General features: G+C 32.5%; 1 pseudogene; it reads right to left on the bottom strand.

The window, feature by feature from the left end:
• Positions 1-52,720: 52,720 nt before the first annotated feature.
• LOC143387339 (cadherin-12-like) lies at positions 52,721-132,897 on the bottom strand (annotated as a pseudogene).
• Positions 132,898-144,179: the final 11,282 nt, after the last annotated feature.

Raw genomic sequence — 144,179 nt, 5'->3', positions numbered from 1 at the left:
ATCACACTCAAACTTTTCTATAATAATCAATTTAAAATATAATTACTTGATTTTCCAGTAAACATAAATTTTTTTAGCAAATATTGAAGCTTCTCTCTCCTCTTCTTTTGAATCAATGAAAGTTACTAATTATTTTATGTATTGCCTTTTTACCTTTAAAATGTACACTGAATTTGAGGAAGAATTTAATTTGTGCTTTCTGTTTAAACAGTTTCTTGCTTTCTCCGCCCGGCAAACCTCCATAGCCCATTGCTGTTTTATTTGGGGCTACTTCTTTTTATTGCTTTCTCTCAATCTAAAATTACAAATACTTAAAACTCATAGAGATAGGTCCTCCAAAACAAACCTTTTAATTGGGAATACCAAAAGAATTATAACTTGAGAACTTCATACTGTGAAAATCACAGATATATCCTGAAGAGTGGGACGATGAAAACTCTAAATGACAAAAAAAGGAATCCAGCTAAGCTGCCTCAAAATTTGTTGTTCACAGAAACTTATACTGGGAATTTGCCTTTGTTCATTGATGCAGGCAGCCCTTGCTAGGCATCTGTCTTGGTACAGGTGACTTTTTGGATGTACTGCAGGCCCCAGGAACTGTCTATTATTATCTATGTAGTACCGTGAGTGGGACCCTTAGGAAGTATAGGAATTTCTTACAATATGGTGTGTTACAGGAATGCTAAGTGAAAGCTTTTTTTTTTTTTTCTTTTTTTGTATGGTCTTCTGGTTCCACTTTGACAAAGTTTGACAATAATGACTCCATTCTGATACTGATAACATTTCTTTTATAGGAATACTGGCATACTGGCTCCCATATTTATCCCATTTTCAAGAAATTTGTGGAAATATATTTTTCTCACTGAGGACACCCTGTTGTTATTTTTGTGATTGTTGTTTATTTTTGCATTTGTAGGATCATTCCTTTGAAATCATTTTACTGATGCTTTGGAGAACTTGAATTAAATTTCTTAAAATTAAAGCCCCAAACATTTCACTGTTCTGTCTTAATGCAACTTTTTGCATATAATTCCCTAATTTGTCATAGACTGTAACTATTAAATGTCAGACTCCCAAGAAAGTAAACTCAGAGATGGGGATTTGCATGCATTAACTATAAAATAACAGAAAAATCACAATTAAAGCAGCACTGGGGGTGGGTGTTTAATGGAGTTGGAAAGCCACTATAGAAGCAGCACTGACACATATTTCAAGTTGTAGTTTGGAAACATGAAGTCTGGTCATCTCCACCCTTAGACTACAGGCACTTAGAACTACTAGAATGACCACGTAATTAAATTGAGTTCTGAGACTCAAAATTAATGTCAGGATGTTATCAGACTCTTTTCTTATGAATCTTCTAAGTACATGTGTTTTTCTTAATCTTCTCTCAGTCTCACAGTTCCTATTCTTTCTCAACTTTCATTAGAAGTTTCCTACAAAAGAATATTTACGTCTTTGCCACATACCAGCACAGTTTGCCATATAAATGCTCAATTTCTGTAGTTTCTTCAGAACACTGATTCAGAGGATTTTGAAATTGCATCTCTTGAATTTATGTGAAAACTGCAAATACAGTTATTTTACTTTTACAGTTTCTGAGTTTTAATTGAGATCAATTTACAAAAGTATATATTTGATCTCTGTATCTTCCCAGCTAAGTAAATAGAGGGTTGAAAATTTTATTCCAAACATCTGGGCTTCTGGAGAAGAAATAGGGTCTGGGAGTTAAATTAGTACTAATGGCTTATGATATCAGTAAAGTTCATAGATGGAGACTCTATAAACTTGAAAGGATGAGGCTTACACTAGTCCCATCCTGATAAGCACAGTAAGATGCCTGATGGGTGGGACAAGTGGAGAGATCATGGAATCTCTGAGACCTAACCACATATTTGGCCCTAAGATTCTCTCTCTTATTTGTTTCTGAGTTTTAGACTTTAAAATAAATAGATAAAAATAAGTAAAGTTATTTTCTAAGTTCTGTGAGCCATTCTCACAAATTATGGATGCCAAGGGGGGGAGAGGGTCATGAAACCTCTGATTTATAGCCAAGAGTTAGAAGCACAACTAATAAGCTAGACATGCAATTTGCTTCTGAAGTGGAGAGAGTAGATGGGATTTCATCCTTAAACCTGTGAGATCTGATGCTTTCTCCAGGTACATGGTGATATACTTTAGTGTCTGCAGAGAATTACAGAATTTTATGGTTTGGGAAACCCCCAAATAACTAACACTAGAAGTGAAGTGTTGAATAGTTGAGAGTATTGAGAAAATACAGTGTTTTTTGTCATTGCTGTTGTTTGCTTGTTTTGTTTTGGTAAAGCTAGTGTACATCATACAGCCAGCCGAGGTGGTGCATTCCTGTACTCCCAGTGGCTCTGGAGGCTAAGGCAGGAGGATCAGGAGTTCAAAGCCAGCCTCAGCAAAAGTCAGGTGCTAAGCAACTTAGTCAAACCATGCCTCTAAATAAACTGTAATATAGACTTGGTATGGCTCAATGGTCCAGTGTCCCTGAGTTCAATTCCCAGTACCATCTCATACCCCCAAAAAAAGTATATTTTACAAATTAGCAAGAGGCCCCGTATGCTCATTCTACCCAGAATCATACTTATGACAGAAACCTGAGATGTTAAACTTTTCAGTGTTCATACTCTGTCACCAGAATTTCAGGGTTCTCTGTTAATTCTCACATTGGCAGTGAGACTTTCACCAGGAGTCTTGGGGAACATGCAATTGGGAACAACAGGATTCAGTGAAGCAGAGACTTAGGAAGACTTTATAGATGACTCCAACGGCTGCTTTGTTGTTCTTGTGCTGCTGTTGCCTTACTTTTTTCATGCAGGTGTTGGTTGCTTTTGTACTCCTGGTCATGACTAGACTAAGAAGATTGATCCAGTGGATACAGCTGCAAAAACAACAAAGGCAACTTTGTTGTTCTCACTTAAACTTATCTGTAGACTCTAAAAGTATTTCTATCTTAAATTTTAAAAAGAAGGAGAAAACCACACAAGTAAAGTGGAACTACTCACTTCTGATGCTGAAAGTTCCAAATAAACTTTTCTTCCTTTCAGTTATTCCTAGTCATTTAAGTAACAGCAACACAAATGCTGACTAAAACAATGGATTATATAGTGTAAGTGTTTGGCATTTATGATATTAGCATGTTATAGCTATGTGGCCACTCATTTGTCACAATTTTGACTTGGAAAGGTAGCATTTTTACCAATGCATGCACTAGATAATCATAGTTCATAAAAATTAGGTTACTTAAGTTCCTTACTGAACTCACCTGTTTCACTCTGTCACCTGCATAATTATGAGATTTTTTTAAAAAAGGGAAGAAAAGCATCAAATGAAGAGTGATAAATGTTGTAGAATAATTTGAAGAATATGTATAAATACATAAAATTAATTTATGTTACAGATTTTATAAGACCTTATTTTGTTTCATTCTTTATCCTTCTGTATTACTGTTATGCATGCTCTTGAAGTTCAACTTGTAACTCCTTGCAAGTTGAACTATAAAGAGAGCTCACTATCTGCCTTTACTTAGGACTTCTTTACAATATAATCTATACCCATTATCATTATTTACCCTTTGTAGCAATCAGTTTACATTAGTAGCTGTAACAGCTCACAATAAAAAAAATTTTTTTGAGTGTCTTAAAAAAAAGCATAAATTAATTATTTTATAGTTCTGCAAACCCAACCCAAGGCTCACTGAGCCACAACCAATGTGCTGGCAGGAGTATCTTATCTTCTTTTCTCCAATGTTTATGTCATGTCAGTCACATGGTAGAATGTTTTCAAATGTGAAATACAATAAATAGCTATTTCCACTGTACTCCAAATTTTGGTTTAGTATATTTAGTAAAATTAAGATAAAATGAATGACAAGTATTACAATAAAGGAAAATAATACCATTCTTCTCACAAGGATGAACTATTTAACACTAAAGACATGATAATGCTTCTCCTGATGAACATAATAAACATATCTTTAAATTACAATTTAAATTAATTTAAGTGAAAATTGTATTTTTTTCAAACAAATCAGAAATTTGATCTTTGAATATCCTGTGTTAATATATGTGGATGGATTGTTTTGGAAAACCACTATTCTCTTTGATTACTTAATGAATTCCAAAGGCAACATTGAAGAACTCTTCTAAATATGAATTTAGAATGGAATGCCAGATTGTAAAACAATTATTTCAAAATATCATCAGTTATGCATCTACTTTACAATCCATCATCATGGATATATAGGGAAAAAAGACTATTTATTAAACATATTTTGCTTAGATAATACTACACCATATGTTTTCAAACTCACCTGAATCTTTTCAACTTTATGTGGATTTAATAAACCTGGGACACAAGCAATAGTGAAAAATATCTCACCTCCTGTCTTCCCTGAAGGCTTCTTTTTGCTTCTCCACATTGGGTCTCTATTTGCAGAACCAATGAACAGTGGTTAACACATAGACAGATCCATGCACCACACAGGGATCCCAGTGATTTATTACGTGTAGGAGTTACCTTTTCGCCAAGAGAAAATTAGAACCAATAGGTAAATTCTCTTTCTGTGTATGGAAACATGGTACTGAGATGCAGGCTATATGTCTTCACAAGTGCACAGCCCCATGAAACCCAGCAAACGCACATGGTGCCAGGCAAACTCTGTGTCCCACTAATGAGTTCCCAGCTGTCTCTCTGCTCTGGTCCTGGCATTGAGTTAAGGGGAATGTCACTAACCCTTGGACAGACAGGTGAGAATCCCATCCTGGGATGGATACTAAGTATAATAGCTGATTAATGGAAATATGAATTAACTTCGAAATACCAAGTAACTTGCTTTATTTTTATTTTACTCTGTCCAAATAACATTTTGACTATAATTTGGCTTCCTTTTTATACCTCTCTACCATATCAACAAGTTGAATTTTCTAAGCAATTTTCACTGCCTTCAGTGAAAGAAGGCAAATAAACATATACACTAGTATTGACACTATATATTTGTTACCTATAAAATATTTATCACTAAGTAAGTCAAGTACTCTAATTATAATGTTGTATTTATCATTTTAATTGTGTTTTTTCATATATCAGTTCCTGTGAATATAGGTAACAGGAGTATAATTTATAAAGAAGGATGAAGTACATCAACTTTTTGAAGATGTAAGTTAGACTTTGGCCCATGACATACTCATGAAGAAAAGACCAACACACACATACTTTGAGTTTTATCTTAATAAATTCTGTCCCATGTTCTCCAAATCTTCTTTATTCATGATTCATGAAAATTTCAAGCCCATACACATGGACATTAGCAAAATTTTACATCAATTACAATTTTAAAATCATGAGTATTACTTTATGATTTGCCTCAGATACTTTTTCTAAGCACGCTTGAATACTAGTCAGATTTTAATCAGTATTGGGAAAAACCTTCCTTCTATGGAAGGTTGAAAAAATAAATATTGTGAGAAAAAGATCAAAGAGAGTAGTACTAAATATTCCAAAAGTCTTAAAAAAGAAGCGTATTATTTTTGAAGTGATAAAGTGAATAAGGATCTGGTGTTTAATGTCATTTTATTGCTTATTATTTACACTTTTAAAAATGTCTTTGATGTTTGTTGCTTTTCCATCACATTATTAATTTGTGGCAGAATTTACATATTCAACTATAGATCTCACACATATATTAGACATAAAGATTTGTATATTCTTAAAGGTTGTTGAATATTGGCACTCTATATCTTTAATTTAGGTAAAAAGTAACTCTGATACCCCCTTCTTTTATCATTTCAGCTGAGAACTTTGAAGTTATAACTCAGATCTAATTTGAACCACATTATAAAGAGCTAAATATGATGGTGACATGCAGTGAGAACAGGGAAGTTAAAATAATAATTCACAATATGACATTATTCTATCAATGTAGTTAAAAATGTTTACAGAAATCAGGCTCTTAGAGAATAATGAGCTTCAAATAATTATATTAATGTTTAGGATATTTGATCAAAGTCTTTTTAAAAGAATAATTTTCAAAACAAATATGATATGTTGCTACTAATTCAGTAACCAAGTGTGGTAGTCAGCTTTTCATTTCTGTGACCAAAAAAGAAAATCTATGAAAGTCAAATTAGAAAATGAAGGACTTATTTTGTTTTAATCTGCTTTTGAAAATTTTTATTGGTACATATTGATTATATCAAATAGGGGGTTTCAATGTGACATATTTATATATTCATATAAGATAATTTGATAGATTTTATTTTCCAGTATCATCCTTTAGCCACCACTTTTTTTCCCTACTGAACTCTTTATCCTTGTTGTGTTTATTATATTGACTTGAGATCCCTTTTTTATTTCCTATTGTGTGTTTAGCCTCCATATATAAGAGAAAATAGATGGGACTTGGAGGAAGAATTTATTTGGGCTCATGGTTTTAGAAGTTTCAGTCTATGGTCATTTCACCCTCTCACTTTGAGCTTCTTGTAAGTCATATTATCATGGCAGAATGGTATGGCAGAGACAAACTGTTCACTTCATGGTGGCCAAGATCCAGAGAGATCAAGAACGGCCAGAGACATGACCTAGCCTTCAAGGACACACTTAGCTCCCAGCACCTGCTCATAGCTAATAAAATTATGAAGACACCATTAGATTAATTCATTGATGAGATTAGAGTCCATGTGATCTGATGATCTTCCAGAGGCTGAACTTTTCAACAAAGTTATATACTTGTCACAGGAACTAAAATTTTAATATTTGAGTTTTTGGAGACTATTTCAGATTCAAACTATAACATAAAACATACATGTAACAGTAGATAAAAAGAAAGTTTGTGCAAGCATATTAAGTTGAATGATCTTAGTTAATCAGGATAAGGGTGTAACCAGTGGTAGAACACTTGCCTAGCATGTGTAAAGACCTGGGTTCAATCTCAAGGATGACCAAAAAAATTGAATCAAACAAGTGGTAATTAGCTGACTAATCAAATGTGAAAAGCTCATACTTGGGAAATAAATGAAGTTTTATTTTATTTTTGTAATACTAAGAATTGAACTCGAAGGCATTTACAGCTACATCTGTAACTCTTTTTGGACTGAGGATGTAGCTAGGTAAGCATCCCCAGGTTCAATTCCTGGCACTAAAAAAAAAAGAAAGAAAAAGAAAGAAGCAGAAGCAGCTAGATTATATTCACTGCTATTGGATTTGAAGTGGAACTCAAGGTCAAAATATCATTGAAAACTCATGGTTTTCAGTTCATGACAAATTACATGGTTACACAGACAAAGAGTTAGATAAATAACTATAAATGTAAAGGTGTGTATGGGTATTTGTGTGCCCTGTGTGTGTGTATAGGTAATTGTGTGCCCTGTGTGTGTGCATGTTTGTGTATCTGTGTCTCAGTTCTCTTCTTTTACCTGGTGAGAACATAAGAACAACATCACAGACACTTTTTCCATTCTCCAGAAAAAGGAATCAGGGCTCCTTGGAATTATAGCTAAACAATGTTTGTATTTATACAATATGCAAATGGATATACTACAAATTGGTTAAAAAAAAGACTATCCGATACTATAAACGCAAAAAAAAAGTATAGTGTAAATATTAAAACTAGAAAATCACCATATACCAACTATCCGAAATGTGATTGTGGCACAAAATATGAATACATAAATTGTGAATCAAAGTCTCATGGAAATTAAATGCTTCGTACACTCAAAATAACTGCTCATAAATAATGCTTTACTTAAAACCTATAAGTTAATTTACAATGGAGAAACTTGACTGATTTCACTCATGGTCAAAAGTACCTCACCACTAATGTACAATATGAAAACTGTGTATCACTTGAAAAAATGAAGTAACATTCTTGACAAAAAAAATGCATGATCAAAGTTCAATTATGAATATCAGATAAACCAAAATTTGCTAGGATATTGAAAATCATCAAATTGTGAAAGTGAAAGAGAGTCTTAGGAATTTTTTCAGATTGAATAAGACAAAAGAGACATAACAAATAATTGCAACACATTATTCTATAGTGGATTTTTCGAGTTTTTGGCTTACAATTTTTTCAATATTTATTACCATCCAATGAATACTTTATAACAAATGTTTTTTTTTGTTTATGTTAAAGTTCAATGCACATATATTTAATCAAGAATGCTGATGATATTATTCAAGTATTTTATATACTTATATTAGTATATGCATTACTATTACATATTTATAGTTGTTACATTGAAATGTTTAACTACAAAGTCTAATATTTGAGCTTCTACACAAGAAATCTCCCCCCCCCTCTCTCCCTCTCTCTCTCTCTTTATTTTCCTTGTATCTTTTGTTTGAGATACATTCTTTTGTTTCCTGACATGGCCTACCGTTTTTTCTTTTCTTGTTGAAAACTGGAATATCTATATTTTTTGAAACCTGGAATGTCTATATTTATATCTACACATTCACTAGTCAAATGTTTTGCTTTTGTTAAAAATTATATTATTTTATTTTATTTTCTATTATTCTTCAGATTAACCAGCTAACTACTGTATTAACTATTGAATTTATTACTTATCCATTTCTTGGTTAATACTAAACAATATAGTATTTTATTATCATATAGATGTGGTATAATCAACTAAAAATCAGTTGCTTAACTCCAATTAGGAAAATGAGGACATATGGAGTAATAAAAGAGATGCCCTACCAAGCTGATGAATAACAGATGTAGAAAGTCAGGGGAATATACTTTCCCATGTATATTGAATTTTTTAACATCAATTGAGTCTTGTAAGGTAACCCACAAAATGCTCTGTTTCGGTAAATCTCATGTATATTTGAAACAAATGTTGATATTTTTGGTAGCTATAATAAAGTTCTCTAAATAATTCCTAGCCTTAAGGTGTGAGTGGACCATGTGCTCGCACTTGATGAAATAACCAGAGAAAGAAAGGTATTTGAAGGATCCTGCCTAAAAGAATTTTAGATTGTTGATAGAAAATAACAGGCAAAGGTAGTATTGCTTGAAGAGATATTTAGGAATTAATAATCCACCATTTTTTTCCTCCTTTATTCTAATATACATGTGTAGTGTAAAGTACAGGAAGAAAAGTCGTATAGTTCTAACTTCAAGTTCAGGACAAGAGGATAATTGAATAGATTGCATCAGGACCTGACTATTTGCTCCTACAAGAATTTCACATTAAATATAACAATAGATATGATGTAAAGTAAAAGGATATACAATACTTCAAAAGAGTCAAAAGAGGACAGGAAAATGAGGAAAAAATTGATTTCAAGACATACAACATGACCATGGATAAAGAGGACTAGTCATAATAAAGTGCTCAATTCAACAAAAACATAGAAATCATAATTCCCAAACATTTTAAACCTTCAAAATATTTTTTACAATGGTGAAAATTCTAAGAGAACTAGACAGATCAGCTATTATGCTATAATATTTCAACAACCCACCTCAAAACATAATATAATTATAAAATAGAAATTAAGAATATAAATGAATGGAAACTATCATCACTCTTTTACTTCATTAAGTTTTATAAATACTCCAAAAATATCAATATTTTTTTCAAATATGCATGCTATTTATCAAAATAGAGCATTTTATGGGTTACCTCACTATTCTTGATAGATGTTAAAAAATTCAAAACATATAATTATTTTTTCTGATCACCAAATAATATTATTAGAAATCAATATCACAAAATTGTCTGGAAAAATCCATGAATGACGGGGGGAAAAATGTTACAATTTCAAATGACCCATGCATGAAAAAAAGAAAATAAAAGATAAATTAGAAAGCATTCTGAGTTTAATTAAACTGAAAATGAGCATATTAAAATTTCTTGGATGTAACTTTCTTACTACTGAACTCTTGTGACAAAAAAGAAAATCTCCCAACTTCCACTAACAAATCTATAAGTAAAAGAGCAAATGAAACAAATAGTACAGAGAATAGAGGAAATAATAAATATTGGTGGAAGCATCAAACAAATAGAACAAAGAATAAGCAATAAAGAAATTATACTATGCTTCTCTGTTGAAGGCAAAAGAAGATAAATCCTGAGGCAGATCAATTTGGGAAATAGAAGACAGAAGTTATCAAAATAGCAGGAAAAAGAGAAGTTTCATCACTAAATATTATACCTATATTAAAATGACAGTAAGGAAATGAGATAAACAACTTCATGACAATAAATTTGATAATTAAATGAAATACAAAACAAAATTTTAAAAACTCAAATAAATAAATGATATAAATATTAAAATATCTACTGAAGAAACTGAATGTGGTTTTTAAGGAAGCCATTCCACAAGGAAATATTTTGTATTCTTTTTCAGAAAAAAAAGGACTTTCTGAAAATAAGAGGAAATGAGACAATAGTTAAAAATTAATTTGTTTAACAGTTAGATGGCTACAACATAAACTAAAAAATACATATCATATTGTATCATCAGAGGAGAAAATGAGTGATGTACCTAGCATGCCTCAACATGGTGGAACCTCACAACATTAATGTTGAGCAAAAGTAGTCAGAATCTATTTAATTTCATGTTGAGACACAAATCACAAAGGCAAGCACAACTTCCCTTGCAGGTTAGTCAGGATGAGCATCACTCATGGTAGTCTAGAGTGATTGGAAGGGGATATTTATATACTAGCCATGCACATTTTTGTCTCCGAATGTCCATCATATAGGTGTGTGAAATTCACTAAAATTAATTGAACAAAATTCTTTAATACTTTCCTGCATACATATTATGTATAACCAAAAAGTTTTAAAAGTAGGAATATACAACCTGTTTTATTAAAAAGACATTTTTCTAATTCATTTTCAAATAGAATTATGTATCTATCAGTAAAACCTGATTTGTTGGGTAGAACAACAAATATTTTCTAAAAAATAAGATTATGTTTTTCCAAAATATTAATGTGTTTTTAAGTATATATTTGCAACTTGTCTAAGATATAATTAAATTTTATTTTTCTCAGTAAATAAGTTATTTTTGCATATGTAAGTTACAGTTGAATAAATGATCTTTCAACTTTACAAATGTGTTTGCTTCTTTATAAATTTTCCATTAGCTAACATACCACATTGCAACTTTTAGTCTTGGGGAAAAATTAGTTATCATAAACTGAAAAATACATAATACAAATTACAATAATAACATAAATACAAATAAATGTCTGATAGTCTTAAGCAATTCATTTTTTTTTGCTTTAGTTGAAAAACTATGATCTTAGAAACTCTTTTTTTTATTAGTTTCTCAAGACAATACAATGATCTTGACATATCATACATTTGATTCAAATGGTGTATGAATTATCATTTTTCCACGTGTACAGATTGCAGGTTCACATTGATTTACAATCATGTATATACATACAGCAGTACTAGTGTCTGCTGTATTCTGCTGCCCTCCCTATCCCACCTCCGCTCCCCTCCCGTCCTATCACCTCTCTCTACCCAATCTACTGTGACACTCTTCTTAATATTAAAATATAACATTAAATGTTGACCTGTTATTAATTCAAAACTTAGTTTTCCCTTTTTAAGAAAAATAAGCCAAAATAATGAAAAAATATATTTTTTTCTTCTATTTTATGGCAGAGGTAGGTTTTGTATTTTATTCATGTACTTTTATTGAATATTTCATTTATTCTTACTTGGGACTTTACAGTTTGTAATTCTGGGTTAATAATTCACCTGTCAAGTATGTTTGGAAATAGATAACATAAATAATAAATGAATGAATGTTAGTTGATAAAATACTAATATATTGGACAAAATAGTTAATGATTAACTGTGCAGCCACAATTTTAACACTATTGTCAAGTGAGAAATTTTTAGGATGCCAAAACCATGATATATTGTAACATCCCATGAAATATTTTCCTTCAATCACAACCTGGAACAAAGAAGGCTAAATTAATTATCCCTTCCTTGGTGAAAATAAATAATGAAAAAACAGTACTGAAAGACAGTAGATATCTTTAAATAATGAATGAATGTGGGATAGTTTGCAAATAAAACACTTCAATTGAGGGGAACCAAGAACTCTGAAATGCCAAATCTGTTCTATCCAGACATCAAATGTATTACTTTAGGAATTTCTTCCTATGTGGATATTTTGGTCCAGGATAGAAAACTTAAATTATTGATTAGATCACCACTAGCCTGTCATTTACAATAGTATCAACTACAGATAAAGTACAGAGTTGCAGCAGGAGAGCTTCAAATCTCATCTTTAATGCTATCAGAACAGTGTGCACTTAGGAATCTCACTACACTCAACCTCAAAGATTTATGAGTTTCCAACCCAAATACGGCATTGTAGTTCTAGTATCCTGGGAAATGAATCAGACAGTCAACATCATTTATTTGGTCTGGCACTGGCATTGATCCACAGGAGAGTAATAGCCCCCCCCCTAAGGTGAAGACATAGGAAGGAACACATATTTTATGTTTTTAAACTGTGAATACTAGTCTAACACCTGGGAGAAAAAGCAAAGGTGTTAAAAAATTCAGCAACTTTTCAACATATATAACTGTAACTATGTTTGTGGCCTGCTAATGTTTGTGAGAATTCTACAAATTCACATGATCTAAAGTAGCCAATTTTCTTTCAAATGATGCATATTGGCTATAATGAATTTCTGATCAGTCACATGCAAATGAGTTAAAATGCAGATGAATAAACAGAATCAAGAGTAAGTTTCACTCTGTGTTGCTATTACATCAAGATGAAAGCATACCAAATAAAAGTAAGTCATAAATCCAAATAATTTATTTACCATCTCTGTTTAACAACATTTAAGTTGTGGAATTCACCTAACAACTAGATTTTCTTTGTCTCTTTTTCTCTGTAGTTGTATTTCCTCTCTTCTGTTTGATAAAAATTAGTATCAGGATTGAAAATGGAAAAAAAGTGTATCCTGTATTAAAAATATCCATTGTAAATATACATGAAAATAGAAATTCAAATTTAAAAAAATTATTAATATTATTATTGAAATTAAACAATTGAAATACATTGATAAAAGTACAAACAATAATTTTAAAAAGGTTTAATAACAGAATGCAGGGTTTTAAATTATCAGCACTTACTAGAGTACTTTTGTTTTGTATTTTCTTTTTTTTAATAAACGAAACATGATAAACAAAACACATAAATAAAACATACATGCAATTTGTAATTGTATAATACACGAGTCCAAGAACTATTACAGTGACAAATCTGTAAATCTGTCACTTTCTTGCATCAAATTAAATTTCATGATGAAAAGTGTTTTTACAAATTTCATGTTCATAAGAATACAAGTGGATTTTTAGTTAAATAACCCTAAAATATGTTGCTCTTTTTTTGTTTTTAAGCTAGATTCAGAGGACTTTATTGATGGAACATGACCAAGTAATTCCCTTCTTTAGGGTATCTGAAACAGAAACTGTGAGGGGGAAAGAGTTTATGTGTCATGAGAGCTGACTTAGGTTAGGGACACCTGGCAGCTGAGCTCTTCTCTCTTCCTCTCAATGCTCTTGATAGGCCTGTAATTCTTGGGGTTCATACTTCCTGGAAGCCATGTGGAATGTAGGGTATACCACCCTATTGCTGTTGTAAAATTCATTGTCACATCATTAAATGAAGCTGATAGAGTGGTCATTGAGGGCAATGAGAGACCCAGCATTGAAGGTGTAACAAAGAGTTACTGTCAAAGTTGCGGTAGACAACCTGGTTCCTTGTGTAACCTAGAATGAATTTTAGGGATCTTGCTGATGTGCTTAATCGACTTCTTATTTGCATCATATTTGGCACCTTTATATAGATTACTGATCATGCCCATAAATGACACATTGGGGTGGGTCCAAAGAAAGCAGCATCAGTGAGCTTTCCATTTGGCTCAAGGATGAATTGTCTATGGTCTTACGCAGCACCAATGGATTCAGAAATGATATTGTTGGTAGCCCCAGGGTGTTGCACCACAGTTTCGCAGAGGGGCCATTCACTGTCTTATGCATCTCTGCAATGGGAGGAACTATGGTCATGAGTCCCTCTGTGGTGCCGAAGTTGTCATGGGTGACTATTACCATGGAGCTTAAGCAGTTGATAGTACAGTAACCATTGTTAATGTTCTTGAAGTAGTTGCCTTACTTCTTAGAATTCACACCCATCACAAATAAGTGGTTCTCAGCAAAAGATGCAGAGATGATGATGATTTGTCTTCATCTTGGAAGTGAATGGCAGTCTTCTCCATGGTAGTGAAGATACCAGTGGACTCCACAATTTTTTCAGCACAAGTACCATACCATGTGATGTATGCAGGATCTTGCCCCTGGAAAGTGAAAGTGAGTTTCTCATTGATGACAAGATTCCTGTTCTTGTATTGACTGGGCCATTGAACTTGGCATTGGTGGAATCATAGTGGAACTATATAGATCATATAGTCGCGGGTAATTAAGAGGTCACTGACAGAAACAATACCCACTTTACCAGAGCTAAAAAGGGTTCTGGCTACCAGAAACACAATATAGTTAAATTTGTATACAACTTTTATCGTAGTGTATTAGGAGTATAGATGGTTCTACATGTCTCTTAATGAGTAGAAGTAGAGCCAAAGTGTCATGATTTTCAAGAAGTAAAACTCTAAGCTTTACCTAACATAAATATTAATAAACTTCATCATTGAATTTGAATATTTGAATATAATGGCATTATATAATAAATATAATTTTAAAATAACCCAGAACATCTACTAACATTTTTTTTAATTTGAAATTTTTTTATTAGTGCATATAATTATACATCATAGTAGGGATTGTTATGTCTTATTCATATAAGCACACAACATAATTTGGTCAATCTCATCCCCCCAGGCTACTTGTATCTTTTCTTTAGTCAGGGGCCCATGAGGAACCCACACTGGTCTTTCTGATTTCCAAGTAATTTTGATTGTCTCAGTGGCCCTTTTTGAAAACCCAATCATGTCTATTTATTTATTGATTTATCTGAATTGGTGCTGTCATACCTTGTTCTTGTTTTCTTAATTTTTTTTCTTTCCTAAAGCCTTGTCTAGCCCCAGTAGTGGGCGCGTTAGGACTGATGTTATTTGTTAATGTCAAACCTAATTGATCTAGGACATCTCGTCCCCATAAATTTATAGGAAGATGATCCAATACATAGGGCTGTATAGTTCCTTCACATCCTTCAGGATCCTTCCAATCTAATACCATTGCACTTCTATGGGGATTAGTCACCACTTCTAGGCCTCGAAGCGTTTGAGCGGCTTGTTGTAATGACCAATGTTTTGGCCATTCATGACAGGATACGATGCTAAGGTCAGCACCTGTGTTCAGTAGCCCATTAAAATTATGCCCTTGAATATTTAGTTTTAGCATGGGGCGAGAATCTAAATTTAAAGACAGCATAGCCCAATCTACACCTGTGGAGCCTAATCCCCTGGTACCTCTTTCTACAGCACAACTGGAAAATTTATCATGTAGGCTGGGTACTATTAATGCTGGGAGCCATCAGCCAAGTAGGTGTTACAATTTCCTTGCCAGCTTACTCCCATGCTGTCTAGTGGAAAGACTCTTGAAAGGTGACCTTGCTCAAGGACCAGGGCGGATCCTTGTTTAGGGTGTCCCCAGTTTAGCATAATAGATTAGGGTGTTCCCCCTTTAGAATAGGGCGGTTTAGCATAATAGGAGATTAGGATGTTCCCCCTTTACAATAGGGCATATCCTGCTGCTGAGTTCCTCTTGAGTTCTTAGGGCCAGATAGTATATTTTGGGAGACAGAAGCCCAGGAGTAGTGGATTTGGGCAGAGTGTGATTTTGGGCAGAGAACGTGGATTTCCCCAGAACGTGTTTGTAGACTGCTGGTGTGAGATCGGGAATGAAGAATTGCTGTTTGAAACTACAAGCTGTGTGGTGGCTCGTGATTTGTGCCCAACCAGAGACTGCAGCATATTAATAACTGTGCTATTCTATCTCCTGGTGAAATAACTGATATAACTATTGGAGAACTAGCTATAATTTTTATTTCACCTTTATAATCGGGATCAATTACCCTGGAACTTATCATAAGTCCTTTTAGTGTAGAAGAACTGCTTCCCAATAATAAGCCTACTGTTCCTTGGGGAAGAGGTCCTTTTACTCCTGTGGGAATGATTTGAACTCCCATCTCTGGATTTAGTACTGTTCTGACAGAGGCACAGATGTCCAACCCTGCGCTCCCTCTAGTTTGTCTGATGAGGGATTTAATGGATAATGTGTCCTGGGCACTACCTTGATGGTGCTGCTGGGTTCCTCCATTGCCAGGTATATTTGTTGTTTGGGGCCCCCAAGCATTGGGCCCTCCAATCCATTTTTTGGCAATGGAGCCTGATGTCTTTTTCCACGATATCGTGGGTAAACACTTGGTCCTTGTCCGTTTTTTGATAAAGGAATACCCTCTTTGGTGGTTTGAGAATGGCATTCATTAGCCCAATGTCTCCCTCTATGGCATCGTGGGCAAATACCTGGTATTCTATTCCTTTGATACCTAGCTTTGTTAAACCCTCCTCCTATGGGGCAACTCCTTTTAAAATGTCCTGTTTGATCACAATTATAGCATGGTTTTGGCCTGGCATCTAAAGCCTCTTGTACTGCTGCTAAGACTTGTCCTTGTTCATTAATGTCTCTACATAATTTAATAAATGTGTTTAAATCTTTATGTCTCCATGGTCTAATGACCTCTTTGTGGCAACGATTTGCTTGGTCATAAGCCAGTTGTTTTATAAATGGCATTGCCTGTTCTGTATCTCCAAGTATTTTAGAAGCTGTTTGAATAAGCCTATCTACAAATTCAGTGTAAGGTTCATTAGTTCTTTGTATTACCTTAGATAATTGTCCTTGTAAATCTCCATGCCCCTGTAAAGTTTTTCATGCCCTAACCGCATCTACAGCAATTTGTGTGTATACACCAGGATCATATTTAATTTGTTATTGTTGACCCTCATAAGGTCCCTTTCCTAACAACATTTTTAGATTTTTTTTTGAGAGTAACCGGCTGCTGCATTTTGCCTAGCTGTCTCTGTGCAAAATTTTTCATTGGCAACCTTCTATAACAAATATTGTCCTCCATTTAGCACAGATCAAAACATGTTAGCCCAATCTGCTGGTGTCATGTCCAGGTTGGTAATAGATTCAACCATACTTATGGTGAAGGGTGCTTGCGGCCCATAGGTTGTTACAGCTTCCTTTAATTGCTTCACTGTTTTGAAATCTAAAGCATGGTGAATTTGTTGCCCTCCTGCCTGTTCAAGTACAGGGCATGCTAATCTTTGGGGTCCTGCCTCAGGATTCCGTCCATCAACTACGGGAGTTGAGCACCGCTCAGCTGTAGATGGAGCTGTTGGTTGAATTATGCCCCCTGGTGATAGAACGGAGTTAGTAGCAGCCTCCTGTTGTAATTCCCCGCCTTATGGTTGTTTTTCCTCTAAGCTTTCTTTTTTCAAGTTTTCCTCTGTCTGACTAGCTCAAGAGACCTTCTCTTTTGCTTGACCTAACATGTTTTCTACCATAGTCTGGACCTCTAACAATTTACTTAACAGTCTTTTGTTTTGTTTTTTACTAGTTTCTAATCTACTATAAAGGTAACGCAACCCAATAAGATAGCATAAAACAAAACCGAAACACAATGAAACAAAAACAGAACAAAGACTAGTTGTATCAATTTTCTCTTTCTCAGGGCCGAACAACTTCATAGCTTGAGCCAACCATTTTTCCCAGTTTGCCTGAGAAAATTTTAGGGATAGGCAGCTTGAAACAAAAATAAAATGAATCAAAACAAGAACACACTGTTTTTTGAAATGGTCACCCATTCTGTCGCGTTCCCTCAGGGGCAAGCAATTTTATTCACCTCCAAGCTTCAGGCAGTCCCCATACGGGCCACCAATTGCCGCAGTCTAGCTGGGCACAAAATCACGAGCCACTCAAGCAGGAACAAACTTTATTTTTTGAAACTGCCACCAATGCTCCCTACGCGTCCCGGGAAGATTCCCGATGGACCCACGCCATGTTCTTCCGGAACTCCAGAGGAAGGTCCTCCTCCGGAATTCCCTCCTACTGCACTTCCCCAACCAATGGGAACTCTCTAGGAGTCCTGTAACAGGCTGAGGTGGACAGCAGGAGTCCAATATCCATATAAATGCAAATCTTAACATAATCATATCATCTCAATGGCTTGCTGGTGTCACCTAAACCAAAAATGCCATGCATTATATTACTTGGCTGTGGCTCTTAGCAACCATTCACTTTCATCTTTGACTTATTTTATCATTCAGCTCTTGATTTAGGACACCATCTTCATATTTTTTTTTTTTTACTTTAACATATAACATGAATGTGGTAATAAAATTTCAACGGGAGTAAATTGATTTCCATTTTAATCTTCATTGCTTACTCACTCAGGTAAAATAGTTTAAAAATGCCAATTATACCTTGAATTCAGTAGTTACTTCCCATTGGTTCTAGTAAGATATCTTCATAAAAATCAAGAAAGTTTGCATTCTTTGAATTAATATGATTCCTTCATCCTGTGTGCTCAAGAACTCCTAAGGCAATCATCTTCAAAGTCTTTTCTCTTTTGGGTGGCTATATACACAGCATTTTATAGAGTCTGTGTTCAGTCTTTCTACATGAACCTAACAAAGTACTTTTTGCAATTACAGCCTAAGGTCAGGCTCTGGCTTTCTATTTAAACTTCCTGGAAGTTAGATTTTTATGAAACAACAAATCACACAATTGCAACTCAATCTGAAATCAACTATTTTGTAAGTATAGAAAAAAAAATCAATTGCCCTGTAAGGGAGATGACAGAAAAAAGCTTGTATTTCTAATATAATGAAAACAATCATCATGATACGTCATAGAGTGAAATAATTACAATAAAATGTATCCCTCTAGATTTTCTGGGCATCTGTTAGAAGAATTTCTAGTCATGTGTAGTATTTCACTATAATAAAATGGTTTTCTATTAAATAGTTATTTTCATCTCCTAAAGGCAGAATAATAAATATAATATACTATATATGTAACATAAGGTACATAAATCACATTTAAAATGGTACATAAGAATTTTGATATTAAAATGTATGTTAATATTTAAATATTTAATTTAAAATGCATGAGTTCGATTTATTTGTTTATTAAATAGTCATTTTTTAGTTGTAGCTGGATACAATACCTTTATTTTATTTATTTTTATGTGGTACTGAGGATCAAATCCAGGGCCTCACACATTCTAGGCAAATACTTTACTGCTTAGTCACAACTCCTGCCCAAGTTCAATTCATTTTTTTAGCTTGAAATAAATTTAGCATTTGTTTCTAAGAATACCCTACATAAAAAGTCATAGGTAAATAATTACTGGACAAAAAGCAAAGTAATAAATAGCACATACAAACGCGAATTTTTAGGAAGACACTCTCTGGAGTGCTATTTATGGATTTTAGTCTGAATATATTTTGTGTGCCCTTTTAAATTAATGAATAATCATTAATTTTCACTTACTTTCTATAATTTGCAGGTATGGGATGGATTCTTTTGTCACAAACACCTTCGTTAGAATAAATGTTTCTCGAGGGTTTCCATGTAACCTCAATTTTAGAAAATATATTAAAAAATAAATGTGAAAAAATATTATCCTGCAATGGTTTGCTTTCTCTAACATAAACAATATTGAGTATTTACTATATGATACTTGAGACATGCCAACATAGACTAGATAAAGTTTTGTTTTCCACATAGATTATTTTTCCTCTGGAAAATATGGAGGAAATAAGAGCCGCCTTCAGGGACTCACAGTGCAGGAAGTTCTGACTCTTCTAGAGTACAGCTAGGACATAGGGCAGTTCCAGGAGAGGCAGAACAGGTGAGGTCACTAGAAGGAAAAGCACAAAGGGAAACCTAGAGGGAGGGTTATGGGAGAAGAAATCAAAAAAGAGCAAAGAGAGCAGCAGCCAGAGAGCTCTCTGAAGTAAATTCTGCATAGCCTAAAGGAAAAAGACAAATCTAGATATCTATATTTGCTAGAATCAACTTGCATTTGATGTTATCTAATAGTAATATTTCTGATAATGACAGTACCTAAATATTTTCTTAAATATTATGAAATTATTAAGGAATTGTGGAAAAGTGCCATAATATAGGGGGATACTGAATCATGGCATCATTTCCACCTGCACTGAACTTAGAGGCTTGGGGTTCTCCAGTGAGCAATCTAGAAAAGACAGTGCTAAAAACTCTTAGTGGAACAAAGTTTCAATGGTGCTTTCATTCTTATTCTCAGATGGAAGGTGAGTTGGAGGTGGTTACAATCAGTGTACTACAGACAAGAAGGCATCAGAATATAGGAAATGATAATCCATCTAAAAATTTGGTGATGGGCTTTTCTGTATAATTTTATCTTAAGTATTGTAGGAAGGAACACATGGAGCTTGGTTAACATATCTCAATTGTCCAATATTGGATCACTAAATTTATCACATAATTGTGCCTGGAAGAGCAATCTCTGGCTCTGCTTAGGCTCCCCCAGGCACCAGGGATAATCCAAGAGAGAGTCTAAAACCAGTAAATTTAAAAGGAACCTTGAGATAAACACTGTCAGACCATCTAGATTCTTCTGGGGATATAGAGTAGTTTTCAGAATTCAAAGTTAATAAAGTGTAAACTGAAAGGAGTACAAATACCCAACTAGGAAAGAACCATAATATGAGAAGAGTTGTGTTATTCATTAGAAAATTCCAAAGTGAAGGATAATGTAGCGAAGGGAAACAAGTATAAGTCTAATTATAGGTATTATAGTAAAATTGGGAGATAAAAAAATAATTATTTGTGAAATGAACATAATTATTTGTGAAGAAGCTGGACCATGCAGATCAGAGTAATAAAGATAATGGCCATCAGAGCTCCCCATCTTGTTCAAGAGATCTTAAAGTGCCAAGTTAGCAAAACCTACAATACTTCGTATTAATCCTGAAAGTGTCAGAAACAATCATGCTGTAAAAGTGGTAAACTTTTTTATTATTATAGTTGCATTATAATTATATGTAATATAGTGGGATTCATTGTGACATATTCATTTACACATGTGACAATTTGGTCAAATTATCTCCTGTACCTTCAGTTTTCCTCCCCTCTTTCCTCCCTTCCAAATTCACTCTCTCTAGTTTACCTTAGTACTTTTAGTATTATTATTTTAATTAGTTCATTAGTGTTATATACAAAATATGTATTCCTTGTGATATATTTGCATGTGGACATAGAATAATTTCTTGGATTTTGTTCCCTAGTATTCCCCCATGCCCTAACTTCCTCATTTTCTCTGAATTCCTTCCTCTTCCTTCTATTTTTGTGAGCTCACTAACTGAAGTAACAACATTTCCAGATCATGCAATGTTTTATCAGTAATATTGCTTCATATTTGGTGACAAGATACATTTGAAAGAGTCTAATTGAATCAGATCCCTAAAGATAAGATTATATAAACAAATCCATTGTAAACTATTTGACCTATATGATTGAAGACTAGAATTTAGAGTACATAGTGAAGAGAGTTGCAAATCACTTCAGCAAGTTTTCAATTTTTATTATAATTCATAAACCATAAGTAATGAGTCAACACTGATAATTAGATTGTCAGGAGAAATTTTTGCATTACAGTTTTTTTTTCTGTCCATTGTCAATGTATAGCCTATTCTAAAGTGAACTAGTGAGACACAATCTTCACAACTTTAGTGGGATATATTTGACATGCCATAAATTTTGTCCTTGTTTTAAATGCACTATTCAATAAGTTAAAGGCAATGCTATATTCCATTATGTGTCATTGAACTTTTTAAGAAAGTCTGGACATACACAGTTATTAATGAAAGAGGAGAATTATACCTTAATTGAAGATGTAAAATCTTCTCGTTATTGTTTGAAGTGCAGACTGGAGTCATTCTAATGCATTTTTTAATGTGGTACAATACTCTTCTTATTAAAAAGAATTAAGGAGAATCCTAAATCCTTTTTGCCCCAAGTTGGATCCACAATGATTTGTGATTTTACTCTCTGGTTTAGTGCCTGGTTATTGTGAAATTGAGTTGAATGCAGAACTATGAGTTTTAAAAGCCAAAGAAAAATCAATGGTAAGGTTAAATTTTTGTTATAAAATAGGACAAGTTGAATAATATTGTTCCTTCAATGGAAATTATTCTACTAGAGAATGATAACTGGGCAGAGTTAAGAGCAGACTTTGATCATTTCACTTAGAGAAATTGCAATTTCAAAATGAAGTTTAAGGATTTAAGATATACATTGTGAAGCAGGTGCATGGTATTCTGGTTTGAGTCCAGTGAGACAGAATACACTTGTAGGTAGCAAGATACACTAAGTAGATTCATTACTAATAAAGAGGCTGCAAGGGACAACAGAAGTTTAGGATTCATTGCATTAATTTAAGGTAAAAAATGTATGTACATGTTTAAAGTATTACATATTTTCTTTGTGATTCCATGACTATCTACCAGTTTCATGATTTAATCAAAGTAGTCAAATGATTTACCCTAAGTCCATATTTACAGATAAGATTTATGACAATAAAGTTAATAGGAAAAAAATTCAGGAAAAAAAAAATATATATATATATATATATATATATATATATATATATATATATATATGCAAAGTCATATATAAGTCAGAGAGGTCATATGCAGTTTCTTTGTCCCTACTCTTATAGAAGTTAAAAGAAAACATCCTTCTCACTTCTTCCAAATGGCAGGAGCATATAAGAGAAATTCCTGACCCTGAAAGTCCTTTTGAAAAAAAGTTGATAAAATGAACTAAGAATCATTTACTTTTACTAAAATGATACAAATATTTATATTTCTCTTAAAAATCAAGCGAAGAAATTGCAGGTTATTGTGGATAAAAGTAATTTATGTTCATTAGTAAATGAAGTATAATATTCTTTATAAAAATACAAGGCATCTCAAATAAAAGTTGGAACACATTCAAAACCAATAGTCTTAGTCTATTATTTTAATTCTCAAATTAGTTAGAAATACTTGCACATGTTTTTGTATAATGATGACCCTCTTCTTCCACCATCCTCGCTATTCCCCTTGTATCTCCCTTTCCATCCCACCCCTATTCCCTATCTACAGATAATCTTATTCCCATGCTCTCCCTCCTTACCCCACTTTGAGTCATACCCCCTTATATCAGAGAAAACATTCAGCATTTGTTTTTTTTTTTTGAGATTGGATAATTTAGCATAATCTTCATGTGAATTTGGTGTCAACATACCTTATATGCAAACAGAGATCTGATAAATTATGGTATAAAGGTGTATTAAAAATTGCAATGCAAAAAAAATAAGAGAGCTCAGTATAATGGCATAATTTGGCATGAACATACTTTATATACAGAGTTATGAGAAATTGTGCTGTGAATGGATAATGATGAATGTAATACATTCCACTATTGTCATGTATGAAATAAATAAATAAAAAGAAAAAAAAATACTTACACATGTTCTATTCCCTATGTTTCATTTTCAAGAGTAAAGTTGACAAGTGAAAATATTTATCCAATGTCACAATAAGATTTAAACCATTTTTCCAAATGTAATATGTTATGTTTAAGGCACTATTGTCGAACAAAATGTCTTTCAATAATTTTGTTCTCTAATACTCCTAGGTCTGCATAGCTATTGGCAAAGAGATGTATCACTGCTATGATGGACAAAACCCAATTTTTAATTTTATATTTTATTCATTTAAATTCAATTAGGCCCATGCAAATAATGCCCCCCATATGGGCAGCACAACTTGCACTTATAGATATGGATATTCTTCTGGACAACCACTTTATCTGGAAACCTGTGGCACATGCTATCAGTGTCCACTCATAGAATATTGTTCATATTGTTCCTGCACTTTCTGTATACTCTCACCCACAAATAGGAAAAACTGTAGGGAAGTTTATTTTCATGAAATATAGCCTTTAGGAAAGAAGCAAGTGGATCGATAGGAAAAGACTATCATTCTCACACTGCAGTGGGTGTGGAGATATTCTGAGGACAATGCTATTACTGGTCTGAGGATCTGCAATAGGATTGAATCCAGTTGCTCACTCCAATTATTTATTTATTAATAGTCCTTATTCTTTTTTTTTCCCCTGGTATTCTTCCTTTTCTTAAATGAATTCACTCTTTCTTCTTACCAGTAATTCCTGGAATCATCTCTCATATAAATCCTTGCTTTAGGAATAACTTCCTTATTTACTCGAAACAGGATTAATAGACTGTCACTTCTATCTCTCTATATTCATGATATTCCTTCCTTTTCCCCTCACTAATACATTTGTGAGCCATGTCAATATTTTCATCACCATTGCTACTTAAATATTGATATACTGCCTGACAACATCAATGAATATAAATATTTAATGAATGATTGGTTGGGTAAGTGAATAAATAAATGTAAGCATAATCAATAAAAAATTAAACAGAGTAAATTTCAAAACTCAGTGGTAGTTATCCACTTTTCTACTGCCTCTAAGCTGATGTCAGTTTTCCTTTTTCTTATGATTGCTAATTAATGTATTTGTTATCTACTTTTTATATTATTGGGTTTTGTGTTTTTATTTTCTTTTTTTCATATTTTCACTGTTCTCTCAAGAGAGTTTATGCACATATTTTCTTTGCTAGATTAACATACTTAATCTAGGTCTTATATAGTGCTTTCTTCCAGTTTTATCCTCAGAATCTACCCTGTATGCACAACCTTCTGATTGTTTTGTTATCCAACACTTTTATCAGTGCACAGTTTTTAACAAGCACATAAGCTGGGAATTGTATTTCCTTAGTTTTGCAAATGAGGTAAAACAATAACAATTTTTAAATTAAATGTTGAGGAAAAATTCAGATATCCTAATGTATCTGAGTCCCAATAGGAAACACACAACACATTCTAATTTGAATAATATTACCGAGTGGTTAACTGCAGAAGCACCTCAAGAAATAATAGTGCATAAACCTGGACCTGATCAAAATTGCTTTCAGTGTCCCTAGAGACATTTTATTGAAGAAATCTAGTTTTCTGAGTTTCTCTTACAGGCAGAACCAAGGAAAAGTTACTCTCCCTCTCATTTCTCTGCTTTCTTGCAAGGGCTCCTCATTGGCCAACCCCAGCAGAAACCAGAGGACCCAGGTCTATTTGTCCAAACTATACAGATTGCTCTGTCAGGATGGTTGAATAGAGCAGGAGAAGTTACAGGGTAGACCTGGAGTAGCAATTAGAAGACCTAATACATACTCATGAATAGAAAGCTCAATTCAAAGCTCACTCCTATTCAGACAATTTCTACACTTCCAGATCCCCGTTAGCGAATAAATAAAAATATTTTGTAGAACATCTTAATATTTTGATAATTAGTATAATAAAAAATGTGGTAAGAATATCTTTCTATTCTGCTTCAATCACATTTAAGATATTATAAGGAAGCTTACAATTGCTAAATAGCATGCTAATGCTTAAAAATAAAAATACAGTTATGTGGCATTTTTAAAGTTCAGAATTAAAGCAGAATTAATAATTCAGGTATGCGATTGCTCAGTAGGGTGACTATATATAATAATAGCATATTGTGTATTTCAAATGGTAGAAGAAGAGGTTTCTTAAGTATTCATTACAAAGAAAAAAATGATAAATATTGGAGAGGGAGGGATATGTTTAATGTGATTCTACAATGTGTACCTATTACAAAACATCACTTGCTGAAACATTAATTGTGTATTTTTGTCTTTTTTAAGTATCAGTTCAAGATAAATTTATTTTAAATAACAAAATATAAGAATAGTAAAATATTTATGCAAAAGATCTAAAATCAGCATATTATAGTGATATAGTATTCATAACAGCACAATACACAATTGCATATTTATGAAAGCACTCTATGTGCCCATGAAAGGCAAATGAATTAAGAAAATGTGGCATATAGACACAATGAAGTTGTACTTAACCATAAAGAAGAATGAAAAGATGACATTTGCAGGTAAATTAATCAAACTGGATAATTTTGCTTAAAAAGTAAAGCAACACATATAATACCATGTGATAAAAACATTTTTCTACCTTCTCATTATCATATGAATATTTTTATTAAAAAATGTAAACTAATTCCCAAGTATGTGATATTTTTATGTTTTTACTGTATTATTATATTTTTGTTATGTAGTGAAAAAGGAATGTATTTTTAAAAATCATTTTTGTGTTCCTGATATTAAAAAATTATAGTTAGTTTTTTGGCTCTTTTAATTGTCTACTCATTCAATATATTAATTTTTACTATGATCATTTCAAAAATTCAATTCTATACTAAATACATTCAAAGATTGAATACCATTTTCAGACATGGTAAAGGCGAGATTCAGTCATGCTAATATAGTTTGTTTAGTAATGGTGATGTTTAACATCACTGTGAATTATCCTAAGGAAATGTTAGGATAATATCTGATGCTTTAACACCTGCAGCTAAAATTTCTAAGAACAAGGCCATTGTCTCTTTAAAGTTGAAAAATATTACCTTTTTCCCCATATAATCTTATAAGTACATTTTCAAAAGCAATTTCAAATATTTGGACATACTTTTAAAATTTGTTGTAGTTGATAAAATACTTGCCAGATTCCCACAACATAGTTTTAAGTAAAATATAGAATTTATTTTCTTTAAAATATTGACTCGTACATAATATTTTTGAAATAAAGTTTTAAGAAATTTGATTTAAAAAATCCATGATTAAACAAATAAAACAAATAACAGTATCCTCAGAAAAATACAAAATAACTTATTTCTTAAAACATTAAATATATACTAACCTCAATATAAAAGTGTTGAGAATACACATTACTTTTAAAAAATTGAGTTTTATTTCTTGGAGAATAAGTAAGACAAAAATATGTTTGAATAAATCACACACTGAGAGTAGACCTTGTGTTAAATCCAAAAGGAAAGTGATTTCTTCTCATGATAAAGGTCCATGTAATATTTATAATTCTCATCCATTCCTCCTTCTTGCAATAATCCTTGGCATCACAGTCTTTCTCCAAATGACTAAATGGTGCTGCATCTACCCTGAAAACATTACTGGCTTCCAGTTCAGCTGCTTGCACTCTGTTGTATTACGTTTTTCACCTATAAAGTCTGAGTCAGTTAGCATCAAACATACAAATTTCCTCATTGAGAAGGAACATTTAAATCAGAAGTGTAAATATCCCTTTGAAGGAAGCTCTGATTAAGGCAAAGCTCTTGATTAGGACTTATTTTATTAGTATTAATTGATATTAACATTAGTATATTACAAAATATTTTTCATGCATTAATTGACTTACAATATAAAGATTATAGTATATGTTATTATGAAATAAAAGATAAAACAATACTATGCTTATTTAAATTTTGTTTACTGTGGTCTTATTTTGTAAATTCCTCCTACATGATGGTAAAACTCAATGTAAACACTTTTGAACTGAACACAGATTATGGCTAACCATATAATCAGACTTCTGCAAAATGTGGGCGTGTGCTGTGATATGTCATATTGCTTTTCTTTCCTTTAATATGAAGATACTACAAAGGCTTTTCTATGAAAATATTTTATTATAGGATTCTGTTTCTCCTAATGTTAAGTAAACTGAACTTTTCTAAGGCTGTGTGGTATCTTGGATGTCTTTGCAAGTTAAGTACATTCATTTAAAATGTTTTATAATTGTGTAAGTTATAGGCAATGAAAGGTTCTAAATTGTGCTATCTGTGTTTTCATTTAACAAGATATAAGTTGTAAGAAACTTTAGGAATATCAATAATTTTTTTGCACATCTGAGTCTCTCTTTGCCAAAATATCTATCATAACAAAAGCAAAATCTCTAAAACTTATGTAAGTAAAATTGTTTCAGTTTTGAAACCTAAAAAGAGCTCAGAGAATTGCATATTCTGAACATGCATCCTTTTAGTATACTCTACCATGCTGGGTCAACAGGTGGAAAATGGCATGGACAACCAGAATTTTCTCTCTCACAAATCACATTAATTTTGCAATATGTCTCTTTTCCTACAAAAATATGGTTTATTAAATGTTCTGCTAATTTGATTGGGGAAAGATCTGTAATATTTATTTTCCTATATGTACCATTGGTAAAACCATGCTTTGTCCATCAAAGGTGCTTAATAAATAATTTGATAATATTTTGTAAAGTGAGATTGAATTATGTGATAAGGCCTCAGGAAGTTCAGACGTTGAAACAATTTAAGATAATCAATGATGAGAGAATCCCCCAATATATTTTATTACACACTTCATAAAGTTAAAAAAAATAGTTTATATATTTTTTTCTGATGGAATCCAGATTCTAACACAAACATTTATTGAAATATATTTTCAAAATTCCAAATACTAAAAATTAGCTCAGATATTGATGTCACAAGTGAAATAAGAAGTCAATATTCTTACATGTGAATTTATTTTTTAAATTATGGTGCTTTTTTCAAAAATTGCACAATCTTAAATGATTTTATTTTTAGAATATTAAATATGAAGTACCCTTTGATATCCTTATTTTGGTAGAAAGATTCTTACTGTTATTTCTGACAAAAACACCCGTGAGGCATTCCTCCTCACTTCTACTCTGGCTGGAATCCACATGAGCATTAAGTGGGCTCAGAACTTCTAGATAGCACCATGATACTTATAAACAGGCTGAACATGTCAAAGAGTTAAATACATCATACTCCAGAAGTTAGTCTATGTTCTCAAAATAATATTTGGTACAAATACTGGGAACTGAGACTATTTCTTTTTTCTTTCTTCTTTTTTCTTTATTTAATTTATTTATTTACTTGTATTTATTTAAACTTCTTGTTGAACCTCCAGGGAAAAGGAGGTCAAAAATGGTCTCTTTGGAGAATCTTTCATTTGATTACTTTTTTAAACTGAACTTTTCTTTTTTTTTTTTTTAAAGAGAGAATGAGAGAGGAGAGAGAGAGAGAATTTTAATATTTATTTTTTAGTTATCGGCGAACACAACATCTTTGTTTGTATGTGGTGCTGAGAATCGAACCCGGGCCGCACGCATGCCAGGCGAGCGCGCTACCACTTGAGCCACATCCCCAGCCCCTTAAACTGAACTTTTCTAAGGCTGTGTATTATCTTGGATGTCTTGGCAAACTTCTTATTTTCTCTAAATTTCAGAACTAAAATTGTGTTGAAGAATAGTTTCCTGAATGTGTTTTGCAATACAACTTACTAAAGCTCCATTTTTCAGCATAATGTTCAGTTATAAACCATAAATAGAAAAGTTCTAACTGGAATTAGACTTAATATTCTCATTGCTTTGCTAAAATTTAAAGGCCCAGGTGCTGTTATTCTTAGATCCTATCACCTGAAAACCTATTTACCACTGCTGAAATCAAATGCAGAATACTTTTACTATCAAAATAGCACAGTTTATTAATAATTTTCTTTCAAATAAACTTCTGTCCCTGGGATATTACTTAAATACCAAATAATCTTTATTCAGAGCTTTAAAAGGCAACAAAAACACATTGAGAAATGGTTTATTTAGCACAGGTTGTACTGGAACACATACAAATAAAGTCAGCCCCTGGTTCTCATGCATTGCAGTAATTCCCACTGTTTCTCCTCATTGCTCCTATTCAGAGATTACGAACATGTATAAACTATTTTCAACTAATAAGATATTCTCTCTGGAAATGCATTGACAATTACAATGAAATATAAATATTAAAAACAATTTTAAAAACAAGACATGATTATATAAAACAGAGACTTCAATCTTTGTGTGTTTCTCTAATCCTCACTGAAGTACTTTAATCATGCTTGTAATCAAATTGGATGCATAAATTTGCTTTATCTATATACTCTATTTTCTATTCCACATCAAGTCACTCTTGTTTCTGGTATTTTCCTGCCGTTTACATCAATAAAAAGCCACACTCATCCCTGCGGAGAGCATTTTATTACCAAATACATCTAATTTTCTAAAGTGTAAACAGCTTTGTATCAGTGTTATCCATGCTGTCAACAATTAGCCTGTGAAGCAGCACTATAAAGCACATAGGGCTGATGTTGATCAAATTTCAGTACTTTGACTCAGGATATAATTTTGGAACTAAGTGCCTGACTTGCACTGATAAAGAAACACTATCCTTATTTATCAATGTCTATCTGAGGGGTCAGAATTCCAAATATTCTCAGATGGGAAGTATAGTAGTTAAGACTGGGAAAAAAGGCTATCTTTACTAATAATGTTAAAAATAATATGAGTTTCTTGGAGGTGTTACTCAAAATGTGAGCCCTAATGAAAAGGAACTTATGCTATTTAGCTCTAGTTAATTTTTCACATATGGTGCTGGTAACCTACAGCAGCATCATTTTTTCATCTCTATGTATTTTTAGGAGTCAGAAAATTTAAATTCTTTTCTGACTTCTCCAATAGTTAAATGTTAGCAAAAATACTGACAGTTCTCACAAAAGACTAAACACTATATAACTACTCTTGTGAGCTCTCAAGTAGAATAATAGTTTATTATTTAATACAACATATGTCCTTAATTTAGCACTGGAGGTACAACCAGTATGGAAAGTGGGATGGAGATTTCCCAAGAGACTTGGAATGGAACCACCACTGGCCCAGTTATCCCACTCCTTAGTATATAGCCAAATAACTTAAAATCAGCATACTACAGTGATGCAGCAACATTGATGTTTAGAACAGCTCAATTCACAATAGCTAAATTATGGAGCCAAACTAGGTGCCCTTCAACAGATGAATGGTTAAGAAATGTGGAATATATATATATATATTCCACATTTTTTATATAATGGAATATTACTCTGTCATAAAGAAGAGTGAAATTATAGCATCTCCCAATAAATGGATGGAAACAGATAATACCATGCTAAGTGAATAAGCCACTCATAAAAAATTCATAGGGCAATGTTCTCTCTGATACATGAATGCTAACCCACAATAAGGCAAGGTGTGGTGAGATGAATGGAAACTCATTGGATTATATAAAGAAGGATAAAGGGAAGAGAAGAGGGATGGGAATAGGAAAGACAATAAATAAATCAGACATAACTTTCCTATGTTCATATATGAATACACACCAGTGAAACTCCACATCATGTACAACCATAAGAATGGGATCCTAATTTTATACTCCATGTATGTATAATGTGTCAAAATACATTCTACTGCCATGCATAAAGGGAAATTGCATGGAAATGGAAGGAGATCCTCAGTGTTATACAAAATTACATATAAGAGGTTGTGAGGGGAATGGGAAAAAACAAGGAGAGAAATGAATTACAGTAGATGGGGTAGAGAGAGAAGATGGGAGGGGAGAGGAGGGGGGATAGTAGAGGATAGGAAAGGTAGCAGAATACCACAGTCACTAGAATGGCAATATGTAAAAATGTGGATGTGTAACCGATGTGATTCTGAAATCTGTATTTGGGGTAAAAATGGGAGTTCATAACCCACTTGAATCTAATGTATGAAATATGATATGTCAAGAGCTTTGTAATGTTTTGAACAACCAATAAAAAATAAAAAAATAAAATAAAATAAAATAAAAGAGAAAAATTTAAAAATATATTTTAAATAACAAAATTAAAAAAAAAAACTTTAAATAACATAGAAGTAACCTTGTGAGTTTCTCTTATTTTACATATAGTATGGATCTAATCTTGTAGGTTATTTGCCTTGAAGTCAAAAGAGTATATCAAATTATGCACACCAGCAAGGGACATGTCTCTCTCTTTCTTTCTCTCTATCTCTCTCTCTGATTTCATTAAAATGTGAACGAATTAAAACAATGAAAAACTTTCTTTGTTTTAATGAAAATGGGTGAATGAAATGCATTAAAAATAAAATTGAGTCTGGGGTTGTGGCTCTGTGGTAGAGTGTTTGCTTGCCTGGACCTACACATGCAGGGCACTGGGTTTGATCCTCAGAAGCACATACAAATAAATAAATAAAATTAAAGTATTAAAACAGTTTATTTTATTTCATTTTAAGTCACATAAATTTTTAAATGAATCAATATTTTAGGAAAAGAGTAAGACAAAATAAAGCAATAATAAATTTTATAAACATCTTTTAATCAAATCAGTATTTGTTACAAAATTGATAGAATTCCTTTCACCATTCATATATAATACATTTATATATTCATGCAACTAACATTGATATTTGTAATTATGAACTTAGAAAGACCTAAAGAGAAACAGAAAATTTGACTAAAATCTCTATCCTTCACTGTTAAAGCACAAATAATTTAATGCGGTTAATCGAATGAATTTCTTATTGAAATGCAAATTTAAACTACATTGAGGACTGGTATTGTAGCTTCGTGATGGAATGCTTGCCTTGCAAGTATGAGGCATTGGTTTGATCCTCAGCATCATTCATAAAATAAATAAGATAATAAAATGTATTATATCCATCTACAACTAAAAGTATTAAAAAACAAACAACAACAACAACAAAAAACTACACTGAGATTTTTATCATAATCCAGTCAGAAATGCAATTATCAAGAATATAAGTAACAATAAATGTTGGCAAGGATGTGGGAAAAAAAGATACATGCATACATTACTAGTGGAACTACAAATTTGTGCAAACACTCTAGAAAGCAGTATGGAGATTCTTCAGAAAACTTGGAATGAAACCACATTTGACTCAGTTATCCCACTCCTCAGCATATACCCAAAGGAATTAAAATCAGCATACTATAGTGACTCAGCCACATCAATGTTCATAGCAGCTCAATTCATAATAGCTATGCTATGGAACCAACCGAGGTGCCATTCAACAGATGAATGGATAATGTGGTACATATATATAATTTAATATTACTCAGCCAGAAAGACAAATGAAATTATGACATATGTCAGTAAATGGATGGAACTGGAGACTATCATGCAAAGTGAAATAAGCCAATCCCTGGAAAACAAATGAGTGTTCTCTCTGGTAGGTGGATACTGACTTACAATAGATTTGGGGGTGGGCAGGGAGAGAGGAGTGAAGTTCATCAGATTACATGGGGGAGGGGGGATAGGAGGAATGGAAGATGGATAGGAATAGGAAAAACAATAGAATAAATCATACATAACTTTTCTATGTTCTTATATGTATATACCACCATTGTAACTCCACATCATGTGCAACCACAAGAATGGGAAGTTATACTCCATGTATGTATGAGATGCCAAAATAACATTCTACTGTCATGTATAACTCAGAAGAACAAATAAATATTATTCAACCACTGTAAATTCCTAAAAACTCAATTTCAACTTTTTTAAGAAAATAAGGGATTAGACTTTAACAAATTAAAAAACTCAAAAGCATGGCACTGAGATTTAGCTTTGCCCGTTTTACTTCTGACTTTCCTCTCCCTTAGTTCTGTGAATAAATTCTTAGACTCTATTGTGATCAAGTAGCTATTTGTTGCTTCCAAGTTCATCAAAATAAAGGGATTTTTTTTTCATCTACCAAGAATCTCAGTTTTTTTTCCATGTATTTAGTCTTGTTTTTATATTTTAAGTGTTCTCTGTGGGGATCTGACTCACCAGACAAACAAAGCAAGGTTGTCACTGGTCTAGTGGGTGTGTTCGGTGACACCAGAATCAGAGGGCCAACAATGTGAACTGTATGTAATTCACAATTTCTTAGGAAGAATGAATGCTGACTGGGTGATAAACCCTTCTTTATTGAAAATATCTTATGAATTGCATATTTGAATAATTTGATAGGGAAATGGAAACTGAATAAATAAAAATCAGTGAATTATTTAAGTTTCTGAATAATTTAAATCCAAATACAAGTAAAATATGTCAGTCCTCCAATGAAAATTCACCATCTTCTTTTCACCTTCAAGCATATTCAAAATGTCATTGAAAGTCTATAGTCATGCTACAGCTGTTATCAGTGTGTGGTGGGCTTACCACTGTAAATATGTCCCTATCTGCTGCTGCTTCTCATAGTGACTTAGATTTTTCTTTATTTTGGAGGTCATTTAAAATGTTAATTTAAAAGATATTTTAAATTTTATTTCTTGGCAAAATGTTGTTTTAATAATTTTCCATACATGCTATGAAAAATTACATTTGTTGGATTTGAACAACAGTAATTTATGTTTGCACAGGTCTGGAGGAAGAAGTTTGATATTAGTTCCAGTAGATAAAAACTGAAGTATTGGCAGGGCCACATGCCCCCCAGAGGAAAAGTTGCTCCATTCCTGTTTGCCTTCTGATGATTGGCAACGTTTTTAGTCTGTTGGCTCCGTGCAGCGTTCAAGGAGAACATCTTCAGATTTTACCTTACTTTGTATTGACATCACCTTCTCTCCTCTGTTTATCAGACACCCTTTTTCCCTCTTTTATAAGGTCACATATAATTGTATTTAGAAACCAAGCACAAGCTGAGATAATTTCTCTCAAAGTTCTTTTCCTTATCACATCATTTTGCAGGGAGACATTTTCTTTTTTTAAATATTTTTTTTATTGGTTGTTCAAAACATTACAAAGCTCATGGCATATCATCTTCCATACATTTGATTCAAATGGGTTATCAGCTCCCATTTTTACCCCAAATACAAGTTGCAGAATCACATCGGTTACACATCCACATTTTTACATAATACCATATTAATGACTGTTGTATTCTGCTACCTTTCTTATCCCCTACTATCCCCCCCTCCCCTTCCCTCTCCTCTTCCCTCTCTACCCCGTCTGCTGTGGTTTAATTCTCTCCCTTTTTTTTCCCTTTCCCCTCACAAACTCTTATATGTAGTTTTATGTAACAAAGAGGGTCTCCTTCCATTTCCATACAGTTTCCCTTCTCTCTCCCTCTCTCCCACCCCACTCGTCTCTGTTAAATGTTAATCTTTTCCTCATGCTCTTCTTCCCTGTTCTGATCTTGGTTACTCTCTTTATATCAAAGGAGACATTTTCTAGCATACCACAATAAAATCTGATTTATCAAATATCTGAATGTAAACCTTTGTAAATATACTATTATTGTCTGTAGATTTAAACATTCATATTTTCTTTTTTTTTACTAAATACACTCAAGCACTATGATTTTGAGTTATTTGAATATATAATTACTTGATCAACTATATGAAATAAAATATATAATTTAATTGCATATAATTGTAATATTTGTTTTTTTTTCAAGATTATCTTTTGTCTTTGATTCTGCTGATGGTCCACTGCTCATTAAACACTTTCTGGACCTTTGCCATATGCTACCCTTAGTTCCATAGGTATGTGGTATAGCAGAAAACAAATGAATAAAAACAATAAGAAAGAAATTTTAAAGCCATAAAAACTTAGAAGTCTGTAGGAACAAGCAAAAGAGTAACTGTGAAGGCATATTGCCTCTAAATTGCTATGCAAATATTATATATTATTTAATAAACCCCGCACTAATCACATAGTCCCTATAGCTAGAACAATATCAACATATATCTTTGTATCATGCTGTTATAGAAGAAAATTCTCTAAAATGTAGGGGTTTAAAAAAGCATTTCTTCTGTCAGTCAACAGTGTGCCTTGGGCCAACTTTTGTGGTTGTTTGCTGGTCTTCTATGATTACTCAAAAGGCTGTGATCAATAAACATCGCTTGAGCTGTATGATCATGAGGGCCACGTTTAGGATACTCATGATTTTCCTTCTGGCCATGTGTTTCCGTAGGATCAACATAGGCATTCTCATAAGGTGAATAAATCCAAAGCAAAAATGGAACAGAGCATGCCCCAGGTGCAGTCACTTTTAACTTTTTACACTGCAAGTTTTGGCTCCCTATTTACCCAAATCATGTCACATGATGAGGTCCTCAGGCAATGTTCAGAGCATGGATATAAAGAAGCATGTATCATTGATTATTGGTGTTATAATATTATCCCACATTTCTTGTTTTTTTTTTTAAGCAATTTATGCAGTGTCTTTAAAAATGCTTGATTATTCCATACCCGGGACCTAAGGGAATCTTTAATTATTTACAGGAAAGATTTTATGCCCTTGAAAATGCTCAATTTATTAGTGTCTACAGCTTCATACATGAAATATTATTACATTGTTTTAAATTAAAAAGGGTCTTCTGTTTACCCTTTGGAAATTCAAAATATCACTGAACAAAATATTTGGAACAATGATATTACCACTGTACAAGAGTTACTAAATTTCTTAGACATGTAAGCCAAAAGAAACCAGAAAATGTGGATAGAAAACATACTTGCATGAGACTGTAGAATGAGATGCTTTCAAATAATGTACTTTCATAATATCTAACCAAATAGTTTCTTATTAAATCCTCCTCAAATTTCTCTCATATCTGAATGTTCTTGTTAAAATTAACTACCTGTTCATTATTTTCTAACATGCTAAATTTTGTGTTAAGCATAAAGAAAACAATTGAATAGTTTATTACTTCATTTATTCTTGTAAGAATTTGTTTCCTGCTTTATGGACAGAATACTACGATAAGTCTATACATGCCATACTCTGGACGGAAAAGTAAAACAAATCCACATGCGATTAGTTAAAGAGAATTAGGCTACATAATAAAGTGAAAGTGTCACCTCATTAATTTTACAAAGATAAAATTCATGAATAATAATTATGTTTCATGACATTTATTGACTACTTTGCATGGATTTCAAGAAGGTACACTAAGCACTGGGAAAATGTGCAATTGATTAATCCACCATAAGATTAAAGAATAGAAACACAATTTCCTTCAGATATATAGTATATATACATACAATCTGATGGAATTCTTTTATTTTAATAGAATGGAAAAAATAAGAATGAGCCACATGTGGTGGCTGGAATGCCAGTGACTTGGAAGGCTGAGACAGGAGGATCCTGAGTTCAAAGCCAGCCAGCAAGAATGTGAGGTACTAAGTAACTCAGTGAAACCTTGTCTCTAAATAAAATGTAAAATAGGACTGGAGATGTAGTTAAGTGGTAGAGTGGTCCTGAGTTCAATCATCAGTATCAAAAAAAAAAAAAAGGAAGAAGAATGACTTTATAATTTTTACATTTCCTTGTATAATATAACATCTCAGCCTACTAAATTATCAATAAATATTTGTTGCAAAAATAAACAAAATGTTGAATTATTGAATATAAAGCTACCTGCCTATTTAATAAAATGCTAAAATTTATAAAAATTATGACTTGAAATAGTTTAATATTGTTGTAGGCTATTTTTAAAATGAACCTGTTATCTGATTGGATAAATGAGTTTTGGTACAGCTACTATGAAAAAAGTTATTTGTTTATCTAAAGCAAAACATTTCATATAAGCCCAAGAAAAAAATCATTCTTAAATACTTCAGTAACTTTTAGTGATAATCTTAGTAACCTGAGCCTGAAAACTTGCAAAAAATGATGGCTCTATTAAAGAAGCTTTATACCATGTATTTTTTTGTGTGTGTTATCTAAAGAAAAAACAATTGAATATTTGTTACTTATGTTATATGGATGTATTAAGACATGTACAGTTTTGTGTCCAAATTATTTATTGTTTATCTGGCCTAATTCATGTAAAGACATATAAAAATGCCATGATTTTTCCAATGTAGCTTCTTTACTGACTGGCACAAAATAGATACACAATGAATGGTATTTCTTGAAAGAATGAATAAATGACAATGACAGCACTCAAGAGAATATTAACATAATTCTGATAGTGATCTGAAAACCCTGACAACTTGATAATCAGCAAAATAAAAGATAGATAAATTCTTAGAAGAAAAAGATAAAAAAAATGTATAGTGACTTGAAAAATATCTTCCTTAGAGCTTTATCCGTTAAAATAATTTTCAAGAGTACAAGCAGTATAGTATGCATTGGCTCAGATACTATCAAATTGATACTACTGAAAATTGTGCAAATGCTATCTATAAGAGACAAGGGAAGAAGGATGAAGTGGGAAACTGTGGAACAAAGAGAATTACTAGTTACTCTATAAAGCTGCAAGTATGATTTTCTGCAGAGATTAGCTAGAAGGGTGGGTGTGTGCCAGTGAATGTAAATGAAACCACCAGATAATTTTTAAACAACTTCTATAACAAATGACAAGAGAAACCGGCCAGGGATAAGTAAGTGATTATCAAGCTTAGGGATGTCAAGAAGAGACAGAGAAATGAAACTGGAAGAGCTTAACTCCTGAAGGAAATTCAACAAAAGCTCCTATAAGAGTTTTCAAAATTATTAACTTTGAGGCCGTGGAAAATTGTATAACTTCTAGTGTCTCAGTTTTCACATGTGAAAAAAAAATTAGATGTTTAAATCTGACCACAAACAAATTGACAAAACAGCATATTTTGCTTTTCCTTCAGAGTGAAAACTGAATCCTAAAGCAAGACTTTTGTTAGGGAAGAGGTTTGCCTGTCTAATTGTACTGATTGTCAATGAGAGTGGCTTCTTTTGATAGAAGGGTCCACTTCAGAAGTGAAGTGCCTGAGAAGGAAAGGAACAGACATCAGAGCAGATGAACTTCTACATCTTTATGCAGAAACAATTCTTTGTGGAGTTTAAAACTGAGCATTTTTTTTCTGATCTCATTTTTATCATTTCTGTTTTTGTAAAACTGGGCTTTTATTCTGACCTTTGTTTTTACTGTTGCTATTTATATTTTACCTTTTTTAAGAGAGAGAGAGAGAGAGAGAGAGAGAATTTTTTAATATTTATTTTTTAGTTTTTTGGCAGACACAATATTTTGTTTGTATGTGGTGCTGAGGATTGAACCTGGGTCGCACCCGCACGCATGCCAGGTGAGCACACTACCACTTGAGCCACATCCCCAGCCCACTGTTATCATTTTTATTGGAAATACTTTTCTCCTCAGAAAACTTGTCACGTAAGAGTTATATAACTGTAGGTGCATTTTAAACTCAAGCTGATAATTTCCATAAGGTTTTTGTGTAGATTAAATGAAAAGATGGCAGTAACTGAAACATGAATGTTATTGCTTAATATTCATTCAAATAATTATTCCAGTCGAAAATTACATGTCTATATTTTAAAATGCATTTCACTAAGTCCTAAATATTTTTAAATTATGAATTGTGCTATTGTTTCTTTATGAAGTTTTCTTAGAACTCTATAAATTAATCATATTATTTGAATATCTACAAGGTAGCATTCCTTGAGAGATAAATTCTCTGAAACAAAATACAGCATACTTATGAGAACAAAGCTTTAAGCATATCTCTAATTTGCTTTGTGAATTTGACTTAATCTTTTCTAGCCACTCAGAGATGCCATAATGAGGCTGGATTTTTAAGGGTAATAATTTCAGATTTTCCTCATTTTCTATCTACAGCTGGAACATTCATATGCTGTGTGCATGATGTATTTTTATCATTTTAGTTTGCATATGACCTTTTCATTTTTCAAGAATTTAAAGGAGTTTATAATAAATGCTCATTATTAACCACTAATGAGCAAAGCCTAAGGTTTTTCTCTGCTCATTCTTTGTGTCCATAGTTTAATAATTTGTTGAGAAATGGCATCTTCCATGTTTTATTCCTAAATAACAACTTGGTATGTGATATTGCCATAATTGAACAAGTGTGTATAAAATAGCCAGCCATAATATACCAAACCCTACTTCCATTTCATAATGTTGAGGGGTTTAAGAACAGTACATCCACCATTTTTAATATTTAGAGGAATGTGTATATGTATATACACACACATAAACAATAGTATTTCAAAAATCATCTGAACAGGCTATTATAATTGAATGTTCAGCAAATTTTACTTGTTTTTTTCTCATGTATCATCAGCAACTCACTTTTATTCTAGTATATATTTAGGCAAGTCTAATTTTCACTTTTTATTTTAACTTTGCATTTTTGTATAGAGAAAATTTAAGCAACAACATATAAGAGTATATGTTGACAATGAATGAAAAAAACATTTCTGAACTACAAATAGAAAGAAAAATAGTTTGGAAACACTAAAGAGAGTAAACACCAGATAATAAAATAAAATTCTTTGTCACAGAAAAGTACTTTGAAAAGTCATAGACTTGAGATATATTTTTAGTGAAACATTGATATTTAATCAGAAGAGTAGAGAAATCTCCTAGTCCCTCACACTCCCCAAATGCAAATGAACTGTAGTATAATATTTCATATATGCCAATTAAAAGTCATAGATGATCAGAGTAAAGAAAAAAGAAGTATTGATATTTTCTATATAAATACTGAGTATACATAAATAAGAAATGGATGCAACAAGATGTGTTTCAGATTTTGGTTTATTTTTTGTATATTTGAATATTTGCATGTGCATAATGAGATATCTTGGGGATAGAACCCAAACCTAATCATAAAATGTTTCATTTGCAATTTATATTAATAATCTCTTGGTATTTTTTTACCATATTTTTAGAGTGCATATAATTTGACTGTGACTTCTTCCATGAAGCCTATTATGACATTTCAACTTGTGGTGTCATGATGGTAATCATAAGATTTTAGATTTTGAAGCATATTGAATTTGGTTTTTCAGATAACCTGCACTTAAAAATAGGTTTAAAATTATTAAGAGGTAAAAATAAAGAGGTAAATGTATGCAATGCTAGCATTAATCAAAAGAAAGCTGTAATAGCTATACAAAATTTAGAAAAAACTAATTTCAAAACACAAATTTTCAGGCATAAAGAAGGACATTTATCAGGTGTTAGGAAGGTATCAACCCTCCAAGAAGAACCACAATGATAGATAAGTGAATGAGGCAAAAGAAACAGACATTATGGGAGAGATAGAAAAATCCAAAATTTTATTAGGAACTTCCACATCTATTTGTTGGATAGATATTTACAAATCAAATTGGTAAAAAAGTCAGTGAAGATATGAATGAGATGTACCTACCTGTCCATTTTATGTAATTGACATTGAATATTCCATCCAAAGACAGTACCATGCACATTCTTTTCAAACAGGTATGGAACATTAACCAAAATAAACCATATTCTTGGCTAAAAACTTGCCCGAGCAAACTTATAAAATTAAAAATAATACAAAATAAAATGCAGAAGTCAAACAAAATATTTTCTAGATTTTCAGTGGAATTAAAAGTATAAATCACTTGAATCAAAGTGTGAAATATGATATATCAAGAAGTATGTAATGTTTTGAACAACCAACAATAAAAATTAATAAAAACAAAAATAAATAAAAGTATAAATCAATAACAGAAACTTGGAAAAAAGCTTAACTGTTTCTACATTAAAGATTCTTCTCTAAATAATACATAAACTAAGGAAGTTTTCAGAGAAGTTAAAAATATGTAGGACCCAATGGAAATTAAAATGTATCCTGTTAAAATTTCAGGGACATGGTGTAAATTTTCTCTTCAGAGAAAAGCATGTATAAAGTTGGACCACTGTGGAGTGTACCTGCAATCCCATCTCCACATAAACAGAGAAGGAGCATCAGGAATGCAAGAAAAGCCTGGAAAACATATAAAAACCCCACCTCAAAAATGCATATATTTAAAAACTAGTTAAACTGATGTTCTACCTAAAACATCATAGAAAAAAGATTAATATAAACCACATAAGGTAAAAGAAATAGTAACAATTAGAACAGAAGGTGGGAGTGGTTGCTCAAAACTGTAATGTAGCTACTAGGCATGATGAGGCAGGAGGTGCAGGAATTCAAAGTCAGCCTGGGCAACACAGTGAGACCCTGTCTTAAAATTTTGAAAAAAGGTGCCCAGGGATATCTCAGTGATAAAGTGCTGCTGAAGTCATTCCCAGCCCTGCAAAACAAAAACAACAACTATAAATAAAATAAAATAAAATAGAGCAGAAATAAATGAAAATAGGAAACAGTATAATAAAAAATCTGTTTCATTGAAATATATAAATGACCAGTTTATTTTTATTTAGCAATCAAACTAACCATGAAAAAAGTAATAAGACAAAGATTAGCAACACCAGAAACAAATTAAAATTGATCACCATTCTTGTGAATTTGAGAGGCATAGAAATTATAACTAGTGAATTCTGTGACCAAGTCTAGGGTCACAAATTTTATATCCTTGATACCAGAGTCCTATTGTAAGACACAAACTAAAAACAAAAACAAACAAACCTCCACCTCACACAAGAAGAAATAGATATCCCTGCACCTATTAAATCAATTAAACACACAATAAGTTTATACTAAAAATGTAACAGGTCCTGATTATATCACTTGGGATTTCTTCCAAACTTCAAGTAAGAATAATACCAATTCTAAATAATATGTTTCCAAAATATACAAGGATATATAATACTAGCTAATGTATTTTATGAAGCTAACATTACCCTAATATCAAAACTAGAAGTGATATTCAAAGAAAGGAAATCCAGGTTATATGTATATAACAAACACAGGTGATTCATTTCAAGTCTGCTTCGATATTCAATATTTGTAAATGTTATCTACAATGCCGATTGATTTACCAAGAAAAATCATTATAATCATACAATGAAGAGAAAAAATATTGACAAAGTCCAACAATCATTCTCTATTTTTTAAAAAGTCTCAACAAATTAAAATAGAAAGCAATATTCCTAACTTGATTTTACCTAAAAAAAATTATCTAACATCAATCACAATACAGGAACATGACAAGAATATCTGCCATAACTATTTCTTCAACATTGCAGTGAAATTCTTACCTAGAACAATGAAATAAATAAAAGGATATATTGATTTTAAAGGAAGAAATAAATATTTGTTTATTTGAGTATGACATAAATGTCTATGTATAAAATTTGCAATGTACAAAAATCTCAAATGATTAGCAAATATAGCAATATTACAGGATGCAAGTTCATTTAGAATGAGTCAATTTCTTTCCTATATACCAGTGAACAATTAAAATTTTAAAAGTTTTATATGCCATTTACAATACACACCAAAAAAGAACCATTTGTGTATAAATCTAATAAATTATATACAAGGTCTTTACACAGACTACAAAAACTATTAAATAAAGTAAGAGACATATAAATAAATTGAGAAGTAGTCAATGTTTAAGGATTAGGATATTCATTTTTGTTGAGAAGTGAATCCCTTCCAAATCAATTTAAAGATTTGAGTCATTACAATGAAATTCTAAGAAAATTACCTCCTGACTATCAACAAATTTGTTCAAAATGAGTATTAAAAATCAAAAACCTTCAATGACCAACACAACATTGAAAAGAAAAACAGGAGTACTCACATTCTCTATCTCAAGACTTAAAGAAAGTGATGGTGATCAAAAGACTGTGGTTTTGTGAAGGAGTAGACACAAAGATCAATAGCACTGAACAGAAAGTCCAGAAATATACTCCTAAAAGCCACTGGACTTCTAAATATTTTCCCAAGTAATTTGAAACTGATGTTCTACCTAAAACATCATAGAAAAAAGATTAATATAAACCACATAAGGTAAAAGAAATAGTAACAATTAGAACAGAAGGTGGGAGTGGTTGCTCACAAAGACCTGTATGTGAATCTGTATAAATCTTTATTTACCATCTCTGAAAGCTAGAAGCAACCAAGGTGTCCTTCAGTAGCCAAATTGATAAACTGGTACATCCATACAGTGGAATGAATTCCATAAAAACAAATGCATTATCACATCACACAAAGTCAAAGATGACTCTTAAATTCATATTGCCAAGAAAAACATCCAGTGTACAAGGGCTACACAATGTATTATTCTATTTATATAACATCATGGAAGTCAAAAACACAAAGATAGTTCATAATTCATGTTTCACAATAGTCTAGAGAAGTCTCTGGAGATTACGAGAAGTGCAGCAGATTTTCTTTTTTAAAGCAGTAAAACTATTTTGTTGAGACTAAAATAGTAAACTAACAACACTATAAATGTGTCAAAATCTATAGACCATTATATTACAAACAGTAACTTTTAATATGCAAACTAGAATTTTTATTTAGGAGATAAAATGATCTAAAAATTGAAAGAGAATGTGACAAAATAATCTCACTGTTTGACAAATGGTCAAAACTGCATCACTGGTAAAGTTATGATGAGTGACATTGAAAAATCTAAGACTGAAGGCTAAAGAATTCTGATAAAGTCGTCTTATGGCTTAATAGTTCTTAAACACTATACTGGGATTGAAGAATTCCTAAATGGAGGACCGATGCTAAGAGGTAGTTTTCTCAGTAATGGAGTGAACGTTTTTCATAAACAAGAAAGACTACAAACAATGATGTAGGTGGTAAAGAATTATAGATGTGATGTTACCCTGACTCATTCTGAGCCTAATGAAGCCACCACAGATGGTTACACACTGCAACACTTACAGACAGATTCTGATGCTCACACATGTATTTTCTTGTTCTATTATCTGAAGACCTGAAACACACACCTGGTAATGAGAAGCACTTTTACCTTCCCACAAATTTGTAAGATAATTTCCAACAAAAAGAAATAAGCCTTTTTGAAGAAATGGCTAATTCCAGAACTCTGTCAAAATAGTTTATAAGACAAGACTGGAGATTGCAGTGGCAGACTGTAAGACAGTGTTCAGAATATACTAAGAACCAAACACACACACACACACACACACACACAAAAAAAAAAACTATTGAGGATATGCAAAGGGCTATACGAATGAATGGAAATAGGTTTATGAATAAAGTAACATTGAATTATAGGCCAAAATATCAAATATCTATGAGTCCATTGTCACATAAATAGATGACTAAATATATAAATTGAGAATAGACACATATCTCATGCAAAATTAAAATGTTTTATGATGAAACTCTGCTCTTAAGTCACAGAACATAGCTCCATGCCTCTTACATGTGGGCAACATGAAGAAACTCTCTTGCAAGAACTGCATAAGTATTTGGGGAAAATTAGCAATGTACAATAAGAAAACGTGAAAAACTAACTCAGCCAGAGGATAAAAGTTAATATCAACAGTGATGTCATTTGAATAGCATATCATTCTGATCTATGTGAAGAGAGTGGCACTTTATCTCTCTGTTCTTCCCCAGAACACATCCTCAGTCAAATCATGAAGTGAAAATATCTTACCAATACCCAGTGAGGGACAGTCCACAAAGCACCTGATCAGTAATCCTTCAGACTTCCAAGAACCTGTGAAGTAGAAATCTGAGAAACTGTCACAGCCATGAGAATCTTAGAGTGACCATATGCAATGACAACCCTGCATGGGATCCTGAACGGTGAAAGCACATTAGGTAAAAATAAGGAAAAATACAGATTTTAATTGACTGAAAATTATCAGTACTGGTTCATGTCTGTAATCCCAGCAGCCCAGGGAGCTGAGACAGGAGGATTTTGAGTTCAAATCCAGCCTCAACATAGTGAGGACTTAAGCAACTCAATGAGACCCTGTCTCTAAATAAAATACAAAATAGGGCTGTAGAAGTGGCTCAGTGGTCAAGTGCCCCTGAGTTCAATCTCTGGTACCCTAACAAAAAATTATGTAAGAGTAGGGGAAACTAAATATAGGGTATTTATATGTATATATACACATATGTTCATATTTATACATATATAAGTTTTCTGCACTTAGTAATTTTAAAAGTTTATTTTTAACAGTTGTTTTATTACTATAACAGCAATACAATGAGAGAGTGGCAATAGTATTGGAAATAAAGATTATTTATATCTCGGTGGAATTATATTGACATAATAGGGCAAGTGATAGGAAGGTTTTGTGTGTGTGTGTGTGTGTGTGTGTGTGTGAGAAAGAGAGAGAGAGAGAGAGAGAGAGAGAGAGAGAGAGAGAACAAAGAGTTTAGAGTACATTAGAGTCCATTTAACAACAGAAATATTACATTCAGAAAGTGGAATATATAGATTTGGATCTAATGAATTCAAAGCCAATGAATTGCCAGGAGTATATATTTAGAAAGTAGCAAATACTACTTACTTATGAATATGTTTTATATATAATATATATATATATATATATATATATATATATATATATATATATATATATGCTATAGGAATTATATGTATGTATATTGTGTATATAGATATACACACATAAATTTAAGAATTCTTTGAATGTTATTTTCTATAGAGATAAAAATTGCTTCATGAAAAAACTCCAAATGTTGATGATACCAAAACAAAGAAAGAAATGAAAACAGAGTGAGAACTCAGTGGAATTACCTCTGTAGAACATGTGAGGGTATAAAATACTTAAAAAAAAGAATGAACCGAGGGGTGGAAGCAGAATTTGAAGATGAGAGATGACAATGTGCTTAAAACCATGGAAATCACAGGAAGATGAAAGGAAAGGTCGTTGAGGGTTTCAATTTTGAAGTTACTAGTGAGCTTCAAAAGAGACAGACTTCAGGCTGTTAGTCATGAGTGAGTGAGGTAGGAGAGTACAGTACACTGTACCTCATTACTGACTGAAGTGTGCATTTCAGAATTCTGTTAAGGTCCTGGCTCTGCCACTTGCTTTTGTCTAAATAGAGGCCTTTCGTTACATTTTTAAACCTGATATACTAATTTACAAAATAATAATGATAATTAGTGTCTCATCAATGTATTCTAAGAATTAAATGTTTATAGTATAATTGTTAGCATAGTGTGTGCTCAGTAGAAACTATATTTTAGTTGTTGCATTTTTTAAAAATGGTTACAGGGCAGAAATTTGGAAAGAAAAATTTGATAATTGTTACTGACCATCTTAAATCATTCAGTGACCATATATATATAGTAATTTTCAATCAGGTCAAGCACCATATTCAGTGAATGATGTATTGGGAGAAATATAAGGTAAGTAAATTACTTTTGGAATTTGTATCTTTAGTGTTGCTAAAGGTTAAGGTAGGAGTGCACTCAAGGCAGCTAAAAAGAAGTGACATTGAACATAACTGCATTGAAAAATAAAGGCCAAGGTTGTATTTAGATGACTTATGTGAATGCAGTAAAAGGTATAATGCAAGGTGGTTTCCTATATTTGGATTACTGGTAATACACACATGGATATCTTCAATTTTGTAATAGAGTTCTATTTGTACTGGGGAAAAATCTTGTGTCATTCAGTCTTGACTCTTGGGTAAGATATTGGATATCAGAAACAATGGTGTTATTTTCTTGATTAAGTATAATAATATGTTGTATTATGAACCATAATTCCAAGAAGTTCCTGTTGTTTTTATTTTTCATTGTAGAGTAGTAAATAACAGTGTTGTGGTTGGAAAACCATTGAGAAAATACCAAGAATGGAAGTTAACATTAGATTTATTTAACTCTCCATGAATAAAGAACTTTACTTCCTATTCATTTTTTATTTCTCAACTTTGCACAAGTTGTTTGGGTATCAGTACATCCCATAACATTAATTTTAAAGTGAGACAATAAAAAATGTGATTAAACATAAATACCTAAGGAATTTCAGAACTTTGGAAAAAATAGAGATTCAGACTGACTGTTATAAAAATATGTGCACTAAGAATTTCAAGAAACTTGAACAATGTGGTGGTTCATAAAAAAAATTAGACTTATTAACATGCAATGGCTAATATATAAGTGTATTATTTATATAGTGTAACATATATTAACCAACCATGAGGATTTAGTCTCACTGTTTTATAACAAATGTCAGAGACAAATTATTAAGGTTATCCAAGTCTTTATATAATTGTGACTGTTTATATGTCTCTGCCATAATTAGACAGAGTGATGAAGATAAATAACATAATGTTAAGGAAACAAATATTTATGAATCATCTAGAAATGCTATTTTTATATTATTCGTATATGCACATCAGTGTATTTGTATTTTTACACAATAAAGAATGTGGCATATTGTCTAATAGCAGTCAAGAGTTTTGGGTAAATGACTGGAAGTTTGGTGGAACAGGGATGTGTGAAATTATAAACTCCAGAACTCATATTGCTGCTGTTTGAGATTCTATTTCTCAACAGAATACTTAAAAGTTTCAGAATTTGTTCATATCATGTTTGGCAGAAAACTGAAATGAGATCTGAATTTGAAATGGAATACATTACAATTAAATCTATAGTTCTTTTTTCTGTACTCATTTGAAGCTCATAATGTATGAAAGAATAAAAAAGTGTAACTATTTTTAAAAAGAAGCTACAATTAACATCATCACAGAAAATGAAGACTCATTTAAATATGACTCATCTAAATATAAGAGCAGAGCAAGCAGGAAAAAAAGAGAACTACCAAGAAAATTATTATCACGAAAATAGGATAAATTATTAAAAGATACAAAATTAAATATAAGACAATGAGCCATTACATCCAGACCACCAAACAAACAAACAAACAAAACAGCAACAAAATAATGAATACCAGAAAATCTGCCAGAAGTGAAGGTTCTGAGGCTGCATATTTACAGAAGCCCTCATATATCTAGTCCTAAGAATTAGGAAATTCTCATCCTTGGCTCATTAGTATGAAATTTTGTAACTCCGAGGGTAAGAAAAAAATTTTAATATCATCCAACACAAACCATTTCACATACACATGAAAGAGTAGTGCAATCATATTTGTCTCTTCAGCTGAGTTGTATGCCAGAATATGATAGAATACTTAAAATAATGAGGAAGGAACGAATACAACAAGAACTGAATATCCGGACAAGCTGCTGCAGTTCAGGAGGCAAAAATAGATATTTTCAAGCAGGGGGTGATTTATACAATGATCCATTGTACAGGCATACTCTTTGGAAGGATACTGAGACTGTTTACTGATTTTTTTATCACCTCGTTTTTATTTCTAGTCACAGTTTGACCACCTCACATATAATACATATGCAGTTACATCTGTTATTAGTAATTCTCAGTTTTATACAATAGCTATTGAAAATTTTGCAAAGATTTCTATAGGGAATAGTGAATATCTTTTAATCTTTCCTTTCGATGATTTATTTTTCCTCTTTGCCTCAAGATCTGGGCTGTAGCTATTTTCGTACTATTTTCTCTCTCTTCCTATGCACACCTAAAGAACTTCCGCATCTGTATTTTAAAAATGGCTCCTTTCTGTGATACAAGTGGAAAATTTTAATGTATGATCAATCAACGACATACTTCAAAGATTTCTGTGATTTATGACTTAAAGATCTCTATGAGTCTCAAGATTTTTTTGTAATCCACAAATGATTTAATGGACTTGTGATTATAGCTAGAATTTAATAGCCAATAAATTTCAGAGGAAGCTTACAAAACATTAGGGTGCAACAAATTAAATTTACCACAGTGACCACTAGAACATTGAGAGATGAAGAAGGAACTTGCCTCCTTGGACATTACTAGCCAGAGACAGAATTTGGTACAAAAGCAATTTTATATTATTTCTAGTGTATCAATCACAAAGTTTCAGTGCTAGATGTTGATAAATATTCTTTGAATAAAATCAAAGGTAGTATATTTAAAAATTTATAAGTAACATGCTTACTTATATATAATATGTACATATATATTTCTATAAAGATACATATGCAAGACAATAAAATTATAGTTTAATTATAGTTAATAGTCAATATTTACCCATATAAATATAAATTATTAATAATTTTATATTGCTTATAGCTTGAATGAAGTTTTGTCATTGTTAATATAAATTTTTTAAAAAATTGACTGGGTTTCTGGTTCAGTGAGAGAGTGCTTGCCTGCTACATTGAGGTACTGGGTTCTATATTCAGCAGCACATAAAAATAATTTAAAAATAAAGGTATTGTGTCCATCTACAACTAAAAAATATTTAAAAATAAAAATATTGATATATTAAATCTCTTTTTTGTCATAGCATAAAAAAGTATTCTGTAACACTTCTAATTAGTTAATACTAACAGATCTCTTTCCCCATATCAATTTTTCTAGTTTCCCATTGTAATGAAGATTATTTTCATCACTTTCTTTTGACATAATTGGGTGGTTGGCTATTAGAAATCAAATGTTTTTTTTGGTTAAAAAAAAAGGTTGCTGTGATGATCTGTATTGTTGTTATATGCCAAATCCCTATGCTGAAATCTATCTCCTAATTTGTCTTTGCGACTGCATTCAATGCTAGGGACCTAGAAGAGATAAGTAAGGTAAAAAAGAGGTTACATGACTAAGACCAAATCTAATATTCAGCAGGTTCTTTTAAAAAAGTAAATAAAAACATAAACACAGAGTGAAGACAATGTAAAAACACAGAACAAAGAATTTATCCTAAAGCAAAGAGAAAGGCCTCAGAAGAAACCAACCCTCCAGAACTGTAAGGAAAAGCACCTCTTGTTAAGCATTTCAATCTTTGATATTTTGTTAAAGTAGTCCTACCACACAAATAGTGTTGAAAATGTAAAAGAGAGAGATGTCCTAAAAATAAAATTTATTAATATGATTAAAATAAGATCCACAGGTTTCATACTTTGGCTTAGTATTTTAGTCACATGGTTTCACATAATCTGCCCCTCCTAATTTTCTTCACATCACATGGCTTCTGTTGAATTTAGATCCAATGATATTCCTTTACAAAATGTCAAATGCAATAATTTCTGCCAATAATAATCATTTCAAAAGGGAATGATATTGCACATTAACCTTCTTCAGGAGGTTTTTCTTCATTACATAGTGAATCATGTTGTGTGGGCAAATCTAGAAATTATCTTAATTTTTCTCTTGGGAAAGATGATGATATTATAAGCTTCCTAAAAAAGTATGTAAATATTTCCCAAAGTGTACTATATTAGAAAGTATTATACTACATGAATATTGTAGTTCTCAGGAATGAGACTGAAGTAAAAACTGGGTGATGAGTAGAGGAAAGCAAGTTCATCAGTCATTCCTCAGAAGGAGAAAAGGAAACTATGCAACTGGTAGAAAGAGGAAAAAGATGGGAAATGCAGATTTGAAGGATCCCATTGCCATAGTATCAATAATAGATAATTTTAAAGTAAGCATTTGTGTGTGCATATGGCTGAGTATAATTTACCAGTTATTCATATTTCCACGTGATTTTCCCATATGTGAATTCTTGGTTTTATGATCTTGTAAATGTTAAATATATTCATAGATATTTTAAAACTAAAGTTAGATATTGATCTTAGATTTCAGATGGAACTACAACAACTTTAATTTTCTAATTATACATAGTGTTTATCTTTCAGAAGACACATTTATAGGTTTAATAATGAGAAATATACAACTTTAATTAGTTAATATCTGTTATGTGTATTTCTAAATAGTATACAATCCAGTTGAAATTAACATGAGTGAAGTTTACTAATATGCTCATTAAATTGAATATTTCTTAGGAACTTGTATCAAATTAAAAATCTATTTACAGGGAAGTTGTAAAGGATGATGAATCTGAGGATTGTTCTTTGTGAGATAACAAAGAGTTAACTCTGAGCTGTAGTATAGAATGGCATTCACAAAGTACATGTTAGTAAGTGCATCAGCTGACTGATTTTGCATTTGTGTCCCTTTTAAGATTTAGTCATTGGATTCAACATTCTGAAGTCCCTGACTTATTTGTTCAAAAACATAAAAAATATTTAGAGATGTATTGTGCATCTAGCCTATGTTATTTGATATGTATTTTTTTCATTGGCCAAGAAAGAATCACTAGAATGTAATAAAAATCTAAGAAACTGTAATGAATTGCTCTTTCTCTATTTAAATTAATAGTTGTTGTTCCCTTTGAAAATATTCATAGAAATAGAAGCTGGTATTTTATCTACAACTGAGAGTTTAAATGATTTAGTGACTTTTTAAAACCAATTTCCACACACCACTACAGTATAAAACAAAACCAATATTTATTTTAATGTAGAATTTTAGCCCTGAGGCCTCCCTTTATAAAGAGGGATTTTTTTCCATTTCTTTTTTAAAATTTTATTTTTTTGGAAAAAAACTAATATATTAATTAACATTTTTTAATATGAACTGATGTTACGATCAAACATTGCTTTTCAAATTCATGGCTTACATATTTAATTTGATATTATTATATTTATTTCAATTTTCTGAAAGGGTAGGAAAAGCAAATATGTCTTGGCATACAGTTTTAAAAAGAAACACCTTTGAATTATAAGAAGATGGAGATCAGAGTTTCCTTTTTGTCTCAAAAGGAATGAGAAGAGTCAGCAGGGTGCTATTGCTCCTTGAAGATGTCTTTGTTTATTCCTCTTTATCACTGAATCCTGCAACCACATCACAGCAGAGTGTAGGGTACACCACTTTAAATGATAAGAGTTTCAATAGGCACTTTAGTGGAATTAAGAAAAATCTAACACTCTTCCACCGTGATGCCACATAGCTCTCTTCGTTGTAGGTTGTCATATCAGTAAATCGTATTTAATAGGCCTGAGCATGTCTCAGCGTGTTTCTGAAATAACAAAACAAAGCAAGTACATATTATAGGATTTATCTTGTGTCAACACAATAAACCAAAACTGACAGTGTGATAAATACAGCCACTTGCTAGAAACCAGATCGTCAAAAGAATCCTGCATTATAAAGCCTGTGTGTGTGCGCGCGCGTTGATGTCTACTTGTGTTGCTCCTGTTAAAAAATCTCTCCTCCTCTGCACCTAGCCTCCGCCTCTCCCTAAGTGACTTTGTCGGGGTTGTAGCTCTCTTCTTCACGGAACATGTCAGCAAGGACCTTGAAGCGCGGTCCCCAGTCCGCCAGGTAGTCGTAGTCCTGGTCAGCATCAGTGGCCAGCTAGTCAATGGAGCTGAGCGACCTGGCTAGCGACCCTGCGCCCTCGTAGGCGAAGGTGGCCAGCGAGTCATAGGGCGGGGCAGCAGGTCCAGGTCGTGCTCCTGCAGCCTCTGATGGATGAAGTCCCTGATGTCCGTGCTGTCTTCTACCGGGGGCCTCTGGCGGGGCAGGCAAAGTGAGTCTGGCTTGATATCCCTGCGGATTTTGTTCTGTTCGAATGCTGTCGGGTTTCTCAGCACCCGGATGTCGAAGGCCTGCGTGTCCTCCTCTCCACCTCCTTCGTCGTCATAGTGAATAACGTTGTCTCTTATGTCTTCCTTGGAGGTCATCAAGGTATCCTTCTTCCTCTGCCTGCGCAATGCGATGTACAGCACAACTATGGCTGAGAGGAGACAAATTGCAATTGGGGAAAAGAAGGCAGATGAGTCATTTATCATTCCAAGAAAGTTAAAATTGATCAAGGCATGCTGTTTCCAAACTTAGATTAAAAACACTACAATCAATAGGAGCACGTATGTGTTTATGTTTTTCTCATTGTCTGAAGTCAACAACTTTATTTGGAAATGATAACAAGAAACCACAGAACAGTTATTCAAAATATCATTTTTGCCCTTATATTTCCATATTTTAGATTTCAGTTTGACAAAAATGCCGGGGTGGGTGGGGGTGGGGATGTTCTAACCATACAGAGTTGTAAGAATTGATACCAAAAAAAAAAAAAAAAAAAACTTAAATATCATCATCATCTGCAAGATGTAATTATCATGGTTAGTTTCCAAATTGTAGTATTCTCATTTGGAAATTGGAAATTTGTGTTTTTAATGAAATAAATAATTTTTTGAGGTAATCAATTAAAAATAATTAGGGGAGCAAAATCCTTTTGATTTACAATGGAAGAGTCTGGAAGACTCTTGTCATAAAACTAGAGAGTAGAGAAGAATACATCATGATGAAACTAGGTTATTTCACTTTCTCCAAAATTAGAGTCAGGGGATTGGAAGAAGGGAGGGAACCTAGGGAGGACTTCTGTACACTGGGACTTTGAGAGAAGTTTAGCAGCTCTGCACTTTCTCTATGACTTAGAGAATCCCCAAACCTAAGAGACTGTTGTTTGATTGCCTGGGAAGTATGTGAGAGACTGAAAGCCTCATAGAGAATTCCTGAATGCAAACTGGTTTAGGAGTCATCATGGCAATAAAGCAGACTATTATAGACTTCCCTGAAGTCCACCTAAAAGAAAATCAAGTAACACTGAATTCTTGGGCTTCCCATCAACTCACAAAGGAAATGAAAATGGCAGACCTAGTGAAGTCTGTGATTGGTTACAGAAGTCAAAGAATAGTGGATATTTAAGCAGACACCATGGAAAGATGAAGAGTGCCAATATTCACTACTCTGTTCGAGTGAATTCACAGCCTCTAGAATAGCACAGGTATTTTGCAGGCATTAGGAAGCATAGAATGAAGGAGTGCATGGTAGATTTCAGGGCTTTGTAATGATGAGCAGACATGTTACTTGCTACCCTGTTTCAAGGTAGCAATAAAATTGACCAATACACTCCCAATGTGCCTTCTCATTTTAATCAATTAGAAATAATTAGGGGAGCAAAATCCTTTTTACTTATATTGGAAGAGTTTGGAAGACTCTTGTCATAGAACTATAGAGTTCTTTCATCATGATAAAACTCGGTTATTTCTCCCCAGGAAATCAAACAAGTCTCCTAGGTTTTGGGATTCCCTAAGTCATAGGGAAAGTGCAGAGCTGCTAAATTGCTATGGAATTACTCTGGCATTCTAGTAGTCACAAGACAAATGAGCAGAATGAGAAAGGAACACTTGATTTGAACTTAAACCTAATTGATTATGTTCAATTCCAGATGTTAGAATTTTTTTGAATGTGCTCTTTTAAGTTTTATATCAACAGCACAAATAGATACTAATAATTATTTATTATAAATTATAAGGACATAATATTTCATTATGCTTATGAAAGTTATTTAGATGTAATTAATAATACACATGTAAATTGGACTACAACTTTATCATTCAAGACAGCATGAACATTTGTCTCAAGGCATGTTCCCACAAGGTATCATCGAATTCCTTACTCCATGTTCTACCTCCTACAAGTGGTTTAACAGATTTGCTTTCTATCCTATAGTTACTAGAAAGTGTTCATCTTTTTCAGAATATTTTTTCCTGAATGGAAAATATGCATATACAAACTTATCCCACAGTGCCCACCAGTGTATCTGTTGTAATTTGATTTTAAAGAAGTGATGCAAAATTGAAATCTCTCTGTACTAGTGTGAATATGGCAATAAATTAGAAAGTGAAATAGAAAAGCTGAACAGTTGATGGGAGAGGCAAAGCCCTGAAATTGGTTGACAGTCACTATCACAGAGATGGTGAACACATTTTACTTCAGTCCTTTTCCTTTGTTGTGTGCCTAGATATTTTAGTCAGTTTTCTTCAGAGTAGGAATAGTTAAAATTTTGATGTGAGGGGATGTGGGAAAATTGGAAGAAGAATTGCTTCTGAAAGGCAGTTTTAACTGAAGAAAATAAAATTTGGGGATTCCTTTATATTCTATTTCTTTACTGCCCTTTTCTTTCTTCTCTTTTCAGAATTTGAGAGCTTTTGTTCACCTAGTACATTTCTTAGAAGACTATAGGATCTTTTATTTAATTGTAGTAATACTAGAATATAAAATGAATTGAGAAATTGTTGCCAAAAAATAGATATTTTTAGAGAGAATCTCATTTTGCAAAGGCCACAAACTTGAAAATCCAGTTTTATATTTTAAATTATGTGATTTATGAGGGATTAAATAAAAAATATATCTCACAAAATATTGTAATATAGATAAATTATAACAAGAAGTGACAGCTCACTGAACAAAAATCTATTTACATGGTAAACTGAGAGGGAGAGCATGCCCGCTCTAGAAAGAGAGAGAGAGAGACAGAGATAGAGAAATTGTTGCCAAAAAATAGATATTTTTAGAGAGAATCTCATTTTGCAAAGGCCACAAACTTGAAAATCCAATTTTATATTTTAAATTATGTGATTTATGAGGGATTAAATAAAAAATATATCTCACAAAATATTGTAATATAGATAAATTATAACAAGAAGTGACAGCTCACTGAACAAAAATCTATTTACATGGTAAACTGAGAGGGAGAGCATGCCCGCTCTAGAAAGAGAGAGAGAGAGAGACAGAGATAGAGACATAGGAGTGTGTGAGAGAGAACTTGATCAATGTTGAAACTAACCTAAAAGTATAATGAAACATAGTAGGATTGCAATTAAAGTGCCAGTGCTCAATCCAACAGGCAGAAAAATTGCTTCCACATTACAAGACAGGATGGTACCGTCAGAGTCACACCTACAAACACGAATACTCATTGTGTTTGTACTGCTCTGGATAGGGTAGCTGCTGTCTTCTATTACAACAGGGAGGAAATACAACTCTTGCTGTCTGTGGCTGTATCCATTTCTTTTGGTTTCAATTCCAGCTGTGTTGTCTACAAAACAGGACATTCAGATAACATGGTTACTGTGAGTTTCACTTCAATTCTTTAAGTTGGTATCCACTAAGTATAAGAAGACCTTCTTGAACTGGTAAAATGCAACCTTATATTAGTTATGTCATATATCATCATGAAAACTGCCAGAAAAATAATCCTTAAAGAAGGAGGAAACACTAATCTTGTCTGCTGCAAGAATTAGCTTTCGTATTTGGAAAAAAATACAGAATGTTTTATGAGAAAAGAAGTCGTTGGGTTACTCTTTTTTCTTTTCTTATATGAAAATGTCATTGAGGAAAAGAATATTTCCACACATATTAGCATAACAAAAAATTAAAGCATTAATCTGTTGAATATCTTATATAAGAATCTATTCTTTAAAATTCATTAAAAATCTATTGATGGAGGCTATGGTTGTAGCTCAGTGGTGGAGTTCTTCCTTGCCTAGCATGTGAGGCATTGGGTTCTATTTCAGAACCACATAAAAAAATAATTAATTAATTAATTAAAGGTATTGTGTCCATCTGCAGCTAAAAAGATTATTTTTAAAAAAATCTATTGACTCTTTCAGATTAAACTTGTGATTTGTCCTGTGTTTTACATGGATCATTTATACATAAACAAATAAACATGTTTATATACGGACCCCCCATATTCACACATTCCATAGCCATGGATTGAAAATTTGAGAAAACAAGCAATGGAAAAAAATGTCCATTGCTATACATAAAGAGTAAAATTGACTGTTTATTTTTGTATCATTTACATTGTGTTAGGTATAATAAGTAACATAGAGATGATTTGAATTTTTCAGAAGGCTGTGCACAGATTATGTGTAAATACTATGAAATGCTTTATAAGAAATTTGTATTTCTGAAAACTTTGGACTCTATGGGTGTTAGGGTCCTGGAATTAATCCATAACATACCAACAGACAACTGCAGGTATGAGTGTGTGTGTGTGTGTGTGTGTGTGTGTGTGTGTGTGTGTGTGTATGCATGTGTAGGTATTTAAATGCTTTCACTCTTGCACATCAGATAAAAAAAGAGAGATGGAAAAATACATTCCAATTATAAATGTAAAAATACATAACAATTTGTGAAAATCATGAACTATTACCACTTTAATGTAATTACAAAGGAAAATCATTTTAACTTGAATAAAATTAATAGTAGTGATATTTGTAGAAATAAAATACACCAAAATTCCATTTCATATAAATTTAATTAATGTTTCAATTGAAAATATTATTTTGCATTCATTTGCTCTTTTCTTATATGTTTCTATACATGAAAGCATAAATTTTAGTTTATTTGAAAACTCTTCATTATTATTTCCAATAAACTCCCCCCAAATGTTTTATTTTTACAAATAAATTGACATGTAGTTTATTATTTATCAATATATTAACATTCATAATTCCCACTTGAAAATAGATTTAAAAATTAGAAAAATATATTACTCAATAAAATATAAGTCTGTTAAAAATGTTATCATTTCCATTATGTTACATTGTACTGTTTGTAGATACTCAATGGAGCCAACAGAAGTTACTGAAAAATGGAGTACCTTGATGAACAAAGTATACATGTGATAAGATCAGGGTTTGTTTTGGTAAGATTACTTTGTTATTATTGCAGACATAACACTTTAAAATTAAGAAACAAAACTTAAAAATGCCAGGTGTCTACTAGGATACTCCCAATTAAATTTATGTGTCAAATGATTGTGGGGACAATAAGGATAGAAAAGTGGAGACTAGTCGAAGCAATGCTAAAATCTTCAGCACTTGATGTTTTTCTACATGAATCTGAGGAAAAGGAACAAAGATTAAGTGTTGTAACCTGAGTGAAAATAATTAATAGTTTTATTTGTGTAGCAGTACTGAGGATTGAACTCAGGAATGTTCTACCTCCCAGCTACTTCCCCAGCCTTTTATGTTTTTATTTTGACACGGGTCTCGCTAGTTTGCAGAACCTCAAACTTGTGATCTTTCTGTCTCATCCTCTCGAATAATTGGAATTACAGAAATGCACCACAGTGTCTAGAATCTTTTGGGATATTTAAAATATTTATTTTCAGTTTATTATTTTTTGAAAATAGATTGCATGAAAATTGTACATTGTCAATAGTGAGGAAAAAAAAGATATAGTAAACCTCATTTCCCCACTTAAAACATTTTCTGTACCCTAAAAAGTGTACAAATATAGCTTGCAGTAAAGAAGAGCAATAATTGACATTAAATTCTGTAGCAGGTATATGTGCAGTCTATAAGCAAACACTGCTCCTGAGACCAGTGGGTCTGGTCCATATTATCATGATTATCTTGGTCTTCCAACAAAGATGGATTAGGGGGGCATAGCAGATACTCAGAGTGAGTAAGTGATATGAGCGTCAATCTTATGATCTGGAAATCTGATTTGTCTGCATTATATTCATGAATTAAACCAAGGGCATCCTGCATTGGGCTCTATGAATTCTTTCTCCATCCTCTTGTCTTCATCTTCACAGCCAGTCTCACACGATAATGCAAAGGTGCCAGGACTAATCTTTTCTCCCTCTCATGTCTTTTCCATATTACATAAGACTGATCTTCCCAAAATGAAAATCTGAACATGTTATAATGTTGCATAAACTTTTCAATGACTTACAAAATTACTCTATTTGAATTACTATACCTTTAGCTTATTTATAAATAGTGTGAACATAATGACCTGATTTGTTTTGGACAGCTCTATTTTAGATGGGTTGCTCTAACTGAAAACTATAAATATTGTCTACTTCTGTTCTCAGAAGTGTTACAATTTTCATGATAAAACATGTGCTTGTTTTATTCATAAAATCCTTCAACTTTGGGATGCTGTTTCATGTACAGCTGTTCTTCAGTCATTCTCACTCAACTTTCTTTGGTGACAATACATGGGTACTCCAATTTCTTTCTCTAATTATTTAAAGCAAACCCAGTTTTCTCAAAACATCCTTGGGCGTCTACCAATAATCACCATCATTATCATCCCATTATAATTTAAGTACTTAGTTCTAGAAACAGAATTTATTAAAACTTTAGCTTCTCACTACCCAATATTATAAAAATTGGCATTTTAATTCTTATTTTTTAGCATATAGAAATTTTGAAGCCAGGAGCAGTGTGGAACATGCCTGTAATCCCAGTGGCTCAGGAGGCTGAGACAGGGGGATAACAAGTTCAAAGCCAGCCGCAGCAAAGGCAAGGCTCAAAACAACACAGTAAGAACCTGTATCTAAATAAAATATAAAATAAGGCTGGGGATGTGGCTTAGTGGTCGAGTGCCCCTGAAGTTTAAACTCCAGTGGTCACTTTATTTATAAAATCAAAAAAAATTAAGAGATAAAAATGTCAAAGCAAAAAACAAAAACAAACAAAAAGGCAAAAAGCAAAACTATAATTTGCAATTACTTAATAGAGAACACATAAACCTTAATATAGACAGTTCCCAACTTCATGGTTAAATATTTTTAGTCCATATGTTGTATGAAAGCATACCCATAGTATGAAATTGTTACCCTTTTCATTTTTAGTATGATATTTAAAAATTGCATGATATATTCCAAACTTTATTCTAATATAGACAATCTGTTAGATGATTTTGACCAACTGCAGATTAACAAACTGTTCTAAACACATTTAAGATAGGATATGCTAATCCCTGATGTTTAGTAGGGTAGGTATATGATATGCATTGTCAATTTAGTATATTTTCAACTTTATGATGAGTTTATGGAGACATAATCCTATCATACATTGAGAAGCATCTGAAATCCAGTATTCTTTATGTTTTTTGTAGTGGACATAATCGTGTCACATGCAATAGTAATAGCAGAAGTAGTAGCAATGTTGGCCAGAATAGTAGTAGAAAGTAAGTGTAAACATGGTATATGAGGGGATAACTAAAATTATAGTGGCAGAAATATATTATAACCATTATGTTTTATACTTCATATACATGAATTTAATACAAGTAGGGTGAAGTTCTCATCGTTTAGTACAATTTTCTGAGCGTCAACCATTTTGGTATGGCCTGGGAATCATTCTGATTACAATATCTACATTAGTAACCAGTGCTATACTGAGTGTTATTAAAATAAAACAGATACTATAGAGTTACCTATTTGTATATACAAGAAATATGCATGGGAGCCAAAGGATATATTTGATAGGGACGACTTTCAATTTGTCTGGTAGCTTTTTACATGCATGGCTCATTAAGAGACATTCCTTTGTATGGTGGAAATACATTGGCCTTCTAGATAGATCCATATAGATTAAATATTTAACTTATTACTATTTAGGCAATGTTGGATTTCTCATATGTGGATTTCTTTATTTTACAAAATTGAATGCTTTTAGGAAAAGTATTGATTCCTCTATGTGTGCCCTGTGAAAAAGCTACTTGAAAAAGGTAAATCTTTAAGTGTTTATACTTACTTCTGAAGTCACGGACTGTAAAATTTGGTTTGATGGCAGCCTCAGGGGATAATCTAAAGGAGAACTGCTGCCCAGCAGGTGAAAGATCACGATCTTCAGCACTGACTATCTGAATTATCTGAAACAAAGTAAAGATTAAACTTGAAGTCAATCAGTTTTGAAAGGAACTTTACATAACAGGTTTATAAATCCATTTAATGAAGTATGCTACAGAAATTATACTTTTTGAATTTATTTCAACAGGCCAATTACTCACACATAATTTTTTTAACAATTTTCTAAATGTTTACAGGTTTTAATAGCTGGCTCAATTATAGGACACAGGTTAATTCTAAATCAATATATGTGAAACTGAAAAGCTTAACAGCATTGAAAATTCTCACTAATAAGCAAAATGAAATTAAAATGTACTTGTTTGCATTTTAAATTAGATGAATTAAATTCTTTCCAGCCTAAACCTGAAGCTGCTTACTGGAAACAAAATATTTGATTATCTAAAAGTGCTAGAAATAGCAAAATTTTAGAACTGTTGTTTGTTAGAATGAGTTTTATTTTCATGTATAAAACAATGGGAAACAAAGAAAGAATGTGTATATTGTTTCTGTTGTTACGCTAATTTTCCTTCATTGGTTAGGAACAAAAATATGTTTTTATAGATTTCCATAATAAGCATTACAATCTCTATTTCAAAAAATGTTCTTCACTGTCATCAAAAGTAGCACATAGTCTAGTTAAATTCCTGATATTTCAGTAAGATGCTCTTAAATTTGAAAATAATCAAAAAGTAATTTGTCAGAACCAAACTATAACATTCATAATTCACTACATAGATAAGCAAGTTACAATGGCTTTAAGTGATTAGACAGTCAGCTCAGTGGTAGAGTGCTTACTTAGCATGCACAAGAATATGGATTCCATTTCACCAAAAACAAAACAAAACAAAACAAAATCAGAATGGCTTCCAGGCACTTTTGAATCAACATATCCAATAGCTGTGTGCCAGAAAGACTAATTTCAGGAAGCATGTGTGGGAAAAGACAAAGGATATGTGCTGATCAGAGGATCATGCTTTTGAACTAAATTTCAATCTGGCAGAGGAAGACGTTATATTCAATTATGGTAACCTGCCATAATTGTGTAAAATATTCATCATATGGCTGATGCTATTAAACTGATGCTTTTGATTTTTGTTTTATTTCTGGTTTTTATTCCTGGTTAAATCCAGTCTCCGGACTACAATTTACCTTCCCATATATTTGGGCACACAGAGAGATACCTAAATAATAGATAGATGAATCACAGTTGTTATTGGCATTTATGTATCAGTGCAGCATTAGTAACAAAATTAGGGATTTTGGATTCTGGATTTGAAATTTTAATTTCTTACCATAGTGCAAACTCTTTGCACAGAATTTATTTTCCTTGTATAATTGTCATAAATGAGACTTTTATAATTCATCATTAGACAATGGAATATAATAATTTAGAAAGAATCTTGATACATATCCTGAAAAATTAACTTTTTTGACTCAGACCAATGGACTCCAATCATAGAATTTCACCCCTAAAATTCTTTACATTACTTAGGGACCAATATTTGATTGTCAATTTTTATTTTGTTTTCTTAATGTTGTTAGCTAGTGCCACTATTAAATTAAAAAAAATATTTAAAAACAAAATATCAAGAACATATTTTTGAAGAAAGAAAATCATCTTAGGACAGCATATAGAAACTATTAAAGACATTCATTTATCTGGAAACGTTATTTGGATAGCACTGCCCTGAAGAAAATAACTCTCACATAAATTTTCACAGGCTTACATAAGACCAACTTATTCCCTACTATTTCTCTCCTTTTTAGAAAAGTACACACACACACACACACACACACACACACACATATATATATATATATATATATATATATATATATATATATACATATATGTATTTTATATATATTCAAGAATAATCCAGAAGAGAGAGCTATTTGCTATGCATGGTTTGTAGGCCAGGGGCACTATAGTTGGGTACCCAAAGCAGAAAATGGCAATATATCACACACCCTGCAAACTCAAGGGACATTTCAGCACTGTGATTTGAACATAAGTATTGAGGAGTAGGACACAAAAACCCAAAAGATATTTTTTGATATAGAATTCGCAAGAACACAACAGATTTTTCACTACTTTGTCCACAAATAAGAAAATCTGGTTGATCTCTAGTAACATGGACTTGTATCAGTATTTCAAATCTTTTACTTTATTAGACAAATAGAGCTAAATAGAGCTCTGTTCCCAGAGGCTAATTTCATTTGGAGCATTATAAGATTTTGATTAGTCTGATATTATTGATATTCCTATGTATCCAGAAGACAAAAAATGGCTTTTTAATATACTTTGGCACAGTGGAGCTCCTCAAAAGTGAAAAAAATAGTTAATTTGTAGAAGTTTTGTAAACTTCTTTTAATTTTCCAATTATCAAAAAAATTAATTTATGCTCAAATACTTATGTAGCATCTACTATTAAAAACATTGGAGCAGAACAAGCGAAACAGACATCCATATTGTGGATGCTTTCAAGGTGATAAGGTTTAATCCATTCTGTGACTATTATAAATTAATGATGCAGATTTCTTATTTGAGGTAACATGATGAAAATATGTAGTAATGTAACTCATTTAGTGATTTCCTCACATCATCTATGAATGATTGGGACAACACAGTCAATCTAGAAGTCTCCATGCTTATGAAAATGTAACTTTACTCACCAAAATGGTGTCTGCTTGACACATACAATTTCTGAGCACTTGAAATGTTACTAGAGTGAACATGGGCTCTAAATTTTATTTAAACTTCATATAATAGTTATATTGATAGTACATATCACTGGTGCACAGCTTTTGGACAAATAATCTACTAAGTAGTATTACATGCACAAATTGAAAGACAGTAAATTTTAAAGCGTGCCCTTTAAAAATATTGTTTCAAATGTAAAATTTATTTCAAGAATTAAAACTCATTCAATTTACCTAAGTAAGTGGTTATGTTATTTAAAAGTGATTGAAGTTTACATCAATATATCAGCATAGAGTGTTTGCTCACAGTTAAGTTCTTTAGAAAAGCCACAGTAAGAGAGTACAAAAATGGAAGAATGCATAATCCAAAGAACGTACTAGGAAATCAAAACTTTATTTCCCATGGGATTATTTTCACATCCATATTCACCATAATCCACTCAAGTTTAATATCTCTTATGATTTATTTTATGAGGACTTGTTCTGAAATATGAGCATATGCACATGTATATATGTCTGGACTTAGAGTTGAAAATATACACATATGATGTGTCTTTAAACATTTTTTTTGGCATGGGGCAGTGGGTTCTGGGATTGAACCCAGGGTTTTTTTACCAATGAGTTACATTTCACTTTTCTCTTTTTGAAATAAGGTTTCACTAAATTTCTGAGGCTGACCTCAAACTTGTTATCTTCATTTCTCAGCCTCACAAGTCAATGAAATTACAAGTGTGTACCACCAATAGTTTTATATACTCTTGATTCACACTATTTCTAAGATACCTGTCCTGGTTTTGCATTTTCACAGACGGCTGTCTCATATGGCACAGATATTTCTGGAGGAAATTCATTGACATCTAAGACATTAATTAGTATGTTGACTTTGCTGGTTAATAATGGATTAACTGTTGAAACATAAAAACATATATTATGATTAAAATTGTTTTAGTTATTCTTTCTTCAATAAAGAACATCAGTGCAACACTGATGCTTAGGTGTCAGAACACAAACAATGCATATTACCAGGGTTCATCCCTGAAACTCACCATTAGGTAAGACCAACCACTTAGCTGGCATTTTATAGGTTTAGGGCATTTCTGGTGGAATGACCTACCTATCTTACCAGGATTAGTTCACAAGAGTAATCTTTGCCATTAGCAATATTTTTATTAGATTAAAAAATATAGTTTTCTAAGTTTTATAAATGTAGTGAAAATTTTACTCTCTGCCATGTTTTACATCATAAATGACCTTTTTGAAATTAATCATCTCAGAAGTTTCTTCCTGAATAAAACAATGATGAGTATCAAGAAGAAAGAGAAATTGATTTACATAAGTTATAATTAGAAAAATAGCTTTAAGGGAGTAAAATCAAGGAATATCATAGAAAGCTAGGATATCCTGAAATTAATTGTTGATTATATGAAAGAAAAGAATAAGCAAACTTTTTTTAGAGAACAGGTTCTTTCTACAGTATCAAAATAAATCTCAACTGAAAAGGTATCAGTTAAAATCCCATCACAGGGTTTGGGTTCAACCTAATAACTTACCCTTTGCTACCTGTCATTTGCTGAAGAATGCTCTAAATAATTTATTACAAAACATAAAAGTATTACTTACAAAACATAAAAGTATTATGTTATAAATAATTAGTTTAATAAATTATAACATAATACTTTAATATTTTGTAAGTTTTAGCTTACAACATACAAAATTTACCTTTAAGAATTTAAAGATGAATCAGTTGTCTCAAATTTTCAAAGGTCTACCCAGATCACACAGCTAGAAGAATGGGGAGTTAAAAATGTAAGTCCAGGAGTATGAAAATTGAAAGACGTATATATTCTACCATACATTCTGTCTTGATTCTTCTGTAGAAGAAGTTAAATTCTTCTATAGTGTTATTGAAAATTCAAAATATTCTTATACACCTCTATCTGGAAAGCTTTAAAGAAATGAGTACACAAATATTTTGAATGACTGATTGTCATAAGTCTATAAAATTCAGTAGAAAGAAATTTTAAAATGTTGAATGTTAACACAAAAAATATCTACACATTGCCATATGTCACTGTGAAATCTACTCATGTATACCAGTATGGACAGAAAATATATGAAATGAGGATACTTGGTGTAATTATGAAAAATATGTTGTTAATCTTGAAGAATGATTGTGAAAATACATATGATGTAGACATTGATATTGGTGAAAGCATACTAACTTATTTGATAAGAAAAACTTTGGCTTAGTTTTCAAAAGTTATTGAACCTTTCTTATTCAGTTATTTCACTGAGTTTCCCCATACAAAACACAGGATATCAATAATTCCTACCTCATAGATTTGTTGTATTAAATAAGATGATGTTTTAGATAACTTTCAATGTTTTGGTGAAATTCTTATTATTCTTATGACCAGTTATATTCTGTGGAGATTAGCTAGAGACAGTTATTTTATTAGTACTTACATTTATGTAGTGCAGAATAGGGATAAAAGTCAGTAAATTTGCTAAACTTGGTTTAAATTTCTAAAGAAACTGTATATCAACAATAAAAATAAAACAAATGCTTAATACTTTAAAAAGTAAACAATGAATCAACAACATTCTAAAACACATTATACAGATTAACTCATTTATGGTTCATGGTAACTATTATATAGACACTATCATCAACCCTATTATGCATATGGAACTCTTAAAAAAATTGGCGAGTTGTGACTTTTCCAAAAACCACAATTGAAGGTAAAAATGCTGACTTGGAATCAGATGTTCTGGCTCCTTAGTGCTTCTCAATTCTATTATTTATTATTATTTTTAAAAAGCACACTGATAATTATACAGCCACTTAAAATAGATAAATAATTTATATTATGTCTTAGATTTTGCTGTTAAGAAGAATGACAACCTTTTCAACATCTGGACAATGGGAAACAGTCTACTTCCTATTTTACATGGTAAAGTGGGTTCAAGTCCAGAGCCCACATGAAGAGGAGAATTTCTTTTCCACTTTTTTCTAGGGTAGGAGTTTTATTTCATTAGGTTAGAATGAGAGGGAATTTCTTCAAGAGGAGACAAGTCTTATCCCTCAATTGTATTTATCTTAACAATCTACTTTTATAATATATAAAAAGATTATCAAAATGAATTCAGGCCTACATTCATTCATCAAAAGTTCTGGGTATTCTTTGAATTATTGAATTATTGCCCTAAAATGTCATTTTAGTTGATGTTTTCTATGAGTAAATTTTCACAAAAAAACATCAATACTGTAATAACTTATTATTAATAATGTTTCCCCAGGGGATGCTTTAAGCGTTTTAACTAAGACAAATCTTTGTTGTGTGAAACAATTCTGTGCACTGCAGGACACCTAGATTTCCTGAAATTAAATGTCAGAAGCCAGCATTGCAAAAGCCATAAAATAAATGTTCAGTCAAAGATAGAGGAAAAACAATAAAAACAGCATGTTCATATTGCTGAAAATGAGTAATGGGTTTATGGATTTAATTCTGTTATTTTTTCTCTATTAAATACATTTTTAATTTTTCATAATTAAGGGCTTAAAAACAATATACTGAATTCCTTAGTGCCAAGCTAGGTAGGAAGAACATCTCTGTTTGAGAACTACTGAAGTCTAATAAGCCTTGAAATTTTGCCATAGTATATAATTTATAAAAGTAATGCAGCATTCTTTCATTTAGGTATATAATTTACTAAAGTATGTTGACAAAGTAATGACATATTTTCTTTCTGACCCATCTAATCTATATTACACAGAGCAATAATGAAATTTCATTTAACTTTGATTCAGCAAGAGTATAATGACCAAATATTTGACAACAAAATTATACAGGGTTTAGTTATTATTTAATACTTAAAAAACAAATTCAATTGTTGGCTTAGTAAACATTAAACAACTGATGTCACACATAATTGTGATGTTCCTAATAGACTGTTTAAATTTCCATTATCATTAGTCTACTTTGTTTATATTTTAATTATCTGCTAATTAATAATTTGTGGTCCATTTATGATAACCAAGATATAATTCTGGTCAGGTGCAGGGTGCACATATGGCTGCTTTGAAGGCTGAGACAGGAGGGTCAAACAAGCCTCAGCAATAGCAAGGCACTAAGCAACTCAATGAGACCCTCTCTCTAAATAAAATACAAAATAGGGCTGGGGATGTGGCTCAGTGGTTGAGTGCCCCTGAGTTTAATCCCTGGTACCAAAAAAAAAAAAGAAAGAAAAAGAAAGAAAGAAGAGAAATAAAAGAAAGTATTCTGTATTTGTCTCTCATGCCTTCAAAATATTTTGTCAGATGTTTGTCCAAATCCTAAACGATATTGCAGTCCGTTCTCATGGTCACTCAGTGAATGAGAATTAGAATTGCTTATTCATATTTAAAGTACAACTTTAAAATAAGGAAAAAGAAAAAAATATTACCAAAATCAGAATAAAATAAGAAATATATTTTAATCATAAACAAAACAAAATATTGTAAAGAAATATGATAAGTTATTTTATTGCAAAAATAGTAAAAAAAAATATGGTCAAATTCTTATAAAGATTCAAATGATCAAAACTGACAGAAGAAATAGGAGACATTTGTGTTCCTAAAACAGGTATGAAAATTTAGGTATAATGAAAAATCTCTTCACAATTAAAAGCCTTTTTCCAGATGTCTTTACTAGAAATTCCATCAAACGTTTAAAAACCAAATAGTGTAAATTCTTCAAAATAGAGGAAACATTTATCACTTGATAACAAAGCCAAACAGAAACTTCACAAGAAAGCAAAAGTACAGACCAGTATATTTTATAAACAAAGGCCTTTACCCCCTAGCTCAGCAACAGAACCCACTTCAAGCCCTACCTGGGCGTTACCTAGTGGGAATGGGCAACCCCCTGAAACCCAATCCTTGCCTTATTTGGGTGGAATATTCTTGAATATCTTTTCCCCAATAAACAGAAAGTTTCCCGTGTGCTCACTCTTTTGTCTTTCCAGGGCTGGAGCTGACCCTTGGGTTCACGGAGCTGAGACATCCTGTCTTATGTTTCTGTGATGTGTGGTTAATTAACCATTTTCTTAGTTATTGATAGAGTCAGCTCCTTTGATCCCTGTTCATCGCCAGTCCATCTAGGTGGTGATAGGAAAGGGGAACATTCTCAAGGCAAAAGCTGAGTTGGTCCTCTCAGAGAATAAGAATATTTCCTTTCCTGTCTTTAATTTTATTGGGGATCCCAGGGAAGTTTCCAGAGAATCCTACCTAGGTCCACCTCTTGTCTTGACTGATAGCAGGATGACATTGGACTTTCAAGTCCTCACTGTCATCACAACTGTAGGTCACTTTGGACCAAGCTGCCTGTACTCACAGGAAGCTGTTCTTATAGATTCTCTGATTTGGGTGGATCATACTTTTCATCCTGAGTTATAGGATCTGGTATGTGTAAAAAGCCCCCCTTTTCAGAGAGAATAATTTGTATTCTAATTGGCATTTGGGTCTGCATTTTTCCTTTATATAATAGATAGTGTGCTGAGGACTGTTAACATATTCTGTCAACTTAAGCCAGGCAGGACTGCAGGTAAATTGGCTTTTAAAAAAGAAAGCATGTGGGAATTAACACAATTAGTACATTTAATAAAACTATTCCCTTCATGTTCCCATAACTCTAGTCTGCCTGTTATCAATTGGAAATTAAATCAGAAATCTTTTTTAGAAACAGGTCACTAGTGACTATTCTTTATATATAACATTGATAATCCTAGATAAATAAGACTGTTACCTAAAGAGAATGTAAAATTCATGTAACTGTACTATTCTCTCCCAGGTCTTGTCAGTGCCAAGTGGTTTCATAGAGAGAAAACCTAAGGCGATACATTTATGGAGAGCTCTCTTTTACATAGTACCTTGAGACTCTGTACCAGATTTAAATTTGCCATAGTGTCCTAGTGATCTACAAAATTTTAAAATTTTATATCTATGAATAGGTGAGAAAATGGGCAGAATCTTCCCTAAGATTTCTGCAGAAGCCAAAGCAGAATTCTGAGTCTCCTCCGTGTTTTTATCAAATCCTGAGATCTGAGATGTCTATGAAGGAACTGAAGAGCAAGAAGGCATGCTGCCTGAGATTGCCCAGGCAATTATCACCTCTCTTCCACAAGTCACCTCATAATGCACTCCAGCCACCATGCTATGGGGAAACCCCTTTCAGAGTCAAGAGAGAGTTTTGCAGTATTCAGCTCTGTAGATACTCAATAAATATAGTCAAATAATGCAACATTTCTTAGAACCAAGTGAGAAGTCTAATACAAAATGTTTTGAAAATTGTAAAGTTCTAACAAATACCAGGTTCTGGTTATATTAATAAACATGGGAGCTACTTTGCTTCCTTATTTAAAAATGACAAGAGCTTGGAATAGCTATATCAGTGAAAATTCCATTTTGTGATTGTGTACTAAATTATAACTACAATCACTTCAAAATTGGAATTGTAGCCTTTTATACCAAAAACTGAATTATAATTGTACAAACTGAGTATGATACATGTAAATGAGTGAATAGTAAAGGCTTTCTTTGGCTTTCCTCTTTAAACCAGTTCACTTCTAAATTGCAAGTCAAGTTAAACTATGTTTAATAATAGCTCTGTTTAGTGGTGTGATCTGCAACTAGACTGAGCAATCCATAAAAAGGATTTAAATTATTCATAGATGCCTATGGTAAAGTCAAATATTACCTTTTGTGCTTCTGGTTACAAAATGTGATCTCCAAAGGAAAAAAAAATCCCTAACAATACCACTAATCTTTTTATTTTTCATAATGAAAACTGTATGAAGAGTAATATATATATATATATAAATTTAAAATAATATGAAGTATTAGATACTTTGAATTCCTTGAGGACAAGAACTGTGCCATATTTATCTTGACATTTAGAATATAACACAGTGCTACTACATGATACTCAATTAAATATACAAACAAATAAATATAGTATTAAAAACAGACTAGGCTGAAAAACTAAAACAGTTTCTATGGAGTTGACAGGTTCTCAGTGTATGTTCCCTGAATTAATCCATGCTTAATAAAATCTATACACCTATCAATTCTATTTTACTTTTTGTAAAACCATTTGTAATATAAAAGGTTATTCTCAAATTACTGCCTCTATAATAATTACAACAACATTAGATTAATATTTTATGGTCAACAAAGAATAAGAAAAAATGCTAAACATCACTAATCATCAGGGAAAAAAATCAAAACCACAATGAGGCATTTCATCATCCCAGCAAGAATGCTGTCATCAAAAGACTAAAGATAACAAGTGCTGTGAGAAAATAGAAAAAAAGGACCCCATGTACATTGTTGGTGGGAATGTAAACTAGTACAGCCATTTAGGAAAACAGAATAATAATCCCTCAGAAACTTCAAAATTGGGCTACCATATGATATAATATTTCCACTCCTGGGTATATACACAAAGGAAATGGAATAAGTATGTCAAAAAGAAAAAAATACACTGCCACGTTTACTGTAGCCAAGCAAAAGAAACAATAGAAGTGCAACACTTGATAAATAAATAAAGAAAATTTGGTAGATATTTACAATGGAATATTATTCAGCCATGAAAACAAAATGAAATTCTATTACTTATGACAATAAAAATAGAAATAGAGATAATTATACTGTATACTTCAGAAAGCTAGAGAAAGGATTCTGTTTTCACCATAAAGAAATGATTAATGTCCAGGCAATAGATATAGTGATCCTGATATAAATATTACATAAGTTCAAAGATTTTGAGATATTACTTGTTATTCCACAAATATGTATACTTTTTAGACCTTAATGTATTAGTTAAAGATAAATGTAAATAAAATTAATAAATGAACAATAAGTAATTTGAAATATTTGAATTTTGAAAACACATAAAATTCACTAATATTAATTTTATAATAAAGATGATTTTATACCAAAATTAATGAACAAATGTCCTTTGGTAAGTAATTAAATTTCTGAAACACCCAGTTACAGAGATTTAATAAATCATTAATAGTTTATATTTCTATGTAGTTTTCTTTCATTATAATCAACTAAGATGCAAAAGCAATAAGAATATAATGCACAAAATAATCAGTTGTGTTTTAGCCTCTTCTATAATTTCTTGATTATTCAAAATGTGGTTTATAGCTCCTAAAAATATTTGTTCATTTCTATGCATTCATGTCTTGTTTGTCCTTCTACCTCCTCATCATCTTTTTCTTCTAAGGGCACATTTTCAGTTTACTTAACTTTTCTTTTTCATACTCACTTATAATCTATTTTGTTGGTAAACACATATATCTACTGAAATCGAACACAGCACCTCATACATGCTAGGTGAGTGTTCACCACTGAGCCTCAACCCCAGCCCCACCAAATATATTTTTCAAAGCTAAATTGTTACTGAATTATGACAAGTATACACAAATGATGGCAATGATTTGTATGAGGAGCAAGCATATTCTACCCTTTATGTTCAAAACTAAGCTCAGAGTTTGCAAAACACCATTATTTCTGTTTCTCTGTTCTACATCAGTTTACTGCACCCCTTACTCCTATCTCCTACCTGAAACCTGACCCCTAATACTGATGTCTCACTCCCCACCCTGTATTTTAACATTAAATGAGTTTCAATTTTCATCATTTTAATCTTTCCATTTTCATCCACTGTCAACGCTTCATAGAACACTCAAGTTTTTGTCTTAAATTATAACAAAATTATTTATTAGCTTTTTCTACTGTTCTCCAAACCTGCTTTTCTTAAATCCTTTTAATTATTCTTCAATCAGCATACATTTTCAAAAATACAATTCATACATCTATTTCATTTTTTCAGCTTTTACCTCTTCATAATAATATTGAAATATCACATAGGCTGGAACAGAACACAAACCTTAATTTTTTCTCACCTTGATTATCTTTATTATAGGGATGAGAAAAGTATAGGGAAAGAGACAAAGACAAATACAAAAGAGTGTCACCTTTTACTCACCCTAAATATTTTCCATATACTTATTTCTTTTATATTCAATTACTTTATTCTTAGTATCAGTGCTTTTTCCAATCAAGAATGAAATAGATGATATTTCTAGTATCCAATATACTAAAATTTTAATATCTTTTCCCTGACATTATAGTTAACATGCAGCAGTATTGTGGAGGTACTCCCTGATACCTCTTTCTCTGCTCCTACAGCACCCTCCTTCTTTGCTTTCTTTTGATTGACATTTTAACATGCTATTTTTTACAGTATACTGTGCTTTATGGTCATTATTCCATAAGCCCATCTAATGAAGTTTTTTTTTTTGTTTTATAAACATTAAAAATGGCATGTTAAGATATACTAAGGAATAAATAAATGAAAAAATATTAAAATATTGCTGTCTTATTTATACTCATGATGAATAGTTTTGAGACTCTAATGAATAGAAGGTATAATGTAGTGTTGGTGACTTAAATTGTTAATATGTAATATATTTCAAGAAAGGTTGAACATTCACAATATATTAATTACAAACATATCCATGTAGTTCATAATGAGTAATATACCTTGGAATCAAAGATGTATAAGATAAAGACATTTCTTCTAAAAGTTCATGCTAAATTGATAATATCACTCTACAAATATATTAGATATGATATATCATGTCAATGTAATAGTTTTGATATTTTTTTTTCTATTCTTGAACTCTGTCAGGTTAAAGGAATATTTCTGTGTTAATGGAACTTTATCATATTTGTATAAATATATATTTGTTTATGGATTTCAGCAATTAGGTGAAAAGTTCATCATGTAGTTTTTACTTCTTGAGAAAACTGATACTAATTAAGTAAAAAATAAGGCTGACATTAATGTTGTACATGTGATTTTGTTGAAGCAATTATATTGATTTAAAGTACTCTTTAGCAGTTTGATTATGTTAGTATAATCATAAGCAGTTGAAGGTTTAAAATAAAATATAAGCTCTCACAACATAAATTTGGATTTTATTATATTTGCATAGCATATAATAGTGAGCAAAATGTAAACATTTCTAAATTAAGTTGATGATCGAGATAACATTAATGATTATTTTTTCCATGTTATATGATACACTGCAGAGCTTTATGAAATAGTTTGAAAACTTTACAAGTGATTCATTCTTCACAGTATCACTCTTAGAACTACTATTGAAATGTTGCCAATTCTAGTATAAATAAAATTTATTTTCATTTGAGAATACAAATTAGTTTCAAATAGTTACTTGGGGGAAGAAAAAAAGAAAATTAGAAAATGGTAGACAAACTACCTAGATTCTACCAGGAATCTATGAAAAGGCTTCTATGAAAAGTAAGAGAAGGTTAATTATCTGGGCAACTGATGGAAGAAAAAATGACATGGGCTTAGAATCATAAGCAATTGCTCCATGCCATCATCAAACCTCATCTCTGCTGAGTAGTGACAGGTTTCAAATTTTTATTTCCCTCAATTTGTGCTCATCTTTAGGACACTGGAGAATTTGGCAACATTCCCTCTGTACATCCAACTGTCCCACAATGGTTGCAGTATCTGATCTCAACATGAACTTTGATGCCTCTATGACTTTGCTTAAGCAGTTTCCCCACCTGATGTTTGTTTAATGACATAGGGTGCTTGTTTCCAGTACAGGTTTCTTGACAATAATCCCAGAAATTCTGATCCAATGTGACTTGAATGTACCCAAACATCTGTCTTATAAAAAAAATTATCCCAGATGACTGTGATACTTGTGATCATAGTTGGGGAGTAGAGGAACAATAGTAGGAAAAAAAAGGCAACCCAAGGATATTACTTTTCAACAGCATGCATAGAAATATTATAACTTTTTTGAAAAGTGATCCAATCAATGGGGGAAGGAGAGTAGGAGAGTACTGCTGGTCAGACACCACAAAGAATTCCAACTCACCCTTGTCACCAGCTCCCTGGTCAATCACAGTGAACCAGATAATACACTGTGAGGCAGTCAGTGCTGGATTAAAGAAATGCATTCCAAATCCACCAACAAAAAAAAGTTGGAGAAATACATGCCTTTTAGAAAGGTGTTAAGCAAAGGACATACAGGTAGAAACAACAAAATGAGGGTAGACTCAAACATATTGGAAAAACTAAATTCTCAGTGAAGCTTTGGATGGCTGAATGAGACTACAGACAATCTTTCCCCTCTATTCCCTCTGTACATCCAACTGTCCCACAAAGGTTGCAGGATCTGATCTCAACATGAACTTTGATACCTCTATGACTTTGCTTAAGCAGTTTCCCCACCTGTAATCCCCTCTTCTCCCTATGACAAGGTACATTTTTCCGTAAGTTTCTTTAAGCTTTAAAGTTTTATGTGGTGGTAGGACTTATTGTTCCTTGTTCTTACATGCACACAATGTATGTGTGTGTGTTTTAATGTTTTAAACACTCAGTTTAAATTAAAAGTTATATGGGATATAGTGAGAACACTTTTTATTTTGATTTGGCATTTAAATCATTTCACCAGATATTTGCTTCTCTCACAAAATTTTCAGGACTTAGAGGCCAGATAATATGGTTCCTAAATTTTCTTCTTTTTAAAATAACTTATTTAGTTGCCAAGAGTCACATAAAATAGTCAACCTTTTTAAAATGGTCTATAATTATCACTGCCTTCTTTTTACACACTTGCTTTACTCTCTGTTTTTACATGTTGTTTAGATTTAGTAGTTTGCCTCTACTGAACCAAAATGTGGCAAAAGCGATGTGATGCAATTTCTCAGAGTAGGTTATAGAAAGTTCAATTTCATGGAGTTCAGGTTGAGGCTCAGTGGTAGAGCGCTTACCCAGTATATGTGAGGCACTGAGTTCGATTCTCAGCACCGCATATAAATAAATAACAAAATAAAGACCCATCAATGTCTAAAAAAATTACAAAAAGGATTAATTTTGATCTTTCACACATTCTCTGTCTCCTGTGTTTGTTTTGATCGCACTGACTGAGAGTTGTAAACTGCCCTAGAAGCTCTCATTTACAGGAAACTGAGAACATCCTGGGAACAACAGCCTCTGAGATTCTAAGTCTCAAGTCCATCATCCTACAAGAAACTGAATCATAATATCACTTATGGAGTGAACTTAATTAAGGTCTAATGAGAGAACATTTAGAGGACTCATTTCACCCATGAATGAATAAATGAGATAATAAATGTTGGTGTTCTATGTGACTGAATTCTGAAGCATTTGGTAACATAGCATAATTATCTAATATCCCAAAGTTAACTAACACCACACCTTTAAGGAGAGGTCTCTTTTCTACTTTCTCATAGGCTTCCTCTGCAAAGACTGAGAACCTGCTGACAAACAGCAGTGATGTGCTTGAGAACGCATTTCAAATCTTCCTCTCTTAATGTGTAAATATGATTCCCAGTCTCATGTCCATCTATTTTTGGAAAAAGTGTTACTGGTTTGTTTTTGTAGCATAGCCAGCTCATTTACAGAACATCTGTACTATATTTTTTATTCAAAATGCATTTGAAAATTACCATGACTATTGTTATTACTCATTTAAAATAAAGGAAGGAAGCAGAAGTTAGTGGATACGCATCCCAAAATGTATTTTGGAGAGTCAAAGGGTCCAAACCCAGGTTTGTCCTCTTTAGCTGTGTGGTGCTGGGCTATGAAGAAATGTCTCAAAGCATTGATTTCTTCACTCCTACATCATGGATAGTAATACTAACCTTGAAGTATTATCAAAGGGGATCATATGAGTTAATGGGTACACAAGTATTAGAATAGTTTAACTATTTTATTATTACTTCACCTTGTCTGAGAATATAATTTCATAGCTAGTTTTTTGGCATACAGAGAATCATTTCAGAATATTCTGCCAGGGGCTGGGGCTCAGTGGTAGAGGACATGTGAGGCACTGGGTTCAATCCTCAGCACCACATAATAATAAATAAATAAAATAAAGGTATTGTGTCCATCTACATCTAAAAAATGTTTTAAAAAAGAATATTCTGTCAAAAGGTCATTTATTTTTACTTAAATCCTTCATCACTTTAAAACCACATAGTGGTCAGTCAACCCTTTGCAACTTCTTTCTAGTGTTTACTTAAATATGAATTTTATGGAATTAAACACAATTTTAAAAATTATAACTTATTTTAATTCATTAATTTGGTTAATTTCTATCTATACTTTCACTGCAATGTTCTTAAGTGCCGCAGTCTCTGGCTGGGCACAAATCACGAGTCTCCACACAGCTTGTAGATTCAAACAGCAATTCTTTATTCCTGAACTCACACCGGCCGTCTACAAACACGTTCTGGGGGAATCCATGTTCTCTGCCCAAATCCACTCTCCTGTCCAAATCCACTTCTCCCAAATCCTCTCTCTGCCCAAATCCACTCCACATGGGCTTCTGTCTCCCAAAATATACTGTCTGACCCTAAGCACTCAAGAGGAACTCAGCAGCAGGATACGTCCTATTCTAAAGGGGGAACACCCTAATCTCCTATTATGCTAAACTGCCCTATTCTAAAGGGGGAACACCCTAATCTCCTATTATGCTAAACCGCCCTATTCTAAAGGGGGAACACCCTAAACACGGATCCTGCCCTGGTCCTTGAGCAAGATCACCTTTCAGAAGTCCTTCCACTAGACAGCATGGGAGTAAGCTGGCAAGGAATTTGTCATACCTACTTGGCTGATGGCTCCCAGCACTTAAGAATTAACATTATTTATAGTTTTCTCATAACCTACAACAAATGATGTTTGCACAAATGGTTCTTAATATAGTAAATAAAATAAATGCATAATTCATGTTGAGCTTGAATTATAGTAAAAAATCTTATAACTTGATTTTTCTGTACATATGAAAATCATATCACATGTTCTATATTAAGTAAAATAAGTTGTAACATAAAAATATCTTCATGCAGACACCTTAAAAATTGATTACCAAACAATTAAATTTCAACTCATGAACTTACACAAATATAAGAAATTTCACAAAAATAGCATTTAGGAAAAGAGTTCATTGATTTTTTTTTTACTTATTTCATAATAAATGAAACCAATCCATGTTATTATTTGAATATCAATAAGAAGAAAATTGTCTCTTATGTAATTTGCATATATTATAAATATGAAATAAATTATAGGACTTCAGTGTCATGGTCACTTACCCTCTTTAACTAAGGGCATTTGTTACATTAACACCAAAATATTTAGATACATTGGCCTTTTGAAATTTTCTGATAATTTGAATGAGGTGAAATTTTGAAGCTTCCCTCTCTTTTAAAATTCTTGAGAATTATTTGGACCTCTGACTATAGCAACACTGATAAATGATTGATTTTTAATTAATTTAAAGTTGTTCTGTCATTGTACCATTTCACTTAACCTGAGAGGTTTTAATAGAAGAGTCAGGTCAAAACATATACTAGTTCAACCTGAAGTTTGGTCTACTTAAACAATTTCATTCTTCATGCAAGAGCAAGTAATGGGTATTTATTTCTCATCCATTCACTATGATACTAATATCTGATCAGTGGGATAGCTTGATCAATGAAGTCAGCTTAAGGAATTGGAATATGAATCATGTTTACTTTAAAAGTTCATTTGCAAAAAATAAAGACTCAAAATTACCTATTTTTATGGAATCTCTAATTATCATGTGATGATATTTTGGCATGTTTATTTTGTCCTAGAAGACTTCTTTGATGGGTCTAATATCCATTCAATCGTCTTTGAACAGATACTGAATTCCTCAAAATGGAATTGATGGTCAGTCTGTTTTAGGAATATTAATTTGGCATCACTCTCATATTGTGTGTGTGTGTGTGTGTGTGTGTGTGTGTGTGTGTGAGAGAGAGAGAGAGAGAGAGAGAGAGAGAGAGAGGGAGAGAGAGAGAGAGAGAGAGGAGTATATATAACCCACGTAACTCTCATGAATAAGCATGGCTATACAACTGTTGGTACCCAATCCACAAAATCTACTTTGGTAAAGAGTCCAGGGCTCTAATCTTAGGTTTGTCATCATTAGCTGTGTGACACAGTGCTATAAACAATTTGAATTCCTTTACTCCTATACTGTAGATAGTAATACCTTGCAGGTTTATTGAGGAAATTGATTTCTTGGACACATGAAATACATATGTACAGATGTATCTTATATACCTAAGTTCAAGTGCTGACTATTAGGGCTAAGAAACTACTTGTTATTCATAAACTAGGATTTCCTTACTCGCATTTTGCTAAAATCCACAGCTTACAATTTGGGAGAGCATGTGCACTAATTATAGAGATAAGTAACCAAATATGGTTCTATAAATTTAGGAAATCTAATTTTTCAGTGACTGAAGACTTTTATTTTCACACAAGGGTTTATACTTTCTTCCCTGTTTCAAGCAGTTGAAGCTAAAGGCTCTAAAAGGAGGCCCTGGACATTATTTTTATGTCTATTCTCACACCATTACCATGGTTTTGTAGCTACTGGGAGAAAGAAAACTTTTATAGTATGGTAAAGATTACCAATGGATTATCCACAAACATTTAGCTTGAAGTAAGGCAGGGGTCTATTACTCCTACTTCAAAGTGATTTTAGCAAGACTCACAATGGTTTTGTATTAAATAGTTTAGGAAAATAATTTTCATAAATTAATTGTCCTCAAAATTCTATAGAAATTAATCATTGAACGTTATCAAGAGGAAAGAATTAACCTATGCAAGTACAGCAGATACAGAACAGAAAGGAAGAAAGATGTCCACCACAAGCGAGACTACAGCAAACAGTGTACAGAGAATGCAGGTGGAGGGTCCACCAAGACTAGCTGACTGGTATTCAACTCTACAATAGCACATTCGCTCAAGTAGTTCACTTCATACTCTTGTGTCTGAGTCTAGCTGAGCAAGAAGGTCCAATCTGAACAAAAATGACAAGAAAAAGACATTGTGGTAGCACAGCCTGTAATTTACCTTGGCAAGAGTTTTTGAGTTTTCGTAGGGTACAGTGGACATAGCAGATAGGAACTGGCATGGAGAAATTATACTGTTATCAAGAATTATACTGTTATCAAGAAGGCTGCTTGACAATCAAGAGGAAATTAAGAAAGTTTAAGGTTTACCATTGTGTGGTGGTATCTGATTCCTATGCAAATGTCTCCAAAAGCTCCCAACATTAAAGGATCAAATCACACAAGAAGATAATTGGCCTTCAAACATTTACCTTTACTATCAGTGCAACTCAATGCTAAAAGTGGTGGGACAGATAAGAGGAATTCATGCATTTTTATTTCCTTCACTCCCAACCCAAGAGACCTGAATGTCTATATCCTTATCCCCACATTCTCAAATATACAAATTATGGTTTCTTTGGAATCTTCAGTGATTTATTTCCATTTTACCAAAAAACAACCTTGACATGGAAAGTAAAAAATAACATTTTCATGTTTCTCACAATTCCATGAGTTAATATTAGTTTCACAAGGCAATGGGGAGTACACTGTGGTACTCATCTAGCAAGTGGAATTCATCTAGAAAGTAGATTGGATGAGGGGTTTCAAGACTGACATAACCATCAACTGACATGTAGTGTTGGAAGGCTGAACTGAGCCCCAGTTGTAATCTGAGCATCAACAGGCGATCTCTCTTTTATGGCAGCCTCAGAATAGCTAGACTTTCCACATGACAGGTTAAAATTTTAAGAGTTAAGTATTGAAACAAACAAGGCAGTAGTTATTTAGCAATCAAGAGTTACCTGAAAGTCGTGAAATTGGCTAACGATATTCTAAAAACATGGGGTAAGGTATCTGACTGTTTATGTTGAGCCACAGTTGTTACAGATAAAAAAATTGTTCCACATTTATGCCCCCACCGAGTTGAGACTGATCAAAACCCCTCCACAGAACTATTCATAGCTTCTCTCTGATCTGAAAGGTGAAATTAGCTGCAGAAGTGTTATAAATTTGCACCAGATGCACAAAACAAATGAGAAAACGAAATGAAAGATACTTAGGGATTTTCCAAAAGTTTTAGGAAATCATAAGCAGAAGAACTAGGGGAATGCATTTCTGTTGAAAACAACCAAGTAAAAAGAGTCAAATGTCACATTTCCACTCTAATTGATTACTTAAAGAAATTTTTATCACATTCTCTATTATACTGTTAAACCATAAGAACTACAATTAAGCTCAGTTGACAGGATTCTATTTTGGACCAAGCAGAAATGAACACAAGGAACAATTAAAAACAATTCTAGGGATTCTCTGCAGCTCTTTGCAGAATCTCACTTAAAAGTGTATTCCACAGTTACATTTATTAAAAATATATTCTAGTTACAGGAAAGAGACAGGGAGATGATTTTTTAAATGCTTTTCTTGATTTCAAAAAATATTTTAGAGTGAGTAATTTTATTTGATTATTATTTCTTCTTGACCAGCCTATGAAACTCTTAGGATCATGCATGGCAGAAAAGTTGTCACTCTGGTGACTTTTTGAGAGTACAGAGTGAAAACGATGAGACCTCACAATGAAATGCTTTTCTAGGTATTCATGCGATACTGCAAACAGGGCTCATTGGCAGCTGTCACAATACCTCTGGACTTATGCTAGGAGGAAAAGGAACAGGTTTCTGAGTTTCCCCGGGAGACCACTCAGCTGTTATTGCAAAAATGAAAAACATCTCAGCAGGGACTCATTTAAAAGTGTTAAATCCAAAGAACTGTGGTATAACATTGATTCTGTCCATGCCATACTTACTAACTTTACTCGCAATTATGGAGAAATTATACTGTGCAGTGCTTTCTCTGTCTAGTAATTCATTAGTGACGATGGTTCCTTCTGTTCCATCTATTGTAAAGTAGCTGTCCCCATCACTCTTCCAATTTATGAAGTACCTGCATGTGAAAAGAGTAAATGCAAATGTGCAATGATTACACATTAATCATAATGGCAGTTAGGCTAACTTGACACAGTTCCTTATTTTTCTCCCTGTAGCTATTACCCACCTTGCAATAAAGAAGAATGTAAATGACAGCTTCTTTATTGCAAAGTCAGTATGCTCAAGGGGAAACTGGAAATAATGAAAGATTTAGTACTCCTGCTGTTCATATTATTTTAGGGTCTTGACACCTTGAAAGCTCAGCAGAGACTGAAATTCTAAAGCTGACCATGGGTTTCCTTAACCTGCTGAATACTAAACTTTTTTGAGCAGTAAAAAAAAAAAATCCTTAACAGTGGCTGTGAAAGGGCTTTGGATGAGGGAGACTTCTGCAAATAATAACAAAAATCTATGCCAGAACTGAGGTAGAATCTTGATTTTAACACAGACAGGGGAAAAAATCACATTATGGAAAATGAAGGAAAAACTTTGACAATTTGGTGATTGTACAAAAATATTTGTCTTTATACAAACATAAAAGAGCCATTGCTGTTTTATTATACTATATGTCAGGACAACTTTCAAAAAGAAGTGGTGACCTTTGCTAATGATATCTTTTTTATCGTTTTTATTGTCTGACATATTTGGTAATAAATGTTGCTGACTTATGTGAAGCAATAGGAGTAGAACATCCAAGAAAATGAATAACAAAACAGAAATTTCATTCACTTAAGTCGTTAGGAAATGGTGAACACATGAACTGTATGTTATCAATTATAATAACAAGAGTTAGCATTTTTAAAGCTTGCCACATTTCTCTCGATGTTGATAAATATTATCATTAATTCATACAGTAGCTCTAAAAATATATTATCAATCTCCCCACTTATGAAATTATAGAAATGAAACCATAGAAACAAGAAAGAATTTGTCCAAGTTTCCATAGATTCAATGTTTTATGCTGATATTTGAACAAGTCAGTAATGATCCCCATATGATCATCACTCTGTATTATTACCAAATTGACAAGGGATATTATAAGGAAGAGCTCTGCTAATCATATGGTGTGATGCACAGAACATTTACAAACATTATGTTTCTGGCAGGGGAACAAAAGATAGGTTCATAACAGTGGCTGAGAGCAGGTGACATTATTGCAGCTGGCCCATTGAAATACCCATGCCACAAAAAGTGATCCTGTGTTCATCATGAAAATTCAGTTAAGGGAAGTGTATCTCCAAAGAGCAGGTTATTATTCTGGCAAGCTTGTTATTATTCTGATAAGTTTGTAGTTCTCATGTCACTGCAGTCAGAGATCAAAACTTGTTTGCCTTTACAAATGAGTAATTTTAAAAAAATTACTTGTCAATATTTGTTAGTAATTGATTTTCGCACCTGAAGTTACTGAATGTAATGGAACAGGGTATAAACCGTGCAATTAATCTTTTTATATCATGGCTGTTGATTTGAGGTGTGAGAATGCATTGAAACCATGTGATTTCAATATAATAGCTTATCTTTTAGGAATGCTCTCAAAAATATAAATGAAGTTAAGTTACATTTAAAAGTCAGGAAGCATGAGGATATAATAAGTCTATTTCTCTCTGTAGCATGTTCATTTTTGAACAAGAAAGAATTGTCTCACAATAGTCCTTGTAAGCACTTCTATTCAACTAAATATATGCCTAATTGAAGAAGAAAATTGTGACTGAATGTGTTTATCAGCTAGCATTTTGAAAAGAATTTTCAATGCATACTATGTTCAATCATGCAACTCATTATATTTGCTGAGTGTACATCATGCAGTAGACACCTTGCTAGAGCTAAAACATGAAAAATAAGTAAAATAAACAAGAATTGGGGTTACACATATCAACACATGATCTTAATTACTGATAGAGGGATAGGGAGGACCATAGGAGAGCCAAGAAAAGGCAACAAGTGTAAAATCAAATGGTTCAGGCAAGACATCCTGTGCCTGATGTTTGGTGGCAATAAAAGGATATGGAGAAATGATCTTGAAAAAGAGACTGAAAAACCCAAAGTGAAAGGGAAAAGATGGTATTTTAGAGAGCAATGCAACCACACTATCAGACCTGTGAAAGTAGTATAGAGAATTATACATTGTTAGTAATTGCTACAGAAAATACTTGAGAGGAACAATAATGAGAAGATGAGTGATTTAGGTCAAAGAAGACCTTAGACATACTATTAAGGAGGTAGGCCACATGCTAAGGGAGAACAACACTGCTGAGCAGGGTCACAGGGGCTTACATTTAACCCCTAGAAAAGTAACTTGGTGGATGTATTTGAAGAGGATGAGACTGTGAGCATTTCTGGATCTCCAAAATCTTGACAAAAGACGGAGAGTAAGCAGGGTTGTAAAGAGACTTGATTCAACAGGCTTTGAGGAGTGATGAGGAAAACTAGGGACACTTGCAGCCCAAAGAAGACACAAGATACATTAGCTGACTTTAAATTGGTAGAAATGGACACGTGCAGGGGTGACAGAATTCCTTGTTATGTTTTGAGGAAATAGGTAGGACTGAAGAAGAGAACATATATAAACACAGATTTCAGATACTTAAAGCAAATATGTTTATATTAGAACTGTAAACATTTATAAGGGGTTTCCTCAGGAAATAGTACACACTGTGGGCGATTTTGGAACTGCTCCAGTAAGTTCCCACTTTGCTAAAATGTACTTCACCTTCCATAAACTTTATTGAGATATAATTTATATGCTAAAAATTTCACCCTTTTCATCCGTAAAATTCATTCATTTTAGGTATCATGAATGTTGTGCAAGAATGTGGTAGTTTTTAGAAAATATTTTAAATTTATTAACTCTATGTGTATATGTTGTTATGTGTTTAATTTTCTGGAAATTTCATTTTTATGGATAAAAATTGTGATGGGGTCAAGGAATAAAATAATTTTGTCCCTGAGGAGTTTTTAATGATAAAAGACATTCTCTTGCCTCCTGTTTAAAAGTCATTTGTTCTTGTGTAGGTAGACCTTGGTGCATGATTTATATTAGGTACTCTCCAACATGACAGACAAGAACTTCTACTTTATGTTATTTTTAAATTTAAATTCATCATACATTTCTAAGAACATTTTAGAATACCTCTCCAATATATTACTTGATAATACTTTCCACATTCATTTTTAACTTCATGTACACACATGTATTAATGTTTTAACAGACATATTTGAGAGTACCTTACAGGTTTTATATCCCCTGGATCCTAAATATTAACATGTTTCTCCAAAATCAAAGACAACTAATTTGTCCCAATATTGTTGAGGGTTAATGTTAACAATTTGGTTAGTCCAGAAATAAATACTTACTCACACACTTAATCTCAGAATAAAGTAAAAATAAACAGAGGTGTGTTCCCTGTAATTTTAGGCAATTCTGATGCCCAGCCTATGGGAAACTACAAGTCAAAATTAGTGGCTTTAACGTTTTTATGGTTTAGATATTAGGTATCGCCCAAAATGTTATGTGTGAAGCAATGCAAGAAGGTTTAGAGAAGAAATGATGAGGTTATGAGAGTCTGAACCTAATCAGTGAGTTAGTCCCCTGGTGGAATTGGCTAAGTGGTAACTAAAGGCAGGTAGGGTGTGTACGGAGGACACAGGATGTCTTTGGGGTATGTATTTTGTATTTGGTAAACGGAGTCTCTCTCTTTTCTTTTTCATCATCATGTGAGCTGCTTCCCACTGTCACACTCTTTCATATAATGTTCTACCTGACCTCGAGGCCTAAGGAATAGAACAGGCTGTCTATGGACAGGACTCCTGCAACTGTGAGTCCTCAAATAATCTTTTCCTCCTATAAAATTGTTTTTTATCAGATATTTAAGTCACAAATGAAAAAGCTAACCTTTATTGAAATCCTATGCTAAGCGGCAGAAGGAGACCCCCTTACCAAGAAAGGTCACTGACTAAATGTTTTCTCAGGGTCAATTAATCTGTGTTTACAGACTGACTTCACTTCACCCACTTTCATATTGCCCCACACTCCGTGGCAGGCCCAGTCTGATAGGCAGAAACTTTCTCAGCTCTCCAAGATCAATATCCCTGAGCCCTTCCCCTATCTATGATCTTTGAAGTCCCACAGTATCAGATGCACTAAGGGAAAGATGGGATATACTGCAAAATGATATAAGTGTGTTATCTATACAAAAAAGGGTTGAGACATTTGTGAGGCCCAAAGAAGTAAGGTTGCCTAGTGTAGTTACTTGCTACAAAATGTTGAAAAAAAATGCGTGGCCATTTGCACAGAACCAAGGACTCAAATTGGATAACTTTGCTACCAGAAATTTATAATCATACAAATCATGTTTCATCAGATTTTATGTAGTTTTATATTTTCTGCCTTTTGATTAGATTGTTTATTCCTTTTACATATAAGGTCTTTGAATTAATATTGAATCTGCATTTGCCAGTTTATTTTTTTTTCCATAAGTTTTGTTTCTTTTTTCCTCTATTCCTTCTCTACTGTTTTCTTTTTCATTAAGTGAACATTTTGCATTGTAATATAAATCCTTATACTTTTTTTCATTGATTTATTTTTTCTTATACCTATTCTGAGGTTTGACCATATACACCTTATCATATTCAAATTCCCTAACTGAATTCCAGTACTATCTAGAAATATTGCTCCTATATATCTATGTGCTTTTATTAAATATGGTATAAAAATATTTACACCAACCTTTATGTATCTATGTCACAAGTCTAATAAAACATGGTAATAATTATGAAATATGTCTATTAAGGCTTAATAAAAGCAAGTAATTGGAGAAGAGCTTCAGATCTCTGGGTTCTCAAGGACTCTGTTTCAGCCTGGGCAAATTCTCTGAGCCAGTGCTCTAGGCATTGGGTGTAGACAGCAGCCTGTGGACTTCCTGTTCTGCCTCTCATTGTTCAGGGTGTTTGGGCCCCACATTATTAGTCTCACTGGGGTAGAACCTCCAGCTGTGTGTGATACTGACTGGAGGAGAGATGCTACTGGACCCTTAGTCACACTCACTAGAAATTTAGCTTCTGAAACCTGGAGGTAGAGGGGATGAGAAATATTGGCAGCCTGACCCTCCTAGCAAACCATAATCTCTTGATTGGCTACTGAAGAGAGGGAAGACATGTCTCTTCAACCACAAATACCCAGGGAAGGCATTTCTACCAAGGTAGCTGGGACATAATAAGGAGGGAGGTAGTGGCTTTGGGTCCACTGCCAAAGTCTGTTGCTTTTCACAAATTTTTGTTGACTTACTTGAGTAAATAGTTCTTCTTGTGCTGTTAGCCTTTAGAAAAGTTATGAGAGACAGTAAATAATTGTTTTTTATTTTGATCATAATTTTTTTAATTTTTATTTGTTTATTTGTTTTACCAAGAAAGGCCTCTGCAGAGTTCCTCATTGGCCATTCATTAAGTGGAATCTCCATCAATTCTTACAATTCTTTTCTTCCTTTATTTTGCACTTAACCTGCATTTTATTTTTAAAATATTTCATTATTTGAGACTCTACCCATCTTGGAAATGTGAACATCTTTCTTCCATGCAATGTAATATGTTAGGGTCTGTAAACAAGTCAAGATGGCACCTGGCATTTTGCCAGAGGGAGTGGTTTGTGAAGTAACGCCAGAGAGCCATTAAGTGTGGAGATTCCTTATTGGTTGACTGCTGTATCTAGTTTATGTCAATTAAGATACGCTGTGTGGAATGTATATATACCCCTCCTATTCTACAATAAACGTCTCCCACTCCTGCTGTATCAATCTACACAAGTCCCTTGTCACCCCCTGGTTATTTTGCTGCAGCCGGACTCCAGCAGATGGTGGCCCATATGGGGAGCCCCAGGACACTCGGGGGTAAGTGACGAAAAAAAAAAAGCTGCCCGTCCATAGATAGGAAGGGAGCAAATCTGCTCGTCCCTAGACAGATAGGGTGAGAGGACAAATGACCATTTCGAGAAAATGGAGAAGATTGATACAGTATGTTTGTGTCTTGTTTTGTCTTGAAATGTTGTATTGTCTTTGTGACGAAAATATGGAAGGGGTGAGAAGTAAATTACTAAGAGAAGAAGGCACCCCAGTGGAACCAAGAGCAGTTAGGGCATGTGTTGATGGAAGTCCAGGAACTCTAGTCAGAAAGAAGAAAGTTCAGAGGAGCAAGGATTATCAGGAAAAATGTTGCAGCAAAAGGCTATTACTGAATACTTTTTGTTACTGGAGGGTGCGTGAATTGGCGTGGCATGGTGGCTGCCATGTGCGTGAGCCGGTCATGGCACAGCAAGGACTTTCCAACCGGTGGCAGCAGGCTCTTCCCCGACCCCCGGCCCGGGGAGCAGGACGCCACTGCGAGAACCCAAATCCAAACCTGACCCAGAGGCACAGTCTCACAGGCTCTTGCTCCCTGTGCCCAGTGGCAGTTTGAGTCCAGAACCCTCCCCGGACTCTCCCTGGGTCCATCTGGGGCTGCCCGGGATGCTGCAGGTGGAAGATGGCCCGCATCCCTGAAGTTTGATCATTTCCAAGGCCGGTAACTACAATGGTTCCCCCACACCTGGAAGCTAATGAGTAATGAGCAATATTAAGGCTTATTTCAAATGTTAAAAAAAACCTTGAGATAATGTACTAAATTGTTCAGAAGGTTGTTTTCTTAGCGCCTGCTGGAATACTACAGGATTTTCTTTAGCATCATTGCTGGAGTTCCTGCCTTTGTCCCAGTGCCGGTGAGGACAAGGGTGGAAGAATTTCCAGTGTTGCTGAGAACCAAACAAGACTTCGGATCAAGCTAGCTGCCTGCAGAACTTACCTGGACTGTGATTTAAGCTCGCTGCCTGCAGAACTAACCTGGACTGTGATTTACCTGAACTGTGAGTTAATCTATTGAGACACTGCTTTACCTGGACTGAGACAACAAACTGTAATCTACAACAAATTGTAACTCAATATCTTTGCTAACAGTGTCATTGCTGGTATTATTTTTCCAAGGGCTCCTTGCATGGAGCCATCAATTGGCTTGGTATTGTGGCATTTTGTATCCTCCCCTTCTGCTTGTAGCAGATTATTTATGGTGTTTGTGTAAAAACCACTATGGTCATTATTTAAATTAAACAAAAGGGGGAAATGTTAGGGTCTGTAAACAAGTCAAGATGGTGCCTGGCATTTTGCCAGAGGGAGTGGTTTGTGAAGTAACTCCAGCGAGCCATTAAGTGTGGAGATTCCTTATTGGTTGACTGCTGTATCTAATTTATGTTAATTAAGATAAGCTGTGTGGAATGTGCATATACTGCTCCTATCCTACAATAAATAACGGCTCCCACTCCTGCTGTATCAGTCTACACAAGTTCCTTGTCACCCTCAGGTTATTTTGCTGCAGCCGAACCCCGGCAATAATATTCAATTAATACGGTAGATTCCAAATAAGATAACATAGCTTGTATATATTTCCTGTAGGTGATTCAATCTCTTTTCTTTCCCACTGCCTTTTAAATTATTTAAAAGTAGAGACTAGTTTTGTTCATCTTTCTGTTACCAACTGCCTGGGATAGTAATCTCCACAGACAAATTGCAACTTATATTTTGCACTTAATTTGATGCACAGAAACAATTATTCCAGTTTATATGACAGCTAAATATTTCCACTAGAAGGCAATAAGACATTTTAACATGTTTTATTCAGGAAAACCAATTTATTTTTCTGATTTGCAGAAGAATTTATTAGCGTTAATACTCAAATTTCTAAATCCCAGAAAAAACTTCACATTCCCAGACAAAATAAAAATTTACCATTTTACTTATACTTAATACTTGGAGACATGTCATAATTTACAAATTTGATTCAAACAGAAATACAACTTTGTGTAGTTAATTACATACATTTTAACTTTTTTGACAACATATTAAATATTCAATGATTTGTATAATGTATGCATAAAATAATATGTCAGGCTGAGGACTTAACTCAGTAATATAGTACTTCCCTAGAATGCACAAGGCCTTAAATTCAGTCTACAAAACAAATAAAACCTCTAAATAAATAATAATGTGTCTACAGCATCCTGTATCTTGTTACCATAGTAAGCAAATTTCATTTACTTTGCTCAGTCTGACACTGACATATAAGTGCACTGCATAAATTGACTATTACTGAAATGCAATGAAATAGTTTGAAGAACACTTGTTTTCTGGACAGAATGAGTGATGTAAAATATCACTCATACTTTTTACAGTTAGGTGTGGAATCTTTCTTTCTAATGCACACTATTCTTCATTTCTACAAAATTTGGAAAATAATATGTACCTGACTGTGTAACTGTCTTGTTAAAAAGATAAAATGTGTTGCTTAGACCCAGAATCACACGTGTCAACTTGCACTGTCTGTTTGTGTGTGTGTGTTTTCCCTTTCCTCTGTCTGTCAACATTATTTCATTTAATTTCCAGATAAAATATACTTCCATACCCACAAACTTATGCTTAGTTCTAGCATCAAGTTATGCTATACATTATCTTCAACTTTAAAATACCTGAACTACGAAGCTCCGCACAAATCTCTCAAACACAAACCATGAGCACAGATTCTCAGGCTCTGTATTATAAATGGTTTCTGTGTTTGGCTCTCATTCACCATTTTATGTCACCCAGTTTTTAGATTGTCCCCTGGTGAGATTTGGTACCCTTTTCTCTGGATGTTCTCCTATGAGGAAGCCCCCTGACTTCTGGAATATGGCTGAAACTTATACAGACTAGTATTTTTCTGATGCCCTGCCTTCACATGACTGACTGAATCCAGTGCCCAATGAAAGAGTAAATGTTGAACAAGAGCTATCATTTTTTATTGTGATATTTTACCCAATATAACAATTGGGAGACCAGTAGCAGAAAAAAAATGCCATGATCTAACTGACAATGAAACCACAACTATAATTTTTGAACATTTCCAAGAAGACACCGCATAGTTTCTAAATATAGAAGGGCTTTTCAGGAGATACACCTTCCTAGAGACAACAATCACACACTTTGAGTTTCCAAGAGTCTTCATTAAAATCTAAGGATAGATTGATATTTACTTGCAACTAATCCCAGCAGTGTAACCTGAACTTATAATTTGTTTAAACATACCCTTTTCAATAAACAAGAGACATAACAATAAAGTATGTTTGTACCATCTTCTACTTACTCAATAATAGTTGAGATTTAAATGAAAAGCTAAATACTTATGATATATAAAACAATTCATACAATTATTCAATGACTATTGCAAAGAAAACTGGTTTAACAATTGAATAGAAATAAATTTAAAAAAAAAAACTAAAACAGTAACCTGACCTGTGAAGGCTACCTGATAGACTACAGTTTTTTATTACTTCTCTGTAAATGAGTTTTTAGAAATGCCTCAAAAACTTTTATTCTCTTCATTAGGTAAGCATTCCCCTTAAAATTGTTTCTTTTAATTTACCTAAATAACTTCCTCTGAGTTAATGGAAATGCTAACTTTGACCCTGTCCTAATTCTCAAAACATTTTGTAAAAAGTACTTGATGGTATTGAACTATACTAAAACTATTACATCTTATACTTAGGTAATAAAATGTAAAAATAATAATTCAGGTCAATGTAGAAAACAGTCTTTTGTTTAGGTAATAATTATATATCAAAATCTCTTCATTCTTATCTCCTCTAAGTTGCTAATATTTTGTTGTTGTTGTTGTTGTTGCTGCTTTTGTCTTTGGGCAGCTAATGAAATGAAAGTCAATTGAATCTATTTGCAGAAACATTTTAATGAAAACTTCAGCCATATACATCAACACTCAGAGTGTAATTGCTTCCTTAACAATAACAATTAAGCTTTAAACTTTTTTCTTAGAGATCTCAGTGTTTATATGAACCTTTTTAGGCAAACATAAGTTTAAAAAGGTTCATATAAACACTGAGGTATTTATTTCTTTCATTTATTTTTTTCTTTATCTTATATTTCTCCTTATTTTTAATTTTTTCTTAATAAATTTAAAGTTGTATCTCAGTTTGGATAGTTGATTGTTTGTTTTAGATGTTCAATGAAAAACTAAACACATTATAAAGTTAGAATGGTTAAATAGTTAGCACTCTTGCTGGGACGTGGGACAAAGTGAAAGGGGAGGCTAAGGAAGAAGGATTGTAAGTTTCAGGCCAGCCCAGAAAGTTCATTGAAACCTTGTAAAAACACCCTGGGTTCAAGAGAGTATTAGAGAGTAACACACACACACACACACACACACACACACACACAGAAATGTTTCACTTCTTTGTTTAAATATCTCATTTGGATATAAGTATTATGCTTAGAATAGGTGTCTAAAGAGGTATAAACATAAAATGTGTTAATAAAATTATATATATATATATTAGAAATCGAGAGAGAATTTTAATATTTATTTTTTAGTTTTCCGTGGACACAATATCTTTGTATGTGGTGCTGAGGATCGAACCCGGGCCACACACATGCCAGGCGAGCGCGCTACCGCTTGAGCCACATCCCCATACCCTAAAATTATATTTGTTATGTATTCATTTTCCTTTAATTTTTCTCATACTTTCCTTTTTTTTTTTTTTTTTGTTTGGTATTGAGGATTGAACCCAGAGTTGCTTTACCATTGAACTATATGAACTATATTTTCATTCCTTTTAAGTTAAGACAGAGTCTCACTAAGTTGTCCAGAATGGCTTTAAAATTGCCATCCTTCTGCCTCTGCCTCCTGAGTACCTGGGATTACAGTTGTGCACCAAAGTGACAGGTCTGTTTTTGTTGTTGTTGTTGTGGTTGTTTGTTGTTTGTTTTTCTCTTAAACAGTCACACATTGTATTCTAACTGTGAAACTTTTGATACATGTACATGTCAGTGTTCAGACTCCCCTGTACTCTGCCATTCTCTTGTTCTATGTGGACCATGTATTTTGTCTTTAGATACTCTCAGAGAAAGATTTTTTTTTTCTTTAAAGAAAACATCATCTGTTCCCAGAGCTTTATATGTGACCTTTTGTTCAATTTGTTGAGACCTTGAAGCAGCTTGCTGTAATGGTGGAAAATGTGGTTTACACCAATACTGAGCGTGGGTTCTGAACTTGATGTCTTGAATATAAAACACAGATTCTCAGTTTTGTTATGTATTGAAACATACAGATAGCAGGGATTGATAATACAAATAAAGAATGTGCTTAATAAATGTAGGCATTTCATCCCTAGAAATATTTCTGACTCTGGATCTTATGCGTCCTTCATTGGGCCGTGGTTCTCAATTCAATCCAGCTATTTTCTGAATTCCCTGCAGCACTAAATGCACATTTTGCCTTTGCTCATGTTGTTCCTATGAAGGGTCCTCAAGTCCTTATGAGTGACATCCATCACTTCTTTCCTACAAAATCCTCCTGTGTTATTTCTTTTGTCTAACCTACATGTTTGAATTGATGTTAATGGTGGTTTCTCAAAAATGAAAATAGCAAAACAAGAGTTTTGTATTTTGTTTTGTTGAGTACATAAGAAGTTCCTTTCATTAGAGTTCATCAGTGAGTTCCCTGTTCAGTCATAGGGCCTTGTACTTACATGGGTGCACTGTATTATTTTATAAGAACATCTGACTGCTCTTATTAACAATATCCAGGCTAGAGGGTAGACATGGAATTTCTTAATTTATATCAATGAGTGTTAAACATACTTATCCTGAAGTACTTTCCAGATAGCTTCATCATAACTACTTCATATTAGTGCCTTGAAGTAGTATATGTTTGTTCAGGTCATCATTAATTTTATTTACTGTCTCTAGGAGCCACAGCAAAATGGTCTGAATCTGTTTGCTATTTTATCTAAAGCAATTTACCATTTGTGTCTTAAAAGCTTATATTATGTTTTAAAGAATCTTTTATTTCTTTTATTTCTTCTAAGTAAGCTTGATTTCCTACAAAACTAGACATGTGTACTCTTTAGTTAATTTACACTAAAATTATTCACATTCTAATAATTCATTGAATGGTTTATGACAGATTATTTCATGGACTAATTTCTTTAATTTTCTAATGATTATTGACTGTTACAGTATTTTTTCAGGAAAATATATGATGATTATTTACTATGCATTTAAAATAACTAATTATTATAGGTCAAACACATACATACATAATTTCAAATTAGTGTGACAAAAGAATTATTCTCCAAAAGCAACTGAAGAAATTATAGAGAGAATGAATGGAGCCAAGTGTTCTGGTACACGCCCATAATCCCAGCAGCTCAGGAGGCTGAGGCAAGAGGAGCACAAAGTTAAAGCCAGTCTCAGCAAAGGTGAGGCACTAAGCAACTCCTGTCTCTAAATAAAATACAAAATAGGGCAGGGGATGTGTCTCAGTGGTTGAGTACCTCTGAGTTCAATCCCTGTTACCATCACCCTGCACACACACACACACACACACACACACACACACACACACACACACAAGATAGAAAAGAAGAGAATGGAAAGGGTTTTTTAAATGTTTGCTCCCTCAGCACTTGGAGATAAAGCAAGTAACCTGAACCACTAGCAAAAGGAAAGCATAGCAATTCAGGTCCATGATACATCCCATGTTCACCTGGGTGGTCAGAACTCCTGAGGAGTTACCTAAGGCAAAACAGGTTGGCCTCTGAAATAAATCACCATCCTTTCCATTACAGTGACACTGCGTAATTGAATGTATTACTAAACTAAAATAAAATTTCTTTGTAAATTAAAGCTAATTCTTTGGCTATTTGTTCCAAGGCTTATAATAATGAGAACTTGGGGATCTAGCTGTATTTCTTCAAATCTTTTGCCATCGTTCCTGAAGACATGATTTGATCTTCTGGTATCTTGATTTCTCTCTCTGTAAAATAATATCAGCTATTCTATTGTGTGTGATGTGAGACATGTGCACATCCCAGAACTAGTAGAAATTAAATATGATGATATCATTATATGTTGATAGTCACTTGCTACCAATATAAATAAATCCTTATTTGAATATAAGGTTTGAGGGAACAGAATTTTTTTTTCCTAGTGAAAACAAAATAAGCAATGCATTCTTGTAAGAGTGTTGTTGTCATTTTGTATTGTCAACTAGAAATATGGTATATGAGCAAGATTCAGAAGGACCAATAACATGATAAGAGCATGTCTACAACAAGTATACCTTATTGTCTCCCAGGGGCGGGTTCCTGCTGAGTTTACAAGCAATGGTTACCCAAGGTGATTAGGTGAGATCACAGTTATGAAAATCAAATCACTGATAAGTTTTAAAATGCATTTGAACAATTATGAAGACATGATTTAGCACCACTTTTTTATTGTTCAAAAAATCACATTCCCTATCACTAAAATAATTTCTTATACTCCACTTCTTTTCCTTCATCCTAGACTTCTGCTTTCACAGGTACCAAAATGATATGCATATTTCATTGCCAATTCCAAATTACTGGAAGAACATTTAAGAGGCTTAGCATAGCGGAAGGAAGTTACCTCCATCATTGGGAGCAAGGCTATGACAAGGATAGTGAGAGCAGGACTTTTTTTCTTTGGTTTTCTGGTCACCCAGAGGTGGACAGACATTCTATGCCCCAATTTTCCCCTGCATAAGATACTGAGATGCCACAAGTCAAAAGCATCTTGGCCAAGAATCTGTGAACTGAAATCGTAAGCCCAAATAAGTCATCTTTCATTTAAGTTTATTTTTCTCATGTATTCTGTGACTTTGATGAATAGCTGACTAACATGGTACTATTTAACAATAACCCCCAAAATGTGCAAGTGAAAACCTACTTGATTCAATACTTTTATTGAACAAGCTTTAAATGCAATATACAAAGTTAATATTTTTGAAGTAAAACATGTATCCTAATATGTAATGCAATGTTATTAATAAAATGTAGAATGCATATGCTTATGAATATATGAAAGGGCATTTTTCCAAATCTATCATAAGCAGAGGTGTGTGTGTGTGTGTGTGTGTGTGTGTGTGTGTGTGTGTGTTGGCCTTTTTTTCTTAAGGGCTTACATACATGAGGATTTTGATATTATATTTATAGAACTTATGCTCTAATGTCATAGCAAAAGGAAGTTTGATCAATCTCTTCTCAGAAAAATTAATTTCCTCCCCCACTCTTTTTTTCCCTTTGTGTAAAATGATTATCTGTTCTTAGCTTCTATAAATGCAGTTAATAAAAGCTATATGCCATCAGCATATTTGCAAGTAGACTTCATACAAAAACCAATTTCAGAAAAATAATTCTCTTGAGGGTCCTAAATCTTAAGGGTAGCATAGTTGTGACAAATTCAAATAAGGCAAACTCCCCAGAGATTAACACATTCAGCTGTTACTGCAGTTTCTAAATTAGTGTCCCCTTTAATGCTTTGTTTGCCTTGAGTTTCTTTGAAGTATTTCAAATCAAGTCCTGTCTGCTTTTTCTCTTTGGTCCACCAATATTTGTAAACAATATCTTTATGTTTTTCATTTAACATTTTTGGAGTTGTTTCTTCTCATTTGATTCTGCAGGTTTTCAAGTGATGTAAGAATTCATAATATATCTTTTACTGGAAATTAGTTTCAACTATTGTAAATAGTTAGCTCTTCCTAACTTAATAAAATAATCCATGAAGAATAGTTTATGGCATAGAAACCAACACACTATTTTTTTCTTATTGTAAACTTGAAACATACTTCCTTTTCTAGAGTCCAGTTGGTTTTATGACTCTAGTAAGTTTTTCCTGTATTATATTTTATCAGTTAGTAGAGGAGAATTACTTCTGTTTTCATGACCACTTTTTATTTTAAAATAATGTGATTCAGATCACAGTATTCAGATACTGTGATCTTAAGGAAAAGTAGTACCTATAAAACTTTATAAAATATTTATTAAGATAAAATATTTAATACTTTTTAGAACTCCAGCCTTATCTCTTTACTTTGTATTTGCAATGTGAATTTTAATTATATATATATATATATATATATATATATATATATATATATATATATATATATATTCTTAGAATCATTTAAAGAGTGTATGCACTACAAGAATTTGTTATATATAAAGATATATGGTCATGATCCATAAAAAATATATATGCAGTGTTTCTTAGAAGCAAGTTCTATTAATTAATTACTGAGTTTCCCATGTATTGTTCTATATTTGTAAACAAAATATTTAATCATTTTGATTTTTGCATCATACAGAAAATATTTATAAATGAATAGTTTGCTATTTGGTTGTAGTTTATAATATAGAAATCAAGTCATTAATTTAACCAATATTTATTTATCTACCCCTATGTTCTAGGTAATTGTATTAGTCAGCTGTGTATTGCTGTGAGCAAAATAACTCTCAAGAATAATTTAGAGTAGAAAAAATTATTTTGGGATCAAAGTTTCAAAACTTCAGTTTTTAGTTGGCCAACTCCATTGCTCTAAACTTATGATGTAGCAGAAGAAAGTCACAAAACCTATGGCAGTCAGAAATGAGGGGCGGGAAGAGAAAGGGAGGGAGGAAGGGCATAGAGACAAATATTTTATTATAATTATATATATGTAATATGATGTTATATATGATATAATACAATTCAAGAACCAGGCTTCCAGTGACATTCTGTATTGTATTGTATATAATATTATATACAATACAATATATATAATATAATACAATACATTTTTTATGGATCATGACCATATATCTTTATATAAAACAAATTCTTATAGTGCATATATTCTTTAAATAAATATATATATATTATAATTACATATATAATATAATATATGTATCATATTATATATAATACAATACAGAAACCAGACTTCCTTTAGCTATGCCCCATCTGCCTACAGTTACCACCCAATAATCCACTCAAATTATTATTCCATTAAATATATTAATCCACCAATTATCTTCTAGCTCTAATCACTGTCAAAAATCCCTACCTCTGAACCACTGCTTCATGGGGTGAAGTTTCTAGAACAAATTATAACATTAATGTTTGAGGTATGTGGGATTCATCAAGACCAATGCAGAAGAGAGGGGATTGGTGGATTGTGATCATATCTCAGCTACTATTAAGACTGATACAGAAGAATTGTGATTTTAGGTTAAGCTTGGGCAACATAGTAGAACCCTGACTCCAAATATAAATAAATAGATAGATAGATATATAGATAAAAATCCAGTGAAGAGCAGTATCTGGCCTTCTGAAGTTTATATGCTGAAGGAAAAGTAACAAATCACATATGCAGCTCATAGAATGTGGCAGATTAATCTAGAAATATTTTATACCACCACTTATTTTAATCATCACAAAATTCCTGCTAAGGAAGATAAAAAAATAGAATGGACATTTTTTGAACATGTAGTATCTCCCATCCAATTTTATCAATAATTAAAATAAATTTTATCTGTTGCCTTAGCATGCCATATAGGAAGCTTGGCTTCACTTTTGTGTCTCTTCCCACATGTGCTTTGTTGATAAATGTGTATTTTTGCCGATCTGATTAATTTCTGGTGTATTAAAAAAGTAGCTAGTAATAGGTACACATGTTGCAGTCAGACTTGACTCACTAGAAATCATTTTTATGACCTTTATTGTAACATGTTCTACCACAAAGGGTAGACAATACTAGGGGCAGAAGAAGAGAGCATTAAAAGGCAAAGGCTGGAAGAACAAAGGGGAAAATATTTACAAATTAAACTAAGACTACTAGGGAACTGTGTGGTAAGTTTGCCAGGCAGAAAATCAAAGCCAATCTTTCTTTGAAGCTGGTTTAGTTCTTGGTGATGGTATTCCTTCTGGCTTTACTGTGCTGAGTGTAATGATAATAATAATAGCAGTAATAAAATATCCAGAATAAAAGATTAACACTACTAAATTTTACCTTTCATAGTAACACTGTTAAAAGATATTAAACAAAGAAAAAAAACAAATAGATTGTACCCTAATGTGTCAAATAATTATATATTTGATATTTAGTTTTCAGAACATATTTTCACTATCATTGTTAAGTGAGCAAACCTGTTTTTATACCAAAAGAAGATGACTCAACAGGATATTTCCACAACTGGCATGATTCAAGTTTGTTGTTTACTCCATGAACATGGACCAGTTTCATGTTTTCAAAACAATTCTGTCTTCTGACAACTCTCACAGAATCAATTAGATCCATCTTCATCTTGGAAGCAGGCACTACTCATTAGAAGAAAGACTAGGGTGTGACTTTAAAATAAAGTGGCATTGCCCTGACTCCTATGACATAAACAATGAAACTTGAAAGCCCTCTTGTGCAGGAAAATTTCTCTGAAATGTATCCTTCTTTTCCTTCTCATACCAGGATCATGAATTTGACAATTTTCCTGGGTTTGAAACTGTCCCTTTACCTAAGGATGTGTTCTACTTATATAATCTTTAAATTTTTCTGTGTGAAAGGGTTTTGAAGTACTGCATTAGAAGGACAACTTTTGTTAATGTTTTTTGTATCATCATGTAATTCAACAATTAAAAAATTGAATGTGATTTCGACATATGCAATTGGACTATTACCCCAATTCTCTTTTATTAAACTGTATGGAGTTTTAATCAGTGGTTTTTTTTTAATGTTTTCATTATTTTTTGTTACAATCTTCAGTATTTCTTTAATAGCTTTACACATTTATTAAAATAAACTATAATTTTGTTTGCAAGGCATTTTCTACTCATTCTCTTTAGATTAACTGGAACTGAAACATGTTGCAATGTTGACATGCAGAAAAACAGCCTGAGCCCCATGAGTAAACTGGCCAGTACTTGACCTGAAAAGTAAGGTATGCTCATTACTATAATTTTTCTCCCTTTTTGTGAGACAGATGTGCTTCTTTTAGAGTTCTGTCCTTATCACAGATGTGCTATAGAAAATAAAGAATCTGTTGTGATCTGAGTGGCCATGCTCCCCTTGTATATATATTGATGTTTTAACCTGCAATGTAATGGTATTACAGGTCAGCATTTTGTGGAGTGTTTAGGTTCAGAGGTGAAACCCTTATGGATGGGATTAGGGACCTTTGCATTTCTATAAATTATGGGCATTCAGAGTCATCCTGCATAAGACACAGAAAGAAGAAAAGAAGTATAAAGAAAGTTTCTGTCTACTTAGAGAACAGGTATAAAATCACCAACAAGTGTTGTAGAAGGTAGATGGTAAAACCATTCTGTTGAAGTTCAGAGAGAAAAAAAGAACATACTAGGAACTGGAGGAAAGGCAATATTTATTATCAAAGATCAAAGAACTTGGGGAAGTGTCTTCATATTCTAGCATTTTGTGGAACATAGAACTTTCAAGGTGTGAAACTTACTATTTAGCTGAGTTTTCTACACAAAGTGTTGGAGAAGAAACTTGGTTCATTCCAATTACTTACAGCAAAACATGGAGGGAGATTAACTAAAGATGGAATGGTTAAGCCAGTGGAAATCATAATCTTAAAATGTGGAAATAGCTCATCCATACAGTAAAACATGAGAAAGTGTGTTGAGAAGAGCACAGTAGGGGTTGGCAGACTACTAATTTGATAAAGGGATTCCTGTGGGTGTGAGCAACAGACTCTAACCACCATAACAACAAAAGCCAGGAGTAAAGATGTCATCACAGCAGGAGCAGCTCTGCCAAAAAGGACTGAAGAAACCAGTGAGAAAAATGAAAGAAGGCTCGCAGACTTCCAAAGCCCTACAGTACCTTCAACTGAGAACATGTGCTTTCCTTAGTTCAAAAAAAGGACTCCAACATAATCTAACCTTCCTAAGGCTAGAGTCATGGCTGCCTTCCCAGTGATTTCACAGTGCAATATCAATGCCTGTAGAGCCAAAGGGTGAGGATGCCAAATAGAGGGCTGGGAGGCCACCTTCCTACATGGGTAGGGCCAACATAGAGAGCAACAGCATGTGTAGAGTCCTGCTCAGGAGTAGGGGTGATGTTAGCACCCTGGTGAGTGCAAAAGCCTGGAGCTCTGTCCCAGTGGTCCAGGAGGGCAGAGGACTGACCGAGAGAAGGTTTATTCTTAAATCTTAGGGCTGAAGGGAGTCTGGCCTGCTGCAGTACACATTCACATAGGACTTGTCATCACTTTTGCATTGCCTGCTTTTCCCTTTTTGAATGGTGATGTCTGACCTAGGTCACAGAATTGTATTTTGGGAATACATAACTTGTTTGGTTTCATTGGTTCATAGCTGGAGGGCATTTTTGCCTCAGCATGAATCTTACCTTGAATCTCAACCATATTTGGTTAAGATATTATTTAGCTAGACTTTGTACTTTAGACTCAAATGATTATGTTGGAATAATTTGAGACTTTGGGAGCTCTGGGGAAGGAATGAACACATTTTGAAGGTGAGGACAAGAATCTTGATATGTCAGAATGGAATGTTAAGGACATAGTGCTTGTGAACATCTCACCCCCTTAAGTCATGATACAAAATCTGAATCTCCAATATGATGGTATTAAGAGATGGTGGTGATTAAGCTGTGTGAGTGGGGCCCACATGCTCATAAACAGTGGACCACAGAGAACTTTCTGTCTCTTTCTGCCTCATGACCACTGAAGAAGATGACCACATCTTCTAAATATTCACCAGATACCAGACTTGCTGGCACCTGGATTTTGAAAGTTACGGCCTCCAGAAATCTGGGAAATAAATGTTTATTGTTTAATTCACTCAGTCTGTGGTAATCTAAGACTACAGCCTAGACTGACTGAGCACCCCATGGGATAGATTCAGATGAATACAATAAAAAAATACATGCTTTTAAACCACTTCTTCAGATTGTGCTATCTACAGTGATGTGCTTTCTATCACTGAATACATGACACAATTTTTTGGTATTTACTTACCACATGTCATAAAATCTTAAGAGATATGTTTATTCCTCTCTATATCAATAGAGTATTTTTGTTCTAAAAGAATACATAATGTTTTTTTAATTTGGTCCAAAATAGCTTTTATTGCTGTTCTTTATTGGTTCTCAAGAGTTGAAGATGTGTAAGGTCAGTTAGCAAACAACAGAATATGGGAGAAAGTCTCAATCCTATTGCAGGATCAATGTAAGGAAAGGGGATTTTATCATCCTTCCACAGTGCTATTGTAAGTTATAGCTTTATGGGAGGGAGGGAAAGAGGAAGGGAGGGAGAGAGAGAGAGAAAGAGAGAGAGAAAGAAAGAGAGAGAGAGATTAGTGAGGAGGTATCCATAGGAAAGAGCTCCGTGCAAAGTCTGAGTTCTGGGCAATTCCTTAATTCATCTTACTCTTGGACTGACTAAATGTGTTTCCATTGTCTCAATCTCACATTCAGAATGAAAAGTCATTACAATAAGAAAAAAAATCGCTTTCAAATCGCAAATGACAAAACCATCCATTTTTAAACACTAACTTTGGGGACAGAAATTTTAAAATAATTATAACATAGCTGCTACAGTCTAGGCACTGTGAAAGTGTCTTAAATTAACTAATTTGGAAAATCATTCTTTGAACTTCATTTATTAAATCTTTCATAGATTAAAAATTGAGATTTGTTAGTTTGTGTGACATATCCAATAGCTTATCTGCAGTAAATGTTGCAAGGAGGATTGATACAGATGTTTTGTCCAAATCCTACGGCATTTCCTCTATTCTTATATATAATTTCTAGCATCGTATTCTATATGTGAATCATGATGCACTTTTGATCATAAAATTGTTATTTGTTTGTTTTTGTTTTGTTTTCAAGACACATAAAAAGAAAATATTTCTTATTCTTACCTAACAGCACTACTGCCCACATCCAGGTCTTGTGCAGTTACAGCGCCAATGATGGTCCTGACAGGGGTGTCTTCATAAACTTCCATGGTGTAAAGTGGCTTGCTAAATACAGGAGGCTCATCTACATCCAGAACACTGATCTTCACTGTAGCAGTGTCTTTTAAAGGGCCAGCAGAGTGAAACCGGTGGTCAAGGTGAAGGTTGGAGGCCTCTACTTTAAAAGTATATGCCTTCTTCGTTTCAAAATCTAAAGGCTGTAGTGAGGACAAATCCAAATTGAAGTGTTACATTTGTATAGAATGTGGCATAAACCATGAGCATCATTTCAGAGCAATGCAAGTTGGTATTAATTATACTGGTTTTGAAATGTCTCACTTTTATAATTAGTGTGTAAGTAAAGCACAAGGTCAAACTTTCTGGGTAACTCATAAACATAATCTTTTGCACATATTAAATTTACATAATGTACTTATGAGCATACATACTAGATAGGGGTTACACATTTTATAAAAGCAATTTGAAATCAGTTAATAGTTTAAGGAAAGCACTTCTCACATCTTATCCAATACTGACATCTAGTGGAAGCAAGCAGTGATAAAGAAATGGAACAAAAATGGAATTGTATAATTGAAAATTTCTAGATTCCATTTGTAAATTTGGCATAACAGCACATTTTTAAGCTCATTTTTCCTATTGTGACATTAGTATCATTTCCTTTTAAATAATTATGAATTAATAAGTCATTTTATTAGAAAACATTTGTATCAAGATTCAAAATCACACACAATGGTAATTATGAAGAGTGTTGGTCTTTTGTGTTCTCAGAACTGCATATAAATACTGGTTCTCCCATGCATTGTCAGTAAGTATCACCAAGAATTCAGGCTTCTGACATATATGAACAAATTAAAGAAGGCATTGGAACAAACATACAAGTCATTTTCCAGATTTTCAGTAATGCTCAATTTTAACTTGCTACTATTTACATTCACCCTCATTGTAAATGTTAGTTTTATTATGAAAGTAACTGAAAATGCTATATTCCAGAAATATGGTGCTACTATGTTGCTTTGTTAAGTGATAAGCTTAAGTGTAATGACTCAGACTTCTAATCTCCAAGGAAAAACTAAGACAACACAAATTTAACATTAACAGTGAATACGGGGACCCTTAAGTTTCTGTTTGCTAAAGCAGTTCCCTATAGTGTGACCACAATGATTTGCTAATTGCCTTGACAGCATCTGTTCCTTTATCTAGCACACCAGAGGAAACTAAAGGAGGTTTATTTTCACTTTTAAAGACATGAGTATTATTTTATGTATTTTTTCTGAGAAAAAGAGAAAAAAAAATCACTTATGTATTTAAAAACTCTCACAATTCAATGGAATCTGCTATGGTAAAATCAGTTATAAGTCTTGTATATGCATCAAGTAAGTCTCCTCACAATATTTTTAATGCATGAGAACATACATTTATTCCCCTTTAATTATTCCCTTCATTTTATCAAGTTCATTATATTCTTATTCCTATTTTTATCTTTGTTCTATGCAAATAATTGATTTGACTTTCTGATAATTTAGTCATACCTGTTAACATATAACACTGATTTCTTTCAGTTTTTATTACTTTCCTGTTAGAAATGTTTATTTCTCTTAAAACAAATAGAAATAAAATTGACAATATGGCCACTGGTCCCATGATCAGAAATGAAATATCTAAGAAAGCATAGATAGAGGATAATCCCATGATGATATTTTGACCCATCTAAAGCTTGACTCTCATGCTTTGAGAAAGGAATCAGACTCAAGAAAATACAGCAAATTTCCAGAAAAATATGTCAAAATGTTATTTAAAGCAATAAGAAGAAATCAGTACAAATAGTGAGAATGAACAGTTTCGAATAAATAAGACCAAAGCAAGACAGGACACATATTTTATATATTAAGGACTATAATGGTGAATATAAGTTAGGATTATTATGTAAGTTTCTGAGTAGTGAATTAGTAATAATTTAAATTCTTTACAACAATAACTTTCATTTGGAAAAAGGAAGAAACAAATAACAAATTAAAACTTTCAGCACTGAATTAGTTAAATATAAAAGGTTCTGGCAAGGCAAGAGATATCCCCTTGGAAAAACAGAAAGGTACAAAGGTAAATAAGATTTTTTTTTCTCTCAGCATTCAATTAATTATAGAATAAAGGCATGTTGTCTAATGGAGAAGTTTGAAGAAGCAATAAATTTCATTTAAAACACCATAGTAGTTGTCTGAAAAAAAGAGAAAAAAAAGTAAGTTGAAAGAGTACACTGACTAATTCAAATTAAAGAAAATACAAAGTTCTTCTTGCATGTAAAAAAGTAAGTGCTCCATAAATGTTAAACAATGTATTTTCCTGACAGTGAACCCTAACATCTATCTTAGAGCAATCTAATTTTAACAACTTTGGAGTCCTTGATTTCAAAGCAAACTGAGTTGCTCCAGCTCAGACTTACTCTCTTTTGGGCTCCAAATCCACGGCTATCCTAAAATGTAGGCATTCTTACCAACTGTTTCCCATCTCTAATTTTCCTCTAGATGTTGAAATGCCTCTGACTATCTGTACTAATGTGTATATTTGTATATATAGCTTATATATTGTATATATAGTTTTATTTTCCCTCTTAATAATACATTACATCTGTCTGGATGAACTTGACTCTTTACTGGTAAACCAATTTCAAGCCAGAGACAGAAAGAGACTTCTGAAACATTTTTCGCTTTTTTAATTTTACTTTTATTGTTAGGAGATAAGACATGATGTATGTTTTTAAAGAAGTCCTGGCCTATCACAACAGGTAAGAATTTGGCAGTGAGGGAAATAGAGAGTGAGATGAAAGAACCTTTTTGTACATTTAGATTTTTTTTTTTTGCAACCAAAAAGTTATTTCCTACGAAGATCAAAGAACAGGAGAAAATTGTAAGAGAAATGCCACAATTATATTCTATGTGGACTTCTTCACGACTCTGACCCTTAGGCAAATTCACAAACTGGTGTAACTCTGAAAGAGCAAAGAATCACCAATCATCTCTACTTGACTGTACTCACCCATCTGACAGACCAAAGCCATATTTGGAGGGAGATTTTGTAATCGACAAAAATTCTAACATTTGATATAATTATAGAACAGAAAAGATTTTTTTTTTTGGTAATTGCTAGAAAATTGGTTCTATTTTTGATGGGATTAAATAAATTTGAAATATTTATTTTTTACACAGTACTTTGAGAATTTTATGACATTGCTCTGGGCATATTTAATTCAGTGAGCCTTTCTAGAAAAATAAGAAAAAGACTGACTAAAGAGAGTTTAACTGAGCAACTTCTTTGGATTTTTCTGTAACAAAAGATTAGTAAGATCAGAACTTTTGGAAAACAATTCACAATATAGGAAATTGTGCTACATAAGACCTTGACTATGGTGAATTGGAGAATGGCATATTTAGTTTCTCTCTGGTATACAAAGTGAGAGAAGGGTCAAATTATCACCTTTTACTTCTATTTGTTACATTGCTTTCTTTACTCTTTGCTGAAGTCCAGATAATTAAATATACATAAAATGTTCAGTGACAAATAATTTTTTTTTTCACGTAAAAGGAGGATAAGCTATTTTTAATATTAAATATCAGAATAACCCCCTGGGCTCTTTTAGGCCTCCTCTTGTTTCCAGATAATGTTGAGTGAAAACAGGTACCTATAATTACAGATACATGAGAACTGGAAAAGAAAAGCTGTGGCAGACAGAATTCTGAGATGCTCCCTATTTTTGTCCCCATTGCCCCCAACCATTTTATGTAATAATTCTGCTCCTTAGTGTGAGGGACTTGTGAATTAAATGGCATATTACTCTTGTCAACTTGTTCAGTTCTGTGGAAAAATTAATATGAATATAGAACTAAGGCCCTTAATCATTTGACATTGACTGAAGACACATTTTGGAGATGTCTGACCTAGCAAATGGTGCAAATGATTCTGGCTGGACTTTTTTTTTTTTTTCTCGGTTGTGCTGGGGATTGAACCCAGGGCCATGTACATGCAAGGCAAGCACTCTACCAACTGAGCTATATCCCTAGCTTCTCTGGCTGGTCTTGAGCAAGTGAACATGTGAGCACAGGAGCCAGTGTGGCAAGTGCCTAAAGGATACCTATGAGGACTGAGACTTGATCTCAGCCAGGAATTAACAAAACAATCATAAAACCTCAGCAAAGTTAATTCTGCAGGCAACCAGTTAGCTTGGTAAAGAGTTCCAACCTTGTATCAGAATGCAACCTCAACCCACACCTTCAAATCAGCCTGAAAAGCCGACAGTGAAGGACCAGGGATGTGGCTTAGCCGTCTTCCCATCTATAATGTTATTGCAGCAGTTTTCATGATGAGCATCTATCAGTTTTACCAACACAGTGAAGGGAACTCTCCAAAAATGAACAAAAAACAATGTATCCTTGGCAATAAGGCTGTACTCAATCACTTTGTAGGTCTTCACAGTCAAGAGAATAGAAAACTGTGAAGGGACACAAATGAGCGAGGAGTGTAATGTTTTACAAAATGTACTAGTCCCTTTCAAGATAAGGAGTTAGAAAACAGATTTAAATCAGACTGAACCGTGATGAAAATACATTAGAAAAACACTCTTCCAAAGCAAGTTTATATACCAGCTGAACAATAAAGATAAGATGTTCAGAACACATATTATTTTGAAAGAAAGTCAAGTTTTCCATGAGTTAATTTTATGATCAATAAAGTCAATTCCTCTCTGAGAGAAGAGATGGGAAAGCTTATATATATATATATATATATATATATATATATATATATATATATATAATCTCCAGTGAAGAAGGAATTAAATTCAATATTTCACTAAAAATAATCAAAGATTTGATGAATAATTGATGTTCTTGTACCACATGAGAAAGTCCCTATAGTGAAGAAGCATGCAACAAAATAAAATGTGGATATTTTAAATATAGGCTTTACTTTTGACAGTGTTCACAGTATTTCTTATACAATTAAAAATTATATAACTATAAATTAAAAAATTGCCATTTTTATTTAAAGAATAAAATAAACACTACATCCAACTTATCTCTAAAAATATTACAACAGAACTACTTATTTAAAATGCATTTAGTTTTTCTTTGCAAAGTTATTGCATTCCAGTCTTTTGTAATACTGAAAATATTTTGATGGTCATTTAGCAAGTACCTGAAAGACCATGGACATTAGTTCAACGTCTGTTTTTTAGTGACAATAATTTCTGGAACAAATCTAGTAACAAAGACAAAATAAATCAAAACAAAGGCAATAATGTCAGGGCTTCTTGCTACACATTGTCAATAATAATTTTCATAAAATGACAAAAGGTTTCATCAAGTATTATAAATGCTTAAGTGAAATATATGTGTCACATACATGTACAGTATAAATCATTCCTATCTGGAGAGGCCAGTTATTTTTTTTGTCACATATCATTATTCATTGCAATGAAAGTATATGCTTTTCAAAATATACCATAGTTGAAAATAAGCCATGTGATTTTGAAAAATGTATCCTTCTTCCATGCACTTCAAATTTCCCATTAATGAAATCAATAAAACACTGCTTTTCTTATATACTTTGCAAAATATTTTGAACTTTATATAGTACGTAAGTGAACATGAAATGTTTTTTGTCTTATCCAACAAAACATTAATACCCTATATATTTTAGAGATTTTCTTTAACAAACAGGACAAAACATAAACACGATAAAGGACTTCAAATAAGAAAAATCAGATATGTCATAAATGAGTGTCATAAGTACAATAAGTGCTGTTGCAGAAATGCTGAAATTTTGTTAAATAAAGTAAGAGACAACCAGTTTGGGAAGAAGGGCTCAAAAAAACCGTTGATGATAAGCAAGGGAGATAATACTAAGTAACAGGAAAGTATTGAAATTCCTGTGAGCAAGAGACTTCCATGAGAATGTGGAACAGCTCAACAACTCAGGTAGACACCTGCAATGAATTTGGTGTGGGTGAAAAGGAGCTTGTACATGTGTGTGACAGTGTGTACAGAGGCTGGTAAAATAAAATATGCAGCCTGCTTTTGACCTTTCCAGCAATGGGGACCAGATAAAAGTCTAAGTAAGATAATCAGATGTAGTTCCCACCCTTCATTCACAGGATGAAGGAGTTCCTGAAGGAAGATAAGGGGTGAAGCTTGCAAATACTTAGCAGTGTTGGAAGGGAGTATTAAAGAAGGATATAAGCCACAACATTAATTTCTGCTCAGAAGAAATCACTGGCTAAGCTCATGCCCTGTTTTTGGCAAACAAAGGTCTAAGGGAATGGTAGAAACCTAAGAAGCATTCTGGACTTTTTGTTAAAAAAAACTAGAAAGGACAAAAATAAGATAGGTCACATGTTTATTGGGAAAAAAGAAGGAATATGGCTTTATACATTTTGAGTTTGAAAAAAGCATTAAAAAATATTCAAATAGAAAAATCTGCAAAGCAGTAGAAAAATTGGCCTTGGTTTTGTTAATTTGGGGTTAATTTAGAGTTGAATCTATTAAGAAAAGTTGGGCAAGGTATTTAAAGAATATAAACAAGGTTTAGAAATTTAAAAAAAAACAAGAGAAAGACAAATATTTGGAAAAAAACAGGAACATAATATTTGTAGAAACAACATAAGGAGTACCCCTTTCTCTGAAATTAGGAATGTCAGAGTTACTAAAAATAGAATTTTTAAATTTTATTAATTTTTTTGAGCATATAAATTAGTCTACAATTTATTTTCATTTTATTCCTAAGAGATATTCTAAAATTTACCACATGATGGTGCTGTTACCAAGTCATATAGTGTGGAAATAATTCTCAGTCATATAAAATGATAAAATTAATGAGTTTTACTGATTCATGAGTAAATATAAAATATAGATGCCCAATGGAACCAATTGAGGCCACAGTCTATTTATAAAAGCGTTGTGTTGAAAAGTCAAATATTTCATCTCCTATTTAAAAATCCTTCTACTTTACATTTAATGTGATCTTTAGTTATGTAAATTCAAAATAAAAAATCTGCTAAGATAACATCAAACTGGTTAAACATTTTAATTTCAAAAAATGTTTTACTTATTTTATAGTAAATAGGCCACTACTTCATCATTCTTCATTTTAAACAGATGCCACCACTACTTTGTAGTTCTTAACAGACATTTTTATAGAGATGGTACAGGACTCTTTCTGAAATTCTGCAGGATATTAAACTGTTCTTTGTATAACTGAAGTATTCACTCTACTGTTTTAATTACCTAAGTTTTCATTCAGCAACAAGCAAACCAAAGTGTTTCTCAATATATTTATCCATTTAGAGTTTTTTAACTAATGTAAATTCCTATTCATTTTTATATTCAAGGAGTATATATTTTATTTTTATTTTTCTCATAGGGAGTAATTACTAAGATATAGTTTATTTGTCTTTTAAATATAAGAAATTTGTTGAATTTAAAACAGCTGATTTTCTCATTGCAAATATATCCCAGCTCCTAGATTTTAAGATGTGATTGAAACTTTCAGAAGCATTATTCTAGTTTTTCTAGTGCTGGTATTGTATATTATTCAAAAACACATAAGAGAATTTTAATTTGTGTATACTTTGTTCAGTGTAACATGCAAGAGTAGAGTAAGAGTTGGTTTGGGTTTTTACCAGTATTGTGTGCTTTGGAGAGATTTACAAATTTTCCTAATTTTACTCTGAATTCAACGTAATACAGTGAAATGACACCTTTCTTCATTCTCCTCAGCTTATATAAACCTGAGTTTCATTTTTATATATCCTCACCCTACAGAGGAAAAAGAGAGAAGTATACAGTAAAGTAAAACTAAATAAAAGATTTTGAAGATAAAACAACATTGAAAATATGTGCTTCAGAACATTGAGCATTTGAATGTATTTTAAGTGGGTTAAAAAAAAGAGAAGCTCTGTTAAATTGAAGAATATATTATTTCATTCCTCTACTGCTGCTTAAAAGTTTGTCAGCCAAAAATTTAAAAAAACTCATCTTTAAAATGCAGCTATGTATTCATATGTAGGATATATATTTATGGATTTCCTAAATGTATTTAGTATACTTAAAAATATGATTTATGTAGGAATTCATCATTCTTGCATTGCAATTCTATGCTGTGATACAAAATGAGAAACTGTCAAAAATAATTTTAAGATCATATGGAAAACTAAAATACTACTGTTGATGTTTACATTCACATTTATTTTTTCTAATTTCATTCTTCAAAGACCAATAATAAGTGCAAGATAAAGTTTTCTGAGAACCTACTGCATGTAATGCTTGAAGAGTCTTATTACATGAGCTTTAACCAAAAGGATTCTGTATTTTAAATACAGCTGTCATTTTAATTTATTTTGAGTTTTCCATGCACTTTATTCAGCTGAATATTTTTCCATTATTCCTTTTTCATAAAATCATACCACCATGTTTGATAAAGATACATATATATATATATATATATATATATATATATGTGTGTGTGTGTGTGTGTGTGTGTGTGTGTGTGTGTGTGTGTGTGTATGTATATGTACATAAGCACATTTCATGCAATCCAACACGTAGATGTTAGATAATTCAAAAATTGTGTTGCAATACTTACTTCTTAGATTTAATAGATGTAGTCTATAGATTGCATTTTTTTCAACAGAATAGGTTACTAGGTAGAGATTGCCCCTGGTGGATCCTTATTTAGAGATCACAGCAAGTTACAACATTGAAAGTGACTCCAAGTATTCTGTCAGGCTTTGTAAGTACTGAATTGTTTGGTGTAATTTTCTACATGATAAAAATAGTTATAACAATATGTTTTGACTGTTTCTTTAAATTTAGCCAGAATCACCAATTCTCACAGTCTTTACTTCTATGAGCATCTCAATCTGTTTCTTGGATTAATTTCAGTGATCTTTTCACTGGGCTTTTCTCAGCCTTACTTAAGTAAGTCTTACTTGCTTAAGTCTGATTTTCCTCAAAGCATACAGAGTAAACTGACTCTATTAGAACAGAGGTGATTTACGTATAACTCCCCTCATTATTACCAAGCTCAGAGTCCTTGACCTGACCTACAAGACCTCCATCATGGGACATTGAATACCTTGTCTTCAATCAACATTCCTTTTATTCACTGACCTTTCCAGTCTCTTTGTCCATCAGTCCCTCCTTAGAGAGAGATTTTGCAATTGTTTCTTAGTTTTTCTGAACACATGTAATGTACACAGTTGTTGTTCATCTGTCTTTCTTCAGAAATATGCTTACATTTCACCATAGCCCCAAAGTCTTCTTGACCTTTACTATAAGACTGCCTTTCACATTCCTGTAATCTCTTTACCTTGATTTATGTCTATCAGCTTGAATCTATCATTGCTGATAGAGATATTTCATGTGTTAATTTTCCGATTTTCCCAATTGAATGGATGGAGCTGGAGAACAGGGAATGTCTATCTTTGAGTCCAAAATGGATCTGGGACATGGTGGCTACACCATAAATATCCCTTGAATGATGAAGGGAAAGGTATAATCACAGATTTATTTGGACAAGGAGTTTTATGCCAGTAAGATGAATGATTAATTTACCTCAGGAGGATACACTGTTTTGTCTTTTTTAGAGACACATTTTTCAGATTGATTATCTGCATTATGTAATTCAATTTTAATAAGGCATTTCCATAGTTTTATAAATCTCAAAGTCAATCCAATAAATTTTTTTTTTAAAATTCTCAAAAATTCAAACAAAAAATGATGTAGCACCTACTCACTATGAATCTTTCCTTGGACTGAAAATGCATTTTTACTGATTAATAATAGTTAAGTTTTTTATAATTTATAACTGCAACACTTCCTTAAAACATTATATTTTTGACTTCATAAAATAATAAAGAAATATAACACTATTTCTTTCCAAATATATTTAAAAATAAAGATTTTTCTGATTGACATCTAATCATCAGTTACTTACAGGCATGGATGAAAAATAGGTGTCTATAAAAGTAAATATAAAATATATAAAACTACATTGATGAATATAAAATACTTTTATAATAGCAAGATGAAAGAATATTTAAATGTATATATGCATAATTTAGTATTAATTCTGCAACTCAGATAAACTTTGTAAATCTAATTAATTTAATGGTTAAATTTTAAATTTTAAGATACTATTTATGATCATAAATAGTAAAATATTTTCTACCATTTTTAGTATTATTAGCTTATTAATATTTGTTACAGTTGTTTCATTTGGATTGATTTTGAAAAATATTTAAATATTATACTTTTACATTAAATTAATAAGAATATTCACTGATATGTTACTGAGTAGAAAAGAGAAATACTAAATAACAAAAGAGAAATACACAAGAATCATACGCCTTTTTTCTTTGTGTATTTCTCAAATTCAGCATTAATGCATAATTTTAGATGGTATCATATGTGTTAACTAACTTCTGGACTAAGTACAATTTATGTACATTTGTGGGAATAAAAACAAAATGACTATCTATATGAAGCTTAATTTACTTTTATGATGATTTTCATTATAATTCATAGTGTTTCTTATTAAAATTCAGAGCTCCTAACAAATATGAGAAGAAAAGACTGATTAATAGCACTTATTTCAAAAATATTTCTTCTGGGTTGAAATAATCATAAATAGTAACAGAAACGACATGTACTGCAGTTTGGGGTTAAGAGAGTATACATTGTACAAGGAGAGGGGGAAAGAAGACCTAAATTTAATAAGATTCACTTTTTTGCTATACTTCACTACTCAAAATTCATTGTTTTCTTCATTATAATGGAAGCAATCTACATGCCTCCAATGGAATCAGGTTTCTTTCTCACATTTACACACTCCTTCATGTGCCACTACCCAATAAAAGACAAAACTACATATTGGGCAAGTAATGATTTCTTTCAAGGGTCTGAACAACTTTGCTGTCCTCCGCCGCTGCTCTTTCCACTCTCCCTTTCTTTCTCTTGCTCTAAAGTTTGGCCAGAATCACAATTCTCTCAATCTTCACTACTATTAGCATCTAAATCTCTTTCTTGTATTATTTCAATGATCTCTTCACTGGGGATATTTCTAGTCTTACTTCCTAACTGATAAAAGTAAAAGTCTCTGTAGGCTTTTTTCTTACAGAATTCTCAAGTCCATTATTATCCTTTCTTATTTCTTCCACTTCTGCACTGAATAAAACTTACCAACAATAGTGTTTCTCCACTGTGATATCAACTCTCACCAATAATGTGCTAACTTAGATATTTATACTCTGTGTTCTCCAAAAAGTCATGAAATGTCAAGATCAACTTTGGTAAGATAAAAGTTATTGATTGTTTTTTCATTTTTAAATTGATCATTTTTGTACATACATTGCTATAAAATTAATTAGAAATTAAACTCTGATAAGAGTGTTAAAAAAGTAAATAATCAAATTATTAGGCTTCAATTTTCAATATAAATCCATATTTGTTAAATCATAGAATAACACTATCTGTGGGAGTGAATATTTCATAATTATAACTTTTTTATTTAAAATATTACTAATTAAAGGAAAATTAAAATTGCTAATACTCTTTCATTTTCTTTAATTATTTTTAGATAGTAAACTGTCAAAACCTTTGTTTATGTACCTTTTTCAGTTTGATAACTCCTTCTTGTGTATCCTCATCTGTGATGATGTCAAACAAATTCCCTCCATCTCTGGGAACAATAGTGTACTCAATTTCCGCATTTTGTCCAAAATCAGGATCCAGAGCTCTTATTTTTCCAATAGCTGAGCCAACAGGAGAAGATTCAGGAACTTTCAGATGGAAGATGCCTGATAAAATATATGTAATTTGCATTGACAGTGAACTAGCAAAGGAAGATTATCAGGTTTGAAAAATGTAGACTGCAAAAAGTAAATCAAATTTGGAACATTATAGAGCAAAATGCAAAGGCAATTTGCTGTCAAGGATTATGATTATATGTAATAACTTCATTTTCACTTCAGTAGACCTGCTTTTGATTTTTAAATGGGTATTATAAATAATAGAGTGTGCTATATTAAAATTACTGTGTGGAAATATTTTAATATGATGGATATCAAAGTATACCTTCTATGTGAGGGTAAAAGTCTTCATAATTGTCACCAAAGTAATCAATACCAATAAAATATAATCTAAAACACAATAAGAAGATATATATATATATATATATATATATATATATATATATATATATATAATTAATAAATTGATAATAAATAGATAATAGATAGATGGATAGTTATTTATGAATTTGAAGGTTATGTATCCAGAAAGTAACCATTACAATGACTATGAATTTATCTTACAATGAACTTAAATAATAAGCTGTACACTAATACAAAATTCTACCTCGATGAATTTAAATAAGGCATATTGGAGACAAAGATTCAGCTCATTTTTTTTATAGGGAGGGAGAGAGAGAGAGAGCGAGAGAGAGAGAGAGAGAGAGAGATTTTTTTTAATATTTATTTTTTAGTTTTTGGCAGACACAACATCTTTATTTGTATGAGGTGCATCAAACCCAGAGCCGCGCGCATGCCAGGCGTCAGCTCATTTTTAATACATATTAACTTGGCACACTTTCTAATATTTAAACTGAGTACATAAAGTTTGAACTCCCCAATTTTTTTCTTTTTCTCATTAAAGGAGAAAAAATTAAAATGATCATTTTTACCACCAAATAGAATACTTACATTACATGAAATATGTACTGGATCAGAAAAAAAATGTAAAAAAAAGAATACTTATCTGTGGAAAATATTCCAGAACTATGAAAATAGTAGACATAATTTAAAACCTTTGTCAAAAATTTAAAGTTTAAGATAAAGAAAATAAATAGGACATACTATTTTTTGAACATCTCATCAAAGTGAATATTAATGGGGTAAACAATAATATTCAAATCAAAGTTAAAAAAAGGAAAAGAAAAGGAGGAAATTAAAAGTGCAGATGCTAAAATGAATGAAGAAGTTCAATGTTTAATTTTGATACTGGAATTCCAGTTTCAAATTCTATAAATAAATTTTGAATGTCACTTTCCCATGGACAAACAAAGTGCAGTGATTAAGTTCTTTTAGAATTCTAGTACATATGTGAATATTGAGTAATGATGGCACTCAAGACTTTTCTTGCATGGTGAAGTTCACTCAACAAATTACTTTTTAAAATTATAATTATTTGCTTCAAGATGGCATGAAAAATTATTAAATTAAGTCATTTCATTTTTCATTACCAATTATTTTTATAGAATATATAGTTATTTCACAATCAGTTGGCAAAACTTGGTAATCTCATCAGCCCTGGTAACAGTTAAATTTTGCCAGCTACCCTCTACCTCCCAAATATTTCCCATTTTTTCTTGTAAATTATTTTGAAATCTGCCTTATTTTAACTGACATCGAAAGAACATCACCTCAATAGAACACACATTCTGTCTTAAGAGGGCTAAATATCCACCTATATCTTGTTTATTTGATGCACAAGAAAGAAGGTATATATATATATTTGGGGTTGGTACCAGATATTGAATTCAGGGGCACTCAACCACTTAGCCACATCCTCAGCCCTATTTTGTATTTTATTTAGAAACAAGGTCTCACCAAGTTGATCAGCGCCTTGCTTTTGCTGAGGCTGACTTTGAATTTGCAATGATCCTGTCTCAGTCACCTGAGCTGCTGGGATTACAGGCATGAGCCACTGTGTCCCACTAGAAGGTATAGTTTATACTGACCTAAAATAATTGTGAGTAAGTAATTAATTGTTTAGTATTATACATGTAAGATGACTTTCTAAAAGAATACACCATATACAGTTTAAATAAGTAAATATACAATACAAACAAATGATAATAAAACTTTCTAATGACAATGTTGGAGCATTGATATAGACTTTATTAAGGAATCATATTTAATGAAAGTCATAGTAATTGATCCAAGTAGCCATTTCTCATAAACTAGTATTGTTTTCATTAGGTTTTATTTGCCAAACAACACAGTTGCTGCCAGATGTTCAATGTTCACAAAATTCTAAGCAGGGTTTGAAACCTAGGCCACCAGATCAACTAGAAAAATAAAAAATGAAAGGATTAAATGTTGCCCAATTGTCTCCAAGAAGGATAAAGTGGGAAGTGGGACATTCAAGGGCAATCTGTCTTTTATCAAAAAGTGACAAGTACCTAGTAGAAATTAATGTGACCATTGTCACCTACATTCTTCAGATCACAAATATTTCTCAATAAGTACAGATTTGAGGGACTCCTGAGTTTTGAGCAAGCATGAAGATGCTTGAATTTATTTTTAGTGTGGCAGTAAGGCATGGGGCATAGTCACTCAAGTTTTACTCAACTTCTCAAAGAGAAATTTCAGAGAAAAATAACAGAGCACAGAATATATGAGATATTTTTCACTTCCTTTTGAATTTTTTTTTCAGAGTAGAAATTAGAAGTTTATTAAAGAACAGCACAAAAGACTTCTCCCGGAGGAAGAAAGGGACCCAAGAAGTGGAATCCCCCTTTTAAAATTTTTAATGTCAATTAAATATAAATATGATTTATTAGGAAGTGAGTCTACAACATTTGATTCTCACTGTGTGATTGGGATAAAAATCAGTAGAAACAATAAAAGCTTTAAATTGATAGTATGATTAGTCACAGTCCAATCTCATGGTCCATCAGTGTTAGAGTCTTAAATTTTTTGCTGAAAAAATAGAGAAATGGAGGTTTAAGTTGAATGAGTACTATAAATCTCCCTCTCATAGGATATTTAGTTAGGAAATTTATTGTTAAACATTACAAAGTAAAAGGATAAAAATTGATTTGAGAGCAATAGCATGATGCTCTATACAGGGGATTTCTGTTGGGTTGGTGAGGATACCTCCCTGAGGAGTGCAGGGCAGGTGTTGGATGATATCTTTAGGGAAATAGGAGGATATAAAGAGCATAGGGTATTTCTGCAGACACTTTCCAATATATTCAGTTAGAGCAGCTTCAAGTTGCGTATTAGATTTCATAAGGTAGCTTTTTATTTGAAAAGTATAGAAGCAAAAATAAATAAATTGTATATTGAGAAAAATAATAAAGACTAGAGTCATGTCTACTGGATAATGGTTAGTGAGTATGGAAAGTCTAGCCAAAACTGAGACCCTCTATTGTGAGAAAAAGCACTTTAAACTTTGAAGGGTACCAAATAATGCAGACTAGAGATGAAATAACCCCCCTTGAAGACACTATGCTGAGATGTGAATTTTATGCTTTAAAAAAGAACACTTTATGAGTCCATTAACAATAAATGTGAAGATAGCTATACTTTGTAGTACTCTGTCAATATAAGTTATAAGTTATCTAAGCAGTTCTTTTTGAGAGTTGTCATCTCAGAGCATTCTCACAAATTTCATTAATATTTAATGGCTTTGGAAAACTTGTGGTAAATTCAGAGTGGCATTGTCCATATATGGTTGATGTAACAGCATTTGACTAATCTGTATCCCTTAAAATTAAGACGTAATAAAGAAATTATTTATCACTTACATTTCTTCTGTGCATCGAGGTTTTAGTGCATGTAAAACTCAAATACACAGAACAGTAGATTTTCTGTTCTTTACATAACAGACATATATTTCAATAAGGTGAAAGATGTGCATGTTCATTAAGACAAGCATTGCTCTGTAAAATACTGCAGCTGGTAATAGAAGCTACAGAGTATGGAAAAAGCCAGAGAAACTGTGCATTAGTCACGTCAGATTGTTTAGGTTCTGTCGGTTTATTTTCAATGACTTGACATTTTATCATTTCTAGAATCTCAACAGCATTAAAGCTGGGGTCATTCAGATTAATTCAGAACTCTGAAGTAATCTTCAGCTGTGCAAAAGTTGAATTGTTTATGATGTACTATGAAATTACACTGCCATCATTTTCTGGGTGTCCTACTTTTGATGCATATGAAACATCTTAATGGCACTACCTATACAACACAGATTAAGAAATAAAACAGATGACAAGAGATGGTACCCACAGTAAAAAATATATTTACATATTCATAGAATGCACAAATGATGCTTTCCCAAAATCCCTTGGGAAAGAAGAAATATTGCATGTAATGATCTAAGGTGGAATTTTAGTGATCAAATTTATATAGTTTCCTTCAATTTTTCCCTTTTAGAAAATTCAGAAGCATTAATGAAACTATCAAGAGAGATATATTTACTTAAAAGAATATAAATAATGTTTTAATTTACTGAGAAAATATGATATAACCAAATATATTAAATGAATGAACAAATTATAAATATCTTGAAAACTTTCAGCAATGTGAAAATTTTTTTAAAACGATGAAATAAATTTTTACAAATTTACTTTTGAAATACATTTTATATTTAAAGCAATAAGTCTTCAGATGACAAAAAAATTGTGTAAGAGCTCAACATTCAACTATTTATAAAGATCATTTGTATATGACAGGTAATAATTGGAGCTTAAAAATACTAGAAGTTCATTGGATTAGATAAATGAGAATGAAGGGAAGGGAGAGATGGGAATAGGAAAGACCACAGAATAATTTGGACATAATTTTCCTATGTTTTTATATGAATATACAACCACTATAACTCCACATTGTAAACGAAAAAAATGGGAAGTTATACTCCATGTATGTATAATATGTCAAAATATATTTTACTGTCATGTATACCTAGAAAGAACAAATTAAAAAATTTAAATACTAGAATGTTAGGGTCTGTAAACAAGTCAAGTTGGCGCCTGGCATTTTGCCAGAGGGAGTGGTTTGTGAAGTAATGTCAGAGAGCCATTAAGTGTGGAGATTCCTTATTGGTTGACTCTTGTATCTAGTTTACGTTAATTAAGATAAGCTGTGTGGAATGTATATATTATATATACCCCTCCTGTCCTACAATAAATGGCTCCCACTCCTGCTGTATCAATGTACACAAGTTGCTCGTCACCCCCCCCCCCCGTTAGTTTGGTGCAACCGGACTGCGGCACTAGAATGCTAGAAATATGAAATGTTTAAGAATAAATTGATATGAATTATTAAACATTTTAAGAACTCAAAATTGTATCCTTGAGCCCACCTAAATAATTATACAATTTTTTTAAAAAGTTTACATTTAATATTCAGAATGTGTATATGCATATACATACACAATCACCTAACTGTAGATTACATAATTAGATTTAGACATAGAATTGTTTAAATAATGATCCTGTATGCTTTTTCCTTGAAATGCCATCTAATTTCACCTAATTGCATATGATTTGATTTCTTAAGCAAATGTAATAATAGACAAATAATGTAGTATGTAAAGAACATACCAAGAGAAAGCAACCAACATCGTTGTAAGTTAAAAAAATAATAATAACTTTATAGAAACTTTACCTATATCTCTGTGACCTTGGGCAAAATATTTAGTGATTCTTTTATTTTTAAGATTGGTGTAATAATAATTTTGATTCATCTTGTAGATTTATTTTCAAAAATTCACTGGTACAATAGTAAATAAAATTTAGTTTTATATATATATATATATATGTGTGTGTGTGTGTGTGTGTGTGTATAATAACATAATTTATATTATCCATTACTACTAATTAAATTTTAAATAATATTTTTATTGATAATGTCCCCATGAATATGCATTATAATATTTTTTCTATATGAATAACAATAAGAAAGAGAAAGCTGCGTACAAATGTGTGAGAATGAAAAAAAGAGAATGCTGAAAAATTATTTTAAATTTTACTAAAATATTTATTTTCTTGTTCTGAAAATTGGAGAATTCAGGAATAACAAAATATTTTGATAGTTTAGTAATATTTTAGGTCCTCTGTCTTCAAAATGCTAAAGCAGTTTTTTAATTAAAAAAAAAAGTCCACAAGAAAAGACCTTTCTGATGACAAAATTGACTTCAATCTGGGCTTAAACCAAACACATTAAACATCTGTAAATAGAACCTCAGGAATGACAAATCTATCCCTACTCACTCTCAGAATGTCTATGAGACTAGTGACAATAAATTTGAAGAGAACTAGTGTTTATTCTACTCTACTGATATAAGTTTTCTAAAAAAGTTTTGAAATTTTTCATCTTAAATTGTTCACAAATTTATCATTACCTAAAGCCATTGAAAAACTTGTATCAATTGAAAGAGAAGCATTTTCTAGCAATGATTGACTTAGTAAAAGTGCAGGTTGAACACGTTTTAAAATGTCAAGGATTGGGCACCAACAACTTTACTATTTTAGTTAAATTATTTCCCTTTTAAAATACAATAGTAGAAAAAAAAAACAAAGGAAATTCAAAGAACTCAGAAGAGGAAAGGAAAACAAAATGTTTGTAAAATCTAGTGCAATTTAGAAATGTTTATATCTAATACAATCTCAGTTCTCAACAACTAAAAGAGAAAAGAACGTTTACAAAGGTTATAAATGTCCCTTCTAAATTGTACAAGCATGTACATGAATTGTTAAGTATATATCTAAAATTAATGGATTAAGTTTTATAAATTCTATGTAATGATAGCAATAAATCTTTTCTAAGAGTAATAAGAACTCATCCATCTAAAACTTCTGGTTCTATGCAAATAAAACAATGCAAAAATATAGGGCCAGATGTAAATCATATTTATATAGTAAGTTAATTACTTAGCATGCCTGTAATTCAGGTAAAAGATTAGGTCCAACTGCAGCTTCTAGTAGCTTTGTCCACAGGATGATGAAGACAATATAAAAATGGATAAACAGATTTTTTATAGTTTTGTCTATTTCAGAATTCAATAATTTTCTTTTGAATGATTACATAAGAGCATAAATTTATACATATTTATGAGGTTCCCCATCTTACTTTTAAAAATATGTATATATTGTGTAATGTTCAAATGAGTTTAAACATATCTAGGAGTGTTAACAATTTAATGTCATTGAAGAATTTAATTGAAAAATCACAAATATTAATATAGCATGGCAACTTCGAAGGTCTGAAGCAATGTTTATAATTCTATTCCATGTATGATATTTAGACTGAGAGTGTGAACTGAGCCAACTTGATATTGGGTCTGTGAGGTCATCTAATAGGAAACAATCCACAGAACCATCAATCCATAGAATCAATCCACAGAAACAACCACATGAAAAAGCTAATAGGCTAAGAATTTCCTGACTTAAAATTTTCTTTGTTCAGCTACTCCCACTGTGATCTATCAACTCCAATATCAGAAGGACCACTGGTATATTAATCTGTATAAATTCTCATCTTGTTCCTGTCCTTTCCATATGCACTTGAAAAGTTTGATTTATCATTTCAATAAACTATTAATGTGTGGCCTATATATATTCCCAATGCCCCCCACCTTTTTTGTACAAGGGATTGAATTCAGGGATGCTTAAACATTAAGCCACATCCCCAGCCCTTTATAATATTTCATTTAGAGACAGGGTCTTGCTGAGTTGCTCAGGGTCTTGCTAAATTGCTGAGGCTGGATTTGAACTTGTGATTCCCCTGCCTCAGCTTCCCAAGCTGCTGGCATTACAGGATAAGCCACCATGCCTGGTTTCTGACATTCTTTTATTACTATATCTGACAAAAGACAACCCTTAATAGTCATAATTAATCTTCTAAAGAGGAGAGATGTATGACTAAGAAAAAACAAGAAAGACAGCTAGATATTGGTTTAAATTATGATCATTAACCTAGAATTCACCTTCCTCATTGCTTGCAAAGTATGCAGATGCTAAAGTAACTACCATTCTCTTTTCATTTCTATTTTAAACCAATCCACTCTCCACAAACTCAGCTTTACTAACTTCACTAATTCTTTTCCCAGGTAACGACTGTGAACTGTATTTCACAGAATAAAATTAGAATGGTGTTATGTAGATTTTTCACTTTCCCAAACCTGCAAACAATCCCTCACTAATATTCCTGTTATTGGAATAGGTACAGCATGTTCATTTTTCTCCTTCTTCCCCTCTCCATTTCCTCAGTGAATGTCTTTCCTTGGATGAAAACAATGTTGAGCCAGAACATCATCTGCAGCAGTAACTACAATATGGTGGTCAGTTTTTTGTTCCCTATTAATTCTCCAAGATATTACTCCCCAACTGTAGGACACAGCAAAGCTAGGGGTTTGGTATGTCCTTGTTTTAAGGTATAGTTTTGCTTCTCCAGGTCTGATTTATCTGAGTGGCAGTGAGTGAAGAATCTTGGAAGCATCTCATCCTGCAACCCCCAAGAGCAAGGAATTGCCTCTACTTTGATAGAACACTGCCTCACCCTCCAGATCCCTCAGTGATGCACTCCACACACAGATTCTCAATATGAGGAAAATCTCCTTTGTAGGACTTAAAATGACTCTTGGGTATTTTTCCCTTCTGCAGCTACATCTTTACCCTTCCTTTGGTTATCATGTAATTATTTTTACAAACAGCTTTCCTTGGGTACTTCAACATTCTTAAACATATGGAAAACACTATCCCAAGGATTTGCTCCCTGTCTGGGAAAATAACAGCAGCCATTGTGATCTGCCCTGGTTGCTGAGGAGGCTCTTCTCTACATACCTGAGGTTAGGAAAAGAGCAACCACACTACTTACTTTGATTATATGGGAACTCTTCATCACTCTCTCAAAGAATACCTCAGCATAAACTTTTTCTATTATTCCCCATACTCTATAAAAAGTGTTTTTTTTTTAAAAAAAAACACACAAAATATCTTGTTCTGACTAATGACTCAACAGTCTTAAATGCATCCTGACATTTTCATTTTAAATTCTACATTTGACTTTGGACAATACTTGTCTAGATGATATTCACTGAATTTTAGCATCATGGTAAAAATTTCAATAATAAACTTTTATTACATCTGTAAGCATCCCCCTCCCGCTTTTTAGCCAATTTCAATTGAGATATCCTTCATCTTCCCTTCTTACTATTGAACTCCAGCAATATGCAAATACTGGTACAATTTATCACACAGTCTGTTTTCACAATCAATATTCTTCTTAACTGAGATATTCCCAAGAATAGACAGTGTTCATATTTGATTATTTCACAAAGTTTTTCTTTTGCTCCAAACTGACTCCAGGCACTTTTTTAGTTATTGTCCCCTTTTTAACAAAATTTCTCCTTTATTGTCACTGTGACCTATTTCTACCTAACAAGCAAGCCACATGTAGACTTAGGCTGGTTTTTGAAGCCACTATTCTGTTAAAGATTTCCTCTGATATTGCCAGTTTTATTTCTTTGTCACTAAATTCTTAACAATTTTTGGGCATCATTCAACCCTCTTCAACATTCCCTCTTTTTTGAAGCACACTTCTAACATCTCTTACATTCTCTATATAGAGTTCTGGTTTCTTCCACTTCACAGCTGTCCCCTCCCCAATGCCCTTTGTTATGTCCTCAAGATCAGATAAAATTCCTGCTGCATGTTAGCATCATATGGAAAGATTTGGATACAATGCTGCAGCCCAAGAATAACCCAAAGAGGGGTTACTTTAGTGGTTCTGTGTTTAGACCTGAATAACAGGATTTTTTACATTCCTTCTGGTTCTATTGACAATCATGGTCAAGAGCCATTGTCTCCAGCCGCCCCTTTGATTTTTCTCTTCTAGTTAATTTCATCTATCCTCTTGACTTCATTTACTCTATTCACACTAACTTTTTTTTATATTTTAAATTTCTCTATATACAACTTCTGAGTTTTATACTTGGCAAAACATTATGATGTTCCAAAACTTCAAGGCATCGATCTTGTTGCATTCCACATAGAGCTTATAGGATTGCCATGTCCCCCAAAAGATATCTAATATGCAATGTCTCAGCAAGTAGTATTTCTCCTGTTCCATAAATTAAAATCCTCCATTGATAGAAAATAAATACTACCATTTTTGATCCAATAAAATTGTTGAAATCTATACACATATTATCATTTTCACAACTACCATAGTCTTTGCTAACAGAGATCTCACACATATTTCTTCTCTGTATTACTGTAATTGTGTGCTAACTGAGTCTCCCGTAGTACTTCTCTCTGAGGTACCTGCAATGTCTTCCTCATGCTCTTCTGCAAGAAGAGACAGGGTCATGTCTATCACTCACAGGGAGTGAGTACATTATTTTCTGACACAGAAATAACATGGAATAAATGTATAAAGCTTTTAGAAAGTCAATGGACATAAATATGAAGGAAAGAAAGACATTTTAAAATACATATTACCCTTTAAGAAGAATAAATATTTTTAGGAATCATTTCTAAACTGCTTTACATTTTGTAGCATGTATCTAAAATCTTTCCCATCAATAAATATTTTTATCATCACATTAGAACTATGATGTCTATACTGTTATCATAATTCCCATTCATACCCTGGTAGGGTATGACTGTGAACATACATATTGAGTAGGGAGGGAATGCAGGTATAACCCCTGAGTTTTAGTGTTTGTCAACTTCTATGGCATAAGAACTCCCACCACAGACAATTTCAAGTCAACTATGTGTCATCATTGAACACAGTCCTGGGAGATGTGCCCTATAAGCTCAGATAATCTGTTTAACACCTGTTTCAGGTGTTCTAGGTTATGAGAAGGACCAGTCAAGTGGCATCTCTGACCCACAGAATGATTACTTTATTTGGTTTGTCCACTTGGTCTCATTTTACTACCTGAAATCAATTAAACTGAGGCAATATTTTGTTAGTAAGCAAGCTTTTAAAATACAAATAACTCAAAATTAATACTTTCAGCCATATTGAAGCATGTACATTTCAATAATGTGTGACTTAGTGGGTTAGGCATAAACAGGAGGGTTTCTATTTTCAAAGTTTAAAGAGCACAGTCAGTGAAAATATGGAGAAAAAGATTATCAGGAGATTTAAAAATATTCAAAAGGGGATGAGGCTTTAAAGATAAAATTAATTTATTTCTACACTCTTTCTATGCCTGTAGTGCAAAAAAAAAAAAAAAAAGGAAAACTGACTACATTTTTTTCTGGACTTCTGATTCTCCTTTCCTTTTTACAAAGTACCTCTATGCAAGTATAAGTTTTACATCTAATACTGCAGTTATAGTAACTACAGTTTCAATAAACATATCTATATTTCCCTACAAATCTAATTGTCCTTTATATTTTTTTCAAAAAATTGCATTGGAATTTCAACAGCCCATTTATATTACTTAATTATTATCAGAATAAAAATCTCTTTCACATTCTATAATATATATATATATATATATATATATATATATATATATATATATATATTCAATACATATGAATTATATACTCACTATTCCTGTTACATGGTAATAAACATGATGTAGATCTTGGCAAGAGTTCACATCCTTTCAAGTGCATCAATAACTTTCCATTGTTCATTCATCTTAACAGAGTGCATTTAATATTCCCTTAAATCCTTTTTTAAATATGTAAACAGTTCTTTCAGTTGACTTTATCCCTATAATTTCTGATTAATCAAATAAGATATAGCACATTAAGAATTCTAACATAAATTGTCAAATAACCTTATCAAAATATTCCACAAAAATAATACAAATTTTCTTATGATTTAGAAAAAAATTGAGCACCTTTAAACTAAGAGCCTATCTGGGCATGGTGGCAGATGCCTGTAATCCCAGCAGTTCAGGAAGCTGAGGTAGGAGCATCACAAGTTCAAAGTCATGCTCAGCAAATTTAGGAGGCCCTAAGAAATTTAGCAAGACTCTGTCTCAATATAAAAATAAATAAATAAAAATGGCCAAGGATGTAGCTCAGTGGTTATTTGCCATTGGGTTCAATTCCTGGTACCAAAAAAAAGTAAACTAACAAAATTTTAATAAATATTTAGACTTTCAAGACTGGGATTGTGGCTCAGTAGTAGAGCACTTGCCTTGAACCTGTGAGGCATTGGGTTTGATCCTCAGCACCACATAAAAACAAATAAAAATAAAGATCAATATAGATATAGATAGATATAGATATACTTAAAACAAATAAATATTTAGACTTTCAAATTCAGCTGACCTCATCTATTTATTCAAAGGATTGGTTACTCATGAATTTCCTTTTGAGACTTTAATAAGGTAATCTGGAAGAGATGAAGTTTTGTAATATTCTCTCTCATGTCAGAGTTTAGTTTCTTTTAGCCAAAACCAATTCGTTAACTGACAGTCCAACTAGCTGTCTCTTAATTTGATTTCTTAATGGCCATCATACCATCATGAATCATGTGCAAATGCACTGGCTTTTCTTTTTTTCTATTGCCTGTATTTGACTGTTGGACTTTCCCTGTTTAGTTGCCCGTGCCTTAATGTTTCACTAGCTATCACTACAAATCTCTTCATGTATAAATATCTGACTATCATTTATTTTTTCAGGATTGGTTTCAATGCTATCTTTGATTTTTTTTCTCTCTCCCCCTTCTCTTTCTTCTTCCTTCTTTCCTTCCTTCCCTTTCTGTCTTTTCACTTCTACTTTTTCATAGTTCTATATATACAAACCTTTAAATAGGATGTCATGTTTTGCAGTGCTGTAAGTATTTCAGTATAGCTTTGGTTTTCCACTAACACTATTATAATAATATTATTTCAGTAATCAATGTAGATATCATTTCTTCCAACATTTCCATTGTTCTGTAATGATGTGGATTCCCATCCAGTACATTTATATATATTGTGTTCATAAGTTTATCACTGTTTTTATTCCAAGTTGTGTGATTGTCAGTTACTTAAAAAATCTATACTTGGTGCTTGAGGGAAGAAATTTAAAAATTTATTCTCTTTATGCAGGTTCAAATAAAAAATTATATTATTTTTACATTATTCAATTACTTCAATTCATTACTTCAATAAAACTGCAGTTTTAATTATTTTTCTATTGAATGATATATTTTATTACATCAAATATTTGTTAATAAGATATATTTCTTACATATCAGAATTTTGTTTCCAAGGTTTTTACTATTACACTTGGTTCTGTGTTGCTCTTATTAACAAAACAGTTTCAAAATCCAGTTTCTTTCTCTATATAGCTCCTAAGACCAATAATAAAGCAAAAATGAAGTACAGAAATGTGAACCATATGGAGTTAAAGGTAGCTTTAGGATTCTTTCACAACTATGGTTAAAGACTGTCACTAATGTCAGAAATTTAAGTATTAAAGACTTGATCTGCTTTTTTTGATCTTCTCATAACTTCATTTTCTTTTCAAGATTTTTCATACTCGAATGATAAACAGAACATGATTTCTTTAATTCAGTTATTTTTTCTCTTTGTGTGAGAGTTCATGTATCACTTCTTTGCTTATATATCTTAGAAATATTTCTTTGTGGCTTCGATTTTGAAAACAATTTTTAAGGATTTTAAAGCCTTTTTCAATGGCCTTTTGCTTTCTCCCCTCCATCAAGCTCATCATATTAACACAAAAGCCATCTTCTTGCTGAAGTCATTTCTTCATTGGTCTTCCTCTTACTTAACTTCCTTTTTGAGTCCAGAAGATCCCCGTGTCCTTTCCACTCTGTTATTGAGATATCTCCAGGCTCTGCTTCACTTACTGTTTCTGTGGGCTTTCTCTACACTACTGTATACTTCAGTCCTTATCACATATCAAAGCTCTTTTATCTAAAAAGCAATACATGGCATTTTGTTTTATGTTACATTATTGCCCTTAATGTAATTTATGTTACATTATTGCCCTTCTGCAATAATGTAACATAAATACATAGTGTATACATATTACAACTTTGTAACATTTGTATCCAACTTACACCAGGCTCAAAGGCTTTGATTAGCCATATTATGGGAGTGTTATTAGGTTTTGTTTGTTTATTTTTTTGTGTTTGGAGAATAAACAGGTCGCCTGCCCTTAGCCAGAATTTCCAGGCAAGATAGGAAGTGAGGTGTAAAAAATGCACTTGGGAGTAACAAGGAAGCTTGTGAAAGGAACTGAGTGATCCTCACCATATCCAGATGAGTAGTACAAGGCCTTCTCTGAACTCAAAGGCCAGGAGATATTCTATTTTAACACATATAACACCTATTCTGAGACTGTGTGTATGTTTGTGTATATATAACCACATAAATATCTATGTGCATATATGTTTATACTCTTGAATCGACCCCATTACTTAAGTAATTTGATTTCATAATATATACTTTAGATCAGCTTGTTAGATGGTTTAGCCACTTCAAATTCATGTAATAGAAATCATTAATATTTTTGTAGCTTACTTACAAATAAAGATCCTCTAGAGATATCCCTGATTGTAATAGATAGGAGCCATATAACTCTCACGCAAAACATTTTTTAAAGAAAATACTTTCTCTTCATATGATTTTAGATAGAGTTCTTTTTGTAGGTATCAGGTTATTTCCACTTCTGATCCAGTATTGTTGGTTTCATTTGTGGACACTTTTCTGGGTTACTTGGAGGAACTTTTTGGGTAAACATAGGCATCAAAAATAAATTTCCACTCTAGAGAGAGAGTTAATTTAAAAATGAAGTTCCTGGATGAATCTCTTTTACTTTTTAAACAAAATAGCATTGCAATTTTATTTTTGAAACTGAGTCATTATAAGAGTTAAGTGAGAAGGAACATCCAAATCATTGTCACACAACAATTTCTATGTTGTGTAAAACATAGTAATTTATTAGTCAATACCATAGTCATCATCATCATTATCAGACTGAGAAAAGTTATAAAATCATGGGGCAATAAATTTTAAATCAACAGTAAAATGATAAACTATTTTCAAAAGTTTTATAGAAATACATTTGCCATTTATGGTTTCCCATCTCCTTTTATAGAAGAAAATGGATGCAAATGGGGGCTTAATAAGTCATACATGCATATGAATACACATTGCCATAAAGCACTGTGATAAGTAAATTCTAAGAAATTATGTTGTGCATGTTTAAGCAATGGAAAAAGTATTTCAAATTCATCTGAAGCAAGATTTTTTATCATAACTGTTTAAGAGTCATGAGCAAATATAGCTAGTCTGGGGAATTCTCCTTTAAGTTATTTATGTAGGAAATACATGTTTTCTTGACATTAACATTCAAATAGATATCATTTCAGTTCATAATTTTATGTCACATTTGCTGTTTAATTGCTCCATATGAGAAATGTTTCTGCTAAATGAGCACTGGCCTCGAAAGAAATGGTTTTACTGTGTATAAATGTATTCTGTCTTTTCCTCTGACGAATGTAATTCAAAATGATGTTACACTAAAAAAGTTTTGACACAAAGACATGTAAAACTTCAGGCAGTTTGACTAATTTTTTATTCATGCAAAACATGAAAACCTTCTTCCTTCAAATAATTCAACAATATCTCCCACTTATTATAATGCTAGACAGTGGTTCAAATGTGCATGTAATACAATCATAAAATAATTTGATCACAGTGATCTACTAAGTAATTTTCTATTGCCCTCTCATTTTTCTCTTTATGAGTATAGGCAGTTTAATATATGTTATGATTGTTTTAGAGGTGCATTTAAAATAATATTGTTTTAGAGTGGCATATAAAGAAAACCATAGTTTTTATTTTTAATATCATGTTAAATTAGAAGAATTGTGAACTTCAGAGTTAAAAAACTTGTAACTTCAATTCATTGTTGATAACTGAGTATTTATCTCTCTAAGGGTCCATCTTCTTTATAGGCAAAGTGATAAATATTAATCTAATAATGTTATTGTAAAAAAGAAGATAAGACAGTAATCATAAAGTTCATGGAATAGCTTATAAATGCTCTAACAGTTTCAATGCTCTCTTCTCTCACATACTTTCTTGTTTAATCACCCTTAAAAACACAAATTGAAACTTGAATAAATACCCAACAAGCCTATGGACCTATCCATATTCTTTTACCCCCTACATACGATCTAAAGTTATCTTTCTGTTTCAGTGGGATCTAAGCAGGAATTTGTGTCTCCTAACTATATGTAGCTTCTCTTGAATCAAGACTTTCATTGTGTATTTTCCAGGTCTATTATCCCTGCCCAAACTTCTACAAAATACTCTTCACCCATACCTGTAGGACATGACTTGCTGCCTGCTTCCCGGTCTTGGGGCGGCACATGTGGCTGGGATGGCGCCTGGCAATCAGCCAGTAGGTAGTGTGGTGGTGACAGAAAAAACAGACCACCTCCAGGATAGGTCCAGTACTCTTCCACCCTCGTGGACAGCTCATGCCTTCCCTTACAGAACATGGGAAGGGTGTACAAGTGAACTCACCCCACCCCTCTGACCTTTATTCTGATTGGCTCCTGAGCATTATATTAGCTGTGTGTACTTCCTCAATAAACAAGATCCTGCTTTGAAGGTCTCCCTAGCGTGTCTGATTGTCTTTCAGCGAGGGAGGGCAGGGTGTGGGCGCCTGGGTGCCGAAGGCCAGTCAACCTTTGCTTTTCTTGGCTCATCCTGGTCAGGGCATGCTTTCCCCATGTCTCCCGCAGGTCAGGAGGAAACCAGGGGCTAAAACCCTGACACATACCCACTAATAGGACATCTTTCCAATGGTAGTGGTTTTGAATTTCTGACCTGGAAACACCACTATCACCCATATAAATAAGAATATCACATTTCCCAGAACATATTTGCTACACTATAGATTCCACAGGCTTTATATACACAAAACCTGAATCTGAACCCATGTTTAATATCCCACATTTAACATGCAAACAGAATAATCTCTCAATCCATACTGCTCAATAATCTATCACAGCTTGCCGAATTTAAAGCAGACATAAAAAAAATTAAAAAAATAAATAAAACAGAAAGAAAGGAATAAGAAAGAACTACAGAAAAAAAAAAGAAAAACATGAATAGCTTTTAGAATTTGAACCATATTCTTTAATGAGATCATATGATAGGTAATCAAATTAATTATTTGTTTCTCCTTTTAATGTTTTTTCTGTTTCCCTCAATAAAAAAGTAAGAAAAAATATTGCTTTAAGGAATTTTGTGTTATTGCTCATAACGTTATCTAGTAAACTTTGTTATATACTTTCCATGTTCTAAAGTTTGGTGTTATCTTTGAAACATATTCATAAATTTTTTAAATTGACAGAAACTATGTATGTTTAGCATGAATCACATGGCATTTTTTAATATGTGTCCTGGTAGAATGGTTCGATTGACTAATCAACATATGCATTAAAGTATAATGATTTCTAAATGCCATTCCAAACATTTGGCAATTAGACTTTCTGATTACTAAATAAAAATATATACCAATGAAGAAAATATAGGTTGAAACTATATAGAAAAAAGTGACAAAGCATTCAAATATGAAAACATGTAGCCAAAGCAATAAAACATACAATTATTTAAATATTCTTAGTGCTACAGATTTTAGTAGATGAACTCCCTAATTGTCCTTCTGAAGTGGAAAAAGAAAAAATCATTTTGGTTTTTAAACTCTCTAGACAAAAAACTACCTGGTGACTTAATCAAATTTCTTATAAAACTACGACTAAAACCATTCAGCATCAATATTCTAACTCTGAGGAACAGAGAAATAATTCCCCAAAATGCACTGGGAAGTGAATAGGTTCTGATTGGTGTTAAATGTAATACTGTAACAGAAAACTAGATGAAATACAAGTGAGAAATACTCATTTTCAAAGGGAAACACAGAGTTATAGAGAGGATACAGGTGTGAACCATTCTATTATCAAAAGAAACTGTAGCAATTTTCACCTATTGCAAAACTAAAATGAAATACCTAGTCAGAACTAAAATAATAAAATATCATCAATATCATCCTATTCACAAAAGTATATGAATATAGTTCCATGTGTATATTTACAAAAATGGAGTCACAGAATTATTATGTTAAATATATAATAAAAAATCTGATGGTACATGTATTATAAATATGATGCCTTATATCAGATTATGTATATTTGTGTTACGTCTTAAGTTAATAATGTATCAGGGTAAGATCCCACCCAAATAACTATAAATATTTTGTTTTAGTTAACATTGATTTAATAAGTCTGATTGTTCAATTATTAACTCTATTTTCTATTAAAATAATATGGGATGTGAAATACATTGAAATTATGAATTCTGATGTCATGCAATTTTTGTCTGCTGACTTATGCTCCCTGAAACCAAAAAAATGTCTGGGAAATGATTTTAATTGCTAATGCATTATATAACATTGTAATTCAATAATTTCATATGGCTCTGCAAATTTTGAGTTAGGGTAAATTACATACTTTTGGGGAAGCGAATTGGATTGTCGTTGACGTCACTGAGGGTGATGTTGACTACTGTTGTTCCAGCCAGTCCTCCTAGTTGTCCTCCCATATCTTTGGCTTGAATGAGAACTTGGTATTGTTCTTTGACTTCTCTACCCATGTTTGGCAAAGCTGTTCTAATAATACCTTGAGGGGGAAATAGTAACAGAATACAAACATCACAAATCCTGTACTTTCCATAATAAAATAGATTGCAACCACAATAAAATGATTCTATGTAGATTCACTAGCAAAGTTATGGCCGTGAGAAAACATGTGTTATTTAAAAACACCTTAAATGCTCAATACTTAAGATATAATTTAATTTTGGAAACAACCCTACAATGAGATATAGAGCAGCAGTGAGGAATTATTAAAAACTACCATATTAGTTCTAAAATATAACTAAGAACATTAGGTTAAATTTTATTTATACAAATGTGTCTATTTCAAATAAGATTTTTTTTAAAAAATTGGTAAACATAATCATGTGAAAAAATGTACATGGTCAATTTGTGTTGAGTGTTCACTTTCTAATGATTACCATTTTCTTCTTCACTTTCATTTTCTAGGATAAATATGCCACTTAGTTTTTTTAAATTCATGAATAATCTCCTTTGCACATTATATTTTGTCTTTCACCAACTCCCTCAGTTACTTTAGCAATAGATTTTTCATTTAGGTATCATTAAGCTTTATAATTGCTGGGACTTCTGTCTCCTTTGTCACCAGGTCCTCCAGCACCTAGGACAATGCCCAATATTTGGAAGGAACTCAACAGCTGGTTGACCAAATAAATGATTGTTTGAGTGAATTTATCCATAATTACATTTTTAGTCATAAATTTAATGATTCATATGCATATTTATACATGATGTTCAGTTTCTACTTTTGTGTCCAAATTTAGAACTAATTTATATTTACACTTATTCAAAAGGAAGTAAGTAAAAGCTTCCAGCATTCTTTAAAAAAAAAAACTGAATGCATTAACCTAATTCCTATTTTCAGTCAATGGTTTTAAGGTAAGATGGGACAGCCTTTGCCTTCAACCTGTGTGGCACTAATAGTGGTGTTTTGTAAGGGAACAAGTATGTATGACAAAGAGTGGCAACAGGAGCACATAGCATTGAAATCACAAACCAAATATACATCCTCATTTTATCTTTACTTTCTACTTACTATCCAACTACCAAATGCCATTTTGAAGCCAATTCAGATTTAACTGCAATCTGAAATTTCTTTTGACACTTGGAAGAAATAATTATAAAATGACAGCCTTCATTTTGCTACTGATGTTTTATTCAAGAATTGGTACTGACACCATTTTGATTCAATCTGTTTGTCTCCAACTTAAGCTCCTGATGCCTTATTTCCAACTAAATCTTACAACTAAGATTTTTCATCTCTAGTTTTTAATGTCTCTGTCCTGCCTACCTTAATCTGTGTGACTTCTTTCTGAGTTATGCTTTCTGCAAATTTTAGATAAATCCCTGAGTTTGATTCATATGTTCATATGCTTACTGACTTGTTCTTCTATTCACTAAGGCCTAGCTTTGCACAATTTATTTTAAATATAATAATTACAAATATATATAAAATATTTTTATTTGTTTAATTTGTTTGTGTTTGAAAATCCTCAATATCAAATTAGAGAGAAAGAAAAGAGAGAGAAGGCAGGAAAGAGAGAAAGGGAGAGAGAATTTTGGACTTGTTTCTTTCTGCTTAGTGAAGTGTATAAAAAAGCTATGTACTTAAATGAAGTTAGATCAAAACATTAAGATACAATTGCAAAGGGGGTAGATACATATAACTCACTTTCAGAATATCTGTTTTTTCCTGTGATCTTTTTTCCCCCTGTGATTTTTAATTTTGTCAAGTTGTCCCCATGGCATCTGCCACCCTGCCCTCTTCATCTGCCCTGGGTATGATAGGTGACCTGCCTTCTGTTCCTTGCCCTCTTTTGGTACCATGCTGCCTAACTAACTATAAGGTAGTACATTAAAATTTTGGAAGAGCAAGAATATATGTGATGATGAGAATGATGCTCTTACCGCCATCACTTACATTCAAGAAACCATGGTTCCACAAAAATAAAATGCAACATTTGCACATTTTTGTAACTTGTACAAATCTGGGGAATCGGGAAGACTATAATATTGAACATGAAAAGAGAATTTTTCATTACATCACTTTTTAAAATGCTGAAAATTTCTCTTTCAGGAAATTATTCCTCTTATGTCCACTTGTGTATCAATCAATTAAAATATAAAAACCAATCAAACAAGCAAGAATAGATTACATGGTTTTGATGTAGGAGGACTTTGCAAAGAACTGAGCTGCAGTACTTCCATACCAGACAGCAGGAAGCAGAAGAAAATGCTTCAAGCCAACTAAGTTTTCATGTTAGTATTAGTGTCCATCCTATCTACCTTCCTTTTGGTATTTGTATATAGATACAGTGGCTGACTTATAGGAGAGCAGTTGAAAACAAACCAATGAATTTTATAGAACAGTATAAATATTTCACAAAAATGATGCCACTTACTTTAATTCATCCCATAGAATTCTAAAATAAATCATATTTATTGGATAAAAGGAGACAGAGATAATTAATCCTGGGATGATTTTAATATCTTCCAACTGAGGATATTTCTAATGTATTAATCAAGACAACTAGAATGGGAAGAATATTGTTACATAGTTTCTGCCAATATAAATGGACATATATGATTGAGATAGTTTTACACATTTAAAATAATATAACAAAGAAAAATAGTCTTCAGAGAGTTTATTTTCTTTGGCAATAGTCCCTCAATCTTGATGAATGCCTGATTATTTTATAAAATACAGTAAATGTTCCAAGAATGCCATTTTGAGATAAAAAATAACACAATATTATATAGGAAAAAATATCATAAAAAGCATCTGTGATCATCTAGTATATAATTTTACAAAAGCTAATTTTTGAATGAAGAGGTAAAGTTCAGTACTAAGACATGGGACCACAGATCAGGCAGGCCTTGTACTAAAGTAAACATTTCATTCACCTTTTGTTATTAGAATTGAGGATATAATCTTCTTCTCCTGCTCTTCCTCCCTATCCCATTTTGAGTCACACCCCTTATATCAGAGAAGACATTTGGCATTTGTTTTTTAGGGATTGGCTAACTTCACTTAGCATAATCTGCTCTAATGCCATCCATTTCCCTGCAAATGCAATGATCTTGTTATTTTTTAGTGCTGAGTAATACTCCATTGTGTATAAATGCCACTTTTTTTTTTAACAATTCATCTATTGAAGGGCATCTAGGTTGGTTCCACAGTGTAGCTATTGTGAATTGTGCTGCTATAAACATTGATGTGGCTGTGTCCCTCTACTATGCTCTTTTTAGGTCTTTAAATAGGGAAGAGAGATGGGTGGGAAAAGGAGGGAGAAGGGGAATTGCATGGAAGATGAAAGGAGACCCTCATCATTATACAGAATACACATATAATGTTGTGAGGAGAAAAAAAAGAAGAAGTGTGTCACATTAGATTGGGTAGAGAGATGTGATGGGAGGGGAGTGGGGAGAGGAAGGGAGGTAGGAAGGGCAGCAGAATAAAATAGACATTATATTATTATTATTACATTATTATTGCTATCTGTATATACGTGACTGTATGACCAATATGATTCTGCAACCTGTACAATCAGAAAAATGAGAAATTACACCCCATTTGATTCAAATGTATGAATTGTCAAGATCATTTTACTGTCATGTGTAACTAATAAAAAAATAAATATAATTAAAAAAAGAATTGAGGATATAATAGACACAATCAATTGCTGCCTCCCCTCTCCTTTCCCACCCCTCCCCCGCCCCACAGATCTACTTTAATACTTTTCTAGACTTTGCTCCTTGGCTCCAGGAAGCCTTAGGTCTATTGGCAGTGTATTGTCAAGTAAAACAGAAATTGGCCTGGGCTTTTATTCCCATAGTAGCCCACATTCCATTTCTTCTATCCCAGGGGCCCTCACTAGATAATGCCTGTGTCCCTAGACCCTCTCTCTCCTTCAGTCTTAGTAAGCTAACAGCACCCTCTTGTTATTCCTTCTCCAGGTACTATGTATGCCTTAGTTATTCTCTAAAGTGTGCATGTGCTTTAGCCAATTGTAGTTTAATTAAACTAATCTCAAACTGTCCCATAGTGGCATATGAGACATATGGGATGATAATTCATACACTCTCTGTACAGTTCCTTTCAAAATTTATATTTAATGGTTTTGTGTTTGTGGGAGTAAAAAGCAGATCATAAGGAAGTACACAGTGATTTAGGCAATTTCATATGGTGATGAGTGTTGTGAAGACTATAAGAGCAAGTGCCTTGGACATGGGGGTGTCAGAATAATCTCCTCTGAGGAAAGACTGTGGAGATGAAATCTCAGAGAAGAGGAGGCAGATCTGGAAAAAAACATGGTGGGGCATTCTAAGGAGAGGAGACAGCAGAGCGTCCCTACTTCAAAGCCCACTGGAAGAGCCCTCAGGCGCAGCAGATGAGAGAACATGACATGAAACAAGACTCCAGAGGGGCAAAACAGGCAGACAAGAGTGTTATTCAAAGACAAATAAGCCTTTTGAGAAAGCATCTTGAAAATTATGTGATCACTTTTCAGTATCACAAAAAGTCTTCTGACATCTATTTGGTGACAGTCCAGAATAAAAACACAATTTGGGGGACTATTATGCACAATCCCCAAGTTATTACAGATCCTACTGGATTTAATATAGATTTATTATTATTGTTGTTGTTGTTACCATTACAGTTGTTATTATTATTATCTGAGACAGATTGACAGATTCATCCTGCTGTCTTTCTTTTTCAGCAGTGTAGTGACTGTGTCAATCAGGGGGAGACTGACATTTCTAATTTGTGGGTGACCATGGTATAGTAGCATTGATAACCTAACTTTTAGTCTTGGACCAATCATGATATTACACATATATTCAAAATGATGGTGATTTAAAGAAAGGACAAGGTGGTTGGGATTCATTTGAGCAATGCAAATTCCAGAATTGTTATATTCCCTATAAACATAGCTGGGATAGAGAAACTCTCAGGAGAAATGCCTTCACTGCAGTCACACACCACCACCAGTCATAGATTCCGAGAGGGTGGCATTTGAGGTTCACACCTTGGAGCACTCCACCTCTGCTATCCCAGCCTTGCCAGGCTACCTTTGCCCCTGTACTTTTCCAGACATCTCACTCTTATTGTCTCTGTTCCACAGATGGCAGGCTGCTCATCTTTCTTGTTCCTATGTTAGTGTGTTTTTCCTAAGAAGTCATTTCTGCCTCAATAACCAGCTCCATCTCTGACTCATATGTGACTATATCCAACAGGATTCAGGCACAGATGCCCGTTATTCATGGTACACACTTGCTCTTTTTTTCTTATCTTCCCTCAATAGACAGAAGGCTGCCAGAAGACTGAAAAAATTCTTAATAATTTTTATGAATGTATATCTATTTTCCTGTTTCACCTTTATTAATACAACTCTCTATATTTTTCCTATATGTAATAAAGGTAAAATTATTTACCTTCACGTAATAGAGGTAAAATAATATGCAATATTTTTAGTGTACTTGATACTCATTATTTTGAAACCACTTTCCTTTATGTTTTGTTGCCTGCAAATCAGAAAATACAAGCATGTTTTTTTCTTTCCTTTTATTCAGGGAAGATACACAATATCCCCCATATCAATGCCCTGATTTAGCGATTCACTATGGTCTTTTCCCTGTGTATCTATTTATTTTGCAATAAATATCAAATAAATACATAGAATAAGGTTCATTGCAAAAGCCTTTTACATTCTTCCCAATTCATCTTCATGTCACTTTAAAGCTTAATTCTGAGACAGAAATGTCTATGCTATATTTTAATCAATCTTTATCGTGTCATGGAAGAAGAAAATATTTTCAAAGACAGAAGGGAATCAGGTTATTTTTTTCCCTCCAAGTCCTAGAAATTTAGAATAGCATTATAGTTTGGGTTTGGGAGATGAACAACAAATGAATCCCATCATTCCCCATTCACTGAGTAATCTAGCCCCAAGAAGTCCCCAAGGCCACCAATGTGTTCTCATTAGAGCAGCTATAATGGTGAGTTTCCAATGATCTTCTCTCTGAAGTCTTCAGAAACTGCAGGACTCTCAAAGTTTTCACAAAATCCCCACCTTCCCACTGAGCTCTCTGATTGTCTCCCCTTAACACCCTTCCTGACTCACTGGAGGAATCTACCTTCTCTTCTTGCCTCCTGCAAACGTTATCCCATCGTAGGTTCATGAAAATTTTCTCAACTTCCTTCAGAATTTTTTTTCTCAAAGTTATCTTTTAAAACATTCTTGGTCATTTGATCCAAACTCTCATGCTAAATTTGTTTCCTATTGCTTCTGTCACCAATTACCATAAATATAATGGCTTGATACCATATCAATTCTAGAGGGTCTTGTTAGCCTCAAGTCCAGCTGTCAGCAGTGCTGTGTTCATTTCTAAACATTTTCATCTTCTGGAGGATGCCTAACTGCCTGTATCCTCATCACCATTCACCATCTTCTGAGGCAGCAACAGAAGCAGCTTCTTTAATTCTTTTTTGACTCCTCTGATTCATTAAGAAAGACCCTTGGGATTACTTGGGTCCACTGAAAGGAAACAGGATGATCCCCATCTCCATAGCAGATTATCTGATGGATAAATTATACCTGCTACTTAGCTCTTCTTTGCATATAGTATAACACATCTGCAAGTTCAAGCAATTAACAACTTTTAATACTCGGGTTGGGTCATTATTCTATGAGAGATACTACTCCTCAGCATTTCATGACCTTTGTCATTTTCTCTTTAGTTCTTATTGCTATTCAAAACCCTGTTTATTTTTCTTAATTATTCTCTTTGGTTTGTGGTCCCCAACAAAATATCAGTTGCTGAAAGCAAGCTTTTTTCTCTGTATTTTTGGAGAATACTTACTTAGAATAATTTCAAGGATACAGTAGCCACTTAATAAATAATATTTTAAAAAGTAGATTTTAATAAAGTAACAGTTAATTTACCATATGGAAAAAAAGCATACATACATTTTTTTTTCAAGAGAGATTATTATTTAATGTGTTTTTAAAAAATCTGGTCACTATTTGCAGAAAAGAATTTCTGATATAATTTTGAATGGGATGAAGGATTTAGTTTGGACTTAGCTGTATTATAATTGCTCTATCATGAGAAACATCTTGAATAAGCATTATTTTTGACCAGAGAGTGATCTCTTTAAGTAAATCATAGGCTCCAGGATTGACCAAGTAATAATCAACCTTTACACAAGTAATAATGTGGAGAAAGCAGTATAAAATATATTTTACATATAAGCCTGTTAAAGATAGATGGCAGGATAGGAACAATAATAATAGTGTAAGAACTAAGAACTTTAGCAGCATAATATATATTTCCATTTTCAATTTCACAGCTAAGTAATTAAAAACACTATATAAAAGATCTGTTTTTTGTTATCAGTTGATTTGAAAAGTTACTGAGTTTCATTTCCTTTTAGACTTAATTGGCCAAAAATGATGCATTTTTTAACCATATTGTTTTGATTTTATCTCTCTGACAGAAATTATCAACAAGAACAAATAAGAAGAAGAACTGTTTATTAGCGTCTCACAATTTCAGAGGTCTAGTCCATTGCAGACTGACTCCATTGCCCTGGGCCCAAGATGATGCAACACATTATGGGGGAACATGTTCGGTGAAGGAAAGCTTCTCCCCTGTGGCTGGGTGAGGAAGTAGAGAAAGAGAAAGCATGTGGCGAGGAAAGGCCACAGGGAAGATACACTTTCAGGCCACATCCTTTAGTGATCTATCTCCTCCAGCCACATCCCACCTGCCTGTAGTTATTACCCAGTGATTTAAACTAAGATGGACAGATAAGTTTATAGGTCTCATGGCCAAATAAGTTTACCTCTAAATATTCCTGCATAAACAGGAATTTTCAGGAAACACCTCATACCCATGCCATTATAGATATTAGTAAAAATTCTGCATCCATCACTGCATAGATGAAGTTTATATGAACTTCATGTATGCAGTGATGGATGCAGATGTAAATGTTGTCAACAATGTATTTAGATAATAAGAAGAATTAACAAGTTATTTTTAACAGGGAACTCCCACTATAATAGGCCTTAACAGTTCCATAGGACTTAGGAGTCATTTTCCCCAGGAGATGTTCCTCAAGAAGTTTCACCCCTCTAATCAGTCTATATCTGTAGTGTCCATTAGTAGCATTATTCATCATAGAAAATTGTGTCTTACAAAATTCAAATATAACCTTCTGAGGACTTGATGGGCTCCACCCAGTAGATGGGAATCTACTTGATTCATCTCAGTATCACTGTGGCCAAGAACCTGCCAGACCATAGGTTATAAATAAATGTACATTAAAAAAAATTTAATTAAACACATTACCGATTATGGTATTGATCTATGATACCAAATCCAGTGATGTCAAGCTCATAAGATTATGACACATCCCCTTTTTACACACACAAACAGTGTATTTAGATTAGAGAGCCATTGAGAGAGCTTCTCCTCGAAAGCAACACAGAATGAAACTAATTCCTACCGGCATATTTTACATCCCTCTGGAGTATTGTCTTTTCAAGGTCAAACATTCTTATATCTTTCTGCTTATTCTAAATCAAGGCTAGTGGAACTCAATTACACTTCTCTTAAAGAGGGACAATGCCCAATACAAGGGGATCTTTTTCTATGATGCATTCATGGCCAGCTAATATTGCTACACATATGCAAAACATTGCAGAATAGCTAAACATGTGTGCTTTGTTATCTTAATAAGGTGTGTTTCCTTGACACATTTTTCTTCTTAATATGTACTGCATCTATTGATTTTCTTGCCCTTGGTGTGTCCATAATGAGTCCTTGTTTTAATGTTTCCTGGCAATTCATTCACTCTGGCCAACACATATTGAAAGAATGGCTACTTTGTGTGAGCACTCTTATCCTTGAAGGATGGAGATATTAGAAATTTAAGTTCGACAAAATTATATTATGAATTAATATGAAAATAATTTTCAAGACACAAGATATCACAGGCATTTGCATGGTCTTATAAAGTATTGGTTCAAAACATATGGTATGGTCCATGCTGCAATATTAGTATGAAGTTTAGAATACCAAAACACTTTAAAACCTAAAAAAAAAAAGTCAAAACATAAGAACACATAGGATATAGACTTGAAGATTATTATATCTGAATGAACGATGATAGACTCAAGAACAAAAATCTTGGTAAGGTCACTGAACTAAGGAGGGTCACACAGCCTGGAATATCAGAACAACAACAACAACAAAAAAAAAAACAAAGTAGCTCATGCAACTGCATTTTCCCTTAACTGTTTTGGTATAAATTATATAAATAATGTATACATACACAAATTCTAAAAGAATTTAGAAAGGACACATGTTTCAAATTTAATGTAAACAAATTGGCCAAAAATTTCTGGATATAGAATACTAGTTTTATATCTATACCTTGTTATTTATACAATATATCTGTCCATTGTTGGTTGCATAACAATGTAAATATACATAATACTGCCAAAATTTGCATTTAAAAAGTTAAAATGTTGATTTTTTTATATCTTGTATACAGACAAAATTAAAGTTTATGGAATAACAAATATATTGAAATTGATATCAATAAGCTTCCTCAAGTAGGGCTCAGATATTTTAGAAAAGTACAAAATATCATCACCATATGATACTCAATGTAGATATACAATGTGGAAATCACTAGTTAATTAATGCAGACTAGTTACTTGGAATCATTTGGAAAAAAACTAAATGCATTAAAAAATTTTAAACATTACTTAATGCATTAGATTCAGTTATTAAGAGTAATATTTTTTGTTCTAACTTGAATATCTCTATTATTAAGGTTACTATGTTCAGCAGTATTCTGATGCCATGCATTAGATAAAATACTACATTATTTTGCTTTTTAAAAAATATTTTATAACTTATAAAGGCTTTTCATTGCTCTTTAAACATTAACTGTAATTAAGCATTATGATTTATATAATTAGCTGATAAAAGCTTTTGATATAATAATATATCATTATATGATATAATAAATAATTCAATGTCTTATAAATATTAAATATAATAAAATAATGCATGTTTTATAGATGCACTTACATTTGGATTTTTAAGAATATTATTGATTTATAACTTAAGGCATATATATGAACATGCCTATAGCAAAGTATTTCTTGGTTAAGACAAAAAATTATCAAATAAATAAATTTTAAAAAGTACCATTTCTTGATTTATTTCATTCAATAAATTAATTTATACTAAGGTCATGTGTTTATATTTAGAAAAAAAATTTTGCCATATCTACTCAGAAATGTTAGGAAGGCTTATCAAAGTGAAATATCAGTACAAACATCAATTTTATTTTCTCATGTCTAATAAATAAAATATAGAAATATTTATCTCTTCCTAAGTATTTATGCACCAGAAGTTTTGATGAGACTCTTCCTTTAAGAATTGTTTTAAACTGTTCTCTACACTCAAATGTGGAAAATTTTAGATAATATTGGCTTTTCATGCATTTTATTTAATAACAGAAAGAGGAATCATAAAAAGAAAGTATATGGCTGGAACAAATAGAAAGTATTTCTGAGAAATTGCAATTATCCTTGATTTTTGATTTATTCTTATCTATCACAAGGTGATAAATTTGACAAAAAGTCTTCTTAATGGTTTTTGTGCATGAAGAACTAGTTTTCATTCTCTTAATGAAGTGGCTCATCATCCACTCTTTTTCTGTCTAGTGGTCTGAGACATGGCTACTATGAAGACTTCTGTCTCCAGTGAAAATCAATGCTTCAAAAATCTATTATGTACTTTGTGCCAGAATTGTTTCACATTTAGTTCTATATAATAAGCATTATACAAATATATAAACATGAAATTATGAAGTCATAATGTGTATTCATATATTATGGTGTAGTGTAATACTTTTGAAATGAATTAGAATTTATTTAAAGTTAACACTGCCCAAGTAGACTCAAAAGGAGAGCATTTGTCTTGACTCACATACTTGATATCTGTATGGCATTAATTTGACTATAGCTAGTATATTCTTAACACAAGTATTTAGTTTATCTCTGTATATTTTTTTTCTTATTTTCAGTTAGGTTTTAATTATATCCACATCACCTACAGTTTTTCTTAACAGCATGAAGTCATTCATCTTTTATTGGCCACTCTGCTTAGGATATAAACACACGCAGTCTATAAAGTACGTAATTGCAAACCCATGAAAGTATTCTAAAACTGACCCTCTTTCTTCACAAGTTGCTAT

The sequence above is a fragment of the Callospermophilus lateralis genome, unplaced genomic scaffold, assembly GCF_048772815.1.
Source record: "Callospermophilus lateralis isolate mCalLat2 unplaced genomic scaffold, mCalLat2.hap1 Scaffold_260, whole genome shotgun sequence".
Classification (NCBI taxonomy): Eukaryota; Metazoa; Chordata; class Mammalia; order Rodentia; family Sciuridae; genus Callospermophilus; species Callospermophilus lateralis.
This window is presented reverse-complemented; position numbering and strand designations above follow the sequence as displayed.